This window comes from Urocampus carinirostris, chromosome 1 (assembly GCF_059441175.1).
Source record: "Urocampus carinirostris isolate Australia breed hairy pipefish chromosome 1, RoL_Ucar_1.0, whole genome shotgun sequence".
Lineage (NCBI taxonomy): Eukaryota > Metazoa > Chordata > Actinopteri > Syngnathiformes > Syngnathidae > Urocampus > Urocampus carinirostris.
Window position 1 is genome coordinate 63,872,501 of NC_142349.1, and position 144,179 is coordinate 64,016,679.

The following is a 144,179-nucleotide window of genomic DNA, read 5'->3' on the forward strand; positions in this document are numbered from 1 at the left end:
GGGTGGGGAAAGGAAGCTAGCACGTGATTGGAGCAGACTTCGAATTGCTCCCTTCCTTCCCAGTGATGAGAATTCCGGCTCTTTTTAGAGAAGCGGCTCTTTTAGCTAAGCTCACCAAAAAGAGTCTTTTCTTTCACAGACCAGTCGGCTCTTCGAAATTTTTTTGTCTTTACCTGAATACGTTGATTACCGAATATGATGTAACATTAAGCATGATTTGAATTAAATAGGAGAAATATGAAGCGGGAAAAAAAAGAAACTAAAGAAGAAAAAAGTGGAAAAGAGGTAAAAAAAAGGAGAGAAAATAAAGCAGGAAATAACGACAAATCCCTAAAAAGAAAAATAAACATAAAAAACGAAATACAAGAGAAAAAAGGGGGAAAAGAGAGAAAAAATAACAAAAAAGTGTGCGCATCAGAGGTTTCCTACAATTTAATTCTCAGAAAGTGTGGAAATGTCAACTTCCTGTTCATCTTTTCCCTCAAGAAACGAGTGCGCATACATTTTTGGGTGAATGTAGGTTGTGTTTGGTTAATGCAGTCAGATAACTAATTCGCAGGGTTGGGTAGGGTTACTTTAACTTGATTACTTTCAATTACTTTTGGATTACTCCAATACCAAATATGCTAATAAAAGACAAAATAAACTAAATATGAATAAAATTACTAAATTTTGTGCAGGCTTGGGGAGTAACGGAATACACGGAACGGCAAAAATGAGGTTGGGAAGCCGTTTGGATTTATTTTCATTTTGTTTCTGTCGCATTTGATGTTAGTTTTGCCGGAGATCAAAGAGATCAAAGCCAGGAGAGTTAAGCTTACCACGTGTTGTGAGTCATCATTTGATTCATATTTAGTTTATTTTGTCTTTTATTAGCATATTTGGTATCGGAGTAATCCAAAAGTAATTGAATTTATTTTCTTTTTGTTTCCGTCGCATTTTATGTTAGTTTTGCTGGAGATCAAAGAGATCAAAGCCAGGAGAGTTAAGCTTACCACGTGTTGTGAGTCATCATTTGATTCATATTTAGTTTATTTTGTCTTTTATTAGCATATTTGGTATCGGAGTAATCCAAAAGTAATTGAATTTATTTTCTTTTTGTTTCTGTCGCATTTTATGTTCGTTTTGCCGGGGATCAAAGAGATCCAAGCCAGGAGAGAAAGCTTACCACATGTTGTGAGTCATCATTTGATTCAAATTTAGTTTCTTTTGTCTTTTAGATAGATAGATAGATAGATAGATAGATAGATACTTTGTTCATCCATCCAAAAGTAAATGAAAGTACCGTAAATTCCGGACTATAGAGCGTACCTGATTATAAGCCGCACCCACCACATTTTAAGAGGAAAACTGATTTTGTACTTACACAAGCCGCACCTGTGTATAAGCCGCATGCGCCCACATTTAAAAATGTAACACAAACACAAAATTAACCCAAACTCGACTTTAAGTCCCGCGATTGAAAACTAAATGTCCTTCATTAAAGTCCACAGTCCAAAAATCACAGCCGGCTAAATGAACGGAAAATGATACCGATACTTAAGGTTTGATGCAGACCTGCAGAGTCCGGGTCCCGTTGAAAGTAATCCAAAGAAAAAAGTGTATATTTCCAAAGGTATGGGTGGGGGAAAAAAATTAACCCAATCCCGACTTCAAGTTCCGCGATTGAAACTAATCCAGTTAAAGTAACCCAACCCTGCTAATTCGACCAATTCGGTAAACGGTACATTTTGATATTGAAATCCCAACCCTTTCAAGAGTCTGCTCTCAGAGCCGTTTCGTCCGCGAACCACACATCACTATTCCACAATACTGCAAGCACGTGACCTGGCTGTTTTCAACCCACTTCCACGCGTGCACTTAAAAAGACCAACAGTGTCCAAAGGCCTTTGCAACAAAACCCACCCAAGAAATCATCGGAAGTAGGTTTTGATGCGTTGGAGGTGAGGAGGAAGGAAGGAAGGAAGGGAGGAAGGAAGGAGCATGGCGGCGGCCGCGAGCACCAGCAACACCACCGCGGCCACGCTTCTGCACGGCCACCACATCAACAACTCGCAGGCGCGGAAGCGCATGGACCCCAGGCGGAGGCAGGCGGCGCTCTCCTTCCTCACCAACATCTCCCTGGACGGGAGACCCGTGCAGCCGCCGGAGGACACTGCCGCAGGGGAAGAGTCGGAACCCCGCGTGGAGCCGAGCGTCGCCACCTTCGCCGCCTCCTCGCCCGCCGCCGCCACCGCCTTACCCAACCAGGCTCTCCTGGCGAGCAGCCGGACCAGCTCGGTCGCTTCAGCCGGGTCCGTCGCTTCGGAACCCGGAGAGAGCGAACCGCTAACCCCGGGTTTTCCCACGCCCGGAACGCCGCTGTCTGCACCGTCAGCCCGCGGGAGATTGCAAACGTACACCCCGGGGGTCTCGCCCGCGGTGTACCCCAGGCAGGGACCGCATAACTACCCCGCGGAGGTCGCCAACTCCGCGGTGGAGCTGCAACGCTCCAGGTAAAGTCCAGCCAACTTTTGTTCATGTCCATGTTGGAAATGAAATGAGTGGATCCCCTTTCATTGCGGTTCGATACCCGCGGATTAAGCGTTGCTCACGGGCACCAGGCAGCCCTGTAATACAGTCAAACTCCTTTTAACTCCGGGAGGGGGCTATACAGTGGGACCTCGCTACTTCGCGGTTCCACGTTCGCGGGTTCAGAGCTTCGCGGGTCTAAGAAATAATAATAAAATAATAACTATCTCATCTCATTAGCTGCACCGCTCATCCTCAGTAGGGTCGCGGGGGTGCTGGAGCCTATCCCAGCAATCATCCGGCAGTGGGCAGGGGACACCCTGAACTGGTTGCCAGCCAATGGCAGGGCACACAGGGACAGACAACTCGCTCACTCATTCACACCTAGGGACAATTTGGATCGGCCAATTCACCTGAAATGCATGTCTTTGGAATGTGGGAGGAAACCAGAGGAAACCCACGCACGGGGAGAACATACAAACTCCGCACAGGAAGTCCGGTAGCTGGATTTGAACCCACACAGGAGGTTCCCAAGACCTTAGAACTGTGCCGCACACGCGCTAACCACTGTTTGACACCTGTGCCGTAGAGTGTCAGCAAAAACACGCATAAAATCTGCACCGCTTATCCATAGTAGGGCCACGGGGTTGCTGGAGCCCATCCCAGCTATCTTCCTACCTAGGGACAATTTGGACCGGCCAATCAACCTGACATGCTTGTTTTTGGAATGTTGAAAGAAACCCACGCAAGCACAGTGAGAACATGCAAACTCCGCACAGGAAGGCTGGTAGCTAGATTTGATCCCATGACCTCAGAACTAGCCATGCTAACCACTCAGCCGCAATTATCTTCCACTAAGATTGAATATTTCGTCGCTTTTATTAAGGAAAACAACAATTAAATTCATTTCCACTACAGTTTGTTTATCTCAGCCAACTCTAAATAATTGATTAAATGATTTAAAAGTCTTCTTTTTATTTTTATATGAAAATTTAACCTGACTATGAGAATGTATCTCTTCTACTTTATTTCTTATTTATTTTTATTTTATATTTTTCGTCCGTGACCGGATGGGTTTCCTCGATGTACTCTGGTTGATTCATGGTTGTCGGCAAATACAGGTGCAGTGGGTGCTTTGCGAGTGGCGCCCGGCTTTGGCAACATCCTGTGGCTATATTTCAAATTGTAGGTCATTTTTCTCTTGTGCTTCTCTCAGCATTGTCTTGCCAGCCACATAAAAGTATACGGTGGCCCGCATTTGGCCAGCGGGCCATGGGTTTGACACATGCTTGAGCAGCCGGCAGACTGGTTCTGAATATAGCTCTCGGGTGATGCCTCATTGTGATTTTCTTGGAAGTTTAATTTCTAACCGGCATTGGAAATGATTGACATGAATACACGATCAATTTTTAACATTAACATATAATATATATGTAAATCACTCTGTGACTTAACAAAAGTCAGATATTTTAGTGGTTGTCTGAGTCTATTTTAACCTTCTATTAATTACAACATGGTAATAACATAGTAATAACACGGTAACAACACGGTAAGTTGTTATTTTAGAAACGCATATCAAACTGGTAGCCATTTGCGCGAATCAGGAACAAAAATCCGGGTGATCTCCATAAAAGAAGAAGACCCCTCACTCTAGATGTCTTCTGGATGTGGAAATCTGAGTTAATTGTGGTGTGGCCAGTTCAAGACGCGATTTTAGTCTTGAGTTAATCTTGTGTTTTATCTTTATTTTTATCTTTGCCTTTACTCAACTCAAGTTAATCTCTTTTTATCTTTTAAAGTTCATAATATTCTTTTATGTCTACATGTACGGTGGAACCTCGGTTCTGGACCATAATCCGTTCCGGAGTCCTGTTCGAAAACCGATTTGTTCGATCACCGAAATCATTTTTCCCATTAAAAATAATGTAAATCGTTTTAATCCGTTCCAACACCCTGAATGTTTACCTTGAATGTTTAACGTAAACATAAAGCTAACCCGGGCTAATCGTACGTTCGCGTTAGCGTAATCTTCCGTACGAAAGATGACGCTAACATGAACGTGTAAAAAAAAAAAAAAAAAAAAAGCATAAAGAATTATGAATAGGATTTCTTACCTTTGTGGTGGTCAGCAGAAGGCGCAGGTGCACGGTGAGAAGGATGGAGGAGGAAGGAAAATTATTGTTTGGAAGGATGTTCTTTTCTCTTAAAATACCGTATTCCCTAGCAAGATCAGACACTCGCACACCTCCTTCATATTTTGCTATTATTTCTTTCTTAAATGCAATAGTTGTACGCACTACTCTTCTTTTTTCACCTGTAGCAACTTTGCTGCTTGCTTGACTTTCTTCGGAGGCATAATAAGGGGCTAAAACACCCGTACGCCGCTCAGCATCGCACCCTAGCGTACGCACTGACGCATTACCGGCGTTCGAACTCCGATTTTTTGACCGAACAACGAAGCAAGAATTTCTCGAGATTTTTGGACGGACTCTGATTTGTTCGAACTGAGACGCGTTCGAAAACCGAGGTTCCACTGTATATAGTTTCCTCGTTTCTATTTTTACGCTGGCAACTGTGTGGACAGCAAAAAAAAAAAATGTCATTGGGCAGGGAATTGTGGTTTCTTACTGTGCGTGTAACGATAAACAATTTGAATCTTGAATCTTAAATCGTTCGATTTTAAACTTAGAATACTTACAACAACCTGGTAAGGACACAATATTCACATAACATAACCTGATGCCGTAAATTCCGGACTATAAGCCGCTACTTTTTTCCCAAACGTTCAACCCTGCGGCTTATTCAGTGATGCGGCCAATTTATGTCATTTTTCTAACGGCCGCCAGCGGCGCTCGAGTACAAAAGATAAGATTTAGACCGGTGGAATATATGCGCCGAGGAAGACTGCAACTTCTTAGCTTGTGCACAAATTAAATTAGCGTAGCCATATCCTCATCATGCAAATTGCAAAAAGAAAGGCACATGACGTGGCTTTCAAGCTAAAAGCAAACGGGCAGTCCGATAAAGAAGGAAACAGAGCTACTTCACTTTGCGAGCGTGTTGCTAGCGTGTTTTTGAATATGGGAGCGTGGGACGACATCTATATGACAAAGCCTCTTTCCCATGATGGGGAAGACGACTTTGATGACGTCAGGTACAAGGAGGAAGATAAGGACAGTTTACCGTGGTTTCTACAAGTACGGTATGTTTTTTTTAACAGAGCTGTAGACTGTCTTGCGAGCATGTTGCTAGTAGCGTTTTGCTACCCTTCACAGGCACGGTTTGGGTTGAAAGTAATAATAAATATTATTAAAGCTTTGAAAACTCTCGGTGTACCGCCTTTCTTTGTAAATATGTGTAACCGATGTATAATATGTATTTGCACCTGTATATTTTTGTAATGTATTTATTTGAGACACTTCTTCTGATATGTTTTGCGAATTAAAGAAGAGGGGCAGAGCAAATGCAGGCTGACAGGAAGTGAGGTAAAGGTGAGTGAGACCTGTTGTCACGGCGGACAATAGTGGATATATAATTTTCCCACCCTTACCTTTGGAAATATAGACTTTTTTTCCTTGGATTAGTTTCAACGGGACTATGCAGGTCTGCATCAAACGTTAAGTACCGGTATCATTTTCTGTTCATTTTGCCGGCTGTGGTTTTTGGACTGTGCACTTTATATTAAGTTACAATCTCTGGACTCAAATCTGGGTTTGGGCTAATTTTGTGATTGTGTTACATGTTTTTATGTGGGCGCATGCGGCTTATGTAAGGCTTGTGTAAGTACAAAATCGGTTTTCCTCTTAAAATGTGATGGGTGCGGCTTATAATCTGGTGCGCTCTATAGCCCGGAATTTACGGTATTTAGGAAATGCATATAAAACTGGTAGCCTGACATGCTAATCGGTAACAAAAACAGGCAGCTAGCTTCATAACAGTTGTTGACCCTTGTATTTTGGGCCATTTCCTGTTCCTTTTTTAAATATGTTCGGTTTAAAGGAGGCATCTCCTATTTCAGAGGTCACCAACCTTTTTGAAACAAAGAGCTACTTTTTTGTTACCGATTATGGGGAGACGGCTACTAGTTTGAGATGGATTTCTTAAATAACAACTGATTGTGTTATTACTATGTTACTACTATGTTATAACCGTGTTGTCATCGTTAGCGGGGTTAAAAAAAGGCTCAGTCAACGACTAACAAAGTAACGTCTCATTTATTTTTTGGTAACCTTTTATCGACCGGTGCCGACGGCAGCTGTCATCAACAGTTGCTTGCTGGTTCTTTGATGCCAAAACCTTCTGCTACCACGTCGCCCTGAGACCAAAACCTTTATTAACTGACCTGGACTAATACATCTATAATTTTTAATTAGATGTGAAAATAAATTGTACTTTATTGTTTTACAAGAAGTGCATACGTAAAATAAAAAAATCGTACCTCACAAAAATGCTCAGGAGAATATTGTGAGACGACAGCATAGGGTACATATGCAAACAAAGACAATGAGCTGCCCGCCTCGCTCGACTTATGCAGTTTGTTAAGTACTTAAAAACACGCAGGCAACGAAAAATAAAATGAAAGCAACGGCATCAGGAACACATCGAGGAGGGCAACTGTTTCAGGCTTTTGATGTACAGACGCTGCCCAACTTACGAACGTTCGTAAGTTGAATTTGTTTGTAAGTTGCTTCAGTGCTATATTTTGTATGTTTCAGGTTTATTTAAGTATGTTTAAGGCTTGTAACCTGTATCGTTTTGTACTAAAAAAATAATCATTTCATAAAATAAAATGCTCTATAAAGTTAGGTTTAACTTTTGGAAGATGAGCTTCAAGAGATACTCCTCTGTGGTAGAAAGTGGCCGAAAAAAAAGGGTTCCGACCAATTTCTGAACCGCATCACGCTTTCTTATTCCACTTTCATTTCAAAAGTTCGTAAGTTGCTTCAGTGCTATAGTGTGTATGTTTAAGGCTTGTATAAGTAAGCTGTATTGTTTTGTGCTTAACAGTAAACCTTTCATAAAATTATATGTTCCATAAAGATAAATTAAGTTGAGCTCAACTTACTTTTGGAAGATGTGTTTCAAGAGTTAGGCGACTTCCTCCTCCGTGGTCAAAATTATTCCCAATATGATAGTCAGTGGGGCAGCATAGCGGTGCAGTGGTTAGCGTGTGTTCAACACAGTTCTGAGGTCATAAGATCGTACCTCCTGTGTGGAGTTTGCATGTTCTCCCCGTGCTTGCGCGGGTTTCCTCCGGGCATTCCCACATTCCCAAAACATGCAGGTCAGGTTAATTGACCGGTCCAAATTGTCCCTAGGTGTAAATGAGCGAGTGAGTTATCTGTCTCTGTGTAACCTGCTACTGGCTGGCAACCAGTTCAGGGTGTCCCCTGCCCACTGCCCAAGGACGGCTGGGATGGGCTCCAGCACCCCCGCAACCCTACTGAGGATAAGCGGTGCAGATAATGGATGGATGATAGTTACTGCTCCATTCTATGACGAGGGTCTGTTCATGCTATTTTTATTCATGCAGGTGGCGCGAAGTTATACGAAACCTCTGTCTTCCTCAACACATATTCCACTGGTCTCACTCTTACCTTTCCTGCTCAGGCGCCCCCTGGCGGCCGTTAGAAATAATGATAGGCCGCGGGCTTGAAAGTCGCAACTATAGTCCGATTTTACGTTACATTAAAATCGTAATATATTTAATATTTCCTCCAATTATTAACAACTGACCACTCCTTTAGTTTCGATACCATAAACTAGTGATTTGTTTCTTGGGTCGAATCTCTGAGGCATGTGCCGAGATGTGTTATCACCAATAGCATATTGCTGCGAAACGGGACTGGCAGAGTGTATTTTTGTCAGGCCTGGCTGCTCTTTTTAGCCATTACTGTAGTTCCGCTTAAAATCAACTGCACTCGCACAGCAGCAATCCATTATCCCAAGTCCTATATTGCTGCAAGCGAGGACCAGCAGAAGGCCCTTTTTCAAGAGTTGTGCCATTCTGGCTTACTTAAAATGAAATTCACTGTTGTGGCTGCAATCCGTTATCCCCTGTTCACTGTTGTCGAAAACTGCAACCTGCAGAGTCCGGGCAACTAAAGCGTGCCCCTGTGAACTACTTAAAACAAATTGCACTGTTTTGTCCTGATCCATTATCCCCAGGCGACTATTGTCGAGAGCAGGGCTGAGAGAGGAAATTTGTGTCTAGTGTGTGTCATGATTGCAGATTCAGAGCACCTGCGACTGCTTGATTGGCGCCAACACCCCGGACAGCTGATTGGCTGATGTGCTCTTTTTAAACCCCCGGCTTCCAAGCCGTCAGATCGTTATGCGAACTGATGCCTCCAGCTCAGTAAGCTCTTACGTCAGACTCTGTTCCTGCCCTGCTTTTCTCTGCCTGATCCTCATTGCCAACCTGTTTGCGGACCTGACTCTGCCCCGTTCTACCTGCCTGTTATCCGATCTGTTTTGCCCCGTTTCCCGCCTGCTTCCTGTTGCCGACCTCATTTCCGAACTTGACACCGCCTTTGCTCTCCAGTCCCGGCTAGCGACTTGTAATTCTATGAATATGAATACAATTATGACTCACAACAGGTGGTAAGCTTTCTCTCCTGGCCTTGATCTCTTTGATCTCCGGCAAAACTAACATCAAATGCGACAGAAACAACATGAAAATAAATCCAAACAGCTTGCCAACATCATTTTTGCTATTCCATGTATTCCGTTACTCCCCAAGCCTGCACAAAATGGAGTCATTTTATTCATATTTAGTTTCTTTTGTCTTTTATGAGCATATTTGGTATTGTAGTAATCCAAAAGTCATTGAAAGTGATCAAGTTAAAGTAACCCTACCCAACCCTGATCACAACTATCTCAAAGGACAGGCCACAATTTCTGTACTTTCTGCCTAAAATAACCAGCTCCTGTGTGGCCAGGTTCCATTATTCCCGGTCGACTAGGTTCATATTCCTGGGGTTTCTGTTCGCCATTAACCAAAATAAACGAAAGTACACAAAAAAGGATACTACGTACATTATTACGTAACGCTCCAAGCGCCTCTTTTGTGGTTTTACATTCAGCCAGCTGCTAGTAGAAACGTGTCCGGAGGTGATGCACCCACTTACACACACACACACACTTTCCACTTCCTTTCTCAGGGGCCCCAACAGGCACGTTCTCCCCTCAGACTTGTTCTTGGCCCGGAGCCTCGCTCCCATTTAAGAAGTCTCAGAGCATCAACCAGTACAGTCGAGAGAAAAGTAAGAAATCGGAGCTCTCGCCATCTTATTATTTTTTAAAACATGCGGGACTTTGAGAGTTGGCACCAGTGTTCCCTCTAAGCACATTCTCAGCGCACAAGAAAATCTAGCCAGCGCACAAAAATGAGGGCTCAAAATTACTAATTAAGAAGCGACTTAAGTCAAAGTTACAGTGCCATGAAGGTAAAAATACACGGTTTTCCCTGACGCTGTGTCCTAAAAGCGGTATTTTGAAGTCAAGGTTGAATTAGAACGAAGTTGAGTAAAGTTAGTAGAGTTTGTTGAGAACCGGCTTCTTCGGCTTGGCTCACTTAAAGGAACCGGCTCTTTCGGGTCCTAAACGGCTCTTCAGGTTGTTTTCGCTTCTTTAATCCCAACATGACCAAATATTATGTAAAACTATGCACAAAATGACTTAGAAGAAGGGGGGAATAGAACAAAAAAGAAAAAAATACCAAAATAAAAAAGTAGTGAAGAGCTGGGAAAAAAAGAAACAAAACAAAGAGAAAAAAAGAAGGAAACATTTAGAAAAAAGCCAGAAGAAAAGAAAGAAACGTAGGAAAAAAAGAAATGGAGAAAAAAAAAGAAAAAAGTAACAGCTCGGTACACGATGAGACTCTTTTTAAAGGAATTGAAACAAAAGTAGAAAATAAACACGGAAAAAAGAAAAAAGATTTTGTGTTACATTCAAATAATTTCCAATTGTATCAAGTGAATCTTGTTGCCAACATTGTACTTCCTCTAAAAAATGTGATTAAGTACAGTTCTGTATCTTGCAACCGACTAAATAAGCCCCCAAAAATGTTAATAGTATGCGACAAAATATATCAGGAAAAAAAAACGAAATGGATATCTTGTGAAAGAATTGTAAGAACAAACGACGTTTGTAGGCCGTACAACCTTTGCAATAGCACACGAGTCAATTCATTCAAAAGAGAAAAATCATTTTGCATTGCCAGAAACTCATCAAAATGTAACTTGATGTCAAGTTTTGGACATGTTTTGATCATTAATTATCATGCCACACTTGGGATTATGGTGGCTCACTGTTGTTTCAAGCGTTGCTCACCGACTTTGTGTGAATGCTCAGACCCGTAAGGAAAATTAAAGGGAACATTGGTTGGCACGCTTAGAATCAATTACAACACAAACGAAGGAAAGACTGTTTTCTCCTGTCAGGGGGGAAAGGAAAACATGCGACTGATTTGCTTTGCCAGATCCTCCCCCTCCCCTCGGATAAATAAAATCGAGAACGTACTTGTTTGTGAAAGTCTGTGTCCTTATCGCTCTGCAGTCGAGTGCTGCGTATTCACAGATAATAAAAAAAAAAATTCTCAGTATTTTTTCCTGTAACATTCTTTTCCTACTTTGAGCGCCTTCTTCGTGAAAAACATGAACTTAGTTTTTTATCAGTGTTTTATTTTGGTAGATTTTTTTCATTTTAAAAAATAAATTATTTTAGCGTTTTTTTTTTTTTTTTTAAATAAATATTTAAACCAGAAAATTGCTTTATTTTTGGTGGACGTGGATTTTTGTGTGTAAAATTTTTGTTAAATAAATTGTACATATTTAATAGTTTTTCAGCATAAATGTGCAACATTCTTTTCCCATTTTGAGCGCCTTCTTCGTGAAAAACATGAACTTGGTTTTTTATCTGTTTTTTTTTTGTAGATTTTTTTTATTTTAAAAAATAAATTATTTTTGCGTTTTTTTTTTTTAAATAAATATTTAAACCAGAAAATTGCTTTATTTTTGGTGGACGTGGAATTTTGTGTGTGATGATATTTTATGTTAAATAAATTGTACATATTTAATAGTTTTTCAGCATAAATGGCTTATTTCGGCAATTTTAAGTCTCCTAAACTTTTCCAACTATTAAGCATTTTATCGCTGTCATGAGAAACTATTTTTACCTCCTTTATATTCTGGTTATAAATCTTTTAGGTTTCAAACAAGGGTTTCAGATACATTTTAAGGTTTTAAGGTGATTTTAGAGATCCCGACTAGGGTTTATGCTCCTACAAGTGTTTTTAGGGTTTTGAAGTAGGGTTTTAAACTAGAGTTTTGGATTCAAATTTGGGTTTTAAAGTGTTTTTTATGAATTCGAACTACGGTTTCAAACGAGGGTTTCTGCTTCATATTAGGATTTAAAAGTTCTATTAGGGTTTTGAACTGAGGTTTTGGCTTCTTTTGGTTTTAAAGCTTTCTTAAGGTCTCGAGCTAGGGTTTTGAACTAGGGTTTCTCATTTATATTAGTGGTTGAAAGCATTTCTAGGGTTTCAAACAAGGGTTTCTGCTTCATATTAGGATTTTGAAGTTCTATTAGGGTTTTAAACTGAGGTTTTGGCTTTTTTCACTTTTAAAGAGTTCTTGAGGTCTCAAGCTAGGGTTTCGAACTAGGGTTTCTCATTTATATTAGTGATTGAAAGCATTTCTAGGGTTTCAAACGAGGGTTTCGGATTTATATTGGTGTTTTAAAGCGTTCTTAGGGTTTCCAACTTTTTTACACAAAAGCAACAATACTTCTTTTACTTGATATTGACAGATTTAAGAACAATTAGTCTTCAAATAACTCTAGGGTTAACCATTGAGAGAAGATTTAGATCGTGAGCAAACAAGAGCTAATTTCAGAGGGTTTCTTCTTACATTATCTTGACAACTTACGTACAAGATTCAGAGACGATTGTTCGTATGTAGAATTTGTTCGTAAGTTGCTTCAGTTCAGATATGTTCTATAAAGATAATTAAAAGTTGAGTTCAACTTACTTTTGGAAGATGCGCTTCAAGAGTTAGGCGAGTTCCTACGCCGTGGTAAAAAGTGGCGGAAAAATAGACCACTTTCTCAACCGCATCAAGGTTTCTTATTGCACTTTCATTTAATAAGAAACGGCTCGCCTCTTCTTTACACTTTACACCAACCATATTGAATGGACGCACAAGATATTGATCAATGAAAACGTCAAAGTTCTTAGCGCACTAGATATACAGTACACGTTGTTATGTTTACACGCGAACTAGGAAGTAGAAGCCGGATTTCTTCTTCGGGGTGGATGCTGTGTGACCTCTCACAGCGCCACCATGCCAGTAGTGGCGGAAAGGAGCTCCACAGTACTTTCCTGTACTTGGAAAAAGGTGCATACAGAACAAAATCTAACTTACAGCAATTTCCGGATAGTTTTAGACATCCCCCAAAAAATGTACGTGTCTACCGTTTTACGTAAGTCGAATGGTCGTAAGTACGGGAGCATCTGTATTCAGAGAGGGAAGGGTTGGACAAAATTACTTGTATTATCTTTTATTTTACATTCAAAACTGTAGTGCATGTGTGTGTATATATAATATATATATCCATCCAACCATCCATTATCTGCACCGCTTATTTACAAAGAATGACAATACAAAGGAAATTACTATTACTAATTACAGTAGGGTCGCGGGGGTGCTGGAGCCCATCCCAGCCATCATCAGGCAGTGGGCAGGGGACACCCTGAACTGGTTGCCAGCCAATCGCAGGGCACACAGGGATAGACAATTCGCTCGCTCAGTCACACTTAGGGACAATTTGGACCGGCCAATCCACCTGAAATGCATGTCTTTGGAATGTGGGAGGAAACCGGAGTGCCCGGAGGAAACCCACGCAAGCACGGGGAGAACATGCAAACTCCGCACAGGAAGGTTGGTAGCTGGATTTGAACCCATGACCTCAGAACTGTACCGCACACGCGCTAACAACTGCGCCGCTGTGCTGCATAATATATATATATATATATATATATATATAATCTCGCAAAATTTAAATCAAGGTTCATTGTGTAACTATAACCTTATCCTCCTTGTTTTATAACCTTATCTTCTCTGTTCCTTTATCTTCTTGTTTTTTTTTTTACCTCACTGTGAATGTGTGAAACTGGAGTGTCATGCCCAATTTCGTTGTCACAATATGTTAACCCATCTTGTAACAATGACAATAAAGGTATCTTCTAATCTATTCTATTCTATTCTATTACTTATCTGTGATTCTGTTTTGAAGAAAGGAACGTCTTGGGAACTTTTTGTTCTTTAACCCTCACTCTATTAAAAATAATCCTTGGAGGAATGCATAATGTATAATTGTCATTAATGTCCAACTACATAAGTGAACAAACGTCACGTCCATGTGTTATTGTTTAAAAGTAATTTGGCGTGAAGAGACGCCTTTTGGTCTGCAGGGGTTGGTGCAAAGTCCTCGTGGGGTCAACACACTGTGGTTCCTATCACTGTTTTTTTATTTGTTTGCTAAGAGCTGGATGAAAGATTAAAGGGATACATGCAATGTCGGTGAGCAACGCTTGAAACAACACTGAGCAACAGCAATCCCAAGTGTGGCAACTAAATCATTATCAAACATGTCCAAAACTTGACATCAGGTTACATTTTGCATGAGTTTCCGGCAATGCAAAATGATTTTTCTCTTTTGAATGAATTAACTCATGTACGATTAAGGTTGTACAGCCTACAAACGTCATTTGTTTTAACAATTCTTTCACAAGATTTCCATTTCTTTTATTCCTGGTATCTTTTGTCGCATAATACTAGCATTTTTGGGGGCTTATTTAGTCAGTTGCACGATACAGAACTGCATTAAATTACATTTTTTAGTGGAAGTACAATGTTGGCAACACGATTCACTTGATATAATTGGAAATTATTCGAATGCAACCCAAACTTTTTCTTCTTTTTCCCTGTTTTTTCCATTTTATTTAAATTCCTTTAAAAAAATCTGATTGTGTTTATTTTTTCCTCGCTGTTCCTTTTTTCTTTTTGTTCTCTATTTACTTTTTCCTTTGTTTCTTTCTTTTCCTTTTTACTGGCTTTTTTTCTGATTTTTTTCCTTCTTTTTTCTCTTCCTTTTGTTTCTTTTTTTCTCAGCTTTTCACTACTTCTTCATTTTGTTTTTTTTTTGTTTTTTGTTCTATACCCCCTTCCTTTAAGTCATTTTGTGCATAATTTTACATAATATTTGGCCATATAGGGATGAAAGAAGCAAAAACAACCCGAAAAGCCGTTTAGGACCCGAAAGCCGGTTCCTTTTAGTGAGCCGAGCCGAAGAAGCCGGTTCTCGAAAAACTCTACTAACTTTACTTAACTTCGTTCTACTTCGACATTGACTTCAAAATACCGCATTTAGAACACAACGTCAGGGGAACCCTTGTATTGCGCAATTGCTGTATCACTAGCATACAAATCTGTATTTAAACTGCTTTTTTGACTAAATTTGGACCTCGTTGGACAAATTAAAAACAAAAATAACTATTTTTGGACTAAATATCATCCACAACCCAAATTCAAATCCTAAATGTTGGACTTCATCATGTCTAAAATGGAACAGACCAGATTTAGAGCAAATCTAATGTCCAAAAGTAGTCTGGTGCTAGCTATGCTACATTGGATTAAGATCCGAAAGTGACAAAATGTGGAAAAGGGAACGAGTTGTTATGCTTCCCAGATGCTCAACCCGGCTTCTGTTGTTTTATCTCCTCGCGCCGACGCCCGTTACGCAGGCATCAACTTGTGAGTTTGAAACCTCATGAGACTTTCGTAAACGGAGACATCTTTTGTCGATCTCGGTCTCTGGTTAACCACGAGCTCTGCGGGAAGACGTTAGCTTGCTTAAGAGTCTGCACTTGTCACATTCAATGACGCAAGTTTATTCCCGCGAACAAACAACAAAGGTGCATTTTTTCGAACACATGATAGCGAAGTAAAACTTAGCGTTAGATGCTAACTAAGAAAGGCTAGCTTAACAAAAAGCAATAGATTCTGGTTGAAATCTAAGAGGCGTTTATTCAGGTTTCATACTTTATATATGGTTTATAGCAGGGGTGTCAAACAGGCGGCCGGCGGGCCGGATCAGGCCCACTAAGGGATTGAATCCGGCCCGCGAGACAATGCTGAGGGAAGCACAAGAGAAAAACAAGCTGCATGTTGAAATATGTCCACTTGATGTGGCCAAAGCCAGCTGCCTCTCACAAACACTGTACTAGTATTTACCCCTCTCTCTCTCTCTCTCTCTCTCTCTTCCTCTGTTTTCTCTCACTCTCCATCTCTCCCTTTCACTTTCTCTCTTTCTCTTTTTCTCTTTCTTTGATCCTTTTTGTCTTTCTTTGTGTCTTTTTACCTTATTGTTCTCTCTCTTCCCTTTTCCTTTTCTCTCCCTCTCTTCTCTCATTCTCCCTCTTTCTCTTGCTTTCCCCTTCTCTTTTTCTCTCCTTATCTTTTCTCTCCTTTTCACTTTCTAATTCTCTGTGTATTTCTTTCTTTCTCTTTACCTCCCCCTCTCTCACTAGTTCTCTTTCTATCTCTTTTGTTTCTCACATTCTCCTTCTTTCTCTCTCTCTTTCTTTCTCCCTTTCTCTCTTTGTTTGTCCCACCCTCTCTCTTTTTCATTGTCCTTAATCTACTAGTCCGGACCCCGAGAGAATATTTGGTCTTTCGTGTGGCCCCCGGGTTAAAATGAGTTTGACACCCCTGGTTTATAGGTTTCCGACAGTTGTTTCAAACTAGTTTCAGATTTATATTAGGGCTTTGAAGCTTTTTTTTAGGGTTTCCAGTTTCCAACTAGGGTTCAAAACCCGGGTATTAGATTTATATTAAGGGTTTAAAGCATTCTAAGGGTTCTAAACTAGGGCTTCATCTTCATTTTCGAGCGTTAAAGCTTTTTTAGGGTTTAAGATTAGAGATTCCATCTCAGGTTTTGGCTTCATATTAGAGTTTTAAATCATTTTAAGATTTTTGCTTCATTCTAGGATTTTAAAGCGTTTTGGGGGTTTCAAATTAAGGGTTCTAACTAGGTTTTCAGCTTCATTTTAGGATTTTAAAGGTTGTTTTACAGTCTCCAACTAGGGTTTTGAACGCAGGGTTTTGGATTCATGTAGTTTTAAAACGTTTTTAGGGTTTTGAAATAGGGTTTCAAACTAGGGTTTCATCTTACAGTGATTTAAGAGTTTGTAAGCTTTTTTAGGGTTTCAAACTCGGGATTTAGATTTTAAAGGGTTTTAGAATTTCTGCTTCATTCTAGGGTTTGAAATCTATCTACCCTGGTCATATCTCTCAAGAGGGGCGACCGACAGCAAGACTAACACATAATGATAGGTTGGTCGTTTTGGTTGTAACATTTCTCCGAATTCACTGTGTGAATATAACTTGTTTTTATATTCCTAAATATAAAAACAATCTTTCACACACACACACACACACACACGAAGTAACGTTTCAATAATCAGTCTAATTGCATCTCTTGTACGTTTATCAGTCTTGTACTCTTTTATTTTGAAGTTGCATTTCCGGTGAATTTTTTTGTTTCCTGTTTGAATAAAGTTAACTAGACACACGGGAGCGGGCAGTGCTGCCGGGGCACAGGAAAGTGCTCTCCCGCTAGGGAAATGTATTTACCTTAATGCTTGTTTTTATTTGAGTAATTCTGCCAACATAGAGTTTATATAAGTTTTAACTTTATCACATACACAAAAAACAAAATAAATAACAAAGGAAAGTAGCAAAAAAACACACAAAAATTTGACCATGGCCAACCTACACAAGTTAAGCACCTTGACACCGAAGTTGGACATGCTGTGATACAACACACTCTTCTGTTCAACAGCAGGGCCAGACAGATTTCACTGGTTTACCCCTGCCGCATCATACGGGTGCCCTGCCCATCCCTTAGAATGGGTCCAAACATCTCACTATCCTTTCGCAAACCTCATTCCTATCACCAACAAGAGCTCTAGCGTCCGCTACTTTTAGACCTCTTTCCTGCAGTGCACTCATGACACCATCTATCCTCGTCAATCGCGGCCTTCCTCTTGGTCTCCTTCCATTGACTTCTGCTCTGTAGATCCTCTTCAACAATCGCTTCTCATCCATCCTCTGCATGAGTCCAAACCAAACAATGCGTTTTGGGGGTTTCAATTTAAGGGTTCTAACTAGGGTTTCAGCTTCATTTTAGGGTTTTAAAGGTTGTTTTACGGTCTCCAACTAGGGTTTTAAATGCTGGGTTTTAGATTCATACAATTTTAAAACTTTTTATAAGGTTTCGAAATAGGGTTTTAGCACACCATAATTGAAGGTCCTTAAAGCGTTTTTAGGTTTTCCAACTCGGGTTTTCACCTCGCGTTTGGATTCAATGTTGAGGTGTTCTCGGGCAAAACACTTGGCCCTTAAGGCCCCCGATAGGCAGGTCTGTGCCTTGCACAGCTGTTGCCGCTATCTTGTGCCTTAGTGTTTGAGAAAGGGTTAATGTGAAGCACATTGTAAAGTGCTTTGGGAGGTTTTTAGTGACTTAAAACACGCTCTAAATTTACCATTTATATTAAGGTTTTAAATCATTTTTAGGGTTTTTAAATAGGGTTCTTAAGGATGGGCTGGGCACCCGTATGATGCGGCAGGGGTAAACCAGTGAAAGCTGTCAGGCCCTGCTGTTGAACAAAAGAGTGTGTTGTGTCACCCTGACCCGAGTGACATGGCCGCTTTCTGGTGTCCCGTTTCATCTGGAGGGAAGAAAGCATGACCGACTTGGGTGCCGAGGTGCCTAACTTGTTTGGGTGTTTGGGCAATTGGGTTGGCCATGGTCCAAAAATTTGTGTGTGTTTTTTTGCTATTTATTTCCACTTTATTTTCTTTGTTATTGTATGTGTGTGTCTTGCTCTCGGTCACCCCTCTTGAGGGATATGACCAAGGTAGATAGATACATAGATAAATAGGGTTATAAACTAGGGTTTGGGCTTCATTTAATGCTTCATTTGGGGTTTCCAACTAGGGTTTAAAACCCGGGTTTCTGATTCATATTGGAATTTTAAAGCATTATACGTTGTCTGCTTCATATTCGGGTTTCCAACTAGGGCAAGTTAAATCGTTAAGGTGGTGCAGCAAAAGGATGGCATCATAGAAGCAGGGTTGGGTAGGATTACTTCAACTGGATTACTTTCAATTACTTTTGGATTACTCCAATACCAAATATGCTAATAGAAGACAAAAGAAACTAAACATGAATAAAATGACTACATTTTGTGCAGGTTTGGGGAGTAACGGAATACATGGAACGGCAAAAATGATGTTGGCAAGCCGTTTGGATTTATTTTCATTTTGTTTCTGTCGCATTTTATGTTCGTTTTGCCGGAGATCAAAGAGATCAAAGCCAGGAGAGAAAGCTTACCACGTGTTGTGAGTCATCATTTGATTCATATTTAGTTTCTTTTGTCTTTTCTTAGCATATTTGGTATTGGAGTAATGGGGCGGCAGTAGCTCAGGAGGTAGAGCGCTCGTCTTGGGATCAAGGGATCCCTGTTCGAATCCCGGCTCGTCCGTGTTACATGTCGAAGTGTCCTTGGGTAAGACACTGAACCCCTAATACCCCCAATAAGCAGGTTAGCGCCTTACATGGCTGCAAGGCCGCTATTGGGAAATGTGGAGCACATTGTAAAGCGCTTTGGGAAGTCATTGACTTGAAAAGCGCTATATTAAAAAAAATGCAGATCAAAATGCAGAGTAATCCAAAAGTAATTGAAAGTAATCCAGTTAAAGTAACCCTACCCAACCCTGCACAGAAGTTAGCATTTTAAAGACTAGCTGCTCAAGGTGTCTCGTCTCCAAAACCGCCATGTTTTTTTTCAACACTTTATGTAAAAAGCAAGTTGCCGAACCTATTTCGGTGCAGACACACTTGCTGGTGTGAAAAATGTATCTTGCTAGTGACAAAAACGTGTTCATCAATTTGTTTTCTCAGTGTCTGGTTTATTTGTCAGCATTTAACCACATTTGCTCAGCTATTGTCGAGTTGTGAAGTTGAGAAGTTAATCAGTAAGCGTTTGGGTTTGCTCATGAAAGTTTTAGCATGTAAACGTGTTTTAGTTTCCACTCTGTGGATGTCGGTCCAGGGTGTCAGTACGACTATTTCCTTGCAGATCCAGGGTGGTTTTTGATTCTTCATTAACATATTTTCAGCTAATTTTTACTGTTTGTTTGAACCAAAAGTCATTATTTTGGGTTCAGTGGGTACGCCTTACATTTCTTTTCTGTTCCTATCTTCGCCGTCATGCGAGAAAAGGTATTATTATTCAAATTATTTTTCGATATACTTATTTAATTTTTTATTTTTTTTAATTTTTTAGTATGTACCGTAAGTTCCGGACTATAAGCCGCTACTTTTTTTCCCAAACGTTCAACCCTGCGGCTTATTCAGTGACGCTGCCAATTAATGTAATTTTTCTAACGGCCGCCAGTGGCGCTCGAGTGCAAAAGGTAGGATTTAGACCGGTGGAATATATGCGCCGAGGAAGACTGCAACAACATACCCTCATCATGCAAATTTCAAAAAGAAAGGCACATGACGCAGCTTTCTAAACTCAATCGAGCAGTCTGATAAAGAAGGAAACCGAGCTACTGCACGTGGATTTTACCTTGCGTGCGTGTTGATAGCATGTTTTTGATTAGTGTGGGACTACGTCTATATGACAAAGTCTCTTTCCCCTACTGGGGTAGACGACATTGAAGACGTTGTTATAAGGAGGAAGATGAGGACGGTGTACCGTGGTATGAAAAAGTACGGTGTGTTTTCTTATCAGAGCCGTTTACTGTATTGCGAACGTGTTCCTAGTAGTGTTTTGCTACCCTTCACAGGCACGGTTTGGGATGAAAGTTATATTATTGTTAAAGCTTTGAAAACTCTCTCGGTGTATCGTCTTTCTTTGTAAACATGTGTAACCATGTATAATATGTATTTTTGCATCTGTATATTTTTGTAATGTATTTATTTTAGAAACTTATTCTGATGTTTTGCACGAGCAAATGAGAAAGAAAAGGCGGGGCAAACGCGGGCTGACGGGAAGTGGAGTAAAGGTGAAACGTGTTTGTGGACGCGGCCGACAATAGTGGATATATATTTTTCCCACCCTTACCTTTGGAAACATACACTTTTTTCCTTGGATTACTTTCAACGGGCACCCGGACTCTGGAGGTCTGCATCAAACCTTAAGTACCGGTATCATTTTCCGTTCATTTTGCCGGCTTTGATTTTTGGACCGTGTCGGGTATGGGTTCATTTTGTGTTTGTGTTGCATTTTTTTCAATGTGGGCACATGCGGCTAATATACAGATGCGGCTTGTGTATGTACAAAATCGGTTTTCCTCCCGAAATGTGGTGGGTGCGGCTTATAATCAGGTGCGCTCTATAGTCCGGAATTTACGGTAATTGACATGAGGCTTTTCAATGAGTAAATTGGGGCTTAGTTGCATCATTCATGTCTGTACTAAAACTCCCATCGTGTTTAGCAGGATATAAATATTCCAGATAAGGGAAACTGTAGATTCATTGTGTTACTCTATTAAATATACATAATGTTTTTATATATGTTTTTGGAAATTCCCTTAATTCGGGAGTTACGCAAAAAAGTTGGGTGAATACTGTCGTACTTAATATTTTGTAGTAATTTCTGTGTTTTTCCTTGCAGACGCCGGCTCATCTCCCAGCGCTCCTCGTTAGAAACGTTAGAAGACATTGAGGAGAATGCTCCTCTCCGCAGGTACGACTGGGCTTCGCTTCAAGACTTGAGATATTGTATTGTGATAAAGGCTGGCAACCAGTTCAGGGTGTCCTCTGCCCACTGCCCGGAGATGGCTGGGATGGGCTCCAGCCCCCCGCGACCCTAATAAGGATAAGCGGTACAGCTAATGAGATGAGATGAGATATAGTCTTATAAGTGCACAATAAGCGTTTCTTTTCCCACCGATATAATTTTTTACAGAGCTTCTGGAAACCTATCCCCAAAAAGTAGTGTTGGAGCTTGGCTTATAAATCAATCCATCAATCAATACCTTACATCAGGGGTGTCAAACTCATTTGAACTCGGGGGCCACACCATAGAACAAATATTCTGTCGCGGGCCAGACTAGTAGATTAAAGAGAAAGAAAAAGAGAGATAAGGAAATAAGAGAAAAGGGGAGGGAAAAGGAGAGAGGGCGGGAGAAAGAAAAAAAAGAGAGAGAGGGAGAGAGCGTGAGAAACAAAAGATAAAAAGTTGTGAGAGAGGGGGAAAAAAAAGGGAGAGGAAGAAAGAAACCCAAAGAGAAATAGAAAGAAAGCGCCAAGGGTATGAAGATAAAAGAAAAGCGCCAAGGGTATGAAAAGAGAAAAGAGAGAAAAGGAAAAAAGGAGGTTATGGCAAAATAGGTTAAGAGAGAGAGAGAGAGAGAGCGCAAAATAAGTTAAAGAGAGAGAGAGGGCAAAAGAAGTTAAAGAGAGAGAGAGAGGGCAAAAGAAGTTAAAGAGAGAGCCAGAGAGAGAGAGCAAAAGAAGTTAAAGAGAGAGAGCAAAATAAGTTAGAGAGAGAGAGCAAAAGAAGTTAAAGAGAGAGAGAGCAAAAGAAGTTAAAGAGAGAGAGAGCAAAATAAAGAAAGAGAGAGAGCAAAAGAAGTTAAAGAGAGAGAGAGAGGGCAAAATAAGTTAAAGAGAGAGAGAGAGAGAAAGAGAGAGGGCAAAAGAAGTTAGAGAGAGAGAGAGAGAGACAGAGCAAAAGAAGTTAGAGAGACAGAGCAAAAGAAGTTAGAGAGAGAGAGAGAGAGAGAGCAAAAGAAGTTAAAGAGAGAGAGAGCAAAAGAAGTTAAAGAGAGAGAGAGAGAGAGCAAAAGAAGTTAAAGAGAGAGAGCAAAATAAAGAGAGAGAGAGAGCAAAATAAAGAGAGAGAGAGAGCAAAAGAAGTAAGGGTAGGAAAAATATATCAGATGAACACATTTACTCACGCAACTCCTTTTTCTTTAACCAACTTTTTACCCCCTCTTCTTTCCTTGTCTGTCCCTCACCTTTAGCGGTCCCCACTTAAACTCGGCACCCCGCGTTTGTTCCGCCCCTCACTTTTCGTTCATCCGTGCAAAACATATCAGAATAAGTGTCTAAAATAAATACAAATAAATACATTACAAAAATATACAGTTGCAAATACATATTATACATGGTTACACATATTTACAAAGAAAATATTTACACTGACAGAGTTTTCAAAGCTTTAATAATAATAGTATAGCTTTAACAGGGCAGTTAATGGTAGCTACACTCGAGCGCCGCTGGTGGCCGTTAGAAAAATGACATAAATTGGCCGCATCACTGAATAAGCCGCAGGGTTGAAAGTTAGGGAAAAAAGTAGCGGCTTATAGTCCGGAATTTACGGTAATCAAGTTAAAGTAACCCTACCCAACTCTGATTATACAGGCACAACAGCACTGTGATCTAGACTCTGTAATACTGTAGAAAGTACCAGCTAACTAACTATCAGGTTATCGTAGTTATCAAGCAAGGGAGCTATCTATCAGGCTAGCTAGCTAGCTCTTTATCTAGCGAGTTAGCAAATGATCTATCTGGGTAGATGGATGGATAAATTGGTACAGTTATAGTACCGTATTTTCCGCACCATAAGGCGCACCTAAAAGCCTTTATTTTTTTCAAAAGCTGACCATGCGCCTTATGATACAGTGCGCCTTATATATGGATCAATATTAAGTTGCAAAGTCTTGCAACTAATGCAGCAGCCGCTGACTAGATTTTCCCCCGAAGGCGAAGTCGTCCGCGGTGTATGCTGGGATTTATATACCCGCGTTTCATTTCCTAACCAATGTGTCAATCATCATTTGAATCAGTCACTATTGGCTAAAGTTATTCGGAAGTAAAGGGGGCGGATCCTTTTTATCATTTACAGGCTGGCATAGGCTAAAGGGGCAATTGGCCGAAAAAGATGAATGTGAATAGCATGTTGGGTTGACGGCATAGAGGAAACAGTATTTTACTATTCTGTTCTGTATTTGTAAATATTTTACTCTCCTGGATTTACTACACTCACGGATATAAGAGGACCATGGTTGCACATTATTATTGAACACAACGACTTCGGTGAGCTACTCCAGCTATATATTTTCCCTGTATCTTGTTTCAGACTGAACTCGATGTTTTTGTGATAAGCGGTGCAGATAATGGATGGAATGGAGTGTCTATTTTTAAATTAAACTCAATTGCAAGTGTTTATTGTCATATGCACAGTAAAGTTGCGAGCGAAAAAGAAAATAGAAACTAAGGAATGGTTGGCATTTCTTGAATCCCAAGACTTTAACCTTCAGTATGATATTTGGAACGATGCATTTGAGTGACATCATACGGACACCGCATCCGCACGTGTTTACGACACGTATTTGCTTCTTTGCAAGCTTTTGGAATGGTAAGGGGGTAATAAGTTTGACTCAACTATCTGACTGTTTTGTCGACGTTCCCATTGTAGCACCTTATAATCCAGTGCGCCTTATGTATGAAAAATATAGGACCAAAAACTATTTTTTCGGGGTGCTCCCTATAACCCGTTGCGCCTTATAGTGCGGAAAATCCGGTAATTTTCTCCCCACTTTTTCCACATCAGGTGCCGAACCTTATCGGGTTCCCCTCGACCAAAGAGCTTCAAGAAGATCCACTTCATTAAGAACATGAGGCAACACGACATGCGTAACGGAAGGTAAGAGGACGGAGAACAGAAAACTCTTGCGCACAACTCACTTTAACACTTGAGCATAAACAAGGTTAGATGATTTTGGGAGATTTTTAGGTGGCCAACAAATCATTTCTAGGCAGTGAAATTCATTTAGAATTGTTACTCGGAGTTCAATAGTTTTTTTTTGTATGTTTAGAAAGCTACAGGGAAGAAAATAAGTATTTGAACACCCTATTAGAAATCATGGAGGGGACTGAAATTTTCATCTTAGGTGCATGTCCACTGTGAGAGAGATAAACTAAAAAGAAAAATCCAGAAATCGCAATGCATCATTTTTTTAACGATTTATTTGTGTGATATAGCTGCAAATAAGTATTTGAACATCTGTGTATCATCTAGAATTCGGACCCTGAAAGACTTGTTAGACTTCCCACCTGCACTCCATATATGTTGTTGGCTGCATAAAGACACCTGTCTACCCCATACAATCCAAGATCCCTCCTGCAGTGTGTGCAAACCTGGTGAAAGACTACAGGAAACGTTTGACCTCTCTAATAGCAAACAAAGGCTACTCTACCAAATGTTAACATTCATTTTCTCAGGTGTTCAAATACCGTATTTTCCGCACTATAAGGCGCACCTAAAAGCCTTTCTTTTCAAAAGCTGACCATGCGCCTTATAATACAGTGCGCCTTATCTATGGATCAAAATTAAGTCGCAAAGTCTTGCAACTAAGGCAAGCAGCCGCCGACTAGATTTTCCCCCGAAGGCGAAGTCGTCCGCGGCGTATGCTGGGATTTATATACCGGCGTTTCATTTCCTAACCAATGTGTCAATCATCATTTGAATCAGTCACTATTGGCTAAAGTTATTCGGAGGTAAAGGGGGCGGATCCTTTTTATCATTTACAGGCTCGCATAGGCTAAAGGGGCGAAACAAAGCCTGCAATTGGCCGAAAAAGATGAATGTGAATCACACGTTGATTGGGTTGTACTACGGCAGAGAGAAAACATTTTTTACTATTCTGTATTTGTAAATATTTTACTCTCCTGGATTTATTACACTCACGGCTGTAAGAAGATCATGGTTACGTATCATGATTGAACGTGATGGCTGCAAGAGAACTTCGGTGAGCTATGCGGCTTTATATTTTCCCGGTATCTTGTTTTAGAACGATCTTGATGTTTCTGTGATGAGACTATTTTTAAACTAAATTCAATTCAAAGTGTTTATTGTCATATGCACAGTAAAAATAAAATGGAAACTAAAATGTTTGGCATTTCTTGAATCCCAAGACTTTAACCTTCCGAATGATATTTGGAACGATGCATTTGTGTGATTGGTGACATCGTACAGACACTGTTTCCGTACATGTCTGAGACACGTATTTGCTTCTTTGCAAGCTTTCGGGGTAATAAGGGGGGTAATAAGTTTGACTGAACTATCTGACTGTTTTGTCGACGTTCCCATTGTAGTGCCTTATAATCCGGTGCGCCTTATGTATGGAAAATATAGGACCAAAAACTATTTTTTGGGGGTGCGCCCTATAACCCGGTGCGCCTTATAGTGCGGAAAACACGGTACTGATTTGCAGCCATATCACACGAATAAATCGTTAAAACAATCGTGCATTGTGATTTCTGGATTTTTCTTTTTAGTTTATCTCTCTCAGTGGACATCCGCCTATGATGAAAATGTCAGACTCTTCCATGATATGATTTCTAAGTGGGAGAAATAGCAAAAGAGCAGGGTGTTCAAACACTTATTTCCTTATTGTAAAAGTACAATTAATATAAGTGCTTCAAATGATAAATTGGAACATTTTCTGAATGCTCCCTTCACATTTTACATAATGCATTTTGGCTAGCAACAACCAGGCTAGCAATATCACGAAAATATCACGATCACTTTGTCTTGGTTTAAGAATAAAAGTGCTACAGCTAAATTTTGGGGGTAAAAAGACTTTATGGATATATTTGGTGGCAAAAAAATATAAGTTCAGGAGAGTTGATAGGTTCATGTCGAATCCTGTTTTTCAATTGTTAGCTTAGGCTAGTTAGCTTATTCATCGTGGACTTGGATATGAAAAAAATCCAATTTTGTAAACTCTGCTCCTGTTTTTGTTTTTTTCTCTCTCTAAAATATTCATCTTGATTTACTAAAGCAGTTAAATATTTACCCAAAATCCACGATTTGTCTTAATTGATACTGTTATTAGATCTCTTCTGGGCCCTAGATTTTTTTGTTGGTCATTTATTTGTGGAAGCATTTTTTGGTGGTTTAAATTTTTTCATTGTATTTTTTTTATTTCGATCAGTGTTTTTTTATGACCTTAATATTTGCGCTCTCCATGTTTTATTTTGTAATTTTTTTAAAGCAATTTTGTTTTCTTTTAATCACATTGTCCATTTTTTTGTATATGTATGTGTGTTTAAATTTCTATATTGTTATTATTACTATTTTTTTTTATTATATTTTTTTATTTAGATCAGTGTTTTTTTATGACCTTAATATTTGCGCTCTTCGTGTTTTATTTTGTATTTTTTTTAAAGCAATTTCGTTTTATTTTAATCACATTGTCCATTTTTTTGTATATGTATGTGTGTTTAAATTACTATATTGTTATTATTACTATTTTTTTTATTATATTTTTTTATTTCGATCAGTGTTTTTTTATGACCTTAATATTTGCGCTCTCCAAGTTTTATTTTGTATTTTTTTAAAGCAATTTTGTTTTCTTTTAATCACATTGTCCATTTTTTTGTATATGTATGTGTGTTTAAATTACTATATTGTTATTATTACTATTTTTTTTAGATTAGTCTTTTGATTTTTTTTGCTGGTCACTTGTCTTTTTCTTTTCTTTTTTTAATAAATCCAAAAAAATGAATTGATACATTACACAGGCTAATAAAACACTTCTCTGAGTCCAATCATCTTAAATCCAAATAAAATAAGAAAATCGTTAAATAAAATGTAGGTAAGGGTAAAGTGTGAAAAATGGGCCTGCCAAAATTAAAACGACAATATTGTTCATTTGGTGGGTTTTTTGCTCAATTCACTGTTGTGTTTCTTCTTTTAATATTAAAAAAAAAATACATTACATTTAAAATGTGAATAAATATAAATACAACAAAAAATGCAGAATTTCATTTTATTCTAAATATTCTATTGTTTTTTTAATCTAACACAACAATGCTACGATCACCCTAAGAGTGATTATTCTAATATATATATATATACAGGGTTGGGTAGGGTTACTTTAACTTGATTACTTTCAATTACTTTTGGATTACTCCAATACCAAATATGCTAATAAAAGACAAAAGAAACTAAATAGGAATAAAATGACTAAATTTTGCGCAGGCTTGGGGAGTAACGGAATACATGGAACGGCAAAAATGATGTTTGCAAGCTGTTTGGATTTATTTTCATTTTGTTTCTGTCGCATTTGATGTTAGTTTTGCCGGAGATCAAAGAGATCAAAGCCAGGAGAGAAAACTTACCATGTGTTGTGAGTCATCATTTTATTCATATTTAATTTATTTTGTCTTTTATTAGCATATTTGGAATTGGAGTAATCCAAAAGTAATTGAAAGTACCGTAAATTCCGGACTATAGAGCGCACCTGATTATAAGCCGCACCCACCACATTTTAAGAGGATAACCGCTTTTGTACTTACACAAGGCGTTCCTGTATATAAGCCGCATGCTTCCACATTAAAACAAGATAACAAGATAAAATGAATTTAAAATTAGTAAAAACATTTCCTACCTATAAAAGAGTAAGATCTTTTATAATTTTACTAAAACAAAAGTAAAAAATACATTAAAATTCTACTACTACAATTAAAAACAAAAATAAATAACCTCATGGATTGACTGAATTTCTAGTTAACGTGAGGGATATATTTTCTTATTTTGTACTATTATTTTTGACTGGTTTCTTGACTAAAAAAAGAAAAAAATAATAGTTACCGTAAATTCCGGACTATAGAGCGCACCTGATTATAAGCCGCACCCACCACATTTTAAGATGAAAACCGATTTTGTGCTTACACAAGCCGCACCTGTATATAGGCCGCATGCGCCCACATTAAAACGTGTAACACAATCACAGATTTAACCCAAACCCGACTTTGAGTCCCACCATTGTAAAGTAAAGTACACAGTCCAAATACCACAGCCGGCAAAATGAACGGAAAATGATACTGGTACTTAAGGTTTGATGCAGACCTGCAGAGTCCGGGTCCCGTTGAAAATAATCCAAGGAGAAAAAAATGTATATTTCCAAAGGGTAAGGGTGGGAAAAATATATATCCATTATTGTTTGCTGCGTCCACAAACACATTTCACCTTTACTCCACTTCCCGTCAGCTCCCGTTGTTTTCGCCTCTTCTTTTTGATTCGCCCATGGAAAACCAGAATAAGTCTCTAAAATAAATACATTACAAAAATATACAGTTGCAAATACATATTATACATGGTTACACATATTTTCAAAGAAAGACGGTACGCCGAGAGAGTTTTCACAGCTTTAACAATAATATTATAACTTTCATCCCAAACCGTACCTGTGACGGGTAGCAACACGCTACTAGCAACACGCTCGCAACACAGTAAACAGCTCTGTTTAAAAAACATACCGTGCTCATCTTCCTCCTTATAACTGACGTCATCAAAGCCGTCTTCCCCAGTATGGGAAAGAGAATATGTCATGTAGACGTCGTCCCACGCTCCCTTATTCAAAAACACGCTAGCAGCACGCCCGCAAAGTGAAGTTTACGTGCAGTAGCTCTGTTTCCCTTATTATCGGACTGCTCGATTGCATTTAGCTTGAAAGCTGCGTCATGTGCCTTTCTTTTTGCAATTTGCATGGTGAGGATATTTCTATGCTAATTTAATCTGCGCACAAGCTAAGAAGTTGCAGTCTTCCTCGGCGCATATATTCCACCGGTCTAAATCTTTTGTACTCGAGCGCCGCTGGTGGTCGTTAGAAAAATTACATAAATTGGCCGCATCACTGAATAAGCCGCAGGGTTGAACGTTTGGGAAAAAAGTAGCGGCTTATAGTCCGGAATTTACGGTAACCAAGTTAAAGTAACCCTACCCAACCCTGTGTATACACATATATATATATATATATATATATATATATATATATATATATATATAAAATCTCACTTTTTAACGTGTTTTTTTGTTGTTTTTGCCTGGTCTTTGAATCCTTTAGTACTGGTACTGTTAGTACAGCATAACATGGAGTTTCGGCGCAGTGTCTTTGGAAAGAACGTCGGCGGCAATGGGAGCATGAGCCGCATCCTCGGTCCTGATGAGCTTGTTTTGTTTTTGTAGGATAGTCCTAATCAGTGGCAGAAGATCCTTCTATAGTGTATTTTCAGTGCTGCCCTATCGAGATTGTAGCCAAGCCGGGTACGTATCCTGCAGCATGATCACTCTCTTCTTCTTCATCTGTGCTTCTTTCTCTTCCCCATCCTGGCTTCTTCTTCTTCTCTTTTTGTGCATTTTGACCCGTAGGCGCGTGAGCTAGCATGTTAACTGCTGATTTCGACCGGGGCAGTTTGGTTTATGTCAGCCTTGCTCCCTGAGGTCCTGGAAGATGTTTGCATGGTCACCAGGTGAAAGTGTGGTGTCTTTTGGAGTTCCGCTGATGGTTGTGGGCAAAATATGTTACTGAAAACAAATTGTGGGTTTGTTAAAGATACGGCTTCCTTTGTTTTTTCTTCCACTTTTTAGGAGCTCCTGTGGTGATTCCTGCTTTGACTAACTTATTCAGTGCCAGTCGTTTCTCCCAAATGGGGAATGCTGGTGCTAGCCTTTTTTTTCATTTGGAGTCATTTTTTTGGTATTGGAGTAATCCAAAAGTAATTAAAGGAATCCAGTTAAAGTAACCCTACCCAACCCTGTGTATATATGTATACAGCAGGGGTCGGGAACCTTTTGGACTCAAAGAGCCATAAAAGCAAAATATAGTTGTCTGTCCCTGTGTGCCCTGCGATTGGCTGGCAACCAGTTCAGGGTGTCCCCTGCCCACTGCCCGGAGATGGCTGGGATGGGCTCCAGCCCCCCCCGCGACCCTAATGAGGATAAGCAGTACAGCTGATGAGATGAGATGAGATATTAATTTTATTTTGGGAAAGAGCCACGCCATGTATTATAGAATAGAATAGAATAGAATACACCTTTATTGTCATTGTTACAAAATGGGTTAACATATGGTGACAACGAGATTGGGCATGACACTCCAGTTTCACACATTCACAGTGAGGTTAAAAAAAAGCCAAGAAGATAAAGGAACAGAGAAGATAAGGTTATAAAACAAGGAGGATAAGGTTATAGGTTTAATTTAAACACAATTTACCCAAGAAATGTAAATTTTATTTATTATGAGACAAATTTAGTAAATTGCTAAATCCGCACCCCAGACAAAAGCTTAGTCTTCAGCACATTTATTTTTGATAAAAATTATGAAAAGAGATCCCGTGTCCCAAAATCAACAAACATACCACTTTAAACTTGTCTCTTTCTTGCAATTACCGTAAAATCCGGACTATAGAGCGCACCTGATTATAAGCCGCACCCACTACTTTTGAAGTGATTTGCCACTTTTGTACTTACACAAGCCGCACCTGCAAACTGATGCGCTTACCTTTGGCGCAGACGGCGTAGGGCGAGAGATGGGAGGGAGTGCTTGCACTTTTTGCATAGCTCCACCCATCCCTCCCACTCACCCAATCAAATAACTTTAAGTTCTCTTTCCGGTGTTTTGGCGTATTTACAGTTTGTTCTGTGGATTGATCATAAGGTATCTGAACACTGAACACAGATTATATAGTGAGCTTTTATATAAAGGATTCTTTAGCGTTGTACAGCTAAAACGAGTTTTTTTTGGTGTGACACCTTGACTGTAAATTGTAGTGAAAAACGTGCCCTATATATTCTAAAAAGTACTGCTTTTTAATTCAGCTTTGGTTTGGCTTTGCGTGTATCTGAACAGGATTAATAGCTCATGTTTTGAACGAGATGGAGAAAATTTGCATGCAATCAAATTTGCCTCTGAGCCATAAGCACTCATAGAAAGGGCCATATATGGCTCGCGAGCCATAGGTTCCCGACTCCTGCCCTACAGGAAATTTAGCTCTGTAGCTACAGTACTGATGCTGCCCTACTTACAAACGAGATTCCATTTACTTTGATCGTAAGTTGCTACAGTGCTATATTTTGTATGTTTAAGGTTTATATAAGTAAGTTTAAGGCTTGTATAAGTGACTTGTATTGTTTTGTACTAAAAAAAATCAACGTTTCATAAAATAATATGCTCTATAAAGTGAAGTTTAACTTACTTTTGGAAGATGGGCTTCAAGAGTTAGGCGACTTCCTCCTCCGTGGTAAAAAGTGGCCGAAAAAAAGCGATCCAACCAGTTTCTCAACCGCATCAAGCTTTCTTATTCCACTTTCATTTCAAAAGAAACGGCTCACCTCTTCTTTACACTTGACACCAGGGGTGTCAGTCATTTTTACTCGGGGGGGCCACACGACAGAATAAACATTATCTCGCGGGCGGGACTAGTAGATTAGAGAGAAAGAAACAGAGAGAGAAAGAAATAAGAGAAAGAAAAGGAGAGAGGGTGGGACAGAGAAAGAGAAAGCGAGAGGGAGAGAAAATAGATAAAAAGAAATATAGTGAGAGAGGGGGGAAAGGGAGAGAAAGAAATCCAAAGAGAGAAGGAGAGAAAAATTCAGGCCGATCCTGAAAACCGAAACTGCAAAGACTGAAACACAAAACCTGACATGAATTACAAATAAATAAATAAATAAATAAAACATATTTTTCCACTGACTTGATTAAAATGCATAAATAAAAACGACTAGCTTCTGATTTCAATAATTGTATTAGCTTCCCAGAAAACAACAGAAAGAGAAATTAAGTGCTTTGGAAAAAGAAATCCTGTCCGACAACTAAATGTCATAGTAAAATTGCTGAAAGGTCCAAAAATCAAATACATAATACAAGCATGTTCATTCTACTTTAGTCCAGTAGGAGTCGGAGTAGTCACAAAACTTTATACAGTAAGCACTAATTTAATGTCATATATGTGCACATGAATAAATGACGTTATAGACGTAAAGAAAAAATGACATTTGGTGTGACATGACTACAACTGGTATATTGGAGTTAGCGGGTGGATGCAGTTCATTGGTTACCACCCTATTCCTTAGCGAGTGTAACGATGCATGTATCCGCTTCATATTTCATAATTGCAAGCTCTGCTTCCATGGTTATCATGTTTTTGCTCCCCCCTATAGCATCACTGCAAGTCCTTAAGTAATGCAGTGTTGTATTACACTAACTCACAAAGTCTTTACAAAACACAAGATTCTAATTGGAATGAAGAGAAAGGCATTGTGGGAGGTAGTTCAGCCAATACCATACCGGCGTTTTCATGATGCCTTGCCTCAAACCAATAGTAGACCGGCATCGTAGACGAGTATCTCGTCAATTTCAGTAACACTGCCAAGTTTGACCTTTATACGTTTTGGGGTACGTAAAATGGGATGGTCTTTATTGTCATTGATATCAATCAATTGATATCAAAACATTGCATTCAACAAGATTGAACATGGCACTCCAGGGTAAACAAATAATGAAGATTTTTAAGAGAAATAAAATAGAAGACTATCAGAATAAGAGGCAGAAAATAAAATACCGTAAATTCCGGACTATAGAGCGCACCTGATTATAAGCCGCACCCACCACATTTTAATAAGAAAACCGATTTTGTACTTACACAAGCCGCACCTGTACATAAGCCGCATGCGCCCACATTAAAAAAATGTAACTCAAACACAAAATTAACCCAAACCCGACTTTAAGTCCCGCGATTGAAACTAAATGTCCAGAGAGTTTCTATCGCTCTCTATCTCTCACTTGCTTTTTCTCCGCTCTCTGTGTCTTTTTACCTTCTTTTGCTCTCTTCCTTTTTTCCTTTTCTCTTTTGTCTCTCTTTCTTTCCCCTTCTCTCTTTCTCTTTTCTCTCTTTCTCTCCCTTCTCTCTATTTCTCTTTGGATTTTCTTTTTTCTCACTCTTTCTTTCCCCCTCTCACCATTTCTCTTTTTGTTTTGTTTCTCACGCTCTCTCTATCTCTCTCTCTTTCTCTCTTTCGCTTTTCTTATTTCTTTCTTTCTCTCTAACCCTCTCTCTCGCTTCTCTTAATTATCTCTCTCTCTCTCGCTTCTCATTTATCTCTCTCTGTCGCTTCTCTTATTTATCTCCCTCCCTCTCTCTCTCGCTCTCTCTCTCTCTCTCTCTCTTGCTTCTCTTTTTTCTCTCTCTCTCTCTCTCGCTTCTCTTATTTATCTCTCTCTCTCTCTCTCGCTTCTCTTATTTCTTTCTCTCTCTCGCTTCTCTTATTTCTTTCTCTCTCTCTCTCTCCTCTTATTCCTTTCTGTCTCTCTCTTGCTTCTCTTGTTTCTTTCTCTTGCTTCTCTTATTTCTTTCTCTCGCTTCTCTTCTTTCTCTTGCTTCTCTTACTTCCTTCACTCTCTCGCTTCTCTTATCTCTCTCTCTCTCGCTTCTTATTTCTTTCTCTCTAATCTACCCATCCGGCCCCCGAGAGAATGTTTGTTCTGTCCTGTAAAATATAATTTGTATCGTAAATACTTTTCACAATACGACGATTTACCTTTTTAGAATTGGATCCTAAATACATAATCCACGATAGGAATCTTTCAGGTCATGAGATTAAGACTGATATAGCACTGTTCAAGCAAACGGGTCGTTTTTCCACTTTCATCGTCGGTGTGGTTGGAACGCGTTTGGGTCCTGCATGCTGCATGGAGCAGGGGTCGAATGCCATGTGGAGCATGTTCCTAAGCAACGTCTGGCACTCATCGGTGTTTTCTCCCTTGGATGCTTGTCCTTCATTTGTTTCTACTGTGTTATTACCAGACTCGGTCGTAGATGACCTAAGATCCCGTTTTTACCCACCTTGTAACGCTCCTTTTATTCTAACCTCGCCTTTTCAGTTCAATGTCCTGGAAAGTCATTTTCTTTTTGAAAAACGAGGCCGGGACAAACAAATGGGACGTTCAGGCGGTCAGTCGAGCAGTGTTCGTTTTACCTGTGAAAAGTGATGGGTCCCGGGGACTCGCATGCTCAAAAATCTATGGGTCCCAACCAGTGTTCCCTCTAATTGCGCACTGCTCGCACATTCTCGGCGCACAAGAAAATCTAGCCAGCGCACAAAAATGAGGACTTAAAATTACTAATTAAGAAGCGAATTAAGTCAAAGTTACAGTGCATGAAGGTACAAATACACAGGTTCCCCTGACGTTGTGTCCTGAATGCGGTATTTTGAAGTCGAGTCGAAAGAAAACGAAGTTGAATAAAATCAGCAGAGTTTGTCGAGAACCGGCTTCTTCGGCTCGGCTCACTAAAAGGAACCAGCTCTTTCGGGTCCTAAACGGCTCTTCGGGCTGTTTTTGCTTCTTTCATCCCAACATGACCAAATATTAAGTAAAATGATGCACAAAATGACTTAAAGGAAGGGGGGAATAGAACAAAAAAAGAAAAAAATACCAAAATGAAAAAGTAGTGAAAAGCTAACAAAAAAAGAAACAAAAGGAAGAGAAAAAAGAAGGAAAAATTTAGAAAAAAGCCAGAAAAAAAGAAAAGAAAGAAATGTAGGAAAAAAGTAAATAGAGAACAAAAAAAAAAATCTCATTGTGTTCATTTTTTCCGAGCTGTTACTTTTTTCTAAAGGAATTTAAAAAAAGTAGAAAAAAAAACACAGAAAAAAGAAGAAAAAGTTTGTGTTGCTTCAAATCATTTCCAATGATATCAAGAGAATCTTGTTGCCAACATTGTACTTCAACTCAAAAACGTGATTAAATACAGTTCTGTATCTTGCAACCGACTCAATAAGCCCCTCAAAATGTTAATATTATGCGACAAAAGATATCAGGAAATAAAAAGAAATTGATATTTTGTGTAAGAATTGTAAGAACAAACAACGTAGGCCGTACAACCTTTGCAACAGTACATGAGTCAATTCATTCAAAAGAGAAAAATCATTTTGCATTGGCGGAAACTGTAACTTGATGTCAAGTTTTGGACATGTTTGATAATGAATTATCTTGCCACATTAGGGATTATGGTGGCTCACTGTTGTTTCAAGCGTTGCTCACCCACTTTGTGTGAACACTCAGACCCCTGGAAAATAAGAGGAAACATTGGTCCCAACAGAGATTTATGGGTCCCCAAAATTGAGTGTTATCGAGGTTGAAATTGTAAATCGGCCACAAATATATCATATAAATCTATATATATATATATATATATATATATATATATATTCATTCAGTTTTAATTATCAAATTATGAATTCATTTTCTGCATCAAATTATTGTTGGTAATATACCGATTAAAGGGATAACCACTTTATACTTCCTTTTTTTTCTTCACTTCTTTATACAACATAATCATTCCTAATATAATGCATCAAAGCAAGTGAGCCGTTTGAGAGCCGGCTCATTTTAATGAGTTGAGCCAAAAAAGCCGGTTCTCTAAAAAAAAGACGGACTTCCTTTCACTACACAACTCGAACTCGTTAGACTCGATTGATTTGCCGTTTCGTGATAGTTGGTGTATATTGGATGCTACCCATCATTGAAAAAGTTGTGTTTTTCCGTAAAGATTTTCTCGTTCACGTCTTAAAATGCATCATAAACGTACTTTGTACGGCAAAAACGGACAGGTTGACAGGTATGAATTTCTCGCAATATGTTTCGACGTATTACTGACACTGAAGAAATTACCATACTTAACCTTCGCTCGACGACAAGCCCCACAACATTGACGTACCGTAAATTCCGGACTATAGAGCGCACCTGATTATAAGCCGCACCCACCACATTTTAAGAGGAAAACCGATTTTGTGCTTACAAAAGCCGCACCTGTTTATAAGCCGCATGCGCCCACATTAAAACATGTAACCCAATCACAAAATTAACCCAAACCCGATTTTGAGTCCCACGATTGTAACTGAATATAAAGTACAGAGTCCAATAACCACAGCCGGCCAAATGAACGGAAAATGATACCGGTACTTAATGTACCGGTCCCGTTGAAAATAATCCAAGGAAAAAAAATGTATATTTCCAAAGGTAAGGGTGGGAAAAATATATATCCACTATTGTCCGCCACGTCCACAAACACGTCTTACCTTTACTCCACTTCCCGTCAGCCCCCGTTGTATTCGCCCCTTCTTTTTGATTCGTCCGTGGAAAACATATTATAAAAAGTTTCTGAAATAAATACATTACAAAAATATACAGTTATACATATTATACATGGTTACACATATTTACAAAGAAAGACGATACACCGAGAGAGTTTTCAAAGCTTGAATTATAATATTAGAACTTTCATCCCAACCGTGCCTGTGAAGGGTTTCTTTCCCCCTCTCACCGGTTCTCTTTTTGTTTTGTTTGTCACTCTCTCTCTCTCTTTCTATCTCTTTCTCTCTTTCTTTCTCTCTCTATCTCTCACTCGCTTTTTCTCCTCTCTGTGTCTTTTTACCTTATTTTCCTCTCTTCCCTTTTCCCTTTTCTCTCTCTTTTCTCTTTCTTTCTTTCCCCTTCTTTCTTTCTCTTTTATCTCTTTCTCTCCTCTCTTTCTATTTCTCTTTGGATTTCTTTCTTTCTCTTTCTTTCTTTCCCCCTCTCACCGGTTCTCTTTTTGTTTTGTTTCTCACGCTCTCTTTCTTTCTATCTCTCACTCGCTTTTTCTCCTTCTCTCTTTGTGTCTTTTTACCTTCTTTTGCTCTCTTGCCTTTTCCCTTTCTTTTCTCTTTCTTTCTTTCCCCTTCTTTCTTTCTCTTTTATCTCTTTCTCTCCTCTTTCTATTGGATTTCTTTCTTTTTCTTTCTTTCTTCCCCCTCTCACCGGTTCTCTTTTTATGTTTTGTTTCTCACGCTCTCTCTCTTTCTATCGCTTTCTCTTTCTTTCTCTATCTCTCACTCGCTTTTTCTCCTCTCTGTGTCTTTTTACCTTCTTTTGCTCTCTTCCTTTTTCCCTTTTTTCTTTCTTTCTCTTTTATCTCTTTCCCTCCTCTCTTTCTATTTATCTTTAGATTTCTTCCTTTTTCTTTCTTTCCCCCTCTCCCCGGTTATGTTTTTATGTTTTGTTTCTCACACTCTCTATCTCTTTCTCTCTTTCTATCTCTCACTCGCTTTTTCTCCTCTGTCTCTCTCTCTCTCTCTGTCTTTTTACCTTCTTTTGCTCTCTCCCTTTTTCCTTTTCTCTCTCTTTCTTTCCCCCTCTCACCGGTTCTCTTTTTATGTTTTGTTTCTCTCTCTCTCTCTCTTATTTATACATATATATATATATATATATATATATATATATATATATACATAATATATATTTACTTCTGTGTCTGCGTTTTCATGGTAGTCGAGATGATTCAAAGACTTCCTCCAGTGTAGGAAATCTCAAACCCGGCTTACAACTTCATGAATTATCAACGACTTTATCTAATCGTTACACACTTCATGTCAAATTTGGAAGTAAACCACAATCCTGGCAAGTACAAAATGGAGTTAGCCCTCTGAAAATTGTGCCTGGTAGCTAAAGAGCAAGGCCTTCTTTACTTCCTTTCTCCCTCCCGGCCTCTTTTTTTTTTTTTTTTTTTTCCTTCCTTCCTTCTTTCCACTGACCTCCTGCAGCCGTATGACATTTCAGCCAATGGCCACAACGTTCTCCGTTTCCTCCCGAAGGGACACTTAAGCTAGGCGCAAAGAGAGAGCCGCAAAGAAAGCATCGCCGTCTGCCAGTAAGGGAAAAAGGAAAAAGATAGGGGCCATAAAAGGTTTTGTGTTCATCCTCAGGGATGTGAAGATGGAAGCGGCGGGACGCCAACGACACCCGTCGGGAGGCGTCAGCGCAAAGGAGATGGTCATCGGACTCGAGGGCGTCGAGCTAGGGGCTGACGGGAAGGTAGGCCCGATCGAATTCATTTTACCCTGAAAATAAAATATATACAGTGGAACTTGACTTGACTTAACCTCGGTTCTCGACCATAATCAGTTCCAGAACCCTGTTCGAAAACCGATTTGTTCGATCACCGAAATCGTTTTTCCCATTAAAAATAATGTAAATCGTTTTAATCCGTTCCAACACCCTGAATGTTTACCATGAACGTGAACATGAAGCTAACCCAGGCTAATCGTACGTTCGCGTTATCGTAATCTTCCGTACGAAAGATTACGCTAACGTGAACGTGTAAAAATTAAAAAAAATCAGGTCGTTTACAAGTCATTTAGCACCCGGGTCTCTACAACAAGTGCCTAGCGCTCAATTGGAAAGGGGGCTCCGTTCCAACACCCTGAAAGTTGGGCTCCATTCCTACACCCTGAATGTTTACCTGAATGTTCAATGTAATCATAAAGCTAACCCAGGCTAATTGTATGTCCGCGTTATCGTAAAAATGTGTAAAAATAAAAAAATCAGGTCGTTTACAAGTCATTTAGCACCACAAGTGGCTAGCGCTTCATTGGAAAGGGGGCTCCGTTCCAACACCCTGAATGTTGGGCTCAGTTCCAACACCCTGAATGTTTACCTGAATGTTCAACGTAATCTTAAAGCTAACCCAGGCTAATCGTACGTTTGCGTTAGCGTAATCTTCCGTACGAAAGATTACGCTAACGTGTAAAAATAAAAAAAAGGATAAAAAAAGAATTATGAATAGGATTTCTTACCTTTGTGGTGGTCAGCAGAAGGCGCAGGCAAGATCAGACACTCGCACACCTCTTTCATATTTGGCTATTATGTCTTTCTTAAAGGCAATAGTTGTACGAACAACTTATCTTTTTTTACCTGTCCTGCTTGCACTGACCTCCTTCGGGGGCATAGTTAGGGGCTAAAACACTCCGTTCACCGATATTAAAAGCGAAAGCAAAAAGAGGCAAGTGCGCACGTGATAACAGTTGGTCACGAGGGGCGGGGGCGATCTACACCATCTACACCCGTACGCCGCTCAGCATCGCACCCTAGCGTACGCACTCACGCATTACCGGCGTTCGAACTCGGATTTTTTGACCGAACAGCGAAGCAAGAATTTCTCGAAATTTTTGGTCGAACTCCGATTTGTTCGAACTGAGAAGCGTTCGAAAACCGAGGTTCCACTGTATTGGAATTTCTCGTTTAGCGCGGGTAATGGGGACCGGAACCCCCTGTGATCTGCAAAAATCTGCAAAGTAGCTACCCATCTCCCCAGTGTTCATTTTACCTGAAGCTCTTTGACAAATTGGCTTCCTGTCAGTATTTAAACGCCGTCCTAATAGGACTTTTGTCGGTCCGTCTGCGAATCTCCATTTTTCTTGTGTTTTTGCTCTTGTTTTTCTCCCGCCACGATCTGTTTGATTTCGACTTTTTCCCACTTCCGCGGCTGAACAACCTTCTCCCGCGACCTACGATCTCCGGATCAAGTGTGCGCTCGTATCTTTTTTCCCCAATAAACTTTGAGTAACGTTACGCGTGTGGGTCCTGACAGTTTTTCTGGACATTGCAACAGAGCAGGAAATAATTCAGCAGGATGAAAAGGGGATGCGTATTTGTGATGTCGCCAAAATATAAGTCCGTAATACATCTACGATTCGCCACGATTGCTAAACAGAAGCTAGCGCTAAAATGTACGGCTCCTTACAAAGGCCTACCGGTCGTTTCGAAGAAAAAGTCGCCTGCGAACGATGAGATGAAGAGGTTGTTACTTCTGTGGATTAAGGGATAATAAATTACCGGCGACACGGTGACCAAGACAATAATTTGCGCAAAGGCAATTGCCATTTTTACAGACCTCATTATTATTTCGTTTATTCATTGATTTTTTTACATTGCGTGCCTCTCGTTTTAAGTTTTTTGTATGGTATTGTAATTTTAACATGTATTTGTTTCATGTTCTGATGTTTTTTTATGATTTATTTAAAAAAAAAATACTTTTGCATTTCTTGGAACGGATTAGCAAATTTACATTGAAAAGGCGCCTCTACTTACAAACTTTTCAGTCTACAAATCTACTCCCGGACCGAATTGGCCCCTGCTCACAATGACAATAAAGGCATATTCTATTCTATTCTATTCTATTCTATATGGGATTAGGGATAATGGATCACAGCCACATGAGGCCATTTCATTTTGGGCGAAAATACAGTAAGCAGTATTCATTTTACCTCTGAAAAGTGATGGGTCCCAGGGACTCACATGCTCAAAAATCTATGGGTCCCAACAGAGATCTAGGGGTCCCCAAAATTTAGTGTGCTCCATGCCCTTACAAACTGGCGTATTTTCCCTTACAAAATACATTTTTTTTTCCAGACATATTTATGTAGTTCAACATGTTATATTGTACATGTGTTTCCTTATATCATATATATTGTTAATGAACATTTTGTTGTGAGACACTGAGTTGCTCGACATGAATGAGGTTTATTATAAAAAAAGTTCAAAAATGAAGTCGCTTGGACGTTCACTGTAGAAGGAAAAAATACATGCAAATAGAATTAAGTAGAATAATACATTTTCTTATTCAAATTATTAATTCATTTTCTGCATTAAATTATTCTTGGTAATATACTGATTAAAGGGATAGCCACAAACCTGTCTTTTTTCATTTTCTCCTTTTATATTTCCTTTTTTTCTTAACTTCTTTATACAACATAATCATTCGTAATATAATGCATCAAAGCAAGAGAGCCGTTTAAGAGCCGGCTCTCTTGAATGAGTTGAGCCGAAAAAGCCGGTTCTCTAAAAAGAAACTGACTTTCACTACACAACTCGAACAAAACAACAATGGCGGATCTGCCTGACGAAAAGTTTGGAGTGCGGTAAATCTTTGTTAAAAAATGATAATGACAATTTCGTGTCAAAAAAGTTGCGTCCCGGGGACGCACGTTGATTTGAGACGATGCGTCCCCAGCAAAAATAATGCGTCTAGGACGCGGGGACGCGGGCAAACGAGAACACTGCTCCCATTTTTTAACATGAGCTCTATTGCAAAAGTCAACCGGGGATAATGGATCATTGGCGCATGTTGATTTGAGGTCAAAAGAACAGAAAAAAAGCCCATGCTCTCAGCAAAACTTGATCGGGGATAATGTGTCGCGGCCGCACAGATGCTGTTCATTTTAGGTCAAATGAACTGGAAAAAAAAGGCACGGCACAAATTTGCTCTCTCGGCCCTTGCTCTTAGCAATAGTAAATTGGCGATAATGTATCGCAACCGCACATGTGCTGTTCATTTTAGATGGAAAGAACAGTAAAAGCGAGCCGGCACAAATGACCCACACTTGGTCTTTCTGTCCCTGCTCTTAGAAATAGTCGACACGGGATAATGGATTGTGACCATAACAGTGCAGTTGATTTTTGGAGGACCACAGTGGCACGCCGAAAAAAAAAGCGCTCTGCCGGCCCCTGCTTTCAGCAATAGTCAACCAGGGATAAGGGATCGCGGCCACAACTGTGCATTACATTTTAGCAGGACCAGAATGGGACATCTCCCCACTAAAGTGCCTTCTGCCAGTCCTCACTCGCAATATGGAATCGGGGATAATGGATCGCGGCTGCTTTAGTGCAGTTCATTTTAGGCAAAGTACAGTACCGGCAAAAAAAGGGCTACCAGGCCCAACAAAAGAGAATGTTGTCGGTCCCTGCTTGCATTAATATATGATTGGGGATACTGAATCACATCCGCACAATGCAGATCACCTTTCGGTGGAGAGAACTGCAAACTAAAGCCACCGAATTTTCTTTTTTTTTTTTGTGCCCACTCTTGACTGGGGACAATGGATTGCGGCCAAAACAGTACAATTCCTTTCCAATTGGCCACTATAGCACATTTCAGCATCCCGAAACCAAAATAATGTGCCTTACTCTCAGCAGTATTAGACCGGGGATCATGGATCGCAGCCACATCCTTGGATTTCATTTTAGGTAGGCCAGCATGGCATGCATCCAAGCAAAATCCCTTCTGACAGTCCCAGCTAGGAGCAATATGGAATTGAGGATAATGGATTACAGCAGAGTTCAGTTTGTTCTAGGCAGAAATACACTAACCGTTAAAAACAAGGCCTCAATGGCAGTCTTCAGGCCTGACAAAATCACACTCTGTCGGTCCCCGCTCGCAGTAATGTACAATCGGGGATAATAGATAGTTGCTGCGGGAGTGCAGCTCATTTTTGGGTGAACAAAACGGCAAAAAGGAGCTGCCAGACTCGACAAAACTGCACACTACCGTCCTTTGTTCATAGCAATATGTGATCGGGATATTAGATTCCAGAATATGTTTAACCCGAGACCGGCTGGTAACATTTGTTAGCTTGGAAAGTGATTGGCCCCACCGGGCTGTAAATGCCCAAGACACACCACAGGAAATGGTGCCCCTACAACCCTAGGGGTTAACGGATCCACCCACTTACAAGTGAGGTATTACAGTATACATGGGGGGCCGAGATTACCCGCGAAAACTGAAAATCCGCGAAGTAGCAGCGCCCCTTCAAAAATGCTTAAAAAAATGTATACAAGAGAATATACTTACGTTGCGTCGCCGAGTTCCTACATGATAAACTGAGCGCCACATAAGAAGGGGGTGAGGTGGGAGGAGTTGAAGGAGGGGGGGATGAGCGAAGCGGTAACTCACCATGACTAAGCATTGTGTCAGGGCCTCCCCCTCCCCTTCACAATAAGAGTGTCCACACGGTGTCCTCAGTTGACATAAGCTCGCGCTCAATGGCGTTAAGTCAATAAATGCTTTTATTGAGAAGGTAAGGTATATTTTTTAGACCCGCAAAGCTCTGAACCCCCAAAAGTGGAACTGCGAACTGTATCTATTTTTTGTGTGTGTATGCAGACGGTGTCGTACACGCAGTTCCTGTACCCCACCAACGTGCTGGGGGGGCGCCGTAACACCATCGATTCCACGTCGTCTTTTTCGCAGTCGCGCAACGCCAGCCACCGGAATCTCAGCCTGGCACGTGCCAACAGCAACCAAAGCAGCCTGGACACCGGTTGGTAAACGCAAGTGCCTACAAACAAAAATAATTACCGTATTTTCTGCACTATAAGGTGCACCTAAGAAAGTGCGCCTTATAACTCAAAGTATGGTGGATACCATTGGAAGTGCATACAGTATTTATACCTTACTACCAGTGTTCCCTCTAAGCTGCGCGCGTGCGCAATTGCGCACTACCCAGAGCTTTTCTGCGCACAAGAAAATCTAGCTAGCTAGTAAAATGAGGGCTCGAAATTACTTATTATGAAGCGATTTAAGTAAAAGTTACAGTGCATGAAGAAAATAATACACGGGTTCCCCTGATCTTGTGTCCTAAATGCAGTATTTTGAAGTCGAGTCGAAGTAGAACGAAGTTGAGTAAAGTTAGTAGAGTTTGTCAAGAACCGGCTTCTTTGGCTCAGCTCACTAAAAGGAACCGGCTCTTTCGGGTCCTAAACGGCTCTTCGGGTTGTTTTTGCTTCTTTCATCCCAACGTGACCAAATATTATGTAAGATTATGCACAAAATGACTTAAAAGAAGGAGGGAATAGAACAAAAAAGAAAAAAATACCAAAATGAAAAAGTAGTGAAAAGCCGAGAAAAAAAGAAACAAAAGGAAGAGAAAAAAGAAGGAAAAATGTAGAAAAAAGCCAGAAAAAAAGAAAATAAATAAATAAAGGAAAAAAGTAAATTGAGTACAAAAAGAAAAAAGTAACGAGAAAAAAGTAAACACAATGAGATTTTTTTTAAAGGAATTTTAAAACAAGTAGAAAAAAAACCTACGGAAAAAAGAAGAAAAAGTTTGTGTCGCATTCAAATAATTTCCAATTATATCAAGTGAATCTTGTTGCCAACATTGTACTTCCACTCAAAAATGTGATTAAGTACAGTTCTGTATCTTACAACCGACTAAATAAGCCCCCAAAAATGTTAATATTATGCGACAAAATATATCAGGAAAAAAAAAAGAAATGGATATCTTGTGAAAGATTGAACAAACGAGGTTTGTGGGCCGTACAACCTTTGCAATAGTACATGAGTCAATTCATTCAAAAGCGAAAAATTATTTTGCATTGCCGGAAACTCAGCAAAATGTAATGTGATGTCAAATTTTGGACATGTTTGATAATGAATTATCTTGCCACAGTTGGGATCATGGTTGCTCACTGTTGTTTCAAGTGTTGCTCACTGACTTTGTGTGAACGCTCAGACCCGTAAGGAAAATTACAGGGAACATTGGTTGGCACTCATAGATTTGTTTGGGACCCATCACTTTTCACAGGTCAAATGAACACTGTACCTTATTTGTTGGCACCTTAGCATGCCACGCTAATAGAGTGGCTAACCACAAAGCTAATGCTACTGATGAAGGAAAAACAAAATCATTTCTGAACCTAAAATTCGAAAACATAGTCATTATGTGGTGCAGAAATACGGTTCACCTTTATTCTTCTGTGTCATCAGGCAACGACCTGAGCGAATTTCGCGAGTACGACCCCAATCTCCTGGACGACCCCCAGTGGCCTTGCGGCAAACACAAGCGAGTGCTCATCTTCCCGTCCTACATGGTGAGTCAGTGAACGCCACACGACCGACATACGGGTACAGCCAGGCCGGTGAGCGTTTATTTTTAGGGCTCGGTTGATTTTCCCACACCAAAAGCAGCCAAGCAGGATGCTTTAATCCAGGGGTGTCAAACTCATTTGAACTCGGGGGGCCACACGATAGAACAAACATTCCGTCGGGGGCCGGACTAGTAGATGAAAGAGAAGGAAAAAGAGGGATAAAGAAATAAGAGAAAGAGGGGGGAAAAGAAAGGAGAGAGCGTGAGAAACAAAAGAGATAAAAAAAAGAAGTCGTGAGAGAGGGGAAAAAAAAGGGAGAGGAAGAAAGAAATCCAAAGAGAAACGAAAGCGCGGAGGGTAGGAAGAGAGAGAGAGAGAGAGAGAGAGAGAGAGAGAGAGAGAGGGAAAGACACAAAAGATCGAGAGAGAGAGAGGAGAGAAAGACACAAAAGAGAGAGAGAGAGAGAGGAGAGAAAGACACAAAAGAGAGAGAGAGAGGAGAGAAATACACAAAAGAGAGAGTGAGAGAGAGGGGAGAGAGAGAAAGACACAAAAGAGAGAGAGGGAGAGAGACACAAAAGAGAGAGAGAGAGGGGAGAGAGACACAAGAGAGAGAGAGAGAGGAGAGAAAGACTCTTTTGAGTCTTTCTCTCCTCAGAGAGACAGAGAGAGGAGAGAAAGACACAAAAGAGAGAGAGAGAGAGAGAGAGAGGGGAGAGAAAGACACAAAAGAGAGAGAGAAAGAGAGAGAAAGACACAAAAGAGAGGGAGAGAGACACAAAAGAGAGAGAGGGAGAGAAAGGGGAGAGAAAGACACAAAAGAGAGAGAGACAGAGAAAGACACAAAAGAGAGAGAGAGAGAGAGAGAGAGAGAGACAGAGAAAGGAATAAGAGAAGCGAAAGAGAGGAACAAAACAAAAATAAATCGTGAGAGGGGGCAAGAAAGAGAGAGAAAGAAGGAAATCCAAAGAGAAATAGAAAGAGGGGAGAGAAAGAGACAAAAGTGAAATAAAAAGAGGGGAGAGAAAGAGACAAAAGTGAAATAGAAAGAGGGGAGAGAAAGAGACAAAAGTGAAATAGAAAGAGGGTAGAGAAAGAGAGAGAAAGGAATAAGAGAAGCGAGAGAGAGAGAGAGATAGGAATAAGAGAAGCGAGAGAGAGACAGAGAGAGGAACAAAACAAAAAGAAATCCAAAGAGAAATAGAAAGAGGGGAGAGAAAGAGACAAAAGAGAAAGAGAGAAGGGGAAAGAAAGAGAGAGAGATACATACAAGTACAGTGTCTTTGTGAGAGGCACCTGGCTTTGGCAACATCAAGTTGACATATTTCAACCTGCAGCTTGTTTTTCTCTTGCGCTTCTCTGAGTGTTGTCTCGCGGGCCGGATTCAATCCCTTAGTGGGCCTGATTTGGCCCGCGGGCCGCCTGTTTGACACCTGCGCTGTAATCTGTCCACGTCCACGCTGGTAAAGAAATCGCGTTTGTCTCAAACGGACGTTACCGCGTGGCCAGAACGGATGCGACGCGTCTTTTTGGATCCGCCCATCTCTGTCTGTCCCTCACCCCCTCATACACCCCCCCCCTTCGGAGGAAAACAAAGCCTATACAACAAGGACAGTACAAACATCTTCTTTGTTCCTTTATCTCTTTGTTTTCCTTATATCCTCACTGTAAAATGTGAACCTGGAGTGCCACGTCCAATTTCGTTGTCACAATACATCCCATGTTGTAACAATGACAATAAAGGTATATTCGATTCTATTTTTGACCGCTCTGTCGAGGCCGGGTCATGTGTTTTTGGGAGGGGGGTGTTTGGCCACGCCCCCCCGCCCCGCCCCCCACGTAGCTTCCTCCGATTGCAAAAAGGGCAGCGTTGCACAAGAATGTCCATTGTGGAGAACATGCATTCTTCGCATTGCTGCACTCACAACATAAAATCTGCTGGGGGGTTTTGGTGGGGGGGTGTCAGATTTGTTTTCTGCAAGAAATTTTCTTGCTATTAATAATAACTTTAGTAGAATTATCACTTTGCACCTTTATAAATTCCTATTTTAATGCCAACTTTTCATTTTTCACCGTATAATTCTCTCATACCATAGATCATTTCCATTACAGTGGAACCTCGGTTCTGGACCATAATCCGTTCCAGAACCCTGTTCGAAAACCGATTTGTTTGATCACCGAAATCATTTTTCCCATTAAAAATAATGTAAATCCTTTTAATCCGTTCCAACACCCTGAATGTTTACCTTGAATGTTTAACGTAAAGCTAACCCGGGCTAATCGTACGTACGCGTTATCGTCATCTTCCGTACGAAAGATCACGCTAACATGAACGTGTAAAAAAAAAAGGATAAAGAGAAGGATTATGAATAAGATTTCTTACCTTTGTGGTGGTCAGCAGAAGGCGCAGGTGGACGGTGGGGAGAGGAAAATCATCAAAAGTTTTTCAACATCTTTCAAAACTTATATTTATAGCACTCACTCCCTTAGCCACATCACTCGATTTCACAGCCTCCTTATTCTTTAGTATCGTACTGATCGTAGATTTAGCCATGCTGTATTCCCTAGCAAGATCGGACACTCGCACACCTTCTTCATATTTTGCTATTATTTCTTTCTTAAATGCAATAGTTGTACACACTACTCTTCTTTTGTCACCTGTAGCAACTTTGCTGCTTGCACTGACTTTTTTTCGGAGGCATAATAAGGGGCTAAAACACCCATTTGCCGCTCAGCATCGCACCCTAGCGTACGCACTCACGCATTACCGGCGTTCGAACTCCGATTTTTTTGACCGAACAGCGAAGCAAGAATTTCTCAAAATTTTTGGTCGGACTCTGATTTGTTCGAACTGAGAGGCGTTCCAAAACCGAGGTTCCACTGTACAATAATAATATTGAAAAAAATGTGTATCTCTCATCTCATTAGCTGCACCGCTTATCCTCAGTAGGGTCGCGGGGGTGCTGGAGCCCATCCCAGCAATCATCGGGCAGTGGGCAGGGGACACCCTGAACTGGTTGCCAGCCAATCACAGGGCACACGGGAACAGACAACTCGCTCGCTCATTCACACCTAGGGACAATTTTGTACCGATTCACCTGAAATGCATGTCTTTGGAATGTGGGAGGAAACCGGAGTGCCCGGAGGAAACCCACGCAAGCACGGGGAACACATACAAACTCCGCACAGGAAGTCCGGTAGCTGGATTTGAACCCACACAGGAGGTTCCCAAGACCTTAGAACTGTGCCTGCATATGCGCTAACCACTGCGCCGCCGTGCTGCCCTATGGTAGAAATATTAGTCATAAAAGTTGTGATAATAATTTGTATATTTTTTATAACAATGATTTGTAGGATTATAATTTAAGAGAAAAATAAGAAAAATGCTTAAAAATGACATTGATGGTGGCTGCAATTCTAATGATCAATTTGTCATGTGAGGCGTAAATGCCCCCTATTGTCACATCCAATAGGACAGGTTTATCAGGCCTGTGATGGGAATTCCTGCTTTTTTTCAAGAAGTGGCTCTTTTGGCTCGGCTCCCAAGTGACTCCTCTGATTTTTTTTCTTTTTAAATATTTTTTGTGATATTTTAGTCATGAGTATTTTCATGTTTTGCCGGGAATACCTGCAAAACATATAAAATATACATTAAAATAAGTCAAACAAAAAGCTAAAGATCAGCAGTCTCTAAGATTGAAAGCACTCTGCTATCAATATCATTAAAATGAGTTCAAAGTTAGCTAATTTTTCTTCTTTTTTTTTAAACGCAGAGTACTTTCTTTATTTGTCTTCCGGATTGAACTCTACTATTACCCAACACCTATAGGGCCTTTTCCTTTGGCTCAGGAGGTAGAGCGCTCCTCTTGGGATCAAGAAATCGCAGTTCGAATCCCGGCTCCTCTGTGTTACATGTCGAAGTGTCCTTGGGTAAGACACTGAACCGCTAATACCCCCAATATGCAGGTTAGCGCCTTACATGGCCGCGCGGCCGCTGTTGGGAAATGTGAAGCACACTGTAAAGCGCTTTGGGAAGTCTTGACTTGAAAAGCGCGATATAAATTCAGATCATTTCATTTCATAAACAAGTGTGACGTAATAAGGCTGTGCGTGCATTGTTAAAGCAGAGTTTAAAGCAGCCCATTGGCCCAAAAAGATGGTAGATCATAGATGGGAGCAGCGCAAAATAGCACAAAGTATGCGCTAGCGGCAAGATAGTGACTTGATTTTAGTCAAAGCCAACAAAAAAACGTTCTTTTGATCGGCACTGGATTCTCTCCTTTGAATGTAGTGGAAACATTGAAAAATGGGCCTGGAAAGTACTTAAAAAGTACTTGAATTTGGCCATGAAAAAGATGTACAAACCCTTGATATTTTTGATCATGTAAGTTTATTTTACTATCAGTAAGAAAAAAGTAGTTCTGCTGCTAACTTGCTTATTCATGTCTGTCAGACGACAGTCATCGAGTACGTGAAACCTTCGGACCTAAAGAAGGACATGAACGAGACCTTCAAGGAGAAGTTCCCCCACATCCGCCTTACGTTAAGCAAGATCAGAAGGTAAGAAGGCACGTCACGGCTCCTTGTGGCACGCCTCTTCCGAATTGACCTCGCCCCTTCTCTCAGCTTGAAGCGCGAGATGAAAAAGCTCGCCCAGGACGAGTGCGGCTACGAGGAACCGACGGTGGCCATGGCCTTCGTCTACTTCGAGAAGTTGGTGCTGCAAGGAAAGCTCAACAAGCAGAACCGGAAACTCTGCACGGGGGCTTGCGTCCTGCTAGCCGCCAAAATCGGCGGAGACCTTAAGAAGCACGAAGTCAAGCACCTTATCGATGTGAGTCTCGTCATACAGGGGACCGTTTGTAGTTTTTTTGAAATATGGTTCAAAATTTACGAGCCAAGGCACCAGTTTTAATGTGCCTGGTGGTAAGTGTTATAAGTTGACTCAGTTAATTCTGAATATATTTTTCCTTTACTACAAAAGTTTAGTGACATCATACCGAGCCTCCTTTAGATAGATAGATACTTTATTCATCCCCGGGAAATTCACACTTCCAGCAGTCTACCCCGTTGTTTATTAACAGATGAACATGATGCCCTAGGGGTGCTTGTAGCCGAGTAGATGACGTCACGCTAGTCGAAAAGTTCGACATCCCTGCGGCAGATGGAAATCTTTTCTTTGTGTCCAGGGACACACCACCTCGTGTTAGCAAGTCCACCTCCTCCGATCCCCCCAGGCTTTTGTGTCTCTGTATAGCGGCGCTGAAGCCGGGTAGCTCCGGGTGGCTACACGTTAGCGTCCAGGTTGCTAAACGTGAGCCACGTTTCCGCAAAACACAGCAATGGCGCTCCCTGTGCGCTTCGATGTTTTCCACCAGCACTCATTGGTCTTATTTGGTAGAGTGTTCGCATTTACCATGATTACGGACGGTACCGAAGACTTCTAACGCCGCTAGCCGCTTAGCTAGCTCCGGCTCTTCTTCCACGATAGGCCCCTTCATCATGCCGGCACGAGAATTCTTCAGGGCAAGGAGTTGATTCCGTGAATAAACACATTTTTGTGCGCTAAAACCCATGTCCATAGGATAGAAGTAATCCATAGTGTAGTTGTCAAAACGGGAAGAAAAACACCGAAGATAGAAGCAGACAATAAAACAAAAAATCACAAAAAATGAGAGATAACAGGGGAGCTGCTGGAAAGGCAGCCGCTCGATTAGTTTTATTTTATGTGAAGCTCGTTATGATCAAATAATATTTGCCTCTAATTTTGCCAATGATCGGTCTTAGAAAGTCATGAAATAATCTCCAGCCAACCCAGAAATTTATATTTGATTCCTCAAAATATGATTTTGTCAATAATCAAACTATTTTAATATTCAAATAATCTGTAGGTTATTTGATCTACCGTAAATTCCGGACTATAGAGCGCACCTGATTATAAGCCGCACCCACCACATTTTAAGAGGAAAACCGATTTTGTAAATACACAAGCCGCACCTGTATATAAGCCGCATGCGCCCACATTTAAACACAAACACAAAATGAACCCAAACCCGACTTCAAGTCCCGCGATTGAAACTAAATGTTTTTTTTCAAGGTTTGAACAAATTTATTGACACTAAAAACAGAAAACAATCATGACAATCTCAACAGCAATTAAGCACATTCACAATATTATATTCCAATATTACGTTTTTAACAGCAAACACAAAGTGAGGTTTGAACAAACCTTCTCGAAAATCAAACATATTCACAATTTCATTATATAACATCTTTGTTAGTGTCAATAGATCCGTCCAGGCCAAAGTCGATTGTCCTCGGTCTGAACAAATCCACCGACACCAACAGCAGCAAAACACAGCCATCAAGCATATTCACATTTTTTTTATATTTGACAATATGACGTGACGATATGACGTTTTAACATTTTTTCCTGACATTTCCAACATCAACTAAACAATTTCAGAGTTATTTTCTTTTAACAGTAGTTAACCAGCGTGTAAAAGGCAATACTATTGTGCAAGGGCATAGCTCTGCCATCCCACCCTCCCAAGCAGCATTCTTCCAGTCCTCTGTGTGGGTCCTTTCCCTTCTGCGTGGGTCCTCTCCCTTCTGGGTTCCACAACCCAGGCCGTTGCTGCCGGGACTCCCACAGTGTAGCTCCGGCTCCCCCCTCCGGGTGGGTACAGACGAGTCTTCTTTATGGCTGCGTCCTAGGCCCGCCGCTCGCAGATTGTATGGTATCTGCAGCCATTCGGAGCACAGCCACGGGGGGGATCTGCCTGCACCTCCATACGAGCAGGTTTCTGGAGGTCCAGATGGCGTCCTTGATGGCGGCGAGAGTGAGCCAGTCCCTGGCAAAGTCGTTCCGATCCCTCCTCGACCGACTCACCCCGTAAAGCACGTACTGTGCATCAGGGACCTCTCCTGCTGGCAAGTCCGGGAACTTTCCTAGTTGTTCGGCCATTGTCCACAAGACCTTGGCAGCGCTGCACTCACAAAAAAGGTGCCTCACCGACTCCTGGGCGCCACAGCCAGGTCGAGGGCACGTCGAAGTCGCTGACATTCCTCGGTGGTGCATTACAGCTCTGACTGGGAGAACTTCATGAGCCACCATCCATGACAAGTCTCGTAGTCTGTTTGGGAGGGCAGGATGATTGACGTTGCAATGTCCTTCATTAAAGTCCACAGTCCAAAAATCACAGCCGGCAAAATGAACGGAAAATGATACCGGTACTTAAGGTTTGATGCAGACCTGCAGAGTCCGGGTCCCATGAAAGTAATCCAAGGAAAAAAGTGTATATTTCCAAAGGTAAGGGTGGGGAAAATATATATCAGATGAACACATTTACTCACGCAACTCCTTTTTCTTCAACCAACTTTTTACCCCCTCTTCTTTCCTTGTCTGTCCCTCACCTTTAGCGGTCCCCACTTAAACTCGGCACCCCGCGTTTGTTCCGCCCCTCATTTTTCGTACATCCGCGCAAAACATATCAGAACAAATACAAATAAATACATTACAAAAATATACAGTTGCAAATACATATTATACATGGGTTACACATATTTACAAAGAAAGACGGTACACCGAGAGAGTTTTCAAAGCTTTAATAATAATAATAATATAACTTTGACAGGGCAGTTAATGGTAGCAACACTCGAGCGCTGTTAGAAAAATTACATAAATTGGCCGCATCACTGAATAAGCCGCAGGGTTGAAAGTTAGGGAAAAAAGTAGCGGCTTATAATCCGGAATTTACGGTATTTAATGACCTTTGAATTACTGAAAATAATTTGAATTTAATCCTTGCATTCTACGACATAAAATTACTTAAAAATACTATAGTAGAAGATATACATACAGATGCTACCCTACTTACGACCATTCAATTTACGTAAAACGGTAGATACCCAAAACAAATTTGGGATGTCGAAAAAAATCCGGACACCTTTTCCTGAGTACAGTACCCCAAAGAAGAAATCCGCTTCCTCTTCCTAGTTCCTGTTTAAACATTCTATATTGTATCTCCAGCGCGCTAAGAACTTTGACATTTTTATTGTTTAATATCTCGTGCATCCATTCAATATGGTTGGTGTAAAGTGCTAAGAAGAGGCGAGCCGTTTCTTTTGAAATGAAAGTGGAATAAGAAAGCTTGATGCGGTTGAGAAAATGGTTGGATCGCTTTTTTTCGGCCACTTTTTACCACAGAGGAGGAAGTTGCCTGACTGTTGAAGCTCATCTCCCAAAAGTAAGTTAAGTTTATGAAATGTTTATCTTTTAGTACAAGACAATACAGGTTACTTATACAAACCTTAAACATACTTATATGAACCTGAAACATACAAAAAATAGCACTGAAGCAACTTACGAACAGATTCAACTTACGAACGTTCGTAAGATGGGCAAAAGAAATCTGCTTCTTCTTCCTAGTTCGTATAAACATACTGTACTCTATCTCCAGCGCGCTAAGAACTTTGACATTTTGATTGTTCAATATCTCGTGCATCCATTCAATATGGTTGTTTTAGATAGATAGATAGATAGATAGATAGATAGATAGATACTTTGTTCATCCCCGAAGGGAAATTCACATTTCCAGCAGCATCCCTGAGCTGAGAACAATCGAGAACAAAACAATCGAAAATAACACGGGAGCTGCTGGAGTGGCTGCCGGGAGCTGCTGGAGTGGCTGCCATTCGTTTTAAAGTGTAAACAAGATGCGAGCCGTTTCTTTTGAAATGAAAGTGAAATAAGAAAGCGTGATGCGGTTGAGAAAATAGTTGGGAACGCTTTTTTTCACCTCTTGTAGCGCATCTTCCAAAAGTAAGTAAAACTCAACTTTATGAAATGTTTATTCATTAGTACAAAACAATGCAGGTTACTTAAACAAAGCCTTAAACATACTTTTACAAACTTTAAAGATACAAAGTATTGCACTGAAGCAACTTACCAACAAATTCAACTTACGATCGTTCGTAAGTAGGGCAGCGTCTGAAATACATCCAGTTATGAAATATGTAAAAAAAAAAAAATTACCAGGTATTTTACACCGACATAGTGTTCCAATTCAAATATTCTTTTGTTTTGTTTCCCTTTGGAACATTAAAGGGTTGTCTTATTTAGAACATAAAACCCCGAATGGGATAAATTACATCCTTGGTGTTAAAAACAATGGTCCCAGAAATGATCATTTTCACACATACATAATGTAAAGTTATTCAACTTAAAGTAATTTAGAACATACTTAAGGTCAGTGTTCCCTCTAAGCTGCGCGCGTGCGCAATTGCGCACTGCTCGCACATTCTGTAGCCATTCTCTAGCCATCGCACAAAAATGAGGGCTCAAAATTACTAATTAAGAAGCGACTTAAGTCAAAGTTACAGTGCATGAAAGTAAAAATACACGGGTTCCCCTGACGTTGTGTCCTAAATGCGGTATTTTGAAGTCGAGTCGAAGTAGAACGAAGTTGAGTAAAGTTAGTAGAGTCTGTCGAGAACCGGCTTCTTCGGCTCGGCTCGCTAAAAGGAACCGGGCTCTTTTGGGTCCTAAACGGCTCTTTAGGTTGTTTTTGCTTCTTTCATCCCAACATGACCAAATATTATGTAAAACTATGCACAAAATGACTTAAAGGAATGGGGGAATGGAACAAAAAAGAAAAAAATACCAAAATGAAAAAGTAATGAAAAGCTGAGAAAAAAAGAAACAAAAGGATGAGAAAAAAAGAAGGAAACATTTAGAAAAAAAGCCAGAAAAAAGAAAAAGAAATGTAGGAAAAAAGTAAATAGAGAACAAAAAGAAAAAAAGTAACGGCTCAGAAAAAATAAACACAATTAGATTTTTTTTAAATAAAAAAAAAGTAGAAAAAAAACACAAAAAAAAAGAAGAAAAAGTTTGTGTTGCCTTCAAATCATTTCCAATGATATCAAGTGAATCTTGTTGCCAACATTGTATTTCCACTAGAAAATGTGATTAAGTACAGTTCTGTATCTTACAACCGACGAAATAAGCCCCCAAAAATGTTAATATTATGGGACAAAATATATCAGGAAATAAAAAGAAATGGATATCTTGTGAAAGAATTGTAAGAACAAACGATGTATGTAGGCCGTACAACCTTTGCAATAGTGAGTCAATTCATTCAAAAGAGAAAAATCATTTTGCATTGGCGGAAACTCAGCAAAATGTAATGAAGTCAAGTTTTGGACATGTTTGATAATGAATTATCTTGCCACACTTGGGATTATAGTGGCTCACTGTTGTTTCAAGCGCTGCTCACCGACTTTGTGTGAACGCTCAGACCCGTAAGGAAAATTACAGGGAACATTGCATTACAGGGAATAAAGTTAAATTTAACTTACTTTTGGGAGATGAGCTTCAACAGTTAGGCAACTTCCTCCTCCGTGATTACAGGGAACTCTTTTTTTTAATTCCTCTAAAAAAAATCTCATCGTGTTTATATTTTCCTAGCTGCTACTTTTTTCCTTTGTTTCTTTTTTCATTCTTCTTTTTTTCTCTTGCTTTTGTTTCTTTTTTCCTCAGCTTTTCACTATTTTTCCATTTTGCTGTTTTTTTCTTTTTTGTTCAATTCCCCCTTCCTTTAAGTCATTTTGTGCATCATTTTACATAATATTTGGTCATGTTGGGATTAAAGAAGCAAAAAAAACCTGAAGTGTCGTTTAGGACCCGAAAGAGCCGGTTCCTTTTAGTGAGCGGAGCCAAAGAAGCCGGTTCTTGAAAAACTCTACTGACTTTACTCAACTTCGTTCTACTTCGACCTTGACTTAAAAATACCGCATTTAGGACACAACGTCGGGGGAACCCGTGTATTTTTACCTTCGTGCACTGTAACTTTGACTTAATTATTTTCTTAATTAGCAATTTTGAGCCCTGATTTTTGTGAACTGGCTACATTTTCTTGTGCGCTGAGAATGTGCGGTTAGTGCGCGATTGCGCACGTGCGCAGCTTAAAGGGAACATTGCTGGCAACCAGTTCAGGGTGTCCACTGCCCGAAGATAGCTGGGATGGGCTCCAGCACCCCCGCGACCCTACTGAGGATAAGCGGTGCAGAAAATGGATGGATGGAAGGAGTTCATTCATTATAGTGTAGGAAGTACTTAATGTCGGCCTTTTTTAACAGTGACACTTCAACTCCTTCAGCCTAAAAGCGTCCCAAAATGGGACAAAATATTCCCTAGGTCTTGAAATAATCTTCTGCCACCGAATTTGCAGAAACTGGAAGAGCGCTTCCGCGTGAATCGCCGCGAGCTGATCGCCTTCGAGTTCCCCGTGCTCGTGGCGCTGGAATTCAACCTGCACCTCCCCGAGCACGAAGTCATGCCGCACTACCGCCGCCTCCTGCAGACATCATAGCGACAACCCACGTAACCCCCTCACCCCGATATTCATCGGGTACTGCTCTGCTGCAAGACTTTTTCCCATTTTGTACATTTCCGACGCTCTGGAATGGATTTTTGTTGTTTTTTAAATCTTCAATCTGCTTTTGTGGCTCACGGATCGTCTTAATAAGTGCACTTTTTCAGGAAAACAAACAGTTTTACACTCTGGGACTAATTTGCTTGGGGAGTTTTTGTAGTATTTGCATGAGGAAACAACTGCTTTTTCCCCGCGCTCATTTCAATGCAGGAGGTAGGTTGCGGGTTTGATTCCCGGCTCCTCCGTGTCATATGTCAAAGTGTCCTTGGGCAAGACACTGAATCCCTAATGCCCCCGATAAGCAGGCAGTTGCCTTGCATGGCCGACACTGCTATCGGTGTGTGAGTGTGTGTGAATGAGTAAAGCGCTCTGGGAGATCTTCGTGATTTGAAAAGTGCTATATAAATCCAGACCATTTACATTTACAATGAAGAAAATGAGTATTTGAACACCCTGCTATTTTGCTATATCTCCCACTTAGAAATCATGGAGGGGTCTGAAATTTTCATCATAGGTGCATGTCCGTTGCGAGAGAGATAAACTAAAAAGAAAAATTCCAGAAATCACGATGCATGATTTTTCAACAATTTATTTGTGTGATAAAGCTGTAAATAAGTGTTGAACACCTCTTCTTCTTTCTTTAGTGCGCCAGCGAAGGTCGGGGGGTCCCGTCCCTGTGCGTTGAGCCGACCAGATGAACCAGGTTTTTCCAATGCTGGCGGTCTGCATCCTCTACAGCAACTCCGTGTTGTTGGAGGTCGCCCGCAACGACGTCGAGCCATCGAGTGCAGGGTTTTCCCTCGTGGTCGTCTCCAGCCTGCGGCCTTTGGGTCAAACTGGAGAATGGCTCGTGTCGGATGGTCTGGTGGTAGACGAAAGACATGGCCATACCAGCGGGTGCGGCGTTGTGCGACCAAGGAAGATGCTCGGGGCTGGCACGTGCGGGCTCTGAGCTCTTCATTGGAGACTCGCTGGGGCCACCTGATGTTCTTGATGGTTCTGAGAGCCCTGCTATCAAAACCGTCGATTCTTGTGGCCAGGGTGTCGTTCAGGGGCCATGTTTCTGAGCCATGAAGAAGGATAGAGAGTACGGCGAGGTTGTAAATGCAGAGCTTCGTCTTGCGTGCGATGGTCTGATGCCGGCAGAGTGGTTTCCAGAGAGACTGCAGAGCAGATGCTGCCAGGGCTCTTCGGCGGAGAATCTCTGGTTTTAGGTCCCCATTGTCTGTCACCATGGACCCCAGATACACAAAGCTCTTGACAGGCTCTACGATGTCGCTACCAATTTGGATAGGAGGTGGATCTGGTCCATCACCGACATGCATGAACTTGGTTTTCGTCCAGCTCACTTGGAGGCCAAGCCACGCTGCCTCTTCGCTGTAAATGCCCAGAGCGTCTCTCAGCTGGCTGTAGGAAGTGCTGAGCATGATGGTGTCGTCAGCATACTCCAGGTCAGTCAGGTGGTAGTTGCCGAGAGACACTCCGGGGATGCGCTCACTAACCCTGAACATCAGAGGGTCGATGATGCAATTAAAAAGGTCGGGAGCAGCCACGCAGCCTTGACGAACGCCGCTGGAGATGGTAAACCAGTCGGAGTCAATACCGTTGATACGGACACAGCTCTCTGCGTTGCTGTAGAGCAGCTTGAACAGAGCTATGATCTTGGGTGGTGCTCCGAGAGCTTGGAGGATGTTCCACAGTGAAGAGTGGCAGACGGTGTCAAAGGCGGCCTTTAGATCAATGAATCCGATATACAGATGGCGATCTTTACGGAATTCACGGGTCTTCTCTATCGGCAAACGGACGGCAGAGATGTGGTCCGTTGTGGAGCGGTTGGGCATAAAGCCAGCCTGCTGGGGCCGGCGGCAGCTTTTGATTGCTGGAAGGGCACGGCTGAGCAAGATCCTGGTGAAGACCTTACCCGGGATGGAGAACACCTGAGAAATGAATGTCAATATTTGGTACGGTCGCCTTTGTTTGCTATTGCAGAGGGCAAACGTTTCTTGTAGTTTTTCACCAGGTTTGCACACTCTGCAGGAAGGATCTTGGCCTACTCCTTCATACAGATCTTCTCTAGATCCAATTCTGGACTGTCACTGAGAAACACGGAGTTTGAGCTCCCTCCAAAGATTTTCAATTGGGTTCAGGTCTGGAGACTGGCTGGGCCATGATAGAGCCTTGATATGCTTCTTACGGAGCCACTCTTTGGGTTTCCTGGCTGTGTGTTTCGGGTCGTTGTCATGTTGGAAGACCCAGCCACGACCATCTCCAATGCTCTGACTGAAGGTAGGAGGTTGTTCCCCCAAATCTCACAATCCATGGCCCCAGTCATCCTATCCTGAATGTATTGCACTTGTCCTGTCCCAGAGCATGATGCTACCACCCCCATGGTTTACAGCAGGGATGGTGTTCCTTGGATTGTATTCTTTATTCTTATTTCTCTAAACACGCTTAGTGGCATTAGGACCAAAAAGATCTATTTTGGTCTCATCTGACCACAAGACCTCCCATCACTTCTCTGTATCATCCAAATGGTCATATGCAAACTTAAGACAGGCCTTGACATGTGTTGGTTTTAGCAGGGGAAATTTTCGTGCCATGCATGATTTCAAATCATGACGTCTTACTGTATTACCTACGGTAACCTTGGAAACGGCGGTCCCAGCTCTTTTCAGGCTATTGACCAACTCCTGTCGTGTAGTTCTGGGTTGATTCCTCACCTTTCTTAGAATCATTGAAACTCCACGAGGTGATATCTTGCATGGGGCTCCACTGCGATTGAGATTTACCGTCGCGTTTAGCTTCTTCCATTTTCTAATGTTTGCTCCAACAGTGGACCTTTTTTCACCAAGCTGCTTGTCAATTGCTCCATAGCCCTTTCCAGCCTTGTGAAGGTGTACAATTTTGTCTCTGGTGTCTTTGGTATTCGCCACGTTAGAAGTTCAAGTCTCACAGATTGTATGGGGTGGACAGGTATCTTTACGCAGCTAACGACCTCAAACAGGTTCATCTGAGTCAGGATGATACGTGGAGTTTAAGTTGACTTCTAATGGGCGGACTAATAGGTCTTTCGGGGTCAGAATTCTAGATGATACAAATACTTTTTTGCAGCTGTATCACACAAACAAATTGTTAAATCCAGAAATCACAATGCATGATGTTTTTTCTTTTTAGTTTATCTCTCGCACAGTGGAAAAACACCTACGATGAAAATTTCCGACCCCTCCATGATTTCTAAGTGGGAGATATAGCAAAACAGCAGGGTGTTCAAATAGTTATTTTCTTCAATGTATTTACCATCACGCGAAACAGTGTGTAATCTTGATGTGCTCTATGTTAGAGTGAATTTGTTAGCGCCTTAAGGTGCTCTATGGGTTGGAGTTAGGCGGATATTTCCAGGAAAAGAGATGAATTTGGATTGTTTAGAATGTTTTCATGCCCAATTTTATGTTAATTAGCCAAGCAACTGTTTTCTGTTTTACTGCTTTTTTTTTTTAAGGGATCAAAAAAAGTTTCGCATGATTGCTAAATGTCAGGGTACGCAATATGAACCTCACGTATTGTAATTACGACATATTGTGGAGTAAAAGACTGGAGCTATTGGGTTTTCCTATACACTGAAAACTTGCGTATTGTGGGATCATGTACTCAAAAGAAGAAAAATTTACGGGTAATAGAAACCTTTATTTTAATTCTACATTCTAATGCAGTAAACCCCGGGATACAACAATCTGCTTCGGGAGGATCGTAAAGTGAAACTGCTGTATGGTGGGGGATAGAAATGAATGGTGATTAGTCCCGAGCACCCCAGATAAAAAAACACAAATGGTTTATAGTACTATTCGTACATTAAATACATACATATGATTAAATAACATGATACAGAAAATAATTAAATTGTATCTATCTTTATTCTTGGTGTTTCGATTGGTTTTGGCCATGCAACTTAGCAAGGGTAGCGATTTATGTGCTTTTTATGCGTTTCTTGATAATCACAAGTTTTGTTTCAACGGGTATCATGGTTTTGCTTCTTCCTTTAGCATCATTGTAGGTTTTGGGACTCATAGCTATTAAACACAGTGCCAAACTATATCGTATCACCCGCTTGCAAAGTCTGTGCAGATTGCATTCGATTCTGAATTGAATGGGAAGAAATAGAGGGGCATTGTGGGAGGGAATTCATTCCGCCGAGGGCATATCAGCATTTCCATGAAGCAAGACCAGAGCAGAATACCATTTTACATGACATCGACCAATTGAGATTTTAGGAGACGTAACTCGATATCTGCACAAACTTCTCAAATTTAGAATTTTGTTTGATTTTCGGAATGCTAAATAATTTGTTGTTGATGTTGTAGAGTGGGGAAAAATACTGTAGAGAGGGGCCAAAACACATCTCTTTCCACACCGTAATGTGAAATTATATTTAAGCGGGGACACTATCCCAGGGGTCGAGAAACTATGGCTCGCGAGTCAGATATGGCCCTTTTCATAAGTACATATGGCTCGGAGATAAAATTTTAGCTATGCAAATGTCTTTTATAGTGTTCCAATTCTGATAAGGGCATAGTCGTGATTGGTGTGTGCATAGCTGACTAACGATGATTGGTGCTGTAAAGTAAACAAGCCCTTTTTTGGCTATATATCGCCAAGCAATCCTTTACAAGAAGGCCCAATAATCAATTTATGTTCACTGTTGAAAAACCTTAGGATGAAAACCCACAGAAAACACTGCAAACACCAAAAACACCAGCCAATCAGACAATATCAATTTGTTGGGTTGAGTGGTAGGTCTGGGTGGAGCTATGCACACAGCGCACCAAAGGTAAATACGGCTTTACCTTTGTTTGCAGTATTCTGTGACATTTTTACCAAAGGACTCTGCTAGCACCTTGTTTTGAAACCATTATTTACAAAAAAAAAAAGCCTCAACGATCTTTAACTGCGGGAGGGAGACAAGTTTAAAGTTGTATATTTGTTGATATGGGACACAGGCTCTGGCATTGGTGCTAAAGTAGAAGCTTTTTTTCCACAGAGTGTGTTTGGCATTTTGCTGAATACTGTCTTAAAATATATGGTATGGTTCTCTCCCTAAACAGAAAAAATTATTAACATATATATTTTGCTATTACGGCTCTTTGGGTCAAAAAGGTTCCCGATCCCTGGTCTACTGAATAGCTCATTTACAAATGTACTGACTGCCAACGCGGTCAAACATTCCTGATTAGACGCTAACTCATTTGATTTCTTACGCTGCTAAAATTGGATACAACTTCAACAAATTTGCAGCTTAAATACCACAACATGCCCGACAATGACTGAATTTTCGCCCATAATTGCTGCTTCAAACCAAAATGTCCGCTTTTGATTTTTTTTTTCATATTACAATCAAGATCGCATTGTAAACTAAATCCCATGTGAATTTATGTCCTCGTTTTTATGATTTTAATCGTTTCCTTTCTTCTAATGAATCAGTTTTGTGGAGTCTGTCTTTGGTGCTCTTGGCCATAATAAATATTTTCTTGAAATGGAATGTTTAGGACTTGTCTTTTAAAATCATAAGGAGTATGAAATTGTATTGGAGATGGGTTTTTTTCTCAGGTAGAAATGTTTCAATTGTTGTCCAAAGATGGGAAAAATGGATTGAAAACAATGGTTTGATGATTGTTAATACCGTAAATTCCGGACTATAGAGCGCACCTGATAATAAGCCGCACCCACCACATTTCAGGAGGAAAATCGATTTTGTGCATACACAAGCCGCACCTGTATATTAGCCGCATGCACCCACATTGAAAAAACGCAATACAAACACTAAATTAACCCATATCCGATAAAGTCCAAAAACACAGCCGGCAAAATGAACCGAAAATGATACCAGTACTTAACATTTAATGCAGACCTGCAGAATCCGGGTGCCCGTTGAAAGTAATCCAAAGAAAAAAGTGTATATTTCCAAAGGTAAGGGTGGGAAAAATATATATCCACTATTGTCGGCCGCGTCCACAAACACGTCTCACCTTTACTCCACTTCCTGTCAGCCCGCGTTTGCCCACCCCTTCTTTCTCATTTGCTCGTGCAAAACATATCAGAATAAGTTTCTAAAATAAATACATTACAAAAATATACAGTTGCAAATACACATTATACATGGTTACACATATTTACAAAGAAAGACGGTACACCGAGAGAGTTTTCAAAGCTTTAATAAAAATATTATAACTTTCATCCCAAACCCTGCCTGTGAAGGGTAGCAAAACGCTACTAGCAACACGCTCGCAGCACAGTAAACAGCTCAGTTAAAAAAACATACCGTACTTGTAGTAAGCACGATAAACCGTCCTCCTTATAACTGACGTCATCAAAGTCGTCTTCCTTCAGTATAAGAAAGAGACTTTGTCATTAAGACGTCGTCCCACGCTCCCTTATTCAAAAGCACGCGAGCGTCACGCTCGTAAAGTTTACGTGCGGTAGCTCTGTTTCCTTCTATTTCGAACCTCTCGTTTGCGTTTAGCTTGAAAGTTGCGTCATGTGCCTTTCTTTTTGCAATTTGCATGATGAGAATATGTCTACGCTAATTTAATTTGTGCACAAGCTACGAAGTTGCAGTCTAAATTTTACTTTTTGTACTCGAGCGCCGCTGGCGGCCAATAGAAAAATTACATAAATTGGCCGCATCGCTGAATAAGCCGCAGGGTTGAAAGTTTGGGGAAAAAGTAGCGGCTTATAGTCCGGAATTTACGGTACACTATATTATTTTTCTTGTTCACTTTTCCAAAAACAAATGCATGAAATGCTAACACAAATGCTATACTATGCTAACAATAAGCAGGACAGTAGTAAAAGGTATTCCAAAGTCAAACATGTTTAACCGTTATGTACGGTCCCCTGGTACAAGAGACATGCCACAAACTAACGTGGAAAATAAATCACAGACCTAGCAAGTACTGCTACGTATAAGAATCCGTGAGATGCCGAAACAGTTGCTATGCTGAAAATGAGCAAGACAGAAAGTGAAGTACAAAACGCAGCAGTTAAGATTCGAAACCCAGTTGTGGTTGTCTGGTACAACTTGTATGCTAATAGCTAAAGTACCAAAAAATAGGAGTCCTTGAAATCCTATCACAGCTAATATGCTATCAATTAGCAGGACAGGAAGTAAAGTCCAGAAACGCACCGATTATGATTTCAAAATTGTTGAACCGGGTTGTTGACTGGTATAATTACATGCTAACATAAAAAGTGCTCTCCTACCAAGTACCATATTTTTCGCACTATAAGGCGCACTGGGTTATAGGGCGCACCCTGAAAAAATAGTTTTTGGTCCTATATTTTCCATACATAAGGCGCATCGGATTATAAAGCGCTACAATGGGAACGTGGACAAAACAGTCAGATAGTTCAGTCCAACTTATTACCGCCTTAACATTCCCAAAGCTTGCAAAGAAGCAAATACGCGTCGAGAACACGTGCGGAAAGTGTCTGTACGATGTCACCAATCACTCAAATGCATTGTTCCAAATATCAATCGGAAGGTTAAAGTCTTGGGATTCAAGAAATGCCAAACATTTCTTAGTTTCCATTTTATTTTTAATTGTGTGGACAGCAAAGTAAGAATTTAATTGTACAGGGAAACGGGGTTCTTTACTGTGCATATGACAATAAACACTTTGAATTGAAAAGGGTTAGGGACCCCTGGTGTGGACTAAACTTGCAAACCGAGGCATGCTAACTGCTAGCATGCATAGGTCACAGTCTAAAAACAGAACGGCACAAAGCACTTTTTCGCTTTTCTCTCAAAGTGTGACTGCGACGTCCACGTGACACGGCTATCGTAATGTAAACAAGACTCGGGACACAACAAACCACAAATACGCCAGGAATCCGCGGCTAAATCGGCCCCATTGACGGTTTAATTCCCCGCCGGCCGGCTCATAAAAGCCCTCCATTGATAGCCGCCATTGTGAAAAAGCGTTACATACTTTGGCGGGCGTCCATCTTTGAGGGGAACATAAAGTTATGCTGAAGCGGCGTTGTTCCGTGGCCGTCCTGTGACTCGGGAGATTTCTCATGTAAACACGGGGATGTGGAATGTGCCAGCTCGGAGATTCGGTTTTCATTTATTCAGTAAGGAAGAAGAGCCCCTTGTGTGGTGACGTGACGTCTGCGGAATCATGTTCATGTTCAACGTGGTCACTAAACGACAAAAAAAAATCGCTCATACTGAAATTTTTATCTGTTGCTGGTCAGACATCTTGTCGTATTTTCAATTTAACAAGACAAAAAGCAACTTACAAAAATTTCCGATTCAACTGGTATTGGGACGGCATTAGCTCAGGAGATAGAGCGCTTGTCTTGGGCTCAAGAGGTCTCAGGTTCAATTCCCGGCTCCTCCGTGTTATATGTCGAAGCGTCCTTGGGCAAGACACTGAATCCCTAATGCCCGCGATAGCAGGTAGTTGCCTTGCATGGGTGAGGCTACTATCGGTTAGTTAGTGTGTAAAAGGGAAAAGTGTGAAGCACATTGTAAAGTGCCTTAGGAAGTCTTCAGTGACTTGAAAAGCACTATATGAATGCAGACCAGACCAGTATTTACTACATACTTTGTTTGTTGATTAAATGTTTTTATTTTGGTACCGGGAGGTTTCAAATGCAAAAGCTAATTACAAAAAGGTTTTTATCGCTCACTATACAACAATTTCTCTTTACAACCCCCACCAAGATGAAAGTTATATCCAGGAGTAATCATGTATTCTAGTAGTGGTAGTATTATAGTAGTAGTATTCTAGAGTAGCGTTTGTTATCTCCCGTCTTGACTACTGTAATGCACTACTCTCCGGTCTCCCGAAGTCCAGAATCAAGAGCCTTCAGCTTTTAACTAAGCCAAGACAGTTTGATTACATTACCCCGATTTTAGCTAACCTGCATTGGCTCCCTATTAGCTCAAGATGTGATTTTAAGCTTCTGTTGGTAATATACAAAACCATGCACGGACTTGCTCCCTCATATCTTTCACATCTAATTTCCCCCTATGTTCCGGTCCGGAACCTTTGCTCTGAAAATTCTGGTCTACTAGTCATCCCAAGAGCCAAGAAGAGATCCGCAGGTTCGAGAGTGTCCTCCATTTGGGCCCCGGTGCTGTGGAATGCTCTTTTCCCTGAGATGCTATCTGCAACCTCAGTGGAAATGTTTAAATCTAAGCTTAAAACACACTTCTATTATATAGCGTATGAATGACCTATATTTTATGTTGACAATATCCCTGTATTATTTGCCCTCATGTAGGTTTTAGATCAGAGGATGGTGTCATAATAGTCTGTAATTTGTAATAGTCTGTGATCCGTGCAGCCCTTTGAGACTCTTTGTGATTGAGGGCGATACAAATAAACATGACTTGATAAATAAAAAAATCCATTGATGTACAGTATTGTTTAAAATAATGGCAGTGCAATGTGACTAACCGGAATATCCGTGGTTTTTAGTATATTTTGTATTGTTACATGCCAGACAAGTACTGGTAAGTGCAGTAGATTCTCAGAAAACAAACAAGATCCATCATTCATAATATGTACGTTCTGAAGGCTGTGCTATTGGGCAAATAGTTCAAAGGGGTGTGTTTAAAAAAATAGCGGGTTGTTCAAGACACTGCTCTGAAAAACAGGGTTCTTTGATTAAACGTTGATTGAAGACGGAAAACCTATAAAGACGTGAAAAAATGTGTTAGCTCAAATGATCTCCAATGCATTAAAACAGGTAGAAAAAACAGAGACACGTGGTGCAAAACAGAACTAATAAAATGGACCGGAGAATAATCAGAATAGCAAAGGCTCAGCCAATGATCAGCTCCAGGACGATCAAACACAGTTTTGCAGTTACCTGTGCTCTGACAGAAGATGTCTGCGTGAAGCAAATTTATTTTCAAGAACCCCACGCAATGTCCCTCTGTTTAAAAAAAAGAATGTGCAAAAGAGGTTACAATTCGAGAACTTGCCTAAAGAAAAATGGAGGAACATTTTGTGGACTGATAAGGTAGAATTGTCCTTTTTGGGTCCAGGGGACACAGCCAATGAGTGAGTCGACCCGCAAACTGAATTCAAACCTCAGTACACATTGAAGACAGTAAAGCATGGTGGTGCAAGTATCATGGTCTGGGCATGTTTCTTCTACTCTGGTGTTGGGCCCATTTATCCCCTACAAGGGATAATGCAGGAGTTTGTGTAAGATAAATGGGTGTTTCAACAAGACAATGACTCAAAACACACCAGTAGACGAGCAAAGTCTTGGTTCCAAACCAATGAATTAATGTTATGGAGTGGCTAGCTCAATCCCCAGATCTCAAACCAATGGAGAACTTGTGCGGTGATATCAAAAATGCTGAAATGTAAATGAATTGTGGACTGTCGTTAAGCAATCATGGAATGAAATAACGACTGACAGGTGCCACAAGTGACTCTATGCCACATAGATGTGAAGCAGTTGTAAAAAACTGTGGTCATGCAACAAAATATTAGGATTGCTAAATCCTACCTTTTTTGGGAAAAACAAAATAAATTTGTCACTCAAATGCATCGTTCCAAATATCATTCGGAAGGATAAAGTCTTGGGATTCAAGAAATGCCAAACATTTCTTCGTTTCCATTTTATTTTTTGCTAGGAACTGTGTGGACAGCAAAGTAAGAATTTTATTGTGCAGGGAAACGGGGTTTTTTACTGTGCATATGACAATAAACACTTTGAATTGAATTGAGGTTAAAAATAGACTCATCACAGAAATATCAAGATCGTTCTAAAACAAGATACCGGGAAAATATAAAGCCGCATAGCTCACCTAAGTTCTCTTGCAGCCATCACGTTCAATCATGATACGTAACCATGGTCTACTTACAACCGTGAGTGTAGTAAATCCAGCAGAGTAAAATATTTACAAATACAGAATAGTAAAAAATGTTTTCTCTATGCCGTAGTGCAACCCAACGTGTAATTCACATTCATCTTTTTCGGCCAATTGCAGGCTTTGTTTCGTCCTTTAGCCTATGCGAGCCTGTAAATGATAAAAAGGATCCGCCCCCTTTACCTACGAATAACTTTAGCCAATAGTGACTGATTTAAATGATTATTGACACATTGGTTAGGAAATGAAACGCCGGTATATAAATCCCAGCATACACCGCGGACGACTTCGCCTTCGGGAGAAAATCGAGTCGCCGGCTGCTCGCCTTAGGTGCAAGACTTTGCGACTTAATATTGATCCATATTGTTAGAATATGATATAATGAAATTGTGAATGTGTTTAATTGCTGTTAAAAGTGCCAATAAAATTGTTCAAACCATATATAAGGCACACTGTATTATAAGGCGCATGGTCAGCTTTTGAAAAAAATAAAGGCTTTTAGGTGCGCCTTATAGTGCGGAAAATACGATAAGTTTTTTGTTTCCTTAGGAAAGACAGTTAAATCACAATCACTTGTAGAATCACAGTAAAAATTGAATGGGTACCTTAGCATCCTGACAATCGAATTGTGACCAAAGTATATCGTCCCACCCCAACTGTATTCTGCATGCTACCATGCTAATGCAAAAAGCAGACAGGACGAAAATAATGCTGGCCGCTGTGCCTCTTAGATAATTTATAACCGGATCAACAGATCCTTTCCGTATACTCTATCCATCTTGTTATCTAACGGGTGAGACGAGGGAGGGTAATGTACTCTGCGGCCATTGGCACACAGCCCGTCGGAACAAATGTGATTATTCTTTTGGGAAATGTTCCTCGAGAAGAGATCGGCTGTACTGAATATTAAACCAGTCATAATGACGTTATGAACTAAAAATATATATTATTCCAAGCAAGACTCTTTCTTGTGTATTATTTGTCCACTAGATGTCGCTGTACACTTGCATGCGTAGTCATCTCATTGGCTAAGAGACACGAAAAAAAAAAATCCCAGTGATATTTCTTTTCAAGATGATATTTTTCTCGTTCAAGATGCAGACACTGTCAAAAGAAGGACCTTGGAAAAACCCCATCCCTCAAATTACCTACACCCCCTAACAGACAGACCAACAGGCAGTCCGCTACGCTCCCTAATGGATAGAACTAGAGGTCTACAGATCATCGATACAGATATTTGGAAATTTGACACAATTGGTATCGGCATTTTCATGTATTCGACGGGCCAAATATTTAGTTACAGCTGACGCTTTTTCCCTCCCTCTCTCCAGCATTGTGTGGTACACACTTGAAGTTAGTCACTCTTTTTAACCTACGAGCAAGATTTACTGGAAAATCCGGACTTGATTATAAGCCGCACCCACCACTTTTTAAGTGCTTTGCCACTTTTGTACTAACACAAACCGCACCTCTGTACAAGCCGCGTGCACAAGCCTTAAAATTTGTGAAACATTCACAAGCTTAACCCAGGACAGGCTGTAAGGTCCACGATTGTAACATAATAATTAGTAGACAATCTTAGAACCACAATCGGCATAAAGAAAGGAAAATGATACCCGTAATTAACGTATGATGCAGACTTGTAAAGTCCGGGTCCCGTTGAAAGTAATCCAAGGAAACAAAATGTATATTTCCAAAGTTAAGGGTGGGCAAAATATATATCCACTATTGTCCGCTGCGACAACAGACAGATCTACCGGTAACTCGGCTTTACCCCACTTCCCATCAGCCCGCGTTTGCTCCGCCCCTTCTTTTTGATTCGCTCGTAGAACACATAACAGAATAAATCTCTGAAATAAATACATTACAAAAATATACAGTTGCAAATACATATTATACAGGGTTACACATATTTACGAAGAAAGACGGTACACCGAGAGAGTTTTCAAAGCTTTAATAATAATAATATAACTTTCATCCCAAACAGTTCCTTTGAAAGGTACCAACACGCTAGTAGGATCACGCTCGCATTGCATCAAACGTGTCTGTCAAAAGAAGGCATCCCGTTATTGTGAAATTCACGGTAGATCGTCCTCAACTTTATCTTCGTAACTATCGCCATCAAGGGCGTCTTCCTCATTATCGAAACGTACCTTTCCTTTACAGACAATGTATGCTTAAACTTAGAGGTTGCAGTCTTTCTTGGCGCCCATATTTTACTGGTCTTAATCTTACCTTTTATACTCTAGCGCCGCTGGTGGCCGTTAGAAAAATTACATAAATTGGCCGCTTCACTGAATAAGCCGCAGGGCTGAACATTTGGGAAAAAAGTAGCGGCTTATAGTCCGGAATTTACGGTACTTAAACGCAGCCGTGTCAAGTTTCCAACCCTTGGTGTAAAGGGACACTGCATAATATTTGACCACTAAGTGTCTTACCTAATCCAGAGTTAGGGCTAAGGTTGCAGTAAAAGTACATTTAAAGACTTTAAAGACAATTTATTTCATAGAACACAAATTAACATGACATTTGGTTTCACCACTAAAAGTGATTTTGGAAACAAACAACATGTTAACCACAAGAGGGCACTAAAAGACCACCCCGTATGTTTCCAAAAGGCAGAACAGTTACCGTATCCAGTATCATTTAATTGTATTTTATTTTAGATTTTATTCCCAATATTTTCCGTTATATAAAGCGTACTGGATTATAAAATAGAATATACCTTTATTGTCATTGTTACAAAATGGGTTAACATATGGTGACAACGAAATTGTGCATGACACTCCAGTTTCACACATTCACATGGAGGTAAAAAGCCAAGAAGATAAAGGAACAGAGAAGATAAGGTTATAAAACAAGGAGGATAAGGCTATAGTTATAATTTACATGATATTTACACAAGAAATGTCGGCATGTAGAGGTACTTTCAAATTTTGGACTAATTAACAGGGTTTTTAGTAATTATTCAAATCAATATTATGATTTTTTTCACTAGGAGGTGCTATATAATACACAATGTCCCTTTAACAGTCATAAACAGAAGTTCTGTGTTGAAATTATCATCTGAGAGGTCAAATCATGCTCTGAATTTGGAACGACGGCGAACATTACATAAGCAAGTTAATATTTTAATATACCAGATTTGGAAGTGCATCAATAAATTATAATCCGCATGAATGAAAGAATCAAATGGTGAGAACCATAAACGCAACGGTTGAATATGCGAGGAAAAATAACCAAAACGTGATCATTTCATATTTCCGTGCATATTAAAAAACTAATCTAACCTAAGTGCATGTCTGTAATGAAATGAGGTCATTCCAGCAATACTGATGCAGCAGTCTTATTTAACAGTAGCGCCCCACAGTGGTTAGATTTATTAACTGCAGCAAGAGCCAAGGTCCCACTTTTTTTTCATTAAAACATTTTCGAGGCATAAATTGCCAGTTTAATTTTTTTCCAAAGCTCTGGAGGTAATACAGGTTACTCCTTTTGGTTTATAGTTTGTTATATATTTTAATAATAGTTTGCTTTATATTTTTTTCTCATTTTTCGAGAAAAATAACAAAAAATAGTGTTCAGTGTGTGCAAAAACGACTAACCGTCACATACTAACCCTTTAAAATTCGTCTTTTTTTTGCAAAATACAAAAATAATATATTGAAAACGATTCTTTTGGATTGCTCCAATCAATGTCCAGGATAGAGACGGCAGTCCTTCGATTAGTTCGAGTGTACTGGCGTTTGTAAAGTGACGACGTAATGCCGCGTATCACTTTCTTTCCTCCGAAAACGAACTGCACCCGCACGGCCACGTTCCATTACCCTCAGTCGCCTATTGCTGCCTACAAGGGCCGGTAGAGCTTCTTCTGTTCTTTCTGCCGTTAGGTCCACCTGAAAGTAAACTGCACTTGTGCATCCGCAATCAATTAGCCCTATTCACATATAGCTGCGAGCGAGGGCAGTCATAGCCTACGTTTGTCAGGCCCGATGGCTGCCTTAAAGGAGCTCTAGGGGGTCGGGGCTTTTAGAACAGGTTGGATTTTTTATTACCTGCAGATTGGGTCCCCTATTTTGCTTGCAAGCTCAAAATCCACTAAGTCTTCTCCTAATTTTGAGTGTCTACTAAATTATAAACGTATCACCGTGGAACCTCATCTCATCTCATTTGCTGTACCGCTTATCCTTATTAGGGCCGCGGGGGGGGGCTGGAGCCCATCCCAGCCATCTCCGGGCAGTGGGCAGGGGACACCCTGAAGTGGTTGCCAGCCAATCGCAGGGCACACGGGGATAGACAACTCACTCGCTCATTCACACCTAGGGACAATTTGGACCGGCCAATCCACCTGAAATGCATGTCCTCGGAATGTGGGAGGAAACCGGAGTGCCCGGAGGAAACCCACGCAAGCACGGGGAGAACATACAAACTCCTATTAAAAGAAAAACAAAAAAATCTGCGAAGGATCAAGGATCCGAAGGAATACAAAAATTGAACCAAGGAAAAAAAAACAGTGAACTTTAAAAATACAACTTTATTCAAATCATTTTACAGTTGAAAATCCTCTTTTCTAAAAGTAGACTTTTGCCTTTTTTACTCTCCTCTGACTTTATTCAATTAAAAATGTCAAACTTAATATAACAACTGAGCTACAACACTCTTCACACGTTTTTTTTTAGGTAACAGCTTTTTCATATCTTAAAATCGTTTAAAAACTATTTGGAATGGTTGAGTCGCTTTCAAATAGCTTCATTTTCACTCGGAAGAAAACATCACTGCCTGAATTAAAAAAGATCGATAACAATAAGAAAATCTGAATTGCTTCGCCACAAAAAAGCCGTCGATGCGAGACATGATCCATATTCCAGTCTTTGTTGAGTCAAAAAATTTTGCCCAAAACCTTTAAGGACGTGATATTCAAATGAGGTATTCTCAAGCTTCCACTTCAACCTGCAACTGTAAAAATATTCACAAAGCAACCATGATAGGTTAGGTCCTAGAGAATCCTATCTTGTCAACAAAGTAGGAGTAAATACGAAGTCGCTATGCTAGTTATAGCCTCGTTATTTGTACCAGTGAAGCTTGAGCTTTAAAAAACATTGTATAAATTGTGGTTGTTATCCTCGTATGTATACGTTTTTTTTAAAAAACTGACCAGTATTCCCCTCTTAAGATTCCCAAATCAGCAACAACAAACGCAAAAAACGTCTGTCATCTGCAATTCCAGTCTTGAGCCGCTCGAGTTGTAGTGTGACGACAAATGTCAGTCGCAATCTTCAGTCACATCCGTGTTAAAAACAAAAAAAAAGAGGAAAAAACGTGGCGGCCGTGATCGGTGTCGGGGGAGGAAAAAGAGGAAAGAGTGAGGCACTCACGACCAACACGCTGCAGTTTAGACAAAAGCGTCTCTGTCCGGGCTGAACATCCGTCTTGTCCTGTCCTTCTTAATAGTTGAGAAGCCGTTCCCTTTCCGTACCGACGACACGCCTGTTGGCGGCAAACACCTTTGCTTTGTTTGCAGACGGACCTGTCGGGGTGACACATCGTCAGAGTTTTTCAAGTTTGTCTCGTGTGCCTCATCAAAAAGCCCCATTGCAACAAAGCAGGCTGTCGTTCAGTATAATTCCTTTCTTCCAGTGATTAGCCAAGTATTTGTAAAATTCATCCATATCAGGGGCTGGCGAAAGATTACTTTTTTTCTTTTTTATTGAGATCCATAAATTCCAGACACTCTGCTACTTTTTCCTACAGTTTAAACACTGCGGTTTTAAATATAGGGTGGCGGCTTCTCCTTTTTTCGTGGCACAGAGGAAAATGTTGACCTGCTATTTTCCACAACACATTTCTGTTTTTGCCAACATTATTCATACAATACATAACAGGAGCAAAACAGAAGGTTTGACAGTACTTCATTCAATATTTACAAGATCCTCACATTTTTTCACCCACAAATCAACTCCTCAATTTAGACATCCGAATTGAAGAGCAGTGGAAGTTATCTATAAAAATAAATTCACTTTTCCCCCCCCCCAGATCATCCGTGTCATTGTTGGGTCGCTGAAGTTTTTTTTAAATCCTGCAGGAAGGATAAACCAGCAAATGCAATTTGGTCTGTAATTGCATCAACCACCACTGACAACATCTGTGATGCAATCTGGCACTATTTTCCATAGTATGGTTTCCCTGGCACTGTTTTCTAGAAATAATGGGCTTATACAACGCAACCTTCATTTGCGTTTTCTTTCGAAACAGCAGTAAGTATGTGTTTGTCTTCTTAATCGCCATTTTGAATGGTCACATCATCAGTGATCTCGTGACTTAGGCTAGGTTCACACTGCAGGGAAATCGAGTTTTCTTTTGCACGGATGCGACTTGTATACAATCTTTTAAAGTCATCTCGCAGCAACACAGAAAAATGTGCATTAACATATTACCTGATGTAAACTCTAATAGCTACTTAACTACCATATTAAATAACACCAATAAATTGCTATCAGAAGATCCCTTTATTCTAATTGTAAATTTCAGTCAACCCTCAGGATACCACATTAATCAGTTCTAAGGTGTGAATTGCAGAAAGAAATTGCTATGATTAAATTGAAAATGTGCAATTTTTATTAATTTGCTTCATGCAAAGCCGATTGTCGCACACGCAAAACTGAGATTTCACAAATAAATTACATTTCGTTGGAAAAGTGGACAATCTCACAAAAATATCAGATTTGAGCATTAAGCTTTGCAGTGTGAACTTAGCCTTTTACAACTCAGGGTAGAAAAATGTCGCGGCTGAAAACAGCTTCAGGTGTGTGGGGGCCGTCGATGGCTAATTCCCCACAGGGTTCGCGCCAGGCGTGGCTTTAATGTTGTAGTTGTTATTATTATTTTATAAAAAGTACAAACAAGTTTAATGCTAGCATTGAGCAGGGCCGTGAACACATTTTTATAAATGTAACCCAGGGGTGGCGAACAAGTTTGATGCAAAGAGCCAAATTTTTTTACTGTGAGAGTCAAAGAGCCACACCACGCACTGACCGGCATTAGACTGTAACCTACGCAGATGATCGGCAGTCAGTTATGTGTCCGAAGCGGTATAAAAACAACAAATCTGCCAAATTAATTCCAAAAAATTATTTATTATTTGTTATTAACTCTGATGGATTCAAGTGTGTTTTAAGAGGGGAAAAAAACGAAACATGAAACGAGGCAAAGAGCCACAGTGTATAGAAATTATGATAAGGCAAAGAGCTGCATTCTCATTGGCAAAGAGCCGCGTGTTTGCCACCCCTGATGTAACCGGTCCATTGAACAGAAGAGGTTGGAGAACACTGCCCCAAGCGACATGTAGTTGTAATTGCAGGTAAAGGTGGCACTACAAAGTATTGAAGCAAAGGGTCTAAATTATACTGCACGACATAATTTTCTTTTCGGGTTTTTATTTGTAAAAGAATATAAAGTATCCACATCTTGGTTCACTTTAAAAATATGACCCACTAATTTATTCTTCGCAAAAAAAATAAAAAAATCTTTATATTTGTAGCCTGAAACGTGGCAAAATGTTGAAACACTATAGGAGGCACCGTACATCTTTTGGGTACTGACCTATATAGCTGAGCAGCACTGGAAGAAAAATGAGGCCATGAGCAGCCCCCAGCAGCACGATGGCCAAGTACATGCGGAAGTAAAACACTTGGAAAATCTGCGACTTAGACAGCGCCAGGATGAGGATGCCGCCGAACTTTGTCAGGGTGATCCCACTGAAAACCTGCCACAAAGAAACGACAAGACGAATTGGACAAAAACGTCAGCATGCACTTTATAAAAAACACACACACACACACAAAACAATGTCAACCTATAAACACTCGTACAACATTGGAGAGTGTTGAAAAATATTTTAAAAAATAATGCATGAGAAGTAATTAACACGTGTTCTCCGCTATTAATTCAAAAGAACCCTATTTTCCAAACCACAAGTTGCAGCTTTTTTTCCATAGTTTGGGGGTGCGACTTATATTCCCGTGAGACTTGTATGTGAAATTATTAAAACATTATTACTGGGTATGTGATTACACATGTTATTTCTCACTGAACCACATGGGGGCTCTCTAGGCTTGTGTTGATCATTTAAACCTTGCTGTATCACCCCGTATGAAATGTCCCCCTTAGCATATCTCACTCGCACAAACGTCAATAATTACTTTGCATCTTATTTTTGGGGGAAATAGAACAGTAAAGCACAGAGAATTTCCACCTTGTATATAAATAACTTTTATGCAGGTTAAAAACAAGAATTTTGGCGAAACGACTCCACCTTTACTTACCAATAAGGACAGGAATGTTAAGAAGAAGGTCTCATTTCGTTAAAGTAAATATTTTCAACTTGCTCAGAAGGGATTTCAATACAAGGTGCAAAAGCTTTGTACTTTACTGTTCTATTACATCCATCCATCCATTATCTGCACCACTTATCCTCAGTAGGGTCGCGGGGGTGCTGGAGCCCATACCACCCATCCTCGGGCAGTGAGCAGAGGACATCCTGAACTGGTTGCCAGCCAGTCGCAGGGCACACAGGGACAGACAATTCGCTCGCTAATTAGCACATAGGGACAATTTGGACCAGCCAAATAACCTGACATGCATGCTTTTTGGAATGTGGGAGGAACCGGAGGAAACCCACGCAAGCACGGGGAGAACAAGCAAACTCCACGCAGGAAGGTTCGATCTAATGACCTCAGAACTGTGCCGCACAAACACTAACCACTGCTCTGCCGTGCTAACACTGTTCTATTACATTCCCCCAGAAATAAGATACAAAGTCGTTTTGGTGGCGTTTGCACGGGTGACACACGCACGCTCCTGCGAGGGAGGACAATTCATGCAGGGGGACAACTGAACAAAAATGACAAAAAAAAAAAAGTTTTCTGCAGATTACAAGCTGAAAATAGTCAACTATGCAACTGAAAAGCAGAAAGCGGAGATAACAATGAGTCTGACGCAGGCGATGTAGAAGCGGTAGACGGAAGAGGTTGGAATGTTTACCGTGACAGTGACACAGAGGATGGCCATTTCATTGGATTTGGGGATTTGGAGCGAAACTGGTAGTTTGATAACCATTTTATGCTTTAATTATCTGAATGTCAATCATGTAATGTTACCGTAACCGTAACGTAACTTATTCAGCCTGTTGTTTTATTTTAAATCGCCTTTTTCAGATGACATGTATGTTTTTGGTGTTGGGTTTTATCAAACAAATGTGCCCCAAAAATGCATCTAATGTCCCGGTGCGACTCCTATATGAATCTTCCTTCTTAATTATGCATTTTTTAGTTGTTGCGACTTATACTCCAGAGAGACCTTAAAGTCTGGAAAATACGGTAATTCAGATTCAGATTCAGATGTACTTTATTGTCATTCGTGTACACGTGTATACAGAACGAAATGTCGATACATCTGACCCGCACAGTTTCCTTGAGCGTCAGCCGGGATAGATAAGTTTAACCATTAGCATTAGAATTTTAGCGCAGCAGTTCGTCATCTCGCGGTTCGATGTTAGTTCCAGTTGTAAATGGTCCAGTTTATTGTCCAGAGAGCGAACGTTGGAGAGGAAAATGGATGGGAGAGGCGTTTTGAAGGGTTTAGCCTTTAGCCTAGCGGTTAGCCCGGCCCGACAACCTCGCTTCCTCCTCCGGTCACACCGCTCTCTTGCCACTCTGCTTCGCTGCTTTGTAGGCCGCTGGGTCTTGTTGACGTAGCAGTCCGAGGCTAAATAAACACTCCCGAGTGGTCGTAGCACCGAGCGCTTGATTTCTGGATGATCGCATATCCAGCAAAAAAACTGCGATCGTATATTAATCTGCAGTTTGAGTTGACTTTGTGCGCCGTCAAAACTGAGTCGAAGACTGGGTTTTATGACCGAAGTGTAAAAAACTGTAGCGAGCCGATGTAGCCGCAGCCGAACAGGGGCGCCGCCATCTTGAAAAAGTCTATAATAATAATAATAATAATTGATAATCTATTTATACTTATGACAATTACCATGATAAAAGTATCGTTTCAAAAATTTTCTGGACAGCTAAAAACATTTTAGATCCAGTATTCACACTGTTTTATTAAAGTCTCAATGATAAGTTATATTCAGAAGAAATAATTCAAAACGAAGTGTTTAATAAAGGTCATAGTTTGAAGTATACGCTATTGCAATTCAGGAAAATAGCAAGAGTCTCATTTTATCTCTGAGCCATTTGAAAAGAGCCATTTCTGGCTCGCGAGCCACAAGTTCCAGACCCCTGCCCTAGACAGTCTTACGTCACACTGGTTGAAAAACACTAAGTTAAGTTAACATTTTCGATCGCTTCACATCATTACAATTACTAGTACAATAACCCAAATCTCAACAGAAATGGAGTTTCAGGAATCCATAGAGGTCGATATCAAGTTTTCCGTTTAGACTTACCGAGCTGCCCATGTGAGCGAGCGCCTCCTCGGCCCGTTCTACTTTGCTCTTCTTCATGCTGACAGAAAAAGCCCGGACCAGATGGCTGCAGAATTCCACCGAAATCCCACAAGCCTGCACAGTACAACGTCTAAGCCCATAGGACCTTCACAACTAGTACAGCATACGCTTCTCCTCACCATGACCAGATTGACGAGCGAAACGGCGTTGAGGCTGATGTCCCACAGCCACATGACCCCGAACATATTGACCAGGATCATGGCGATGGTGGCGCACACCAGAACCGCAGACCACAGCTCGAAGCCCAGAAGCACTGTGGTCACCACAAAGATGGCGGACAACGACACGCTCAGATTGAAAACCGTGTCGTACGCGATGGTCAGGTACTGCTCGTAGAATACGTAGAAGACGCTGCCATGGAGGAGAGAGTTCTTTATTATTATTAAAACTTCAGCACGCTGGATAATGTCCTGTCCGGCTCGCAGTTTCTGCCAAGGAATTCAAAATGTCTGTGCAAAGCCCTCTTGAGCAGTAACAAATGCACACTAAAGGCCGTTTTAAATTTACCCACCGGAAGGCAGTAGCGATAGGCAACTCATTTTCCAGTTTGAAAACATTTGTTTGGTAATATATTTTTCATGATTTAGATGAGCCGTCTTAAACATGTGGCCCAGGGGCCAATTGCAGCCCTCAGGATGAGCAAAATCTTCAGCCTCATTTTAAATGGGATTTAAAAAAATAATAATTTAATGAGGAAAAAAAAGTAAAAATATTGTTCAGCAAGACATCCATTACTGGAATTACATAGTTAAAAACATCTTACCCTAAGAATGTTTTGTTAATTTGGGGTAATAATGTTCCTTGTTTTAGATATTTTAACTGGCATATCCAATAAAATAAGAAAAACTTGGAAAAATAATTTGATACTGCAGATGGGTAATAAATCTTTTTTTTTATTTTAAGAATTGTGCCCCACTAAAATTTTAGAAGTATAATGAGCAAAACCATTTTGTTTAAAACATATAAGTGTGAGAATACAAATAAAAACAAAATATTTCGTCAATTTGGGGTATAATTTGACTGATTTCTCAAAATGAATAATAAAAATATGTTTTAAATGACAAAAGTAATCTGACATTGCATATCGTTAATAGTATTTCTTGTTTCAAGAATCGTGCCCTACCAAGATAAAATGAATTCAAAATTAGTAAAAACATTTCTTACCTATAAAAGAGTAAGATCTTTTATAATTTCACTAGAACAAAAGTAAAAAAATACATTAAAATCCTACTACTACAATTAAAAACAAAAATAAATACTACCTCATGGATTGACTGAATTTCTAGTTAATGTGAGGGATATATTTTCTTATTTTTTATTATTATTTTTGACTGGTTTCTTGACTAAAGAAAGAAAAAATAATAGTTACCGTAAATTCCGGACTATAGAGCGCACCTGATTATAAGCCGCACCCACCACATTTTAAGATGAAAACCGATTTTGTATTTACACAAGCCGCACGTGTATATAAGCCGCATGCGCCCACATTAAAATGTGTAACACAATCACAAAATTAGCCCAAACCCGGCTTTGAGTCCTGCGATTGTAACTGAATATTAAGTACACAGTCCAAAAACCACAGCCGGCAAAATGAAGAGAAAATGATACCGGTACTCAAGGTTTTATCTAGACCTGCAGAGTCCGGGTACCCGTTGAAACTGATCCAAGGAATAAAAGTCTATATTTCCAAAGGTAAGGGTGGGAAAAATATATATCCACTATTGTCCGCCGCGACAAGTCTCACTCACCTTTACCCAACTTCCCGTCAGCCCGCATTTGCTCCGCCCCTCTTTTTTAATTCGCAAAACATTTCAGAATAAGTGTCTCAAATAAATACATTACAAAAATATACAGGTGCAAATACATATTATACATCGGTTACACATATTTACAAAGAAAGACGGTACACTGAGAGACTTTTCAAAGCTTTAATTATAATATTATAACTTTCATCCCAAACCGTGCTTGTGAAGGGTAGCAAAACGCTACTAGCAACACGCTCGCAAGGCAGTAAACGGGTCTGTTAAAGAAAACATACCGTACTTTCAGAAGCCACGGTAAACTGTCCTCATCTTCCTCCTTATAACTGACGTCATCAAAGTCCTCATCCCCAGTATGGGAAAGAGACTTTGTCATATAGACGTCGTCCCACGCTCCCTTAATCAAAAACACGCCAGCAACACGCTCGCAAAGTGAAGTTTACATGCAGTAGCTCTGTTTCCTTCTTTATCGGACTGCTCGTTTGCTTTTAGCTTGAAAGCTTTTTGCAATTTGCATGATGAGAATATGTCTACGCTAATTTAATTCGTGCACAAGCTAAGAAGTTGCAGTCTTCCTCGGCGCATATATTCCACCGGTGGCTGTTAGAAAAATTACATAAATTGGCCGCATCACTGAATAAGCCGCAGGGTTGAAGGTTTGGGAAAAAAGTAGCGGCTTATAGTCCGGAATTTACAGTAAATGAGAACGATAATCTTTCCAAAATGTTTGGACCCCCTTTCCTACTATGGATTTACAGTTGCGATACCCTCACATGTATGAAAGGAGATTGTGAAACAAACCTGTAGGCAAAGACCTTGTGGTCCATCGTCTGACTGATGTTGGCAGCTAAGACGCGCGCCATTCTCAGAGCATCGATGTAGTCCGACGACTCTTTCAGGATGGTGTGATACGTCATGAAGTAGGTAGCTCCCACCTGGGAATTGTTGGCATAAAGATCCACTGCTGTAGCGTAGGCTGCATGGCCACTACAATCACAACAAATATCGAAGTCAGCGACACATTGAGAAAGCATGAATGTAACACGTACGAGAAAAACTAGGAGATGGGTTTACCCTTTTCCACATTTGATGTTGGGATTGTCTGACAAGAACATGGGGAGGAAATGCATGAAGTCCTCCCCTAGAGGCCTCTGCTTCCCGCTAGGCGTCATGGCTCGACAGTGCACACAAGACGGGTCCACCACTAAAAAAGCCAGAGGCCAGTTGACGACAACTCGACTGCACTCTAAATGAACCTTTTGACGTGTCGAGCTTAGGATTGTTTAGTATGAAATAAAATAAATCAATTTTTCTACTTGCGCAACCAGAAAGCGCGCATGAGCAAAGATAATAGTATGTAGGGGAAAAGTCAGCTGGGGAGTTATTGACATAAGACAAAGATTTACCTGACGCGTTACAGAAGGCTCCTGTGGCATTGTAATAACGACAGCAGCTGGAACGTGGCTTGATCCAGTCAAAGTAGTCGTCCAGCCAGGAAGAAGGCGTGAAGGCAATGGTGGAGCTGGAAATTCAAAGAAAATAATCAGAAATGTGCTAGTTCTATGATGACACAAGTTTTACAGTAATCCCTTGCCTTTTGCGGTTCGACTTTTGCATTTTCTATTAATCGGTTACAAGGACAGAAACGTACTTAGTGGAATAGTGGCGTCACTTAACAAGCACTTGTACCAGCTCGGTGGACCTCAGGGTAGGGTGCCCGCCCCGAGACTGGAAGGTCGCAGGTTTGAGGAGACTACAACATTGGTACCATTGCCTAACTCATAATTATTATTGTTATTACATATTAGTTCCGTTGTACAGAAAGGTTGGGGATCAATGGTCTAAAGCCTGAGTGCAAACTACGGCTCAGGAGCCGCATTTGGATTTTTTGTGCTGCGGAGTAGCTCCCTGGCCCTTTTCCCAAAACGTTTACGTATTAAAAAAAATTGGAGGAAGAAATACATTTTTCTTTTAATACAGTTTCTGTACGAGGAAAAACAAACTGACATTTTCCAATGCTGTAAAAAATGTGTAGAGTAAACATTAAATTTCAACTCAGAGTGATACTATGTAACTAAGACGAGAGGGAAATCAGAGACTTCGCTTTTTTTCCGTTTCTCCCATCTGTCCTGTTAGAGCTCAGCGAAACGCAAGCTCCGCCCATTTAAAATGGCAGCATCAAATTTAACACTGCACTCCTAATTTCAACACAGGTAGGAGCACTGTCAAAAGCACTTTTCCAGTAACAAAGTAGCTGTTTTTATTAAGTCATTTCTGATTTTCATTGGTATATATTTGAAATGATACTTGGGGATATTATTCAAGTTTTGTTGCTCAGGCCAGAGGATAGCTGCTTTTAGTATCAAAAGAGAGAAAGAGAGAAGGGGATGTTGCTGTTTTACCCATGGCATTTGAACAGAAATCAAACAACTGCATTATGTGATATAATTTACTTTACCCAATGAAAGGGTGTCAGGTTTTCAATGTAAATCTCTTGAATTTCTGTCTCAAGGTAATTAGCTTGTTTTTATATTACTAAATATAAAAACAATGTTTCTCATACAAACACACACATAAAGTAACGTTTCAACAACGAGTGTAATTATATCTCTTGTACGTTTATCAATTTTGTATTCTTTTATTTTGAAGTCGTGTTCTTGTCTGTAATGATTTCCATGACGAAAATAAACCACTCCCTCTCTCTCTTCGGGACCTCAGCCAAGAAGGACGTGAGTTCTTTGCTCCCACCATCATGTAGAATTAAACTATATACATGTATTTTATCTGTGCAAATATGGCCACTAAATAGTTTTAATAATGTCTATCCCTGACAAAGGGCCTGTTTGATTTTTATGAACGCATGCTATGTTTTATTGTACTTTTTGTCGCCCAGATGCCGGGCATGTTTCGTACGTTCCATGTTGTCGTTTTTTCGAATCCTCAAAATGGAAATGATGTCAAAAATTGGATTTCTTTATTGCATTTCTTTATTTTTAACAAATGAAACATACTATAATTCATTAATATTTTAAAGATGTTAAACTTGAGTAAGTATCTTACAATTGAATAGTCACGTGGTGCATCATTCTTCACAGGATTCCCTGCATTAAACTTAGTCATTGTGTTAGAAGGCTAATATAGGTAGTATAGATACACACAGCACGTGTTGCATTCATTATAACATACCTGCCAACTTTTGAAAGTACTTTAGCAAAATTAATGATATCCAAATGTTCTTCATGTTATACAAGCTACAGCCTAATCATTAGTTGTTCTTGATTGTGCATTGTTTTGATTTTTTCAACTGTTCTTTCGAATGCACTTGTATCCAGATGATGTCATCATCATTTTCCTAGTCATCAGGCTGCCAAGCACTTTGGTCGATAGACTTGCCCGGATATGCAGACAGACGACTGGCAGTGCTGATATAGCCGTTGTTTGAAATGGTACTTTGTCTCCATCTTGCACCGGGATGTTTTTACGATTTTATTTTTGATTTTATTTTTTTAAGGGGAAAACCGTAGTTTCTGTGATGGCACCGTATCACCGTAGTGGGTTAAAGAAAACCATACTCATCACGGCAAAACCATAGGACTTGGCAGGTATGTTATAAGGCTTGTATAAGCTATTCATTTTTTGCAGCTCCGGGCATTTTTTTTCGGGGGGTCCAATAAGGCTCTTTCAACATTTTGGGTTGCCGACCCTTCGTCTAAAGACAAATGAAAAACCCTGTATACATTCGATCGGAAGGAACGCAAGAGCCACGTCATTACTATAATAATAATTAAATAAAAAAGCGGGTGATTCCATTTATGTCACTCACCAAATTCAACAAAGTACTTTGCTTGTTTGTTCCACAAGTGTACTTATTTCTGCATCCTGTCTCTTTACAAGGTGTTATCCTACGTGCACTTACACCATATATGGGTGAATACAACTGTGGTATTTTCGCCATTGGAGCATAAAATAAAATGGAAACGCGGCATGGAAAATCGAGGGAATACTGTATTTCAATATGTAAGACGTACTAGTTGCTGATGAGCGATGCAGAGTACACCTGCTCCACCAGAGAGTTGTTGTTGCATCCCACGCCTCCGCACACGGAGTTTTGGCCTTCGAGGCTGCTGTAGTTCAATCCCTCCTCTACCACAAAGTAGACTGGAGCTCCCGTGTGGAGATACTCACTTAGGTTCTTAAAGTAGTTCAACACATATGAATCCTGTATGAACATGAAGAAAAAAAAATATTGCAGTGACAGACAGAAGGATCGGTTTTAATGTGCAAAACATAGCCGGGTTTGCCCGCTGATAGGATGATTGTTTTTTATTGGACACTCGCAAAGGAGATTGCACAGGATGCCAGTTTGTTATTTTCACTCTTGTACACTGTTTTCATCATTGTCACTATCGGCCAATAATGTTGCTTTTTTAAATTTTCATACCTTTAAGGTCAGATTTGCTTTTTGTTACCTTGGAGATTTAATAAAAAAGGGGAGTGCTTTTAAAATAGATTTAGAATTTGTGATACAGTGCAATCTTGTTCTTTTTGCAAGTTCAAAATGCATGAAAGCCTTCTTTCCTGATTTTGACTGTCTACCAAACTATGAACTTACCACCCGCTATCTTATCAACACAATTACTGAAAAAATATACACTTTCATAGAAAATGCCCCTTTTATTTGTTTGATTGTTATTTGGTCTGCATGAAACAATTATTTTGATAATTAATACAAATTGTGATTTCATCGGTAAAAGGTAGGGGGCATAGTTTGAGGTGTTCTAAAGAAGTTGACAGTTACATATTTTCTCTATTAAGTATGTGGAAACAATGCCAAAACTAAGTTTGAGGAGTCCTTATGCTTTATTTTTCATTGTGCTTATCTGCTTTTATCTTACCGTATTTTCCGCACTATAAGGCGCACCTAAAAGCCTTTAATTTTTTCAAAAGCTGACCATGCGCCTTATAATACAGTGCGCCTTATTTATGGATCAATATTAAATCGCAAAGTTTTCCAACTAACTTGCAGCCGCCGACTAGATTTTCCCCCGAACGCCAAGTAGTACGCGGTGTATGCTGGGATTTATTTACTGGCGTTTCATTGGCTAACCAATGTGTCAATCATCATTTGAATCGATCACTATTGGCTAAAGTTATTCCGAGGTCAAGGGGCGGATCCTTTTTATCATTTACAGGCTGGCATTGGCTTAAACGGCAAAACAAAGCCTGCAATTGGCCGAAAAAGATGTGTCAATCATCAGTTGAATCGATCACTATTGGCTCAAGTTATTCGGAGGTCAAGGGGCGGATCCTTTTTATCATTTACAGGCTGGCATTGGCTTAAACAGCAAAACAAAGCCTGCAATTGGCCGAAAAAGATGAATGTGTATAGCACGTGGCTGACGGCATAGAGAAAGCATTTTTTTCTATTCTGTATTCGTAAATATTTTATTCTCCTGGATTTACTACACTCACGGATATAAGAGGACATTGGCTGCACATTATTATGAACACGACTTCGGTGAGCTACTCCGGGTTTTATATTGTCCCTGTATCTTGTTTCAGACTGAAGTCGATGTTTCTGTGATAAGCGGTGCAGATAATGGATGGAATGGAGTGTCTATTTTTAAATTAAACTCAATTCCAAGTGTTTATTGTCATATGCACAGTAAAGTTGCGAGCGAAAAAGAAAATAGAAACTAAGGAATGGTTGGAATTTCTTGAATCCCAAGACTTTAACCTTCCGAATGATGGAACGATGCATTTGAGTGACATCGTACGGACACCGCATCCGCACGTGTTCTCGACAGGTATTTGCGTCTTTGCAAGCATTGGGAATGTTAAGGGGGTAAGAAGTTTGACTGAACTATCTGACTGTTTTGTCGACGTTCCCATTGTGGCGCCTTATAATCCGGTGCGTCTTATGTATGTCAAAAATAGGACCAAAAACTATTTTTTCGGGGTGCGCCCTATAACCCGGTGCGCCTTATAGTGCGGAAAATACGGTACTTTTATCAGGCCTGTTCTGAGCGGAAAAAAATCATCATCTTGCTTAAAGTCATGATAGCAGCCTTAAATTTTAATATGCGACACCCCACTTTTCACTAGAATATATTTTTATTTCATTACCTTCAATGTAAAACAACCTATTCTTATTCAAATTAACTATGTCGAAACCAAATTAAATCAAATTTTGTTCAGTCTATAACATGACAGAAAAAGTACAAATGTATTAATATTTTTTTTCCAAAATAAAGGGAAATTACATTTTCTTCCTATCAACAAATAACTCTATTGAAAGCCCCAAAAAGGTTTGTTTGTTCAACATTGCATTTTTAATAACATTTGTCAAAAATCAATTTTAAAGAAAAGGGAAGATTAAAAAAAAAATAGAAACTAAAATTTTCCCAAATATCTTTTTGATGATTGTGAAATGTTTTGATTCAACAACAAAAAAATACTCTCATGGAGGACAATAATAAATGGCAAAAAAAAAATTTTTTAATAAGATAAAATTCAAGCCCAAAAAGAAACCATTATCAAAATAGATTTAAATTTATATTTACCTTAGCTGTTGATTGGTTGAAAGACTAGGGCCCAATTAATTAATGAATTCTTGAGCTAAGTTGACACCACGAAATGGAGCGGTTCTCTTTTTATATTGAAAATTATTTTCATTATCATAGTTTTAAAATTATATTCATTTTTATAAACTAAAAATTTTATTTGTAAGACTTGCAGTTCTCATATAAATACTTTGCTATGCTTTTGAAGGACTCACATCGGGCATGGATAGTTGCTGATCGAGTCCAATCTCAACTTTATTTACCACGGCAACGCTGAATGAAAACACCCCCACAAAGACAGCCACCTGAACAGAGACCATTACACGGAAGTTATGCATTAAAAGTTACAAACTAAACCGGGCTTTTGTAGACATCTACTACTTACAATGATGGGCCGCACCCACTCTTTGAGGATGAAAGGCGCATACAATTTCTTGAAAAAGCGGAAGAGTATGCTTTCTGTCTTTGTTTCCTGACCTTCGGGAAGCTTGGCGCAGCAGATAATGTCCAGACGATTTGCCTTTAGTCACATCATAGTGTCAGAATTTTCAGCTATAAGCACCTGGAAAGCATTGGCAAATGTCAAGCTCACCTCCTGCCTCTTTAGGTCCAGGCCAAAAAGGCTTACGAAGCAGCTGATCTGCAACAGGAAATCAATAAAAACAGCCAGGCCAGCAAAGAGGGAGAAAGTCCTGACAGCGGGCATGTTAGATAGTGCTCCTGCAAACAAAAACAAAAAAACGATCATCATAATCGTGATATCCACTGAGAATATTCATTCTTTATGCTGACACATCAGATTATATATGTATAAAGGACAGACCCTGACATATGTAGAAATACATTATACAGTAATCCTTGCTGCACTATGGTATACTTATCGCGGTTTTGCTACTAAGCAGATTTTTACTGGGCATTTGTTTTGCAGCAGACAACACACAGCAAATGCTATGTGTGTGTTTGTCTATGTTGCGTGGGCGTGACTTTGTGCACTACTGTGATAGGCTGGTGCATGCTGTCAGTCAAACCGCCGGGGTGGGTGGGCGCACAAGTCCTTGTTTCCACTCACCCAAAACAAACTGCAAATCACAGCTACAGCTAGTAGTGTAATGGCTCGTTACATTTAAAAGAAATTCATTCATTAAATCGGACTCTGTGAAAAGTCAAACGAGCACAAATATATGCTGTGTGGCTTGTTCAGGTTCGGGAAGAGATTAAGACGCCGTCAGGAGAGAAAGTAATAGCGGTGCTGCAGATCTGCCCTGCGACGGCTAGGCTACATAACAACTCTAAAAAGCCACCCCTGCTGAGCCTGTATCTCACCAACGCCAGATCCATTTCCCTTCAAACGGATGATCTGGAGCCACAACTCATGGGAAAAAGCTACATTTGTGACTCTTGTATTTTAATCATAACAGAGACCTGGCTCAACCCAAAGATCCGCGATTCCAGCGTGGACTCTACTTTCTTACACTGAAAGGAAAAGCCCCTGAATTATTTTTACTTTTGCATAATGACAATAGAGAGAATTCATTCATTCTGTGTTTTTATTCATAAATCTAAGTTTTTATTTTGTTACAGTCATGTATACATGTTCCTGATATCTAATAGATAAATAAATTATTCTATTTCGCGGGTTTTGACGATTGCGGGACTTTTTTGGAACACAACCCCCGCAAAAAACAAGGGACATAGTATTGCTATGAAAAAGAATGCGTCATAATAGTGCAATCAAAAGTATAGCAATTATATCATATTCATATATTACGTGCTTTTTTTATATGGCACATATTTGTTTATACATGTATTTCTACATATAGTAGGATTGTTCTATATAAATATGATGTGTAATATTTGCATACCTAGAAAGAAGGCCACAGTCTCTGAAAAGGAGGACAGGAAGATGCTCGGTGCAACATCACCAAGGATGCGACCTATCTGTTGGTGAAGTTCCTCCTGGGGAAACCTCTCATCCCGCTGAAACGAAAACATAAAAAGGGGGTCAACAAAGGCTCACTAGAAAACAGTAAGTGATAGATAAATCTGTGACCATGTACCTGGTACGTTTGCACAATAATAAATATGTTATCCACGCCAACAGCCAGCACCAGGAAGGGGATGACCTCGATGACGATGAGGGTGAGGGGGATTCCGAAATAGCTGAAGATCCCCAACGAGGAGGACACTGAGCTCAGGACAATCAGGATGCCCGCTATGGCCAGAGAAATCTTGGAGTCCACCTGTGCGAATTAAAAAAAAAAACACATTACTGTGATCCCTGAACTGGGGCAGTCGAACGGATCACACAGCTCACAACACAAGATGATTGAAGTGACACATGCATCTGAAGGCATCATTTTTTAGGAGCACACACTGAATTTGCTCACATATACAAGGCAATTGGTCACAGTGACCTGTTAATGTATTTAGAAGTTAGACAAATAAAAGGCTTGGTACTAGTAGGATTTATAATGAACCTTTATAATGAATTGTATATTTCGAGTACTGTAATTTTGGTTGCATTTAGTATGTGAGAAAATGAGTCTCAGTGTGAAGCCAACATTTTCTTTCTGCATTTTTAGGCGTTGTCAAAGAAAAAATGTTAAAAAACTTTGACATCATCAATATTGAGTATTTACACCACCAATATCCTTGAAACAGTATGTTGGAAATGGATGGAAATTGATTTTTTGTGTATTATCTGTTGATAACCTTGCAAAATCCATTGGAGCCCGATCATCCTGGAAGGGGATTACCTCATGCGTGGCCCCTTCTCAAGGTTTCTTTATTATCCTCATGCTGAGGTTTTGAGTTTTTTCTTTGCTCTAATGTAGGTTTTCAGATCGGATGGTGTAGCTGTAGTCTGCTCAGCCCTTAGGGGCTTTTTGCGATTGGCAGTAGTAGCTCAGGAGGTAGAACAACTTGACTATTCTTCTAATTGAAAAATGTAGTCTCATGTACTAATCTTTCAGTGTCACCAAGAAGACTAAGAGCTGATTCAATAGTTTGTGAAAGGTAATAAATAGTCGTTTTCTAGTCTTCTAATGACATATTTCAAATAAAACAAATTTTGCTGCATTTGCCACAAAATTGCTCACAATGTCAAGCCCAGTTATTCATATTTATTTCGCATCAGGTTTTCCCTGGAAGAAAAAACTTTTAAACCAAGTGTTGATACCACTAGGACCTCTGATGTGTCATCCCTTAAGAAGACAGTGTGTAATATTTAGTGTCTCCTAGTGGGACAAAAAACTTTAATTCAGTAAATATATATGTATTACACACTGGGCATTTGAATTAAATCAATAGCAATTTTCGTTTCTTCTCATTTCAAGTTTATAGTTAGTGATCCTTAAATTTTGGTGAAACCATCATTAAGGCATGACTACCCTTGAAAAAACAAGTTTAACATTTTGATTCTTGTTTTATTACCCCAATTCAACTCATCAAAAATTTAAATTGATCAAAAGACGTAATTCTAATGTTATAACTATTTGGATCAGTTAGGTTAAGCAGTTAAGACTTTTTAGCAAAATGCTTCACAAGCGAGAAAAGTTGGAACTTGCCATCCAAATAAAACGCTAGGGACCTTTGTCCCATCACTTTTGTGGGACAGTAAGTCACGAGGCAGCAGGTTGAGCAGGTTTTATTGAGTCAGCGCCGTGAGCCGTGATGTCATGTGAACTTTTGTTAGGGGCTACTAACCAGCAATCTCCGGCAGCTCTGGACGTGCCCAAGCGCCAGCGAGATGTAGACAAACATGATTGCGTAGCTAAGAACCACCGTGCTGATGTCACTGTTGCTCTCTCGGTTGATTTCGTCCTCGACGCTCCTCTCGGAACTGAATGCGATGGTCAGGTTGGGGTTGCTTACCTCCTTCATGAAGCGGATGAATCTGGAGTGCACATACACTTCATTGGAAGAGCTCAATTGAAAGAAAACTTGGAACATAGCATTAACAAAAGAGTATGAATTTTAGATAATTATTTATTTTTGTCTTTCATATACATTAGAGCCCCATTATACAACCATAATCCATTCAGAGACGGGTATCTTGAGGTAATATTGTCGTATAGCAGGGGATAGAAAACTATGGTAATACACGCTACTGCGTTCAAAACCCCCACATTCAAATAACAAAATAGTATATAGTAAGTACTACCATTTTTTATATCACATTGTACAATACAAATTGCACACTTTTTGTTACTTTTGTGACATAATAGTCTTGCCCCAGTGATTTAAGAATCCATGGTGGCATTGTGCGCTGCAACATTGCAAGGGGATGTTGCACGTTAATGCTAGATGACGCTTTACACCAAAAATGACCAGATGATGATGATGTTGAATCGGAGTCAGATCAGGAGTCTTCTCCTGCTACTGGTAACGATGGAAACAAGAACTAGCTTTCATGTGGGAGAGCAAACGTCCAGTAGATGTCTGGGAGCCACCAGGCTGTACTTGCCCAAGACACCACAGGAAGTGGTGCCCTGTTGACCCAGACGGTTAAGGGTTTCATGGCCTTAGAAGACGGTTGCTTTTATCGCCTCATTATTCTAAATTTTCCCGATCAATCATTAGTTATGATCATACACCATGCCAAGGGTAACGATTTGTGTGCCTTCTTTGCATTTCTAGACAACTACAAGCTTTATTTCCATAGTTGCTTCTCCTTTTAGCATTGCTGCAAGTCTTGGAACCCAGTTAATAACGACAGTACCGAGAATACAGTATTGCATCACACCAACCAAGTCTTTTTGAAACACACTGTGTGAACGGAAAAAAGCGAAAGAAAGGCATTGCTAGAAGGACTACAGCCAATAGCATAACAGCATTTTAATGATGCCGTAATGCAATCCAATAGCAGAACAGCATCTTATACCAAGTCGAACAATAGCATATAGGCATATTCAATATGTATGAGATACGCAACACGCACAGTTCATGTGCACAAACACCGCAAAATTCAAATTTTGTACTTTCTGAGGCCTGCAAAAAAATGGTGGAGAACATGAGCTAAAGAGGGGTTGGAAAAAAACATCTTATTCCACATAGTAACATGAAAGCATTGTTATGTAGAAATGCTGTAACCAGGGGGTCGACTATTATGGTATAGTCAGGTGAAAGTAAAGGATCTTAAATTTATAATCTAAGGGATTTTGTCTATTTGCCTTATTGTAACATCACAGAATGACTTCCTCCTTTTTATGTGAAAAAGAATCCCTTACTCTTTTTCCCACGCAAGAGCTTTGCCAAGCCTGTCAGTGTCGTTGAGGTAGTTGTTGATCGGAAAGGTGATGACGAGAGCGCTCGCGTTGTTGTAGTTGGTGGCTGGGGACACAAACACAAGGAAAATAAAGAAAAGGATTATGCAAAAGAGACCTTTAGATTATTAATCATAAAAGTTGCACTTAAAACTCATAAGCAGGTAGGCAGAATTAGTATACATGTCATAACCTCCCTAATACAGGCCATCATTTTTTTTAATTTTACTTTATTGTGTGTTGTTGCTTACAATCATAACCCCCCAGGGCCAGCCAAGGGAAGATGGGACCTCCAAAAGTGCCAAGACAAGGATCATGGGTGAGAGTGGTGTCATTGAGTGATGCTGGAGCGCTGCAATAGAAAACAACTATTTTATTAAACACTAATTCACATACAGAAAAAATGCTCCGCAACCTTGAAAAATGAGAGGGAATTGAACCTGACGCAGTAGAGAAAGTGGCTGTGAAAGTCGGCATAGGTATAGAAATCGTCGCCTAGCCAATGATCGAGAACTTCGTGGCTATTCTGGAAGTAGTTTAGGACGCTTAGGATGGTGCAATTGTCATTGTAAGGAGCCAGAGGGGCCAGGCAGATGTCCTTTAGTGTGACGTTTTCCCCTTCATATTGGCCTACGAGCGCCTCGATGGAGAGCTGGAGGTCCAGCACCTGGTGGGAAATAAATAAATAAATAAATAAATAAAAACAGAGAAAAAAGTCATGGCTTTACATTGATATTTCCAGAATGGAGCACAGAAATTCATAAGAATTGAATGTAACTGGCCGCAGATATGCGAATGCATATTTTGTGGAAATTCTAAAACCTGATTTTTGATCAATGAAAAATATGATGTAACAATTGCGACACAAATCAATTATAATAGACAAAAAAGCTGATTGAGAGAAAAGCTGCCAAAAGAAAAGTTTCGTTTTTTGAACAATAATATTTACTTTATAGACAATGCCAAAAGACAACAACAAAAACAGAGAGCAATGTTAAAAAAAATACAATAACACAACATTTTTACAAAAACAATTAAATAAAAAAGTTAAATAAAAACAACACGAAACATAATGAAATATATAAAGCTTTAAAAAAAGTAGAGTTAAAAAAACAGATGATAGAGTTATAAATTCAAAATAACATTTAAACCATAAGAATTAACTGCAAAAAAAGGAATGAAATTAGCAAAATAAAACAAAGAGTACAAAATAAAAATAAGTAAAATTAGCAATTTTTTTTAATTTAAATCTATTATTCATGCAACCCTAGCTCTTACTGTAGTTTTAATTCCATGTGCCTTATCGTCTAATGAACCTTACATATGAATAATAATGTAATTACTGCACTACAAAGGGTAACCAGATTTTCAATCGCACCTCTCAAAATTGTCATATATTTTTCAAACATAGGGCGCATATGTTGCATGAGATTAAGTCTACAGTTAGAGCTACCGTTTTTATGTGGTGTTTAATACTGCAATGATTAATCAGTCGATAAGTACAGTATTGCTGATTAAAGTTGTCAAACATTGTTTGCAATGGGACTTGGACCCATATCGCGGTGGTAAGGACGCCGACACTTTAACATTAGACCACCAGTGGTACAGATGACACACGAAAAGGCGTTATAGCTTATTGCAGTATCAAACTATTTTTACTCGTGGTGCCGGAAACACTGATTTGCACAGTGCATTCTGATAGATTAAACAGCCTCGCCACTTCTTCACCTGTGCATCAATAACCTTTTGGTTTAATATGTCTATGGACGTAAAAGAGCTTGTATAGTATTTTGTTGAAAGATTTTCCATTTCTGTCGCAACGTTATAGAAGCAGAGCGGAAGAAAAGGAGAGAGAGAATGTTTAACCCATCAAAATGCACTGTGCAAATCTGTGTTTCTGGCACCTTAAGCAGCGTGATAATGAGATAAACTCTAATGCCTTTTCATATGTCATCTGCACCACTAGAGTGTAGGCACCCTCAATGCCACGATTCTGCTTCAAATCCCGTCGCATACAATGTATTGCTATTTGGGCCAGCGATGATTATCGGTTGATTTCAATTAATAAATCAATGCTTAAGGACGGACATGCAAACCTGTAAATACTGTATGCATTTCCAATCTTAACCACCGCCGTATATAATGCCCACCAGGTTATAAGGCGCACTTTCAATGTTTGGGTGTTTCAATATTCCATCAAGTCCAGAAAATACGGTGTGTGTGCGTGTATACATATACGAATAATGTTTATAAATGATTGCGGTCAAATGAAAAAAAAAACCACGGCAGCTCCGACTGTCTCACCTGATGGAGGATCCCCTTATCCAATATGGCTCCGAAGGGGACGGTGGAGCCTCCTAAGTAGGGATCATAGTCAAAGGTCTGGTTGAGAGGCGTGGTAATTATTAATTGAGCCGTCCTGTAGAACGGGCCAAAGTGAGCATCAAAGTAGTCCTTCTCCTGGCGGGCCTGGCTGCCAGGCGAGGACCACAACTCCACGGGGTCGGTGGTGATGCGCATGTACATCAGCCCGCCCGAGGCGGCCGTCACAAGAAGAACGCTGCATACGATGACCAGGCCCGGGTAGAGTACACAGAAAGAGCCCCACCAGGTGAAGGCCACCCGCAGCATGTTTTCAAAACGCTCCCCTAGCGTCTCGCAGCACGATGCGTTGGCTGCAGACACAGACTGGTTGTAACGCTACGACACTCAAAGCACATTTTAGAAAGCAACTGAGAGAAACCCAATTACCTGCTTCAGGGTTATCACTGTTGACAGACAACGGGTTATTACTATCCAATATGGGCCCGTACTCTGATAGGACCGTCCTTTTCCTAAACAAAATAAACTCATTAGGGTGCACTAGTTGGGTTCCGTTTGCGCTCTTGCTAAATTTTATGATTCCATTCCAAAATAAAGATTTTCAGTTATGAAATGCAATGAAATGATCTGCATTTAAATAGCGCTTTTCAAGTCAATGACTTCCCAAAGCGTTTTACAATGTGCTCCACATTTCCCAATAGCGGCCTTGCAGCCATGTAAGGCGCTAACCTGCTTATTGGGGGTATTAGGAGTTCAGTGTCTTACCCAAGGACACTTCGACATGTGACACGAACGAGCAGGGATTCGAACTGGGACCCCTTGATCCCAAGACGAGCGCTCTACCTCCTGAGCTACTGCCGCCCAGTTTAATGTAGTCTTAATGGTATTTAAAACCGAAGTTGAAGTATTTCTCTATTTAATGCATCTGAAAAAAAGCATATCCGTATCAAAAAATGTAGAATAGAATAGAATATACCTTTATCGTCATTGTTACAAAATGGGTTAACATATTGTGACAGTAGACTAAGTATAATAAATTGTTATGTTGATGGCAGCAGCAATTTGGATACTATGAAGAGTCATTTTTATTATTAAAGTGAAAAAGTGCCATTAAAATATTTTTTAAAAATATAAGGATACTAAATTGTTATGCTGATGGCAGCAGCAATTTGGATACTGTGAAGAGTCATTTTTATTATTATAGAGAAGAAATAACTTTAAAATAGTAAGATAAAAATTGTTTGTTTTCTCCTGTGTGTCATGTTTTATTACTTTAATAAACGTATAGTAAAGATAAATAGTATAACAATAAATATTTTTAAAATATAGCATTTGAAACAAAAACTTATGTCAGAAAAAGTCTTTAAAATAATCATTAACGTAATCACTATAATTATAGAAAAATTATCGTAGTTATTAAAAAGGATAAGAAAATAATGCAAGTGACCAACAAGGTATTATCGATCTTATTTGATGAGGAAAAAAATATTCAAAATACAGAAACATTCCCTCATTTTGATACTTATTTTCATTAAAAAGACAAAAAAACAATATGAAAACTATTAAATAGGTTGCAGTTTTTAGTTTCGTTATTTTGTATTTTACAAACACACTTTTATATATTGTGAAGTAAATAGTAACATAATAAAAATATTATAATTAATAAAGTTATTCCCATTTTACAAGACATTTTCAATACATGTTGCATTTTCCTAATCTACTAAAATAACAACCTAAATAAATAGCAAAATAAAACGAGATTTAAGTAAAATTGTTTGACTTATGGTATCATCTTGCTGTTTTCAAGAACAGTTTGTTATTTTAATAGAAAAATAACTTTTAAAATAAAATGGAAAAAACAATACTGAAAATATACAAATATGTTTTCCCAGTGGAATCATTATTTTTAAGTCATAGAATTTTGAAAACACTTAAAGAATCAAACAAAATAAAATATATCACAAAGAAGTAAACTTAAATCATACAAAACAGCTACAATTGTTAAACAAATACATACATAAATAAATAAAAATAACAACAGACATAAACTAGACCTAAATGCCATTACCTGTAACACCACGCCGCAATCACAGTGCCGAGAAACACGAAGAGGAAAGCGATGTAAGAGATCCACATGATGACGGTCATGGCGTCCATTCCGATGATGGTCCAAGGAGGCGGCGTAAGCGGAGGGACGGGTTTTGGCCCACATGCATCGCTGCAATCCTGGCAGGAACAAGGACCTGAACCATCCTCCAGGCCTTCAGTGCAACCGTAAGTCTGGTTGTTCATGGGGGTGAACCCAAACACCGGCACATCTAAAGTCAATTTTGAGCAATAGTTACCAACATAGTTATGGCTGACATATATATATAGATATGTATGTAACGGGTGTAATAATAACTTTTGTTTTATTGAAATTCCTGCTGAAACATGTATAGTTTTTGTGTAAATGTACTGCAATGATGAGTCGAACAGTGCCACCTGCTGGTATGGGGTAAGGTTTGGTTTTGGCTTTTGACTTGTGACCGGAAGGCGGGGTTTGTTGGCAGTCTAACAGCGTGCTGTCAACGGTAAGACACAATCTTTTGGTGCTCCGCAAAAAGTTAACTTTAAACATTAAAACCACAGCTGACAAATCTCTCAACGTGCACAGTAATGTGATTGATGTTGTCAAGCTGTTTGGATTTATTTTCGTTTTGTTTCTGTCGCCTTTTATGTTAGTTTTGCCGGACGTTGCATGTTGTGCTAAAATGCTAATTCCCCTTATAGAGATCAAAGCCAGCAGAGAAGCTAACCACGTGTTATGACTCATTCATTTGCAGGTAAATTGTACCCGTTTTTATACTCATTATTGTTATTATTTCTATTTTCTCATACATATATATATATATATATATATATATATATATATATAAAAACGACGAATTCAGTTTAAAAAAAAAAATATTGAATTCATCGTAAACGTTAAAAATCCACTATACGCTCTCTTGTGAAAAGTATCTTGTTAAAATGGATGAAAAAATAATTGTCATGATTGATTTTCTGAACTTGTATTGTATCTCAACTGTAAAGAAAATGTTTTGGGCAGTCTAACAGCGCGCTGCCAACAAGATCAAAGCCAGCAGAGAAGCTAACCACGTGTTGTGACTCATTCATTTGCAGGAACTATAATAAAAACCTCATCATCCAGTCCAGCGTGAATGTGGATCTTTGGTGGGACAGATACACGGTACACCGCGGTTACATATTATATACGATATTTTCCAGACAATAAATTGCTCTGGAGTATAAGTCGCACAAACACCAAAAACAAACATGCCATTTTGAAAGGCATTTAACAATAAAAATAAAATGGAGAACAGGCTGAATAAGTGTACGGTAAAACTAACCTTACACGCACGTCCACATCTTATACACGCTCGAATACGAGTTATTAAAAAAACTAGCAAAAAGAACATGCTTACCAAACTATCAGTTTCACTCCAAATCACAAAATCTAATGAAATATTCATCCTCTGTGTCACTTTTCCAGATAAACTACTCCTCCAACTAGGAAGGGTAGTTGATAAGCCGCTTCCTCCTTGCGCTTCGAAAAACGGCCGGCACCAGAAACCCGCCGCCCCTCCCAAACAAGACAAGGTTGAAATTAGCAACACAGGCCGAGAGCACCCTCTTGCGGTTTAATCTGAAAACAACATGTGAAGTGATATACAGTACGGGTAATACAAATCTAAAACTCAATGATATAATAATGCGTTAATAATTTCACAAATAAGTCTTACCGGAGTCGCACCCCCGGCCAAACTTTGAGTCTGTAAATACAGCAAATATATACTGTATACCATAAAATCCGGACTATAGAGCGCACCTGATTATAAGCCGCACAAACTACATTTTGCGGGCATTACACAAGCCGCACCTGCATATAAGCCGCATGCGCCCACATTAAAACATGTAGCAAAGTTAAAAGCTTATCCCAAATTTGACTGGGTGCCGCAATTGTAACTATAAATATAGTATACAATCTAAACAACACAATCGGCAACATGAACGGAAAATGATACCTGTAATTAGAATTGAATGCAGACCTTTAAAGTCCGGGTCCCGTTGAAAGTAATCCAATGAAAAAAATGTATATTTCCAAAGTTAAGGGTGGGAAAAATATATACCGGTATCCACTATTGTCCGCTGCAACAACAAACAGATTTAACTCAGCTTCACCCCACTTCCCGTCAGCCCGCGTTTGCTCCACCCCTTCTTTTTGATTCGCTTGTAGAAAACGTATCACAATAAGTCTCTAAAATAAATACATCACAAAAATATACCGTTGCAAATACATATTATACATGGTTACACATATTTACAAAGAAAGACGGTACACCGAGAGTTTTCAAAGCTTTAATAATAATATAATTTTCATCCCAAACCGTGCCTGTGAAAGGTACCAAAGCGCTACTAATAACATGCTCGCAACGCATCATGCATATCTGGTAAAAAAACCGTATCGCAATTGCGAAATTCACGGTTAACCGTCTTCATCTTGCTCCTTATAACTGCCGCCATCAAGGGCGACTTCCTCATTATCGGAAATAACCTTTGTCAGACTGACAATTCGTACTCAAACTAAGAGGATGCCGTCTACCTCGGCGCACTTATTCCACCGGTCTAAATCTTACCTTTTGTACTCGAGCGCCGCTGGTGGCAGTTAGAAAAATTACATAAATTGGCCGCTTCACCGAATAAGCCGCTGGGCTTAACATTTGGGAAAAAAGTAGCGGCTTATAGTCCGGAATTTACGGTATATAGTCAATGTAACATTTACCTGAGAAAATCGGAATAATAGGAAAGGGGGCTTGTTCATTGCTGGTGTCGAACATGTATTGGATCCAGTTGGTGGCGTTACAGTCCTTGGCGTCCCTGCCGCACAGCAGCGTCAAGGCCTTCAAGTTACTGGATGGCGCTTGGACGTCACGGCAGGCATTGTACATGGCTGCAGAAATACGCAAGATCCATCAAAACAGACATTACACCTGCAAAAACTACGAGGCCAGCTCACCGTTGGCAAACGTTTGTCCGATGTAATACTGGACCTCCACCAAGCTGGAGCCGTTGACCTTGGTGCCGTTCATGAACAGACTCTGGTTCGGGCTGCACGTCAGCTCGCAGAAAAGGTTCATCAGATTGGAGAAACATGAAGGACACCTGTAAATTCCCACAGGGGATGTTAGTCAGTATAAATATACAGTAGACCCCCGGAATAAGGGGTCACTTTACGGGTTTCTGCTTCCGGCATTTTCTCCAATACAGTGGAACCTCGGTTTTCGAACGCCTCTCAGTTCGTACAAATCGGAGTTCGACCGAAAATTTCGACAAATTCTTGCTTCGCTGTTCGGTCAAAAATTCGGAATTCGAAGGCCGGTAATGCGTGAGTGCGTACGCTAGTGTGCGATGCTGAGCGGCGTACGGGTGTAGATTGCCCTCGCCCCTCGTGACCAACTGTTATCACGTGCGCACTTGCCTCTTTTTGCTTTCGCTTTTAATATCGGTGAACGGAGTGTTTTAGCCCCTAACTATGCCTCCGAAGAAGGTCGGTGCAAGCAGGACAGGTGAAAAAAGAAAAGTTGTTCGTACAACTATTGCCTTTAAGAAAGACATAATAGCAAAATATGAAAGAGGTGTGCGAGTTTCCGATCTTGCCTGCGCCTTCTGCTGATCACCACAAAGGTAAGAAATCCTATTCATAATTATATTCTTTTTTTTTTTTTTTACACTTTCGTGTTAGCGTAATCTTTAGTACGGAAGATTACGATAACGCGAACGTACGATTAGCCTGGGTTGGCTCTATGATTACATTGAACATTCAGGTAAACATTCAGGGTGTTGGAACCGAGCCCAAAATTCAGGGCGTTGGAACAGAGCCCCCTTTCCAATGAAGCGCTAGCCACTTGTGGTGCTAAATACTTGTAAACGACCTTAATTTTTTATTTTTACACGTTCATGTTAGCGTAATCTTTCGTACGGAAGATTACAATAAAGCGAATGTACGATTAGCCTGGGTTAGCTTCATGTTTACGTTAAACATTCATGGTAAACATTCAGGGTGTTGGAACGGATTAAAATGATTTACATTATTTTTAATGGGAGAAATGATTTCGGTGATTAAACAAATCGGTTCTCGAACAGGGTTCTGGAACGGATTATGGTCGAGAACCGAGGTTCCACTGTATATGACATTTTATTATTTTGTTCAAACCTTGCGGTGTTTGTGCTTATTAATGTCAAACCCCTCTAAGAGGCCTGTGTTATTGGTCGAGTTCATATAAGACTCTAGTCTGTTATTGGTTCTCGAGACAATTATAAAATGCTGATATGCTAATGGGTGAACTCTGTCCCACAATGCTTTTCTCTCGCTTTGTTCAGTTCAAAATCTCGTGTGGTTCGTAAAGACTTTGTAAGTAGCACAATTGAATGGTGTATTTTTTTTGTACTGTACTGTATTTATTTGCTATAGGTCCAAAGACTTGCAATGATCCTAAAGGGACTTAGATTTACTAATAAATACAAAAAGCACACGCACATAACCATCGCTGATGGAAATGGCCGTAATCGATGATCTCAGGACAGATTTTAAAGGGACGGTATGATGAATTGACCACTAGAAGTTGCTTTATTGCGTAGTGCATCCAAAAAATGAGTACTAGAAAGCATAAGTAGCCTAGATGGTAAGGCGCCCGCTTTGAGACTGGGAGGTCGGTGGTTCGCGCCCCGGCCGAGTCATTCCTAAGACTTAAAAAGTGGTCGGCGGCGCCCTCTGTTGGCTGCGGCTGCATCGGCTCGCTACAACGGGTCAGGTGCAATCGACATTTCGTTCTGTGTACATTGTTACACAGAATGACAATACAAGGAAATTATTATTATTGTTATTATTATTATAAGGAAGAATCCAAAATACGAAGACTTTAAGTGACCGAACTGCACCATTTTTCTTCTCATTTTTAGCAAGCATTTCGCAAGTTTTTTTGGATATCCGTAGCAGCAAGATGGCGGACAATGACGTCAGCGTCCTACAGGTGAGGCTCATGTTGTGCAAAATAAATGCAAATGTCTTGACCTGCACGTTCATATGATCGGTCATTTAGTTTTGCTTATCATGTAAATCAATAGTTTTTTTTAATGAATTCAGTTCTTACTATCACAAGGAGGCATTAGTTAATACACAATGTCACTTCAAGAATAAGGAGAATATTAAGGTTTCCTAAGGGCACGACAATCATCACAAGCGGAAGTTTTAAAATCAGTTTTAATTTGAATCATTCTTCTCTTACCCCCTGCATCCATCCAATAACACCACTGTACCAGGTCATGTCACATAACATCAAAGGTAAATGAAATGTCGTTTTTCCTTTACATGTACATTTATTGATGATGTTATTCAGTTATATGAATGTCTATTACATATATGTCGTTTTTACTATAGACTTCTTGTTATTTAAATGTTTTTATCTGGGGGACCAGGGGTTCGAAACTTCGAAAAACTTAATTAACCAATTAAGATAGGTATCAATTAACATTGGTATCCTCGGAATCTACTGTATTGCGTGATAAAAGCTCAAGTTCATACCGAGAAAGGAACTGCTGCGGAAGTTGAAGACTCGCGTCAAGAGTCCGCAACTGGTCCACATCGCAGCAGAGTTCCCGGTTTCCATAGTCATAACCGGGACACAGTTCCTGCATTACACGAGAGTAATGATTACATAGAATATTTTCAATCCATTTATCAGTTAGAAACTGAAAAAAAAAAAAAACAACAGCTAAACTAATGCACAAAAAAGTCATGAAAATTACATTTGAAAATAATTTGACGGTAATAAAGTACATATAAAATTAAATTAGATCAAACTAATTGGTAACAAAAAATGTCAGATGAAACAGTAAACGAAACATCATAAAATACTAAATAACAAGTAGAGTCCAAATTCCAACAAATAACAAATAAGAACAATGGTATCATGATAAAACAATTAAAGAAAATAAAAATAAAAATAAAAGGAAATACAAAGAAGATTTTTTTTTAAAACATAAAAAAAAAAAAAATCAAAACAAAACCTACTCGATTTATGCAATTTTTATGATAAAACAGACCAATACAAAATATATATGGAGGATTTCATGTTATCCTGTGTCAACATAGTATAGTAATCATATGGTAAGACCGCGTACCGTGAGGAGTTTAGAGCCTTCAGGGTCCAAAGCTTTGGGGGGCCCAGTGTAGTTACAGTTGTATTTCTTTCCAGGGACATATGTTGAATTGCCACATTCTCCATACCAAACGCAGTGTTGGGCTGCTGCCGCATTCTGTGGGATGCAACACAACAACATGGGGTTATTGCATGAAACCAAGACAAGGGATTAAGCCAAGATTATTTTGGCTAATTGAAGCCTCAAGTCGGTTGCATGAAAAGAGGTTAAATTTAGCTCTCTTAAGCTACCATGGTGATTTATTCTTTTCAGCCAGCCAGACCAGGCTAGCAACCAAGCTAAAATTCCCACAAATACATCTGGCACTACTAATGTCATTCATGTGAATATATTATGGGTTTTATGGCATTTACATGGTCTTCCTTGATTTGTTGCTTTATTTTAATCATTCTGCAGGCTTTTCCCTCTGGCTCAACAAAGGAAAACGTTATGAATATAGGGATAATGTGAATAAAATGGTAAGAAAATATACTACCAATAGAAAACCTGTTGATTTGGAGGCACTATTGTTTGTTCCCACTGTCCCTAACATTCATTTAACGGGCTACATTTTTCTGTACTTTGCTAATTTATTGCTTTTAACATATCTCACAAATTTAAAAAAAGGAATGTATAAGAGAGCCCTATTGCATTGTGAGTTTTTTTTTAAAAAGGGACATAATTTATTACCAATTTTATTATACAGTTTATTTACAGATAAATTAAAAAGTAAGATGACAGGTACTTCTAAATGTCTGCATGATTGTTCATAAATGCATATAGCTGCTGCTATTCTAAAAAGACTTATTTCCATTTGTTTGTCATTTTTTTCTCTTGCCTGGATGGAATGTGCAGAAAAATGCAAATCATATTTCAAAAAATGCCAAAAATGGAGATAGGACTACATTATCTTTTTTCCCTCATGTATTGTCGAGAAATCAGATTCGAGAATGTTTTGGTGGAAGCAAATAAAGGATTTTTTTTCCATGGCCCTATAGCAAAATAATTTAACCCAGTTACGGCCCACGAATCAAAAGATTTGCCCAGGTCTGATCTATATATTTATTTTAACTGAACTTGCCTATCGGAACAACCAATGATTTATGAAGGAGGATCTTGAGAACGATCGGGGGTTCCCAAACTTTTTGCATACAACTGTATGTGTTAGCAATGCCCAATTGGGTTCAAGGACTCATATATATAAATTAGTTTATTATTTGTTATCTCAACATCCATTGCAGCCTGGTCATCCTGGAAGGGGGATTACCTCATGTGCAGTCCCTTCTCAGGGTTTCTTCATTTTCCTCATGTTGAGGTTTTTGAGTTTTTCCTTGCCCTCATGTAGGTTTTAGATCAGAAGATGGTGTAATGATAGTCTGTGGCTTGCAATAATCTGTAGTCTGTGCAGCCCTTTGAGACTCTGTGATTAAGGGCTATACAAATAAACATAACTTGACTTTATTAAATTATGTTGACTGTATAAGTGCTACAGTCGCTTTGAAGTAATGTGGTCTAGCTGTCAGGCGATATGTTTTCTATGCCAATTTAAAATGCTCGTCAAAGTGCCGTCAGAGCTTTAAAGAGTATATATATTATGGCTGTTTTTTTAGATCGTAAAGTGCCACAAAAAATGCAAAGATGGTTTCAATGAAATTTTCGACAAGGGTAATTACAGTACGAGATCAAACTCCTATTCATCAGTTCCTATTTTTTTTTTATAAAAGAACAATAAAATAGAACAAAACAAAATCAATAAATGGATTAGTCTTTATTGTCATTGATAACAATGTGGTGAACATTGTTTGCAGAAAGAATAGATATGAAGCTCCAGGGTAAACATGTGATAAACAACTTCAAAGAGAAGAAAAATGGAGAAAAAAATAATCTTAAAATAAATGGAACATTTGTCTTTGTTGCGTTTGCCGGGACTCAAACCTGTGCCTCCCACGTAAGCAGCCAAAAATAATGCCTCTGACTCGCTTCATATTTTACACAATACTTTGTATACATCATGCACTTTCATGGTGTGGAAGGCAGCTTTCCCTTTCCTAAAAGTGCTTGCGTAACTTTTTTTTCTTATAAATCAACACAAATGCGCCGGCCAGCCCAGATCTAGCTGAGTTTAATAGGTGAGCCTAGATTTTTTTTCCACTTTCGTGCAAATTACCAGTGGGCACCTCCAAAAAATCTGAATGCAAAGTATGATAACATTTGTTCTACTATTTCTTGACTACTTCTACTACTTTTGAAGACGACTTAAAAGACTCCCACAGAACATTGACCGGATAGATGTTGAAAGTTCAGCTGACTTCGTCTGTGCCTTAACTTTTTAGAAGGGTCTGAATATACACTATTTCACTTCTGCAATGGCATTTCCTTTTACGGGTCATGCGTACGTTTTGAATTAAATTCACGACACTAGTTTAGTCACAGCAATTCTTCTAACTCAACAGCTGTAGTCAATTCCGAAAACACATTTTCTTATGAAGGAATTAAGCCGCAGTAGAAGAAAAAAAGAGAAGAAGCACGAAATTATGAAGGATTGATCCTGGCATATGTACTAGAAATGAATGTATGTATAAATCCAATAAATGTATATATACATATAGGCCATATAAATGAATAAACACACAAATAGATCACATCATACCTAATTATCTGCCATAAAAGCAATGTATTCATGTTTTTTCATTTTCATTTTCTGCATTTTGTCATATAATTAGTCATTTAATTATTTTGGTATTTATTTGTCACTTGTTGCGCTCTAGGTTTCATCGAGGGTTCTGTCGAGGGTTTCTAGTATCACGTCGTGTAACGTGTTGTGTATTGTCATTTGTTTCATGGCGTGTTTCACTACATGTTTTGCTGGCCTCTTTGCCGTGTGTTTTGTTGTGTCTGGTCATTTAATTTTTTTGTCATGTGTTTTGTCAATTATTTTGTCGTGTCTTGCGCAATTCATTTTGTCGTGTTAAAAATTATTCAAATGAGGAGGCCGCCCAGTTGCCAAATGGTTTTACCTATTGGTTGATCGGTGATGAAAGAAAAGGCTATACAGTATGTGAAAATCTCAGGCAGTTCGACCCGCCCCTTCATTTGAATACCATTTGGTTGTGACAAAATAAATACACGACTGGATAAATGACAGAATACACAAGAAAATAAAAAACAAAATTAATCCAAAATAAATTGATGAAAAATATGCATTAATGAATGCATTGCATTGATGTCATATATTTAAGTACTACGTGATTCATTTATGTACTGTCTCTACAGAGTATCTACTGAGAGAGCTAACTGGGGTCATTGTGCTTGCTGTTTACGTTCCACCAGATACTAACGTTCCACCGGATGCTAACGTTAGCATAGCGCTAAATCTCCTGCCTGCTGCTATCAATAAACAGCAGCTTGCACACCCCGACGGAGCTTTTATCGTCGACTTTAATCGGGCATGTTTAAGGACTGTACCTCCCAAATCCATTCAATACGTGGACTGAGCAATTAGGGAAAAAAAACACTGGACCGTGTGTACAGTAAGATCAAACATCTAGTTGGATCCGCCCATCTCTGTCTGTCCCTCACCCCCTCATACACCCCCCCCTCCGGAGGAAAACAAAGCCTATACAACAAGGACAGTACAAACATCTTCTTTGTTCCTTTATCTCTTTGTTTTCTTTATCCTCACTGTAAAATGTGATACTGGAGTGCCACGTCCAATTTCGTTGTCACGATATATCCCATGTTGTAACAATGACAATAAAGGTATATTCTATTCTATTATATACTTATGTGCCATATATTTGTAAGCATTTATTTATTTATACATATGGCAGGATTGGTCCTCCATAAGAGATAAATGAGTTTCAGAAAAGGCATTTTGAAAAGGTGAAACTGCTCATTCCCAACCACAAATGTGCAATCTGCACACGGCCTTTTTTTCAGATGCAATCATTCGTAGTTTTGATGCCGATTCAGCACCACAGTACTCACATGCTCAAGTTGGAAGCAATGACTAGAAGGAAGTAAATTCACTTACTCTACAAAGCGTGTTTCTTTTTCAATCACAATCGACCACTAGCTTCATCATAGGGGCTACTTTTGTCTTTCTGCCCAATTCAAGGGTGCCGTGGGAATGCCACGCCCGGCGCAAAACTGTCAAAATGCCAAGTTTGTTTAGGTTCACAGTCATATTGTTGATGAGACTGGGTAAAAGGTGAACTAAAAACATGATGCACTGAAACAAAACAAGGCCAAAGATTAAAGGAAAACAGAGCTCGTCAATTAGACAAAGATTACGTTCGTCAATGCCTGAGTAAAGCAGAAAATTGTTCCAGTGAGGTAACGGTGGAAAAACTTCTCTAGAGCTGAGGTTTTAACATTTACACTCTCAACATGAACTACTGGAATAACAAACAACTATTTCAACTTAGATTTGAAAGTGAACAAACCAACTAATATATATCAAATTAGTTTTTTTCTAAATTCTAATGGTTAAGAAAAACAGACGGGGAAGGACACTTTTAAGCCAGTACAGTGGAACCTCGGTTTTCGAACGCCTCTCAGTTCGATCAAATCGGTTCTCGACCAAAAATTGAGAAATTCTTGCTTCGGTTTTCGTTCAAAAAATCGGAGTTCGAACGCCGGTACGCTAGGGGCGATGCTGAGCGGCGTACGGGTGTAGATTGCCCCCACCCCTCGTGAAGAACTGTTATGACGTGCGCTCGCACTTCTTTTCGCTTTCGTCTTTAATATCGGTGAACGGAGTGTTTTAACCCCTAATTATGCCTCGGAAGAAGGTCGGTGCAAGCAGCAAAGTTGCTACAGGTGAAAAAAGAAGAGCAGTGCGTACAACTATTGCATTTAAGAAAGAAATAATAGCAAAATATGAAGAAGATGTGCGAGTTTCCCTTCTTTCGAGGGAATAGAGCATGGCTTCTGCAGACCACCACAAAGGTAAGAAATCCTATTCACAAATCTTTTCTTTATCCTTTAACCGCTCACCACTTGTTGTGGAGACCCCGGTGCTAAATGACGTGTAAACGACCTGATTTTTTTATTTTTACACGTTCATGTTAGCGACATCTTTCGTACGGAAGATTACGCTAACGCGAACGTACGATTAGCCTGGGTTAGCTTCATGTTTACGTTCATGGTAAGCCTTCAAGGATTTGGGACGGATTAAAATGATTTTACATTACTTTTAATGGCAAAAACGATTTTCGGTGATCGACCAAATCGGTTTTCGAACAGGGTTCTGGAACGGATTATGGTCGAGAACCGAGGTTCCACTCTATTAAATTTTATGGTACCAAAAGCACACACAGATTCATCAAATTATAGTAATCCCCGCTATAATGCGGTTTACTTTTTACGGTTTTTCTGCTTCAGGAATTTGCATTGTGCAGTGTGTATTCTGCATCATGATCGGCTAAACAGACGCTTATTATTTGACGGTACAGTATTTTTTTTAAAACAAATTAATAAAAAGTGTTTATACAATACTTTTAGTCGTTAAACAAATGGTACAGCCTTTAAAAGTTTTTTGTTTTTGCTTCCAGTGTATAATAAAGTAATTATTATGTAATAATTGTAAAAAAAAAAAAAAAAGAGGGGTTGGGCATTCTACCTCACAGATTTCCATATCACGGGTTCATTTTGGAACCTAACCATAGCAATAAATGAGGGATCACGGTAATCAAGAAACCATGGTATATAGTAGGGATTGGTTCCCTTGCACCAAATCGTGCTAATTACGTCAACAGGCATTTTTCACCTGACCAAAACTAAACTAAATTGAATTAAATCTAATTTGAAAAAACAACAACTAAAAATATAATTACTGTGCATTTACATAGACTAATACCGATGATATGAGATGGTGAAAGATATTGCAGCAGTTTTGCGGATGTTCTTCTCTTCCCTCTTTATGTATCTAACAGTGGATTTGTTAAGGCCATATTGTCGGGCTACGCTAGCGTAGCTATTTCCTGCTTTCAATTTGTCCAATAAACTCACTTTTTCGGTAATTGTTAGCATATTTCGCTTTTTCTTCGGTTCACAAGCTGCACCAAGGGATGAAGAGGGTTTAGGAGCCATCACGAGGACTTCACAAAACTTTAAAATTCACAGACATTTTTCACCTGACCAAAACTAAACTAAACTGAATTAAATCTAATTTGAAAAAAACAACAACTAAAAATATAATTACTGTGCATTTACATAGACTAACACCGATGATATAAGATGGTAGGTAACTTAATGAAGACTGGACTAAAATCTATGGACATTATTGCTCTAGATTGACGAAAAGACAAAAAATATATTAGGAATAAATGCTGTCTTTGCATCTGCAATGAAGAAAAAAATGGCCATTTGTGGACACATAAATGGGAGAATTAATGTCATATCAGAAATAAATGTTTAATATGATATGCAAGTAATCAAAAGATGTAAAATGCTTGCCCAGGGCCTAAAACTTGTATGAAAACAAGATGAATTATTTTACTTTTACTTCGAGTGCTTCATTTAGAATCTACTAAATGCTTTGAAATCCAACAAGTGTGATTGATATTGAACTGCGACGCAACGTGCCACTAAATTTAAAAACGGCTGATCAGAAAAACAACAAAAAGGCCAAGGTCACGGAGAAATCATTAAAAATTGACGAGACTGTAATGTTGCAAACTCCGTATTGACAAACCGCAAAGCGTCGGGTGGAATGTCCTTTAGACAGAAGGACAAAAACGTAGCATTGCATAAAGCACTGTACCGATACTGAGAAACCTGGCGAAGGCCTTGTTGCATTCTGAGCAATGTTCCCTGTAATTTTCCTTACGGGTCTGAGCGTTCACACAAAGTCGGTGAGCAACGCTTGAAACAACAGTGAGCAACCATAATCCCAAGTGTGGCAAGATAATTAATATCAAACATGTCCAAAACTTGACAATTTGCTGAGTTTCCGGCAATGCCAAATGATTTTTCTCTTTTGAATGAATTGACTCATGTACTATTGCAAAGGTTGTACGGCCTTCAAACGTCGTTTGTTCTTACAATTCTTTCACAAGATATACATTTCTTTTTATTTCCTGATATATTTTGTCGCATAATATTAACATTTTGGGGGGCTTATTTAGTCGGTGGCAAGATACAGAACTGTACTTAATCACATTTTTTAGTGGAAGTACAATGTTGGCAACAAGATTCACTTGATATAATTGGAAATTATTTGAATGCAACACAAACTTTTTCTTCTTTTTTCTACTTTTTTTTAATTCCTTTAAAAAAAATCTCATTGTATTTATTTTTTCCGAGCTGTTACTTTTTTTGTTCTCTATTTACTTTTTTGCTACATTTCTTTATTTTCTTTTTTTCTGGCTTTTTTCTAAATTTTTCCTTCTTTTTTTCTCTTCCCTTTGTTTCTTTTTTTCTTAGCTTTTCACTACTTTTTCATTTTGGTATTTTTTTCTTTCTTGTTCTATTCCCCCCTACCTGTAAGTCATGTTGTGCATAATTTTACATAATATTTGGTCATGTTGGGATGAAAGAAGCAAAAACAACCTGAAGAGCCGTTTAGGACCCGAAAGAGCCGGTTCCTTTTAGTGAGCCGAGCCGAAGGAGCCCGGTCTCGACAAACTCTACTAACTTTACTCAACTTAGTTCTACTTAGTTCTACTTCGACTCGACTTCAAAACACCGCATTTAGGACACAACGTCGGGGGAGCCCTTGTATTTTTACCTTCATGCACTGTAACTTTGACTTAAGTCGCTTCTTAATCAGTAATTTTGAGCCCTCATTTTTGTGCGCTGGCTAGATTTTCTTGAGCGCTGAGAATGTGCGAGCAGTGTGCAGCTTAGAGGGAACACTGATTCTGAGACAGCTTTGTTTCACCTGAAATGCTGCACTTTGGCGTTTTATCTATGCTTTCAATGACTTGTTGTAAACAGGTCAGTTGCCAAACAAAAATGTCAATGTCTGTTTTATCAAAAAAATGAAATAAAATGGGGTGTGCTTTTTGTCTGTTTCAAGTTTTTTTTGGGGGGGGGACAATTTTAGGGTTTAAGTGCGCGTCTTTTTAAGATTGAGATTCCCCAGTGCCCATTGTAGCATAACAGTACCAGAACACAAAGTGACATGCATGTTGTGAAACAGGTCAAACTTTACGGGGTGCGTCATTTGAGGTGTCCGTAAAAAGTGGAAAGTTAAATACTTTCTCTATTGAGTATGTGTTAACAATGCACAACTGAGTTCAAAGAGCCCTTATGCTTTTATCTTAGTTTTAGCAAAGCTGCTTGGGGCGGAACAAATTAGGTAGGAGAAATGGGAGTGGTAGAGAGTGACAGCATGTACATACCAATGTTTTTTTGTTTTCTTTCTATTAGTCAGTGTAACACCCGTTTCAAGTACAGTCCACATGCAAACCGAAACACCAAGAAAGATAAGAGAACAAGAGTTTATTAGAGCGCAACCTAGGAATACACATACAGGCATGCGCAACATATTGATCTTAACAGAGGCTACAATGACGACGCAAGTCAGGAGTTGTAGGCAGCAGAAAAATTGTGCGGGTTTGTATTCTTCCTTGTGCTTTGATGCACTTATTTTCGGTTACACTAAACCTACAACGACATCTCGTGGTGAAATAATACAGTGTTCTGTTGAAAAAAAAAAAATGAACATTGCTTTTTTTTTCGAATTAACAGTGTTATGGAGCTGTACAGAATTAGGAACTTTTTTACCCGCTGCCGACTTCACCTTGCTTGCGTCATTTATTGCAACCTTAGTGAGTTTGTTCATAATGTCAATTTCTTAAACGCGCTAAAATAAACTCTTCTTTTTTCATCGTTCTTTGGTTGGAATTTGGACTCTACTTGAAACTAGCCTTTTCTGACTTTCACCGTTTTCATACTACACTATCAATCAACACAAAAAAAAAAAAACTTGCAGAACGAGCATGACATCGGTCTCCAGCACTCCCCCACCCTCATTCTTTCAATCTAATGTGTAACCATGCTGAAAGTAAGATAAAATCAGAGAGGGGCGGCGGAAAATAAAGAATGAAGGCTTTTTGTGTTAACAATGCCCAACTTAGATTAAAGAGCCTTCATTCTTTATTTTCCTCTGCACCTCTCTGATTTTAACTTACTTTTAGCAAAGCTACACATTAGATTAAAAGGATGACACATTCACAGATAACTCAAACGACGCAACCCACCATTCAACATAATTTGATATGATTTTTGTTTACAAAATGTCTGTTAGTTACATTTGAGGTGCTGGCTAAATGTTGTATTAAAGAAACTAAAGGATTTAGCGGACGCAATATTTGCACTGGCATAGCTTTTGAGCTCTCTAATCTTCTTTCAGGAGTAGTTGCGTCGTTTCCTTTATATAAAGGCTAAATTGACTCATTCATTAATGAGTTTAATGCTACCCTGGCTAGTGTCCTGGATTCCGTAACGCCCCAACGGCTTAAATCACGACCTAAAAGACGCACGCCTTGGTTTACTGATGAAACTAGATCCCTTAAACAAGACTGCAGAAAATCTGAAAGAAAATGGCACGCTACCAAGCTTGATGTTTTCCGTCAAACCTGGTGTGACAACTTGTATAAGTATAAAGCAGCCCTTGCCTCTGCAAAATAAGCCTATTTTTCAAAGGCGATTGCGGCGCTATAGAATAACCCCCAAATCCTTTTCGACACTGTAGCATCGCTAACGAGGCAACAGATTATTCCGGATCTCCAGACCCAAGAAGCGATCCGCAGGTTCGAGAGCGTTCTCCAGTGCTGTGGAATGCTCTTCCCCCTGAGATCCGATCTGCAACCTCAGTGGAAATGTTTAAATCTAAGCATAAAACACACTTCTATTCTATAGCATATTAATAACCTATATTTTATATATAGCTGTGTATTATTTGCCCTCCTGTAGGTTTTAGATCAGGGGATGGTTTGCAATAATCTGTGGTCTGTGCAGCCCTTTGAAACTCTTTGTGATTAAGGGCTATACAAATAAACATGACTTTGAAAGGTTTCTTTCAGTATTTAATTCAAATAATCCAAATACTGTAATTGTACAGTTTTGAGAGTTAACACAAAGCCAAAATCGAACCAGGCTTTAATTCCAATGCTTGCATCAAGGTGTCGCCAAGTTCTGTATTAAAACGTCATGGACGACGAGTTGGAAAACTGCTCGCTAGGCTTTTTATAACATTTTTTAAATGTTTTATGAGTATTATTTTTCGCACGAATATCGTTTAATGAAAAAAAAGATTAACGACGAATACACGCAAGTTAGCAAGAGCTCATTTTAGCCGTCAATCTCCAAGTATTTACCTTACAGCTTCGGGAGCTGAGTCATGTATTTAAATGACGAGAAGAGCCGGCAAAATGCAACTTACCCATCGAAAATTGGTTTCCGAGAGCACAATTATCACCAGGAGAAGATAAAAGCCGCCACGGTCTGGAACGAAGCCCATTTTAGGTGTTAGGGGAGAGACGAAGACAGCAGTGGCGGCTCAGGGAAACTTTGGCATATTTTGTTGTGGGACCAAAAAAAAAAAATCGATCTTCTTCTTCGTCTTTGTTTTTCCTTGTTTTTCAGGGGAGGATGCGAGCTCGGGAGTCGGTGCTGCCACTAAGAGGCAAAACTGTGAACTACATAGAATCAACACGACTACAAGTTATGTATAAAATGAGAAAAAATAATGCTAAAAGTAAGCCAACGGGGAACAGTGGGACCTCGGTTATCGCGGTTAATGGGGACCAAAACCACCCGCGAAAAGTGAAAATCCGCGAAGTGGCGACGCCCCTTCAAAAAAAAAACAAAAAACCTTTGCAGTACACCCCCCTGTACACAGTACAATACAGTACACCATATGGAATACGGTTAGAGAGAGAGATTCTTGTTAAACAATCAAACAATAGGTTGAGGTCAGGAGGTGGAGCGATCGTTTTAGGATTAAGGGATCCCAGTTGGAATCCCGGCTCGTCCGTGTTACATGTCGAAGTGTCCTTGGGTAAGACACTGAACCCCCAATACCCCCAATAAGCAGGTTAGCGCCTTACATGGCTGCACAGATCACGGCCGCTATTGGGAAATGTGAAGCACAATGTAAAGCGCTTTGGGAAGTCATTGACTTGAAAAGCGCTATATCAATGCAGATCTTTTCATTTCATTTCAATAAAACAAATGTAGAATAGAATAGAATATACCTTTATTGTCATTGTTACAAAATGGGTTAAAATATTGTGACAACGAAATTGGGCATGACACTCCAGTTTCACACATTCACAGTGAGGTAAAAAGCCAAGAAGATTAAGGAACAGAGAAGATAAGGTTATAAAACAAGGAGGATAAGGCTATAGTTATAATTTACATATTTACACAAGAAATGTCAGCATGTAGAATGTTACATACAGTTGGTATCGTAACATTGGTATCAAATTTACCTCTTACAATAAGTTTTTTTAACCTCGGATTGGGTTTGCATCCAGGCTGATTTTCTTCGCCCAACAATCGTGGATCCAAATAAGCAGTGCATTTTCCATTCGCACCATGGTCTTATTCTGGGTGTTTACAACCCTCTTGGCATCTTTCGTGAAAGATATTGCAGCAGTTTTGGGGATGTTCTTCTCTTCCTTCTTTATGTATCTAACAGTGGATTTGTTAAGGCCATGTTGTCGGGCTACGCTAGCGTAGCTATTTCCTGCTTTCAATTTGTCCAATAAACTCACTTTTTCGGTAGTTGTTAGCATATTTAGCTTTTTCTTCGGTTCACAAGCTGCACCAAGGGGGATGGACTTCACAAAACTTTAAAAATCACCGCGAGACAAAGGCTAACTACAATAATGGCGAGAAGCGTACTGTATTGTGCTGTACAGTATACATACGAGATAAGCATGGTCTACTGTAGTGAATGGGCCAATGGGGAGTCGAGTATTCAGCAAGAGCTTGCTTTAATTCCAATGGTATTTCTTTAATTCTAAAGAAATAATACGTGCATTTCTTTGTGTTTTAAAATTTTGTAAAATGGTGCAATTACTAATTCTAATTGAATATTTTGTTTTCAAATTTTGTAAAATAATGTAATTTCTAATTTTAATGTAATATTTTTCATTATTATTAATTTTTTATTTTTTTTTATTGATATTATTATTATTTTTTTTAAACTATTATTATTTTTTAGGCCCGCAAAGCTCTGAACCCGCGAACGTCGAACCGCGAAGTAGCGAGGTCCCACTGTAATTTTAAAATGCAATTTTCTTATAAAATTTATTCCCTGGCGGCCATCACTAACATAAAAAAAGACTGAGAAAGTAGTTTACGTAAGTATCCAGAAATGTATGCTTATATTCTATTTCCTTTCTTTATTTTGAAAAATGTTGCTGCTACTATTATTGCACAATTTTCTGACGAACCTAAAATTTAGTCCTGTCCCCTAGCACTGACTTCTATTCGTTCATTTTCTTATCTTATCTTCTCTTTAATACATGCCTTTCCTGGAGTGCCACGTCTAATCTCGTTCACTACGTTTCTATCAATGACAATCGAGACAGTTTTGTTTCTAATCCTAAAGACAGTTCATATAAAACATAAACATTTATGTAACGGGTGTAATAATAACTTTTGTTTTATTGAAATTCCTGCTGAAATATGTGTATAGTTTTTGGTAAGTGTCCTGCAATGATGAGTCCAACACTGCCACCTGCTGGTATGGGGTAGGGATTGGTTTTGGCTTCTGACATGTGACCGGGAGGCGGGGTTTGTTGGCAGTCTACAGCGAGAGCTGCCAACGGTAAGACACATCTTTTGGTGCTCCACAAAAGAAGTTCATTTCAAACATTATAACCACAGCTGACAAATCTCTCAACATGCACAGTAATGTGATTGATGCTGTCAAATTGTTTGGATTTATTTTTGTTTTGTTTCTGTTGTGCTGAAATGTGAATTCCCCTTGTAAAATGACTGCATTTTGTGCAGGTTTGGGGAGTAACGGAACACATGGAACGGCAAAAATGATGTCGGCAAGCTGTTTGGATTTATTTTCATTTTGTTTCAGTCGCATTTGATGTTCGTTTTGCCGGAGATCAAAGAGATCAAAGCCAGGAGAGAAAGCTTACCACGTGTTGTGAGTCATCATTTTATTCATATTTAGTTTCTTTTGTCTTTTATGAGCATATTTGGTATTGGAGTAATCCAAAAGTAATTGAAAGTAATCCAGTTTAAGTAACCCTACCCAACCCTGTCTATAAAAGATAAAAAATGTAGAAGGTATCACACACAAAATATTAAAACAAACACAATAATCAAAATTAAACAATAAAACAAAATGATTAGTGCTGTCGAAGGTGACATTCTTAGAGGTTTTTACTTTGAACAATTTTTCTCGACACAACTAATTTCATTATATCATTTTCTAACAATAAATGATCAGCATTTCTATAGCGCTTTTCAACTCAATGACTTCCCAAAGCGCTTTACAATGTGCTCCACATTTCCCAATAGCGGCCTTGCAGCCATGTAAGGCGCTAACCTGCTTATTGGGCGTATTAGGGGTTCAGTGTCTTACCAAAGGACACTTCGACATGTAACACGGACGAGCCGGGATTCGAACTGGGATCCCTTGATCCCAAGACGAGCGCTCTACCTCCTGAGCTACTGCCGCCCCAATATGAGGTTTGAACAAATTTTATCGACACTTTTAACAGCAGTTAATCAATGTGTAAAGGGCAATACTATTGTGCAAGGGCGTAGCTCTGTCTTCTCAAGTGGGATTCCATCCCACCCTCTCAAGCAGCATCCTCCAGTCCTCTGCCCGGGATGCCCAGATGGCTCCTCTCCCTTTTTGCTTCTACTTTCCACCAAATGCTGAAGTTTTAAGTTTTTCCTTGCCCTCATGTAGGTTTTAGATCAGGGGATGGTGTTATAATAGTCTTCGGTTTGCAATCATCTGTGGTCTGTGCAGCCCTTTGAGACTCCTTGTGATGAAGGGCTACAAAAATAAACATGACTTGACTCAACATCAATGTTCCCTCTAATTTTTCTTACGGGTCTGAGCGTTCAAAGTCGGTGAGCAGCGCTTGAAACAACAGTGAGCAACCATAATCCCAAGTGTGGCAAGATAATTCATTATCAAACATGTCCAAAACTTGACATCAAGTTACATTTTGCTGAGTTTCCGGCAACGCAAAATGATTTTTCTCTTTTGAATGAATTGACTCATGTACAAATGTCGTATGTTCTTACAATTATTTCAAAAGATATCCATTTCTTTTTATTTCCTGATATATTTTGTCGCATAATATTAACATTTTGGGGGGCTTATTTAGTTGGTTGTAAGATACAGAACTGTACTTAATCACATTTTTGAGTGGAAGTACAATGTTGGCAACAAGATTCACTTGATATAATTGGAAATTATTTGAATGCAACACAAACTTTTTCTTCTTTTTTCTGTGTTTTTTTTTACTTTTTTTTTTTAATTCCTTTAAAAAAAATCTCATTGTGTTTATTTTTTCCGAGCTGTTACTTTTTTCTTTTTGTTCTCTATTTACTTTTTTCCTACATTTCTTTGTCTTTTTTTTTGGCTTTTTTCTAAATTTTTCCTTCTTTTTTTCTCTTCCCTTTGTTTCTTTTTTTCTCAGCTTTTCACTAATTTTCAAATTGGTATTTTTTTCTTTTTTGTTCTATTCCCCCTTTCCTTTAAGTCATTTTGTGCATCATTTTACTTAATATTTGGTCATGTTGGGATTAAAGAAGCAAAAACAACCTGAAGAGCCGATTAGGACCCGAAAGAGCCGGTTCCTTTTTAGTGAGCCGAGCCGAAGGAGCCGGTTCTTTACTAACTTTACTCAACTTCGTTCTCCTTCGACTCGACTTCAAAATACCGCATTTAGGACACAACGTCAGGGGAACCCGTGTATTTTTACCTTCATGCACTGTAACTTTGACTTGAGTTGCTTCTTAATAAGTAATTTTAAGGCCTCATTTTTGTGCGCTGGCTAGATTTTCTTGTGCGCTGAGAATGTGCGAGCAGCTTAGAGGGAACACTGCTCGACATACCACGGAAAATCCATGTTACAAACATTCCTAGAGGCTACCACAAGAGACCTCTCACCGCCAGCATTAGCTCAGAGGAGTTAGCGCAAGCGCTTCACACAATCAGACGCCTACTTTTTAAATGGCACTTGTTTTACGCATTTCCATCAAATTTGTTATCGATTATGTAAGTATTTATTGAGGGTCCCTTCACCTCACGAAAATCGGTATAGCTGTTTCGGAGCCTATAAGCCACACCCGAACACACACACACGCGCAAGCAAATCGGGATTAATAAAAGTTTATATAAGGGTTTTTTTTACCACTTGGTGACTTTATCCGCAAGTATAATATTAGTTTCCATTGCTATGCAGATGACACTCAACTGTATGTGCCACTGGAAAAAACTGGACATTTAAGTTTTAGAAATCTGGAGGATTGCCTTACTGAGATTCAAAGATGGATGTCAAATAATTTTTTACGCCTTAACCCAGAAAAAACTGAAATGTTGATTATTGGTCCAGCTCACTGTCGTCATTTGTTTTCAAACATTACCCTGAACCTAGACAAATGTAATATCACCCATAGTGACTCGGTCAAAAATCTAGGTGTTATATTTGATCCTAATCTGTCGTTTCAGTTACATGTGAAAAATATTACTAGAATAGCTTTCTACCACCTCCGTAATATTGCGAAGATTCGTTCAATGCTGTCCCAATCAGATGCAGAGATTTTAATTCATGCGTTTATTACTTCTCGGCTTGATTACTGTAATGTATTGCTTTCTGGTCTCCCGATGTCTAGTATCAAAAGTTTGCAGCTGGTTCAGAATGCGGCAGCTAGACTTTTGACCAAGACCAAAAAGTTTGAGCATATTACTCCTGTATTGGCCAACTTGCACTGGCTCCCAGTCCACTTAAGATGTGACTTTAAGGTTCTATTATCAACATATAAATGTTTGCATGGACTTGCACCCTCTTATCTCTCGGATTTGATTTCCCGCTATGTCCCTGCACGGAGTCTGCACTCTGAAAATGCCGGTCTACTTGTGACTCCGAGAGCCAAGAAGTCCGCAGGCTTGAGAGCGTTCTCCATCCGGGCCCCGGTGCTTTAAATCGAGGCTTAAGACACACTTCTATTCCAAAGCTTATGATTGATGCCCACCTCGTATTCTGTATTGTCCTGTCTTTTTCTGCCTGCCTGCCTGGTGGTGATACGAAGGAGAAGGACGATTTGAGATGAGCCAGCGGACCAGCGTTTGACCTAAAGCATGCGAACGCCTGCATGGACCAGCTGGCAGAGATGGGAAGCTGCGTCGTGGCCGTCATAGACTTTCTGGACTAGTTTACAGGCTGGGGGCGTCGCTGCTGTCATGCACTTTCTGGACAAATTTTCAACATGTTACCTAGTGTTTACTATGATTGTGTACTGTAATGCTAAATGTAATTCACCCTGGTCATCCTGAAGGGGATTACCGGCGCGTCAGGTAGACGCTGCGGCTCGGGCTCCAGTTCGTCTTTTGTTTTTCAGTGTCCCCTGATCCCTCTTATTTTCCCTTCGACTCCCTTCGCATTTACAATAATATCCACTACATCCCGAGGGATATACAGAGACCACCGGATCTCCCTGGAAGATTTTCCGCCCGCCGACAATGACATTCGACGGAGAAAAGGCTGAGCTAAGCTAAGAAGGCGACCACACAGACCAGCGCTCCCAAGCATGTTCAACCAACGCCAGATCCATCCGTCCACAATGAGTGAATTGAGCTGCGGATCGCCACCAACAACGTCCGGAATTGGAGGACTTTTTTTTTGCCATCACGGAGTCTTGGCTTTCCCGACGCTGCATTACATCACCGGCTCGAACGAGACGAAGACTCCGGTAAAAACAGGGGTTGGAGACTACGCGCTACAATAATAGCGGAACCATTGACACACACTGCTCACTCGATATGGAGTTTTTAGCTATGTACCGGGAGAGTTAACTGTGGTCTTTGTGTTTGCTGTATACTTTCCACCGCTAACAGTTTCACCAGATGCTAACGTTAGCATAGCGCTAAATCTCCTGCCCGCTGCTAAACAGCAGCTTGTACTACCCCAACGGAGCTTTATCGTCGACGGCGACTTTAATCGGGCATGTTTATTGACTGTACTCCCAAATCCATTCAATTGTGGACTGAGCAATTCGGAAAAACGCTGGACTATGTGTAATGTAAGATCAAACAGTAATGTAATGTAAGATCAAACATTCGGTTGTGTCCGGCAACTATGTTTGACCCTGACGCTGAGGTTTTGAGTTGTTCCTTGCCCGCATGTTGGTTTAAGATCAGGTCATTGTGTCATTGTAATCCTGTGCAATCCTTTGAGACATTTTTGTGATTAAGGGCGTCATAAATAAATGTGACTTGACTTGACTAGGAGGCGCTTAATAATACACGCAGTCTCTTTAAGTCAGCACAATAAAGTGTGTAATCGCGTTGAATATTCATTTCCTCATCAGACTACGGAGTTCAACATGGTGGCAGTGTGTCAATTTTCTCCCTCCACACGAGTACGATGACGGGATGCCGCTTCGTGAAGCCCCACCAGTAATCGGGACTCTCCAACAAAACTTCACGAACTCGCATGCCGATCTTATCTCCGGCAAGTCGTCATCGACGGTACTGCACTCGTGACTGATAAGATGAGGCGATCAACTCAAAGACCTCAAAGAGAAACAAAGGTTGTTTTTTTTTTTAAATCCATAGAAAAAAAGATTTATTCATGTACATTTTAATCACATTGAAACCACAAATCAGGTATTTGCATATATTGCGTGTATAGTACAGCGGACTATGTTCATATTGCGTGTATATATTTCGATCACAGCATCGCGGATTAACTGCTAGAACTGTACATGTACCTGTGTCACTTCTGCAAAAAATGGAGGACCGATCCTGCCGTTTGTGGTAATATATGTTTAAATACATAAATAACTATTATTCAGGCCATGTAAATACATGAATATGTGAGTAAATCACATAATACCTAAATATATGACGTAAATGCCACTTATCAATGCATTTTGACATCCATTTGTTCCAGTATTTATTTTTGTCTTTTATTTTGTCGCATATTTTGTCGTGTACTTCGTTGTGCTTTTTGTCATATATTTTGTGATTTATTTCGGAATTTATTTTTAGGTTATTGTATTACATATTTTGTCACTTTGTTTTGGAGTGATATCAAGACGCAGATTTTGAATTTATTTTGTCACATATTGGGTCGCGCATTTTGTCGCATATTTTTTCATTTTTTTTGTCGCGTATTTTGTGTATCTTGTGTATTTTTTATTTTGCAATTTAATTTTAGCTTATTCTGTTATATATTTTTTTTTTCTTGTCATGGATTTTTTGTGATTTATTTCATAATTTATTTTTAGTTTATTGTGTTACATACTTTGTCAAGTAATTTGTCACTTTATTTTGTAGTGTTATCTCCACGCAGATTTTGAATTTATTTTGTTACGTATTTGGTCGCGCATTTTGTCGCATATTTTGTCATTTTTTTGTCGTGTATTTCGTGTGTATTTTGTGATTACTTCGTACTTTTTTTTTTAGCTTATTGTGTTACATATTTTGTCAAGTATTTCGTCACTTTATTCTGTTGTGTTGTCACGACGCAGATTTTGAATTTATTTTGTCACATATTGGGTCGCAGAATTTGTCGCATATTTTGCCATTTTTTTCGCATATTTTGTGTATCTTGTCATGGATTTTTTGTGATTTATTTCGTAATTTATTTTTAGCTTATTGTATTACATATTCTGTCACTTTGTTATGGAGTGATATCAAGACGCAGATTTTGAATTTATTTTGTCACATATTTGGTCGTGCATTTTGTCGCGTATTTTGTGTATCTTGTTGTGTATTTTTTTATTTATTTTGCAATTTATTTTTAGTCTATTGTGTTACATACTTTGTCAAGTATTTTGTCACTTTATTTTTGTAGTGTTATCACCATGCAGATTTTGAATTTATTATGTCACATATTTGGTCGCGGATTTTGTCATGTTTTTGTCACTTATTTTGTGAATGTTGTCATGTATTTATTTTTTTGTGTATTTTGTGATTTATTCGTAATTATTTTTAGCTTATTGTGCTACACATTTTTTCAAGTATTTCGTCACTTTTTTTTTGTAGTGTTATCACGACGCAGATTTTGAATTTATTTTGTCACATATTGGGTCGCGGAATTTGTCGCATATTTTGCCTTTTTTTCCGCATATTGTGTGTATCCTGTCATGGATTTTTTTGTGATTTATTTCGTAATTTATTTTTAGTTTATTGTGTTACATACTTTGTCAAGTATTTTGTCACTTTATTTTTGTAGTGTTATCACCACGCAGATTTTAAATTTATTTTGTCACGTATTTGTTGTTTGTATTTTGTCATGTATTTCGTCTTGTAATTTGTCACGTATTTTGATGTGTAATTTGTTATATTTCACATATTTTGTTACTTATTTTGTCGTGTATTTTGTCATTAATTTCGAAAAGTATTGTGTTGCTTTTTTTTCGCTTAATTTGTCATTGGTTTTGTCGTGAATTTTGTTGTGTACTTTGTCGTGTATTCTGTTTCGCGTTTTGTAGCGCATTTGGTCGCATATTTTCCCCGCGTATTTTGGCATCTAATTCGTCATTTATTTTCTTATGTATTTCGTCGTCTAGTTTCTCAAGTAGTTTGTCATTTCTTGTGTCATAATTTCTGCCAAGTACTTTGTCATGTTTTCCAGCATGTATTTTGTTGCGTAGCGTATTTTTTTCCGCATATTTAATCGTGAAAAACTCAGTCCGTTTGATGACGCCCCCTTTACTTGGATAACATTTTGTTGAGAGAAAATACACAACAAAATAAGTACCGAATGAAATACATTTTTAATGTACGTTTTAATTCCATATATTTCATATATTTATGTATTATGCAATTTATTGATGTGTTCATTTATTTTTATGGCATTTATTTATTTCTACATACAGCAGGATTGGTCCTCCATTCAAATGCAGGCGGAACAGGCTGCTACATTTAGTGCTTTCCTTTCAAACTGGTCCTTTTATACCGGGGGAGGGTGCTACAGTGTGGACAAGCCTGGGAAACCGGACTACTGTATATAAAAGTGTTCTATTTTTTGCAAACGTGGAGAAAGTACTACGTTTATTGAAATGGTTACGGAAACAGACACGCAAATACACGCACACTGGCACATAGAGGAACACCTGACCTGGAATTTTCTCTTTGAAAAAGGGGGGAACAGGAATGTATAAGGAAATGACCTTGTTTTGTAGTTGAAATCGATTTTTTTTATACTTAGGCAAAACTACAGACCAGAAATGATCATAGATGACCACAGTGCATCTAAAAAAAATGCCCATTGGAAATCTTCTTTAACCGTTGAAAAAAGCGTCAAATTTTTTGGTCCTGAAGAACCCCTACAAACACGCATAATCCAGCAAAGGAAATTGTGCCCAGCACACAACAAAATACATCAAATATACTAAAATCAGTGTGCAAATTTTTCATTACTAGTGCTACAGCTCAACCTCATAAAAGACGTTATCTATGAAGAGACCATGGGCAAGAAAAAACACAAATAAACAAAAAAAAAAATAGACATGTAACAAAGTGCACACTGTGAAATAGATTGAATACAGGCTCTTGTGTCCTCTATTTAATTTGTTTAGCGAATTTCTTTTGAAAAGACATGAAAGCCAGCAAGAAAATACAGCAAATGGGAGACTGTGGAAAATGATCTCGCAACATTTAAGAGCCAATAAGGTGCTGGTAAAGCTAACACGTCTGCACTTATGGGAGGTTTAAAGAAGACTTTGTGTCATTTAAGAAGAGACAGGGAGTGTCATTAAAAAGGTCTATGCAGCTATGTGGAGACTGTGGAGAATAATACGTATGTTGGGTAGGGTTACTTTAACTGGATTACTTTCAATGACTTTTGGATGACTCCAATACCAAATATGCTAATAAAAGACAAAAGATACTAAATACGAATAAAATGACTACATTTTGTGCAGGCTTGGGGAGTAACGGAACACATGGAACGGCAAAAATGATATTGGCAAGCTGTTTGGATTTATTTTCATTTCGTTTCTGTCGCATTTTATGTTCGTTTTGCAGGAGATCAAAGCTAGGAGAGAAAGCTTATCACGTGTTGTGAGTCATCATTTTATTCATATTTAGTTCCTTTTGTCTTTTATTAGCATATTTTCTATTGGAGTAATCCAAAAGTAATTGAAAGTAATCCAGTTAAAGTAACCCTACCCAACCCTGCGTATGTCTTGAGGGTTCTCTCTTAATAGGCTTGTTACAGATTTTTAAAGAAGACCCGCAGCAATGTGGATGATATGGAATATTTCAAGTAACTACACACTCCGGTGTCCTTTATTTAATTTATTTTGGTGACTTATTTTGAAAGGAAACTAAAACAAGCAAGAAAAAACAGCAAAGAGGAGACTGCGGAGTGTGATGCTACAACATTTAGAGCTAATAAGGTGCCCCCTAAGCTAACACGTCTGCACTTACGAGAGCCTCAAAGAGGACTTTGTATCATTTGAGAAGAGACATGGAGTGTGGTTAAAAAGGACTATGCAGCTATGTGGAGACTGTGGAGTGTAATACTTACTTGAGGGTTTTTTTTGCCCGTTCTCTCGTAATATGCTTGTTACAGATTTTTTTAAAAAGACCTTGAGCAATGTGGACGATATAAGTCTTATAGTTACCGTAAATTCCGGACTATAAGCCGCTACTTTTTTCCCAAATTTTCAACCCTGCGGCTTATTCAGTGATGCGGCCAATTTATGTCATTTTTTTAAGGGCCGCCAGCGGCGCTCGAGTATGTAAGGTAAGATTTAGACCGGTGGAATATATGCGCCGAGGAAGATCCCAACTTCTGAGCGTAGACATACCCTCATCGTGCAAATTGCACAAAATAAGGCTCATGACGCAGCTTTCAGATTAAAAGCAAACGGGCATATTGCTGGGGTGTATTAAAGTAAGGGAGCGTGGGACGACGTCATCATGATAAAGTTTCTTCCCGACATTGAAGAACATAACTTAAATGTCATTAACAAGGAAGAAGAAGCGAATGGTCTGCCGTGACACTAACTAATACGGCATTAATTTCCTTACCAGATTAATTTGGAGGTATGCGAGCGTGTTGTTAGTAGCGTGAAGCTACCTCCCAAAGGCACGGTTTAGGATGAAAGTTATATTATTATTATTAAAGCTTTGAAAACTCTCTCGATGTACCGCCATTCTTTGTAAATATGTGTAATATGTATTTGCAACTGTATATTTTTGTGATGTATTTTTTTTTTATTTATTTGAGACATTTATTCTGCACGAGCAAATTAAAAAAGAGGGGCGGAGCAAACGCGGGCTGATGTGAAAGTGGGGACCGGTAAAGGTGAGTTTTTGTGGACACGGCGGACAATAATGGATATATATTTTTCCCACCTTTACCTTTGGAAATATACACTTTTTTCCCTTGGATTACTATCAACGGGCACTCAGAATCTGCAGGTCTGCAACAAATTTTAAGTACCTATATCATGTTACGTTCATTTTGGCGGCTGTGATTGTTGGACTGTGTGCTTCAATGGAGGACATTTAGTTTCAATCGCGGGAAGTTTGGCTTGGATTAATTTCGTGTTTTTTTTATGTGGGTGCATGCGGCTTATATACAGGTGCGGCTTGTGTATGGACATAATCGGTTTTCCCCTTAAAATGTGATGGGTGCGGCTTATAACCAGGTGCGCTCTATAGTCCGGAATTTACGGTAATTTGTTTTAGTGACTTACTTTGAAAGGAGACTAACACCAGTAAAAAATACAGCAAAGTGGAGACTGCGGAGCACGATGCTATAACATTCAGAGCTAATATGGAACAGGTCAGCTCACATGTCTGCACTTATGGGATGCTTAAAGGGGACTTATTTCATTTGAGAAGAGACTGGGCGTTTCGTAAAAGGGACTATGGAGCTAAGTGGAGATTGTGGAGTTGAAAACGAAGGTCTTGAGGTTTTTGTCAGTTCTCTACCTGTTGTGAGAAAATAACAGACGTGCAGCAATGCGGACACCATGGAATATATTGTAAAAGCTTTGGTGCCCTCTATTTAATTTGTCTTGGCCATTTATTTTGAAAGAAGACTAAAGCAAGCAAGAAAATACAGCTAAGTGGAGACTGCGGAGTTTGATGATACAACATTTAGAGCCAATAAGGTACTGTTAAGCTAACATGCCTGTATGTAGAGGAGACTTTAAATTCGAGAAGGGAGTATTATACTGCACTGTCCAGCTATTTTATTTAATGTTCTGTATTTTATTCCAAACTTATGGAAGTTATAACTTCAAAATATTTTGTTTATATTACTATATTTTTAATTGGTTGTTGTATTTTATCATTTCTAATGTCAGAAATTGAATATTGATGGTCACCCTTAAAGAAACTGTGCTCATTTTCTGAGGGAGCTGTGCAACGGAAAAGAGAATACGTGAAGCAAACGTTGCATTGCAGGTCCTGACCTCAGGTTTTCACCGGGATTTCTGCAAGATACGTAGTTCACCAGTTTTCCCTTTAAAGTGGACGTCGCATACATTCTTTGCTTCCTCGTTCGGGGGAGGAGCGTCACCCAAAGTCCTTTCCAGCATTCGGATCCCTAGAAAGGTCGAGCTGGCCCCGTCCACTCTCGTCACGGGAGGTCCATCTCCAGAGGGTTTCTTTTTTCAGTTATGTCTGGAACGGATACGTTCTCTTATCCGAAAAGGCCCGCGTTCCCTCTCGGGTTGAGTTTTAAGAAGTGACGGATCATTGACGGTACTGCTAATAAATGTCTTCATTTCGGTTCTCGGCCCTTCAGTCCGGGCCTAGGTACTCTGCGTTCTCAGCTGCGGGCAAGTGTCCGTTGATGCGGGCCTTGAAGGAAGGCATGAAGCTCTGCTGGTAGTCCGGGTTGTCTATGCTGTTCTGCTGCTTGTACTTGTGGACGGCGCCGTTGGAGCGGGGCAGGAACTCGTTGAGGTACTCGGGTCCGTTCTTGAAGCAGTTGAGGTACTCGGACTCGTCGGCTTCGTCCGAGGAGATGGTGGGGAGGAGGGAGCGCGTGGGGCCCGGGTTCTGGTACACGGGGTTCATCATATCTGATGCCGTGTTCTGGTTCATGTAGTCTGCGAAAAATAGTTAGAACTTTGAATTATTTGAAGGGAACAACTCGCTCCTTCGCACTTTGGTTATTGCTGGTTTTTATATGAATTGATTTTGTCTTTATTATCATAACATCTTTGTATTATGTATTGTGCTCAGCAGGGACAGAATAGGGAATGCAGTCTGTGTTGGGTAGGTAAGGCTGTTTGTATGCTCAACCCTGATAGGCTGGTGTATAGTGTCAGTCAAACAGTGGGCAGGCCTTGCCTCCATTAATGGACAGCAAAGCATACCGACTGCTAACTTTTAGCAACTTGTTACATTGGAAATAAATAATTACGTCAATAAGACTATCGTGATAGACAGAAGAGCGCAACAAAATGAGGATCATCAGCGGGTGCTTCGTGGATTATTAGTGGGTTCCAGAAGCGACTCGGCGGCGCCTGAATGTCTATGCATTAGGTAAAACTAAGTTGAGAAGGGAGTTCTACTTCTACTGGCAATGGACTCTGGCGCTTCATCACTCTTTCTGCTGCTGGACCTTAGTGCTGCCTTTGACACTGTGGACCATAATATCTTACTAGACCAGATGGAAAAATGGATGAGTCTCTCAGGAACCGTCCTCTTATGGTTCAGATCCAACCTCTCAGATAGGATGCACTGTGTTAAATATGGTGAAATGACATCTGAGCCCTTTAGTGTTACCTGTGGTGTTCCGCAGGGTTCAGTACTTGGCCCCCTTCTTTTCAGCATTTACATGCTTCCATTAGGTGATATTATTCGCAAGTATAATATCAGTTTGTATTACTACGCAGATGAAACTCAACTATATCTTCCGATTGAAGAATCGGCCACACTAAACTGTGGAAATTTGGAGACCTGCCTCACTGAGAGAAAAGAATGGATGTCACTCAACTTTTTGCGCCTCAACTCTGGAAAGACCGAAATGGTAGTTACTGGTCCATCTAAATGCCGTGACTTGTTCTCAAAAACGTCCCTGAACATTGACAAATGTAATATCACCCAGAGTGACTCGGTCAAAAATTTAGGTGTCATATTTGACACCAAACTGTCCTTTCAAACACACGTTTAGCATATTACTAGAACAGCTTTTTTCCATCTTCGCTCCCTGTTAGCTTAAGATGTGATTTCAAGGTTCTGTTGGTAGTATACAAAATCATGCAAGGACTTGACGAGAGACGAGGACGAGAGAAAAGCCCAAATATGGTTAGATGTTTGGTGTGAAACATGCTCTGTATATGAGGTCGTGTGTAAGGAATAGATGTGAATGGCGAAAGATAGTTAAGAAAGACTGAAATCACTGCATATGATGTGGAGGGGGTAAACCAGTGTATGCCGTCGGACATCTCTCTTTGTGAAGGCTTGCATGGCACAGCAACTCACCCCTTGTTGTGTTGTGGGCTTGATGTTCCGTGTTAGGTTGGGAAGAGCGAAGGGGAATAAATGTTTGGTGAATGTGTGTTCTTGACTCTAGTCACCTCCCAATAGGGGGATATGGCTTCGGTACATAGATAGTTTTTGTCTTACACATTTTATATAAGTTAATCATTATTTAACCAACGTCTTATTTACATTCATTTACAATCATATTTTATATTGGCGTTTGTTCTTCTTTTATTACCACAATGACCAAAAGGGTAGCAACTATTTGAATAGAGGTAAAATGATGTGAGCCACGTCAATAAGACCTTTTTGTCAAGGTCCACCCTCCTGCAATACTCCTTTTAACCACTGTGTGTCACTGTAGGCTGCCACATCTACCAAAGGCATTAAAAGCCCAGCACCCGAGTGCCATGTCTGAATTAAGGACACTCACCTGGAGCAGGCAGGAATGCGTCATCTAATAGTTTATCGGTAGGATCAGGAATGTAACGAAGAACCATGCTTCCATCCCTGCTGGGTAATCCACTCTGTAAACACAAAATCACGGTTTCATAATTTCATTTTAAAAACAATAAGCTACATTGTTTACAACAAAGTGAATCTGGCACTCCTGGAGAAACGTGCACTAAAGATTTAAAATCTAAAAAAAGCTTGTGGCCCGGGCGAGGGGGAGCCCTTAAAGCAGGGATCTCTGCAACTAATTTCAAATTTCGAGCTACTTTTAGTTACTTTTTACTAAAAGCACCTACCTGGATTTGCGTTTCTAAAATAACAACTTGCACAACTTACTTTGGTGTTACTATGTTGATTATTGAAGTCAGAAAGGACAAAAAAGAGAAAGGGAAATAAAAGAAAAAATGAAAGAGAAATAAAGAAAGAATAAGAAAGAGAGTAAGAAAGAGAGTAAGAATAAGAATAAGAAAGAAAGAGAGTAAGAGAGTAAGAAAGAGACAAAGAAAAAGAAAGAAAGAGAAAGAAAGAGAGAAAGAAGGAAAGAAAAAAGAGAAAGCGTAAGAAAAAAGAAAAAGGCTGACAGAACAAGAAAATCAAGAGGAAGAAACAGAGAAAAACAATATATAGATATAATATTTAAAAAAAAGGGAGAGAAAGCAAGGGAAAAAGAAAGGGAGAAAGAAAGAAAGGAAGAAATAGGGTAAGAGAGGAGGTAAAGAAAGAGAGAGACAGAGAAAGTGAAAGACAAAGAGAAAAAGAATGAGAGAAAGAAAAAAAGAGGGTAAGAAAGATGAGAAAATAAATGTGAAAGAAAAATGAGAAAAATAAAAAATGGAAGAAATAAGAGAAAGAGAGAGAGAAGAGGAGAATGAGAGGGAAAGAAAGGAGAAAGAGAGAGAAAACAAAAGAGAGCGAGAAATAAAGAGAAAACAACACAGAGGTATAAAGTGACGTTAAATTGACTCAGTCGACCACTAAAAATAAACTTTTACTAGAAAATCACAATGACCCAGCACTGGTAAGTTATTTTTAGAACAGGTCCGGGGGCACCTCAGCTGTCCACAGGGGGCACCACGTTGGTGAGATAGATAGAGAGATAGATAGAGAGTTAGAGAGATAGAGAGTTAGATAAGACAGATAAGATAGATAGAGAGATAAAGATAGAGAGATAGATGGAGAGCTAGAGAGATAGATGGAGAGCTAGATAGATAGATAGCTAGATAGATAGATAGAGAGTTAGATAGATAGAGAGATAGATACAGCAACATCTCGTGGTCAAATAATACACACCGTCTGCTGTGGTAGCGAGAGCCAGCAATGTTCTGCCCAACTGGGTAGAGGGCAGCCAATGACTTTTTGGGATGTGTTGATGACAATAGAAGCCACTTGTTTTTTTGCTACAGTGAAAACACTGTGGCTTATTCTTTTATTTTTTTCATGGCTGCACAGGGGAAAACAGCGAGCTGCTCTTTTCCACAATGCATGTGCTCTAAATACAAAATACTGCGGTGACGTCTGGAAACATTTATGACGCCCTTCGGGAGAAATTAGTCAATGCTGTTCCCAATATTATTCATATAATACATAATAGGAGCAAAATGGAAGGTTTGACAGTACTTTATTCAAAATTTACACGGAAAAGAGATAGATATTTGAACTTTTTCACCCACTAATCAAGTCCTCAAATTATATTTCGGAATTGAACAGAAGTGGAGGGTATCCATCAAAAATGCTACACTTGTCTTTCCGATCAATCGGTGTCAATGTCAGGTCGCTGAAGTTTCCTTTAATCTCCGAGGAACCATAACAATGGAATTCAATTTGATCCATTACCGCAGAAACCACCAATGACGATGACCAAAATACGTGTCTGTGTTGCAATCTGGCACTATCTCCACAGTATGGTTGCCCCAGCGCTGTTGTCTAGAATGCTAAAACTCATATTTCACATGACTCAGCCCTCATGTACGTATTGGAAAATGTATGTTTTTTTATTTGAAAAAAAAAAACTCTTACCAGTAATCCATTTCTGCCATTGCACGTCCCGATGCTGCTGTTCAGGCTCTATTCGGAAAAGCAAAGTGTCGGTTAATGACACATTTTCCATTTGAGCCACTCTTTTTTTTTAAATTTTTTTTTTTGCAGCCAGAGTAGAGGTAAGATCTAGGGCCCGGGCCCAAACCTGACTGGAAATTCAAGCCGGGTTCGGGCTTGAAATGTCAATCATTATGGTCGGGCTTCTCTCTCGTCATTTCTTACGTGAAGGATTAACACATGCACTTACTTTTAGTCAAATAGTTGTTAAGATAAAGAAAATGCTTACAAAACATTTTAAAATCAGTTTAACTCAAAATCACTAAATCCAAAGAAATGTTCTTCCTCTGTTTGGGTAAAAGACGCGCGGCTTAATCCTTCCGCTTCCCTCATGGCAGATGCCATTTTTTGCTTCCTGTCATGTCATGTAATGTCATGACATCATTATTTGTATAGCCCTTTATCACAAGGTGTCTCAAAGGGCTGCACAGATTATTGCAAACTACAGACTACTATGATACCATCCCCTGATCTAAAACCTACTTGAGGGCAAGGAAAAACTCAAAAACCTCAACATGAGGAAAATGAAGAAACCTTGCACATAGCTTTACAAACTCTCTGCTTTTTGGCCAAATCTTTCACTATTTGCATCTTGTAATCTGCAGAATTTGATTTCCTTTTTGGTTGCATTTTGTTGAGTTTCACTTTTGTTCACTGCACGTCGCCGAGATGCGCACTTAAGCGCCAAACCGTTCATTTAGGCTAAAGGTGGCGAACGTGTGGCTCTAGAGCCGCATGCGGCTCTTTGCCTTATCATATTTTCTATATACTGTGGCTCTTTGCCTTGTTTCATGTTTAGTTTCTTTGTGTGTGTATTGAGGATGGACACTTTCCTTGAAATCAACACAAGAACAATACTTGTTGTATTGTAAGGAGAAGAGTGTGTTATGGGAAATAATATGTTTTTAATTGTGTCTGTCATAGCAGGTCAGTGCGTGGTGTGGCTCTTTGACTCTCACAGTTAAAAAATTCAGGTTTTAGTGTCAAACTTGTTCGCCACCCCTGATTTAGGCACTGCACTTGATTTAAGGGACCCGGCCCCAAGTAAAGCCCAAGCTGGGTAGTTCAGCCGAAACACACAGTTCACCGCTGAACTTCGCACATCTGGAGTTAAGCTTTGTTTTTACTTTGGCAGCAATTTAGCACCTCTGGTTTATTTCAGGCTTGTTTATCAAATCAAGTTACCGTATTTTCCGCACTATAAGGCGCACCGGATTATAAGGTGCTACAATGGGAACATCAACAAAACAGTCAGATAGTTCAGTCAAACTTATTACCCCCTTAATATTCCCAAAGCTTGCAAAGGAGCAAATACGTATCTCAGACATGTACGGAAACGGTGTCTGTACTATGTCACCAATCGCTCAAATGCATCGTTCCAAATATCATTCGGAAGGTTAAAGTCTTGGGATTCAAGAGATTCCAAACATTTCTTAGTTTCCATTTTATTTTTTGCTGGCAACTGTAAGAATTTTATTGTGCAGGGAAACTGGGTTCTTTACTGTGCATATGACAATAAACACTTTGGATTGAATTTAGTTTAAAAATAGACTCATCACAGAAACGTCAAGATCGTTCTAAAACAAGATACCGGGAAAATATAAAGCCGCATAGCTCACTTAAGTTCTCTTGCAGCCATCACATTCAATAATGATACGTAAACATGGTCTTCTTACAACCGTGTAGTAAATCCAGGAGAGTAAAATATTTACAAATACAGAATAGTAAAAAATGTTTTCTCTATGCCGTAGTGCAACCCAACGCGCGATTCACATTTATCTTTTTCGGCCAATTGCAGGCTTTGTTTCGCCCCTTTAGCCTATGCGAGCCTGTAAATGATCAAAAGGATCCGCCCCCTTTACCTCCGAATAACTTTAGCCAATAGTGACTGATTCAAATGATGATTGACACATTGGTTAGGAAATGAAACGCCGGTATATAGATCCCAGCATACGCCGCAGACTACTTCGCCTTCGGGGGAAAATCTAGTCGGCTGCTGCTTGCCTTAGTTGCAAGACTTTGCGACTTAATATTGATCCATATATAAGGCGCACTGTATTATAAGGCGCATGGTCAGCTTTTGAAAATAAATAAAGGCTTTTAGGTGCGCCTTATAGTGCGGAAAATACGGTAATCCGTCGGGTTCGGGTTTATATATCCGCGACTCGGGTCGGGTCGGGCTGAATTTTTCAGGCCAAATCTTACTTCTAAGCCAGAGCGACCGCACGACTTTCGCGGGCGGCGTGAGAAGCATCCTATAATCTTCCCCGACAAGCGATGTCACATCTGTCACCGGGGCGAAGGAAGCAATTACTTTTAACAAGGAGCGCAAATTAAAACACGGCCACGGAGCAAAGAGCGTGGAAAACACATTTCGTGACCCTCCCCCGATCTATGTTGCCATATTGGAAAAACAGAGCGTCTGCAAAGGTTATTACATTTGATGCTCCCAGGTAAAGTAGCCAGATTGACACAAGGCCAACGATGAAGCCGAAGGAGGAAGAAATCCACCTGGGAGGAAACGTGGGAGAAGGGAGGATAAGACGGCCTACTCGTTTCTGATGCACTCGAGGAGGGAATGGATATTACAGAAATAAGGCCGAAACTATAAACTCTAGTCAACGACACGCCTTATAATCGATTCAATCATCAATCATGAGTTGGAGTGAGACACTTCATGCCAGCTGAGTTTTAGTTCACTGTCAGGACCACTTTATGGTTCTAATGATGCGGGAAATGGTTTAGGGAAGGCTCATTTTGGGTTCCAAATGCACAAAAGCAAGGCACGCTTGGATGAATTTGATGTAGAATTTTGGGATAACAGATAGAGGAATTTTTCGTCAGCGTAAAAGGAAAGATCGGTCAACTTTCAAATTGTCTTGTATGGTAGAAGACAGGATATGTGGATAAAACATTTTTTTCACCCTCAATTTTATTATTTAAAAAAAAAAAAAATTTGTCCTTTGCTCATTTAAAGTATTTTATTACTTTAGTAAAAAAAAGGGTTTTTCCTATAAGTCTTAGTCATTTTTATTCAAGGAAATTGTTTTAAGAATAATGTTTATTTTTTAATTAAATAAGAAAGAAAATACATGAACTGAGCCCACAGATTCTTGATTTTTTTATTTAAATGAGAACAGATATATTTTTATAATTCAACAATTTAAAACATGTTTTTTTACTTAAATACGAAAAAATTAATAGGAGTAAATTATGTTCTCAGGGTTTTAATGAAATAAATATTTGTTTATACATATTGTTTAAGTATTATTTTAGTATTTTTCTTTGTTTAAGTCACATTTAAAACAAAACAAAAATAATTTGTCATTAGGAGAATATTTCTAATTGATAACTAAATTAAGAAACAAAGTTAAAACAATATTTTCATACAAATGTTTCTAATTTTAGTTAAAAAATAGCGAAGGTAATACTCAAATAACCTTAAAAATTGGAAATATTTTTATGATTTTATTATATTTATTATTCAAATTTTAAACTAATATGTAACTATACAAGAATATTGACCATTTAAAATTGTTAGTAAATAAAAATAAAACAAATTAAGAAAATAATGCAAAACAATATATACATAGAAAATCTCATTTTTTCTAGTAAGTTAGTTTTAAGCATAATTCATTAGTAGTATAAGAAAATGAATAAGTGAGAAAAAAAATATAAAATCAAATAAAGAAACAATACTGAAAACGAGCAGAACCTCAGCCATCCATCTGAGATAACTTTGCACAATTTGGGTAAAATTGTTCTACTTTTCTAGAATGGCAAATTGGTAAATAAAGGAAAATAAGACAAACAAATTCTTAAAATCATCCAAATAATATGCCAATTAATAAATAATATAAAAGGCAAAATACAATGAAGGAAAAAAAAACAAATATTTGAAGTTCAATTCTGATAAGTTTGTTCTGTTTTTAATATTGGACACCCGCAAAAGAAAAAAAGGAAAGAAAAGGCTTCAGAAAGGGCTTTAAGAACATGTTGGAATTTCTTATCTTAAGTTTGGGATTGCTCCCCTGTTCTCCTTGCAAGTTCCAAATTCATTGATGTTTTCTTTCTTATTTTGAGTGTCTCTTTAAACGGATCAAAGTAAAAAAAAAATCTCTAAATGTTGACTCGATAGAAAAATTGTGGCTCGATCAGGCTGTAGAAATCTTACGATAGAGTGTAGCAATGGCGTCTGAGATGTGCTCGGGCTGGTGAAGAAACCGTGTTCAGGCACCAGGTACTCGTCGGCATCCACGGCATCCTGCATGTCTTCGCCGCTCACCATGGTGCGGAAGAACCTGTTGTCGGGAGGGTTTTGAAGCTGCAAGCTCTGGTCTCCCTGCAAGAACAACCGTATTGAAACCAAATTGGCCTTAAAAATAGGACTTGGAATTAGGCAAGTGTTTTAAAGTAATACCTGAATGACGAGATAGCGGGGAGGATCCCGCGCCATTTTTGTAAACTCTGCTATTAGTTCCCGGAAACGTGGTCGACTATCGGCGTCAATCATCCAACCTGTACACACCATGAATATTAACACTTAGAAGAATTGTGTCTAAAATTGAGACTAATTTTTAAATATTAAATCCTAATCAAAACTGTACCAATTAATAAATACTTGGGATACATAAAATTTTTGGCACAGAATTTTCTTGTGGCAAAAATGACCAAAAGTGCATTTTCGGTTTCATCCAAAAGAAATAAATAAAACATAAATCAGGCTTCCAAAGAAATGATGTTGTGATGATTAAAGTCAGGCGAGCCATGTGAAGCCGGCATTCCGAGTGAATGCCGGCTTCACATGGTTATCCATCCATTCATCCATTACCTACACCGCTTATCCTCAGTAGGGTCGCGGGGTGTTGAACTGGTTGCCTGCCAGTCGCAGGGCACACAGAGACAGACAACTCACTCGCTCATTCACACCTAGGGACAATTTGGACCGACCAATTAACCTGAAACGCATGTTTTTGGAATGTGGCAGGAAACCAGAGTGCCCGGAGAAAACCCACGCAAGCACGGGGAGAACATGCAAACTCCACACAGGAGGTTCGACCTCACGACCTCAGAACTGTGCCGCACACGCGCTAACCACTGCACCGCCATTCTGCCCAAGATGATATTAACAAAATAAAATAGAACTTTATTAATACAAGGTTTCTACAGCTTAAGGCAAGTTAACTTTAAGATTGAAGACTTTTTTTAATGCATTTCGAAATCAAATTCAAGACAAGGTGGAAAAAAACACAATTAAAGCACACAGAACCCCCCAAAAAAACGTTTCTTGCACGTGCCTCGTACACACCACCTGGCATAGAGTTTAGCCATAGCGAAAAACATTAATCGGACAGCTACTTCTCATTAAATTTACATTTTCCCAAGGTCCAAAGTAAATGTCTCGCGCCAAATTTGCTATGTCTATTGTGGATAGACCTAAGACAAGTGTCTGCTCTGAAAGGCCCAACCGAAACCACATCACCGTTTTGATAGTTCCGTAATTGTGATCATGCGATGTTGCCAGGTAAGTAAATCGGTGAATTATAGAATCTAAAAAAAAGATTGATGTTTCCAAATCTTTTTAGTTCAAACATATTATGACATTTTTAAGACTTTCAAAAACTAGATCGAAGACATTTTAATGCCAATTGAGGCCTTATTTCTAAAATAATGAATTCAATGACTTTTAAGATGTTTCATGGATCTGCAAGAACTCTGTAATAGCACTTACCATGAAGGTGCTAACGGAAATGTAAGCGTGGTATTGGAGGAGTGAGGGAGCAGGATAAATATACAACACAAGCGCACCTGATCAGGTCTGTATGGCAGGACACACATGCGCTGACAAGCTAATGCTGGCGTTCTCAAGCACTTGGCCCTCTAGTGGTAGTGTCTGGAAATTCTTGTAACTTGGATTTTCTTTCACAGATTGGGTAAGACTTTTGTTTGAAAGATAATTTGTATCTCAAATTTCACTTACCATGGAGGTACTAACAGAAGTGTATGTGTGGTATTGGAGGAGTGAAGGAGCAGGATAAATACACAATTCAAGCGCACTGGATCAGATCTGTACGGCATGACACACATGTGCTGACTGTGACAAGCTAATGCTGGCGTTCTCAAGCACTTGACCCTCTAGTGGTAGTGTCTGGAAATTATCGTAACTTGGATTTTCTTTCATAGGTTGGATAAGGTTTTTGTTTGAAAGATATATTGTATCTCAAATTTCTCATAACTCAAGTAGCTCATAAATAAAGGGGCCATTGTATATAATTCTTATCCATCCATTCATTTCCAGCGCTGCTTATCCTCGCAGGGTGCTCGAACCCATCCCAGTGGGGAGGTGTCATCCTGAACTGGTTGCCAGCCAGACACAGGGCACACAGAGACAGACAACTCACTCGCTTATTCACACCTAGGAACAATTTGGACCGGCCATTTAGCCTGACATGCATGTTTTTCGAATGTGGGATAAAACCGGAGTGCCTGGAGCGCCTGGAGCTTTAATTGAACCCTGGACCTCTGCACCTAACCACCCTACAGTATATGGTTCTTAATTTGAGGAAATTAATTTATTAGTTATGGAACGGTTTAACCGCAAAATTCAAGGGAATCCCATTTATTAGTGTGTGATGTGCTTTTGTCAAATTTATCCACCTTTCCCCACTAAAACTTACATTTGACCATGATCATATAGACATCGATGGTGCAGATTGGGGGTTGGGGCAGACGCTCGCCTTTCTCCAGCACGCCGGCGATATCGCTGGCTGGAATTCCGTCATATGGTTTGGTGCCGAAAGTCATCAGCTCCCAGACGGTCACGCCTGCGGCGAGGGAAAAGAAGTCACTTGGATTCTCGCGTGCGACGCGGTCGTGGAAACGCGAGTGACAGGATGTGAGAGAAAAAGACCCGCGGCGTCCGAATGTTGACAAATGGGATGTGGGAGTTAGAGGGATTTATCTGGGGAACTGAGAAGAAGGGGGAAAGGCTGTTGTCCGTGCCAGGGCTTGCTGATGGCTTTGACAGAAAGGTATGATCAAGCCCTGAGGGGGTAGGAGAAGATTTGAAAGCATATGAGAAAGAAGGAAGCAGCCTTGTGATATGTTTCCATGACTCTGCAGTCAGCACAGGGTTGTTAGCAAGCTGGGAGATGTGTTTGTGTGGGTTGATGCGACATCGTCCAGCTGGGAGAGTTGCTGTTTGCTTATAGGGAGTATTATTTTTGTTTTTTTAAAGCAAAATGTTCTCCCGTCTCATGTTGTGTTCCTCAATACCGACAACATCCAAAGACAATATTCCCATTGCCTACTGTAGCACATCTGCAAAAGCTGTTTATGCATTCGGAAGTTGCACAAAAGTAACATGGGACCCACCGTAACTCCATACGTCGCTCTGGTGAGTGTACGTTCTGTTCAGTATCGACTCGAGGGCCATCCATTTAATAGGTACCTGAAAAATAGTAAATAAACATCTAAAACAGTAATCCTTGGCCATTTCAGTTTCACTTTGCATCCTCAGTGCATCGCAGATTTTGTTTCACGAATAAGGTTCCTCAGGTAAATACGTACTTCAAAGAATTATGGGGTCACTTTACAAGTGACTTTACCATACCTGTCAACCTGTCCGTTTTTGCCGTACGTTTATTTTGCATATTAAGACGTGAACGACGTACAAGAAAATATGTACGGAAAAACGTAAATTTGACAATTTTGGGTACAATCCGGTATACACCAACTATCACGAAACGGCAAGTCAAGTTGTGAGTTGTGTAGCGAAAGAAAGTCAGTCTCTTTTTAGAGAACCGGCTTTTTCTGCTCAACTCATTAAAGAGAGCCGGCTCTCTAAAGGCTCACTTGCTATGATGCATTATATTACAAATTATTATGTTGTATAAAGAAGTTAAGAAAAAAAGGATGTATAAAAGGAGAAAATGAAAAAAGACAGGTTTGTGGCTATCCCTTTAATCAGTATATTACCAAGAATAATTTAATGCAGAAAATGAATTAATAATTTGAATAAGAAAATGTATTATTCTACTTAACTCTATTTGCATGTATTTTTTCCTTCTACAGTGAACGTCCAAGCGACTTCATTTTTGAACTTCTTTTTATAATAAACATCATTCATGTCGAGCAACTCAGTGTCTGACAACAAAATTTTGATTAACAATATATATGATATAACGAAACATATGTACTACATAAATAAACACGTTTGAAAAAAATATATGGTGTAAGATTTTTCTGTATTTTGTAAGGGAAAATACGACAGTTTGTAAGGGCATGGAGCCGCGGAGGTTGACAGGTATGCTTTACATACAACACAATCAGAGAACTGCCTTCTTTTTCTGGGCACTTATTGAAACAATCCAAATGAACCAATTACGTGACAGGTGACAAAACAAATCATCTTGTAAACTAGGACATCCACTATATATGGATGGGTACAACTGTTGCATTTTTGCCATGGGCGGAGCAAAAAATAAGAAAACGTCCAAGACAAATCAACGTGTGCGGTAGCCTGCCCTTTAAGCGACTCAGGAAGTGATGTTAAGGGAGTGCAAACCAAGTGGGAGCAGATGGTGATAAGACACACAGAGTCCAAATGCATGTTTCATCCAGAAAAATCTCACATCTTTTGCCATACGAAGCATCATCCCTATGTACCGTATTTTCTGCACTATTAAATGCACCTAAAAGGCTTCTATTTTTTCAAAAGATGACCATGTGCCTTATAATACAGTGCACCTTATATATAGATCAATATTGAGTCGCAACAGGTCTCGCAACTACATTAAGCAGCCACCAAAAGTGGTATATATTTAGATACCGGCGTTTCCGTTCCTAACCAATGTGTCAATCATCATTTGAATCGGTCACTATTGGCTAAAGTTATTCGGAAGTAAAGGAGGCGGGTCCTTTTTAGCATTTACAGGCTCATATGGGCTAAAGCGCGATAAAACAAAGCCTGCAATTGGCCGAAAAAGATGTGAATCACATTAAGGTTTGTCTACGGCCTAGAGATAATAATTTTACTAGTCTGCATTTGTAAACGGGAATTATGGGGCTCAACAGAGAGCTAGCAACAAGCAACATCCATTGAGGCAGAGATGCTTTTTGGCAGATTTTTTTTAATTTGTCAGCATTAACGCGCGTTTTGGAGTACGTAAATATTTTATACAGTTGGATTTGCTAAACTCACGGATTTAAGGAGACCATGGTTGCGTATTATCAAATGTGATGTGATGGCTGTAAGACAACGTCTTTGGTGAGCTAACCCGGCTTTATAGTTTTCTGGTATCTCATTTTCAGACTGATCGTGATGTTTCTGGGACTAGTACATTTTTAAATGGCATGATGTACTTCAGTGAATGGGGACATCGTACAAACTCCTTGTCTGTACGTGTCTGAGACATGTATTTGCTTCTCAACGTTAAAGTTTGACTGGCCTATCTGACTGTTCGGTTGACGTTCCTACTGAAAAAGAGAAAAAAAATGGTGGTTTGGTCACTTTATAGTCTTCCTTGTGCTTTGTACGAATTGTTTTTTGTTGCGCTACACAAATGCTTCTCAATTATTTTCTGTCACGACCCCCCCTCATGAAAAAGAATACCTCTCTCTAAGACCCCCCTCAAATTAAGAGGCTGCAATACGTACTGTCTACACTTTACACTCTGTGCTATATGCAAAGCGGGCAGCACGGCGGCTCAGTGGTTAGTGCATGTGTGGCACAGTTATGAGGTCGTAAGATTGAACCTTCCTGAGTGGAGTTCTCCCTGTGCTTGCGTGGGTTCCCTCCGGGCACTCCGGTTTCCTCCCACATTCCAAAAACATGGTTGTCAGGTGAATTGGCCGGTCCAAATTGTCCCTAGGTGTGAATGAGCGAGTGAGTTGTCTGTCTCTGTGTGCCCTGCGACTGGCTGGCAACCAGTTTAGGTTGTCCCCATGCCCACTGCCGAAAGATAGCTGGGATGGGCTCCAGCACCCCTGCGATCCTAATGAGGATAAGCGGTACAGATAATGGATGGATGGATGGCTATACGCAAAGAATGCTCAGTGCAAATTCCTTCAACACAAATTCCACAATCTGCCATTAAGAGCACCACTGCCCTCTAATGAAGAAGAGGTGCAACTACACGTTAGTATAGGACAGTGAAATTAAACAAATCCCCAGAATAAAATGCACTGCCCCTGATGATGTTGCTTTATCAAATACATTTTTCCACAAAACGCGACTTAAACCCTGGGCTGCGACTTATTTATGTTTTGTCCTTCTTAATTATGGATTTTGGGCTGGCGGCATATACTCCGGAAAATACGGTACACATGTTTTTTTTCAAATGAATTTATACATGATCAGTAAATACAACAATAATTAACATCCATACCCGATAACTTTTAATACTTTTCAGATTACAGTCATTTTGATTGAAACGTCTTGCGATACCGGAGTGACTCATCCTTCTATAATTGCACTGAGAATCAGATAAAAGAGGGCTTTATCTGATTTCCCGTTTTTCTCAGAGCAACCAGGAACTATTTATATTCCTTGCGTAAGACTTAAGCCGAACACAAGAGAACAGTGCAAAAATAGCAACTATCGTGATTTGTGACTAATTGCCTGGTAGCTGAGTTCATGTCTATTACACAAACCTGAATGTCGAAACAAGGAAATCAAACGTCAAAGTTGTAGGACCAACCTTTCCTCCATCTGCGTGGTACTCCTTCTCGTCGGCGTTGAGAAGCTTGGCCAGGCCGAAATCGGTAATCTTGACATGTTGGGGCGTCTTCACCAGGACGTTCCTGGCCGCCAAGTCCCGGTGGACCAAATGGCGCTCCTCCAGGTAGTTCATCCCCTTGAGACAGAATGGGAAGGTGTTAAATTAAGGTAATCATAAGGGTGAGTCAAGTCATGTTTATTTGTATAGCCCTTACACTGGAAAAAATTGTGTTCCGTTTCCACATAATTGAGCTCATTTTAGTATAGATTTTTTTTAGCTAAAATATCCAAAATAATAAATAATATTACTGTTTAATTTTTTTTTTGCAGTAGGAATCGTAAAATATTAAATATACATGAATGAAAAGGCGATAATTAGTGTACAATTAAGCCTTTTAGAAATATTGTTTCATTTTTTGTACAAAGAAAAAAAGCATAAGAAATAAAAATATTTAAAACAAGTTAAATAATCTTTAAAAATCTCTTTATTTTTTCATTTTTGAACTGACTTTTTTGAAGTGGAGGCGTAAAACAAATACAATATTTGTACGTAATACAAAACTAATGAAAATGACAAATTGTATTTTAAATAATCTAAATAAACTTCAAAAAAGCATTGTCTTTAGATTATTTTGAATGTGTTTTTTGCAGTGGAAATGAAAAAAACAATTTAAACAAACTAATACTAAAACACAAGCGATACATGATGTACACGATAGCCCATTAGAAATATTGTGTAAAATGTTAAACATAGTACAAACCTTTTTAGTTAGAGCATTTAATACTTTACAAAAATATATAGCAGGGATGGGCAAGGGTTATCAAAACCAGGTACTGTTGTTGGTGCCGTAGTCTTCCCGACAACAGCCTTCTTGCGATGTTCTTACGATTAAATTATAATTAATTTCACCTAATTACATAATAAAATGTCACAGAATATACTCAGGGTTCGTGCACCTTTTTATGGCCAAATGCAAGCACGTTTTAAAGACTTTCAACACCGATTTTATCCAGTATTATTGAAAGAAGAAATCAGGCTTATCTGGACATATTATTTCTAGATCTTGAGTAAATCATGGGAATAATTGTGGATCTGAATATTAAATGTGTAAATGTTTTGAGAAAACTCTCTCCCCATGTAGGTGTGGGGTAAAAATGACAGTAATATGTAGCTTACATTTTCATTTGCAGTTCTTACCATTACAACTAACCTTATTTTTCTGCATGGCTCATAATAAATGTCCATAATTGATAGATAGAGATAGAGATAGAGAGCTAGATAGAAAGATGGATAGAGAGAGAGAGAGATAGAGATAGATAAATAGATACTTTATTCATCCCCGTAGGGAAATTCACACTTCCAGCAGTATCCTTTTGTTGTTTATTAACAGATTAACAGGATGGCCTCGGGGTGCTGTGTTGTAAATTAGCAGCGTCATACGTCATCCTTGCGCTAATACCATTTTCCTAGTGCCCTGTTTAGGTGCACCATGCACCTGTCCCGCAGAGGTCGATGACGCTTTATAGGACGATGCCATTCAAACTAATTCCGGCAGCTGTTAATCACGAGGGAAGAAGAAATGCAACGGCAAAGCCAAGCCACCAGAGAGCATTTTCGGCGTCATTTTTACGCAGACTTATTGAGAAAACATGGCAACAATTTCAAGCATTTACAATCACTTCATTAATACTTTCAGCACTTTTCAATCTTTGAAAACACTAGTTTTTAAAATTCAAGCATTCTCAAGGATTTCAAGCACCCCTACGAACCCTGTATACTATATCTCTAAACTAATTTATTATTTTTTGTGTGTGTTATAAACAATGTCTAAATATATAATAATAGTGGTGTTAGCCCATGGTAGTGTTCATTATCACCAAATAAATAAATGTTTATATGGGTTACCTTGGTACTCGACCACGATCCATTCGGATCGATGTTCCAACAACAAAATGTAAGATTACCGTAGCATTGTTTTCCAGTATGACGTAATGGTGTTCATTTTAACACACTATTTTTTTAATATTAGCCCCCAAAATTAATCCCAGGGGGTGTTTATTTATTTGCAAAACATTGCATACTTGCTGTACTACTAGCAAAGCATCACGACAAAATCTGATTGAGAGTTATTCAAATCTTGAACATAACCCAGTGCTTCTCAATTATATTTTGTCACTCCCCCCTCAGAAGAAGAATTCCTCCCGCTCCCTTATTCTGTCTCCTCACCCGGGTTAATGTTTTTTTATGGGGTCAAATGAGGGTCTGCACCACTTCATATCTACACTTAATGCACAATGCTTATACTCGAGGTGTAATTACACTTGATTCTCCGGAAAGTTAAAAAAAAAAAGTCCCCAGAGTTCAAACATACCCCACTATATGAGAACCCGTGCTTTAACCCAACTTCAGGTTTCATGTTCCCGGCAGATCGACAGATTCAGGACTGACCTTGGCAATCTGCACACACCAATTGAGCAGGTACTGAGAACCAATATTGTCCTTGTTCTCCTTGACGTAGTCCAGAAGGCAACCGAAAGGCATCAGCTGGGTGACGAGCTGCACGGTGGAGGTCAGGCAGATGCCAAGAAGGCGGCACACGTGCGGGTGTTCGACGCTAGCCATCACGTAGGCTTCCTGGAGTGGGTAAACAGCTCTTGATCATTGGACATTTTGGACTACCGTAAATTCCGGACTATAGAGCGCACCTGATTATAAGCCGCACCCACCACATTTTTAGAGGAAAACTGCTTTTATACTTACACAAGCCGCACCTGTATATAAGCCGCATGCGCCCACATTAAAACATGTAACGCAATCACAAAAGTAACCCAAACCCGAATTTATGTCCCGCGATTGTATCTGAACATCAAATACACAGTTGAAACTACCACAGCCGGCTAAATGAACGGAAAATGATACCGGTACTTAAAGTTTGATGCAGACCTGCAGTGTCCGGGTCCCGTTGAAAGTAATCCAAGGAAAAAAAGTCTATATTTCCAAAGGTAAGGGTGGGAAAAATATATATCCATTATTGTCCGCTGCGTCCACAAACACGTCTCACCTTTACTCCACTTCCCGTCAGCCCGCGTTTTTTTCACCCCTTCTTTTTGATTCGCCCGTGGAAAACATCAGAATAAGTCTCTAAAATAAATATATTACAAAAATATACAGTTGCAAATACATATTATACATGGTTACACATATTTACAAAGAAAGACGGTACACCGAGAGAGTTTTCAAAGCTTTAATAATAATAATATAATCAATTAATCCCAAACCGTGACTGTGACAGGTAGCAACACGCTACTAGCAACACGCTCGCAAAACAGTAAACGGGTCTGTTAAAAAAATATACCGTATTTTTAAAAATCACGGTAAACCGTTCT

General features: G+C 39.5%; 3 protein-coding genes across 4 annotated transcripts in view; 1 reads left to right on the forward strand and 2 right to left on the reverse strand.

Moving 5' to 3' along the window:
• Positions 1 to 1,821: 1,821 nt before the first annotated feature.
• Positions 1,822 to 61,877, forward strand: cables1 (Cdk5 and Abl enzyme substrate 1). 2 transcript variants are annotated; one of them, XM_088348218.1, is made up of 10 exons: positions 1,822 to 2,495; positions 21,263 to 21,334; positions 24,209 to 24,301; positions 29,633 to 29,710; positions 38,189 to 38,297; positions 43,204 to 43,360; positions 44,809 to 44,912; positions 49,363 to 49,469; positions 49,536 to 49,743; positions 56,141 to 61,877. In XM_088348218.1, the coding sequence occupies exons 1-10, from the start codon at positions 1,984 to 1,986 to the stop codon at positions 56,279 to 56,281; spliced, it is 1,581 nt and encodes a 526-aa protein (XP_088204344.1). In that variant the 5' UTR covers positions 1,822 to 1,983; the 3' UTR covers positions 56,282 to 61,877. The 2 variants fall into 2 exon arrangements, with proteins under 2 accessions (XP_088204344.1, XP_088204353.1); XM_088348227.1 differs by lacking the exon at positions 29,633 to 29,710.
• Positions 61,878 to 72,134: 10,257 nt separating this feature from the next.
• Positions 72,135 to 112,446, reverse strand: npc1 (Niemann-Pick disease, type C1). Its single transcript, XM_088348262.1, has 25 exons — positions 112,292 to 112,446; positions 101,881 to 102,015; positions 101,282 to 101,388; positions 98,717 to 98,862; positions 98,483 to 98,650; positions 95,726 to 95,975; positions 94,087 to 94,169; positions 93,640 to 94,010; positions 91,776 to 92,002; positions 91,587 to 91,687; positions 91,300 to 91,402; positions 89,777 to 89,966; positions 88,129 to 88,311; positions 87,934 to 88,048; positions 86,664 to 86,791; positions 86,457 to 86,591; positions 86,287 to 86,376; positions 83,537 to 83,727; positions 80,915 to 81,030; positions 80,583 to 80,712; positions 80,310 to 80,495; positions 77,868 to 78,099; positions 77,689 to 77,802; positions 74,835 to 74,997; positions 72,135 to 72,762 (listed from the first exon to the last, which is right to left on the reverse strand). Exons 1-25 carry the CDS (start codon positions 112,367 to 112,369, stop codon positions 72,680 to 72,682), a joined length of 3,825 nt encoding a protein of 1,274 aa, XP_088204388.1. The 5' UTR covers positions 112,370 to 112,446; the 3' UTR covers positions 72,135 to 72,679.
• A 12,203-nt stretch (positions 112,447 to 124,649) lies between these two features.
• The window catches only part of egfra (epidermal growth factor receptor a (erythroblastic leukemia viral (v-erb-b) oncogene homolog, avian)), a 116,473-nt gene continuing 96,943 nt past the window's right edge, over positions 124,650 to 144,179 (reverse strand). Inside the window, exons 20-28 of the mRNA XM_088348271.1 lie at positions 143,242 to 143,427; positions 140,773 to 140,928; positions 137,447 to 137,522; positions 136,750 to 136,896; positions 134,493 to 134,590; positions 134,247 to 134,414; positions 129,995 to 130,042; positions 127,959 to 128,052; positions 124,650 to 126,144 (exon numbers count right to left, since the gene is read on the reverse strand). Coding sequence (XP_088204397.1) covers positions 125,834 to 126,144; positions 127,959 to 128,052; positions 129,995 to 130,042; positions 134,247 to 134,414; positions 134,493 to 134,590; positions 136,750 to 136,896; positions 137,447 to 137,522; positions 140,773 to 140,928; positions 143,242 to 143,427 — 1,284 coding nt within the window. The 3' untranslated portion in view covers positions 124,650 to 125,833. The remainder of the gene's footprint in view (positions 126,145 to 127,958; positions 128,053 to 129,994; positions 130,043 to 134,246; positions 134,415 to 134,492; positions 134,591 to 136,749; positions 136,897 to 137,446; positions 137,523 to 140,772; positions 140,929 to 143,241; positions 143,428 to 144,179) is intronic.

Bases quoted from the DNA above. Each gene is read 5' to 3' on its own strand.
- npc1 (XM_088348262.1), bottom strand. From the start codon at position 112,369: ATGGGCTTCGTTCCAGACCGTGGCGGCTTTTATCTTCTCCTGGTGATA. The intron at 92,003-93,639 runs GTGAGACAGTCG...ATTTCCCACCAG, and splicing joins ATAAGGGGATCCTCCATCAG to GTGCTGGACCTCCAGCTCTC. The intron at 83,728-86,286 runs GTGAGTCCTTCA...ATGTTCATACAG, and splicing joins AGCAACTATCCATGCCCGAT to GATTCATATGTGTTGAACTA.
- cables1 (XM_088348218.1), top strand. From the start codon at position 1,984: ATGGCGGCGGCCGCGAGCACCAGCAACACCACCGCGGCCACGCTTCTG. The intron at 24,302-29,632 runs GTAAGAGGACGG...TTGTTTTTGTAG, and splicing joins CACGACATGCGTAACGGAAG to GATAGTCCTAATCAGTGGCA. The intron at 29,711-38,188 runs GTACGTATCCTG...GTTCATCCTCAG, and splicing joins CGAGATTGTAGCCAAGCCGG to GGATGTGAAGATGGAAGCGG.